The sequence below is a fragment of the Phocoena sinus genome, chromosome 6, assembly GCF_008692025.1.
Source record: "Phocoena sinus isolate mPhoSin1 chromosome 6, mPhoSin1.pri, whole genome shotgun sequence".
Classification (NCBI taxonomy): domain Eukaryota; kingdom Metazoa; phylum Chordata; class Mammalia; order Artiodactyla; family Phocoenidae; genus Phocoena; species Phocoena sinus.
Genome location: NC_045768.1, coordinates 4,332,996 through 4,469,999, shown reverse-complemented (window position 1 = coordinate 4,469,999; position 137,004 = coordinate 4,332,996). Strand labels below are relative to the sequence as shown.

Here is a 137,004-nt window from a genome sequence, read left to right as displayed (position 1 = left end):
ACACGCTTACTTTTGAAATCTTGGAAGGTGTAGACAAAGCCTACATAAGAAGATAAAGTTATGCATAGTTCCACCTGTCGACATACTGGCTATTCACACTTACACATTATTTTACAAAATCGGAAGCTTACTATTTTCTGACCCCCACTTTTTATAATAGAGCCTAAATACCTTTCTCTATCATAAAATAGTCTTCGAAAACATTTTATTTATTGCAAGGATTCCATTCGATGGTTTACAGAATTTCTTGAATCCCCTATTGTTGACCATCTAGGCTTTTCTACCTTAAACAATACAGCAGTGGACATCCTAACTTGTAAATTTTTGTGTGTAAAGTGAACCCATTCCTTGCAGTTGATGTCTGTTCACCATCTGGCTGCAAATTACTTTCCCTGTTTGGGGATAAGAGGTGTAGAGGAGAACCAGGAGACCAGTTTCCACCTCCTTGGTATCACCAGTCCATTCTTAGAAGGCAGTGGACAGGGGGCAGAGGTAGAGGGAGCACAGGTCTGGGAGGACAGACAGACACATGTTCAGGTCCCAGCTGCACCACTTAGGAGTGATCCCATGAGAGAAGTGTTTGGCTGCACCTAACATTCACAGAAAAAGCTAAGGGTAGTTTAAAGGGAGGAGGGCTTATTGGTCTCACGTGGTAAGTGGTCTAGAGGTACATATGGGCTGATGTAGTGACTCATCAAGGACCCACACCCTTTCGTCTCTCTGCCCCAGCACCCTCAGCCTCGTTTCTGTCACTTCTTGGTTGCAAGACAACTGGGTCCCAGCTCTGCATTACAGGCAGGAAGAAGGAGGAAGGAGCAGAAGTGGCAGCAGCAGACTTGCGCTCACACCTCGTTGGCCAGAATGATGCCACATGGCTACCTTTACCTGCAAAGGAGGCTGGAAAATCAAGTTTTATCTTTCTTTTCCAGCACTGCTGTCCAATAGACACATAATGTGAGCCACATGTTTTCTACTAGTCATAGTAAAAAAAGGTAGAGAGCCTCACACCTACTCGGATGGCTACTATTTTAAAAAAGAATGAAAGAAAATAAATTTTGCCAAGGATTTGGAGAAACTGGAACACTTGTATGCTGTTGGTGGGAAGGTAAAGTGGTGCAGTATGGAAAACAGTACGAAGGTTCCTCAAAAAATTAAAAATAGAACTGCTATATTATCTAGCAGTTCCACTCTGAGTATACGTTCAAAAGAATCAAAAATAGGGTCTTGATATTTGCACACCCATGTTCATAGCAGCACTATTCACAATAGCCAAATGGTGGAAATAACCCAAATGTCCACCAATAGATGAATGGATAAGCAAAACATGGTATGTACATACAATGGACTATTATCCAGCCTTTAAAAGGAAGGAAATTCTGACACATGTCACAACATAGATGAACCCTGAAGACATTATGATAGTGAAATAAGCCAATCACAAAAAGATAAATACTGTATGATTTCTCTCATATGACGTACCTAAAATAATTGAATTCACAGAGACAGAAAGTAGCATAGTGGTTGCGCCGGGCTGGGGATAGAGGAAAATGGGGGGTTGTTGTTTGATGGGGACCAAGTTTCAGTTTTGCAAGATGGAAAGAGTCCTGGAGATTCATTGCACAACTCTGTGAATGTACTTAACGCTACCGAACTGTACATTTAAACATGGTCAGATGGTCGGCTTTATGTTATGTGTATTTTACCACGATTGAAAAAACTAAGGACAAACCAGGTGAAATTTCAACAACAGATTTTACTTAACCCAATATATCCAAAAGACGATCATCTTAATATAAACATTACTAATGAGATCGTTTACATACTTTTTTGCCTACTAAATCTTTGAAATTCTTTGCACGTAGCTAGTGGCTATACTATTGAACAGCACAGCCCTAGAATAAAGGCAGGCCAGGGAGGATCATGAGTGGGAAACAGAGGTGGGGTCAGCCAGCTTGACCCTTGGTCAGGTTAATTAATCTCCCTGAGCTGGGAGATGGGACACAGGCAGTGTTCCGTGTGACTGATGCAAGAATTATGTTGGTTAATATGTGGAAAGCCCCCAGGAAACCGTCGGGCACAAAATAGCTGTTGCTGTAAATAGTAGTCATTGCTATTCATGTTTTCATGTATCCATGGAGAATGGAGATAACAATTAAAAAGGACATTATGCGAACTGTTTCTTTAAAAGTTTGTAAGGCAGTGAGGGAAATTTGAACATATGTTGTGGGGTTTTTTTAAGGGTCATCTTTTAGAGGGACACACTGAGATACTTCTGGATAAGACGATATAATATACGAGCTTTGCTTCTCAATAATATGGGGGGACAGAGGTAAGTGAGGGAAAGGGTGAGAGAAGATTGACTGTCAGCGGATAATTGTTGAAGGTGGTGATGCGTTTGTGGGTTTCATTATATTGTTTGATATTTTTCCATAATGAAAAGTTTGTTTTCTTAGGGATATCATGTGGGTATCGAACATGCCTTGAGTTTTTCAGATTCTAGGTCTTTTTTTTTTTTTTTAAGGATTTGTTGGTTCTGTTGACTGCCTGGTAGACATCAGTGGTCTAAGTGGCTTCTAGCACACTGTCCACTGTGACGGTCGTTGCTGGAAAGGAAGAAGAAAGCATGGTATGGCCAATAATCATTTTATTCCTCCTGTATAATTTCCCCAAGAAAGAGACTTCCATTTTCTCTCCACCCAAAATGTGACGGCTTGTGTTATCTGCGCTGAGTTGAAGGCTCTTTACGTGGTATTTGACTCTATTCAACTACTTGATTTTTGGGTGGCTTTTTGTGTTTTGCTTTCCATAATTGAAAATATGTAAGAGCTAACTATAGTAATCACTTTTATTAAGTGTTCAGTTACTGAAAGGCAAAGAACTTTTTTAAAAATAACAGCTTCGTTGAGATAGAATTCACATACCTTAAAATTCACTTTTCAAAGGTTTTTTTTTTTAGCATATTCACAAAGTTGTACAACCATCACCACTATTTAATTCCAGAACACTTTCTGCTCCCCTTAGTCTCTGGAAACCACTCATTATTTTCTGTCTCTATGGATTTGCCTACTCTGCAAATTTCATAGAAATGGAATTGTATGATATATGGCCTTTTGTGTCTGGCTTCTTTCACTCATAGTGTTTTCAAGGCTCGCCCATGTTGTAGCATTTATCAGTACTTCATTCTTTTGTGGCAGAAAGGAATGGATATGTCAGCTTTTGTTTATCCATTAAACAGTTGATGGACATTTGGGTTGTTTCCACTTTTTTTGGCTATTATGAATAACATTTCTGTGAACATACGTGTACAAGTTATTGTTTATCCATTAAACAGTTGATGGACATTTGGGTTGTTTCCACTTTTTCTGGCTATTATGAATAACATTTCTGTGTACAAGTTATTGTGTAGGTATATGTTTTCAGTTCTCTTAGATATTTATCTAGGAGTAGAATTGCTGGGTCTTTTTCAATTTTTGAGAAACTGCCAGGGTTTTCCGTAGTGTCTGCACCATTCTACATTCTCCACATCCTCACCAACACTTTTCGATGTCTGCCTTTTTGCTTATGCCCACCCTAGTAGGTGTGAACTGAAATCTCATCGTGGTTTTGATTTGCGTTTCCCTGATGACTAATGATGTTGAACATCTTTTCTTATGCTTATTGGCCATTTGTATATCTTCTTTGGAGAACTGTCTATTCACATCCTTCGTCCATTTTTAACTTTATTTGTCTTTTTATTGTTGTGTTTTAAAAGGGCTTTTCAAATTAATTCTGAATAATACCTGACATTGTAGTGAACATAACTGAGCACATAGTAAAAGGTCTTTGAGATATTCATCATACTACACCTCACCCAAACTGCTAACCAGCACCCCAATCTGTACTAGATATGACAAGTTTTCATTACGAATAGCTACCATAACCAAAATATCTCCAAACCCTTTCCATGAAAGAGAACAGAGGGAGGAGGAGGATGCCATTTGTTTTTACACCTTGTGTTTTCCGGGCAATTGCTGGCATCTGGCTGAATGATTGCTCTCTGGGTACTGCTCTTAACAGGAGAGATATGAATGCAAGTCAGCTAAAATTCAAACTGCTATTAAGATCAAGGCCATATGAATGGTGACCACTGAGTTTGAAAAGAACTTATAGAAGGGAGAGTCACTTTATCTGGGAGGCAGAAAGGGCTCATGTAGGATGTAACGTTCAAGCTAATCCAGCTATTCTCAAGTCTGTCTGAAGGATATTCTGGGATGGATATCCATAGATTGATATCCACATCTTGATTCTCAAACATTTATTCAATAAATATTGATTAATCGAATATTATAAGCCCAGGGGATTCAGCAGGGTACACGGTGAGATAAAGTCCCTGCCTTGCAGAGCCTACATTCTAGTGAAGGGAAGCAGATGGTAAAAAAGAATAGCTATATCTATAACATGTCATGTAGTGAGAACGGTTCAGAGGGAAAATAAAGCAGGATGAATGGACAGAGAAATGAGGAGGCAGCCGTTCTGATAGGTTGGTCTGATAAAGAAAGCTTTGAGTGGTAACCGGTGTGAGGTTAGGGATTGAGCTGGGTGGATACCTGTGGGAAGGGCATCCCTGCAGAAGAGAAGGCAGAGGAGAATTCACAGGAGACAAGATCACACGCAAACATCTACCGTGGAACAAAATAGCTCTTGGGCCACACATCGATGTTACGTCGATGCATTCCATCAGGTCTTTGTTGGAGTCATCTCGGTCATCTCACTTTAATTCTGGCAAGTTTGTTGTCACGTTGTTTTCTGGTGGAAGGTGAGAGGGAACCAGTAGGAGCAGAAGGCCTGGGGGGTCTTCTGACTGAGTGGTGTGGTCTTTAGGCCTTTCCCTTTGAGAACCTCTGTACTGATGGGAATCTGGTTTTCAGCAAAGTCCGTACCTCTGAACAGACCATACCTAGAAGCTGTGGAAGGAATAGAAGTTTGGGGATTCAAATGAAATAAACAAAATGTTGGCCAAATCTGGCTTCACAGAGGTTCAAGACATCTTCTCCTTTGTCTCCTTTGTCCTCTCCCCTATGGACAGGTTCCTAAAAAATTATGATATTTCTTACTGGAGAGAACCTACCCAAGTCGTCCTCTTCTTTCCGTAGAGGAGCCGGATGTGCTTCATTTGTAGCAGAGAAGATGAGAACAGGAAGAAGGTCGTGATGGTGACCCTCAACTTACCTTTGTGTCAACCATGGGGAAGACTCCTGTGTAATCTAGTGGCAATAATGAGAACCAGTTGTAGGGAGGAAGATCTCAACCTAACATTGCAAAGGACTTCCTAGAATCAGGAAGGCAGTGAGTCCAATGACTAGAGGTATTCAAGTAGAAAATAAATGGGCATTTATCTGGAGTCTCTGCCGGGGATTCCGACACGGGTTGGTAGGGTAGACCAGAACCCCCTTAGAGCTAAGAGTCTATAATCACATTGTACTGTCTTTCTTCTAGGTAAAAATCAAGACCATTCATGAATGGGAACCCCATGGAACAACTTGAAGGTCATTTACAGTGCACTCTAAGTGTTTTTCCTCGAGTTACATGCTGTTAAGGGGGCTTTAATTAAGCTTTCCCCGCCGGGCACAACCAGGCTGTTTGTGGTGAGTGCAATATGCCGTCCCAGAATATGTCAAACTTCATTTGCAAATTATCAGACTGCTGTTTTTTTCCCAGAGCCAATCTGCAGAGTAATACGTTCAATAACTTTTGCTCTTTTCACTCTCAAAGATAGGTCTCTTTTTGGAGTCGATAGCGCAATAAATGCGGAATCTGGTGCAAATTCCAATGGAAAGAAAAGATATTGTTATTTAAAGGCCAAATAACGGCTTAAAATTAGAGTTGTGAAGGCATTGAAAAACACCAGACTTCCCAGATGGCTTGGAGATAATTCACTGTGCACTCAGTCCGTTCACACACTAAAAAAAATACTTCTGACTCTGTTTCTCCTCAGATTGAAAGTTGGTGCCTGCATTAAACATATGTGCTTCTCTCTTTAAATTTAGCTCTGAGTCATGTTGTATTACATTAGGAATTCAGCAGGCAGGCACTTGGAAAATGTACATCAATGCGTTTATTTTTAAATTAGACAAAAATAAAAATATATGTTTAAATATATTAGGCTGTATTTTTGCCCAGTTTCAAAATGGTTGTTCTCAAGAACAGATTAGATAAAAACAATAATAACAATGATGACACTCTGATTCTGGAACGCTGCCCATTCCCAAGGATCCCAGAGCAACTTGACAAATCCTATAGCTCCTCGCCCCCAGCCCAGCTAAGCACGGGATTCGTCATTGAAACCTCCGCCTCCATCAGGGACCAGGCAGCTCCCTTAACAGCTGCAGGCCGGCCTAATTAAGATGCTCCTTCCCCCAGAGTGTCGGGTTGCTGGGCAGAAGTCAGCTAGGGGTAGGGACGGTCAGAGGGGCAGGGGCGGACAGTCTGTGGGGACATCTTTAGCTTAGAGGCTACACTGCTGGACTATTGGGCACAGAAGGACAATGCTGGGTTCAAATCCTGCCCTGTCCCTCCTAATCCATGCATCCTTGGGAAAGTGATGGGATGGGGCCTCATGTGGGTCTTGGCTTCCTCATCTGTGAAATGGAGAATGGCTCCCATTTAGGGGTTGCTGTGAGGACTGCTGAACAGAATTCATTTAATTAATTTAGTGATTCACACAGAACAAATTTATTAAGATCTATGGGACAAAGTGGTGAATAAAACGAACGGACCCACAGTCCCAGCCCTCATCATGCCTATGGTCTTAGTGGGTAGAGAGACACTTAAGGAATAATCATAGCCATCACTATTTAACCAGAATTATGATGAACACAAGAGGAGAGTTTGCAATGTGGGACCCATCCTGATCTGAAGGCTCAGGAGAGCTCCAGCAAAGAAGTGAAAGAATGCAAACTGTTGGGTGGCGCCCAGGCACGTAGTAGGTCCTTTTTAGTCCTTTTTACGGGTTTCCTGCGGCTGCTGTAACAACTGCAAAGTTAGTGACTGAAAACAACACACATTTATTCTCTTACAGTTCTGGAGGTCATAGGTCCTGAATGGTTCTCACCTGGCTAAAATCATGGTCCCCGCAGGGCTGTGTTCTTTTTGGAAACCTGAGATAAGAATCCATTACCTTGCCACTTCCAGCTTCTAGAGGCCTCCTGCATTCCTTGACGTGGTCCCTTCCTTCATCTTTAAAGCACATCACTCCGACCTCTGCTTCCATCTCCACACCTCCCTTTTCTGACTTTGACCCCCACCTCTGCCTCCTTTTTATAGGAACCCTTATGATTACACTGGGCCCAACTGCATAATCCTGGGTATTCTCTCTGTCTCAAAATCCCTAACTTAATCATCATGGCAAAGTCCCTTTTGCCATATAAGATAACACACTGACAGGTTTCAGGGATTGGGTTGGGGGGAGGTTATTCTGTCTACCACAATCCATGAAGTTTAACATCCAAAAATAAGACTAAAAGAACAGAGAGAATAGAGGGGAGGAAGTTATTAAAAAAAAAAAAAAAAAAAACTATGCACAGCAGTTTCCCAGAGCTATATGTTTCCAGATTTAAAGAGCCTTCAGAGCGCCTAGCACAGACGCATATCAAAAGCTCCAAAGAGAGAATGTCGTACTCGAAGGATCAGCGATCAGGCACTGAACTTTTTAACACCATCACTGGAAACTAGAAGATGCAGTGCAGAACTGTCATAATCCCGAAGGAAATTAAATTCCCAGCCCAGAACTTATTAATAATTTTATCAATTAAGTCTAAATGTGGACAAAATACATTTCAGACGTACTAGGTCTCAACAAATTTTCCTCTCATGTACCGTTTCTCAGGAAGCTACTGGAGGATGTGCCCCATCAAAATGAAAGCGTAGGGCTTCCCTGGTGGCGCAGCGGTTGAGAGTCCGCCTGCCGATGCAGGGGAACGCGGGTTCGTGCCCCGGTCCGGGAAGATCCTACATGCCGCGGAGCGGCTGGGCCCGTGAGCCATGGCCGCTGAGCCTGCGCGTCCGGAGCCTGTGCTCCGTAACGGGAGAGGCCACAGCGGTGAGAGGCCCGCGTGCAGAACAAAACAAAAAAAGAAAGCGTAAACCAAGAAAGTAGAAAACAGAGAATTTAGGAAAGAGCAGATGTAACACAGGAGAAAGGCAAAGCTTGGCCCAGACCACAGGTGTGCCTTATCAGGCTCAGCACAGCAATCAGGCCCAGGGTGTGGGGCTCAAAGCGAAACACGGAATTTATAGGTTCCTGAGGTTTTTATTATATCAACAAGAATTCTATAGTTATGATGTAGAGTTTGGAGATATAGTTAGCTACATAGAAAACTAAGCGACCAGAAAAATTACTAAGTCTGAGAAACACAAAATTGTACAAAAATGTAATCATAGTACATTGGGTGGTCTTGGCAAACAATATTTACATAAAGCATAGGACAGTAAGCACTGAATATTGATTTAACTAGAATCTATGAGATTGAGAGGATGAGTAGAGGGGAAGTATGAGAGAGGTGGGGGCGGTGAGAGAGGGAGAGAGAGAAAGGGAGAGAGCGTGTGTAAGAGAGCTAAATCCTCATTTTCTCTAGTGGAAGTCAATTAGAAGTTGCCTACAGCTGAAAACTCGAGACAGCTAAAAGAGTTGAAGGTGGCTGCCTCTGGGGAAAAGATCAGGGTCAGCAAGGGGGACCAGTTTAAAAAATAAGCCTTATAGGTCTTCTTGACTTTATAAACTATGTCCATGTATTAAAGTGATCTTCAATAAACTTTAAGAATATTTTTAAAGGAGAGAGATGGGAAGAATACTCCCTGTAAAAGGAGGCAGGTGGTGGGTTCTGGGAAGTGTAGCCCCTCTGTCAGTTTCAGGTTTTCTCTGATTTCAGCCTCATTAAACGGTGGGAGGGAGATGATTTCAGTAAAGGACATTACATCTGTAGGAGGTCCGGCTAGGTCACAAGGCCCTCTGCCCTCCCCAGCAATCACAGTGGCCGCTGCCAGGAGAGCAAGCGGGGTGGCGGACAGGGCCCTGTGAGCTGCAGGCAGCTGTCACTGCCTGGAATCCTCCCAGCAGGCCTGGTGGCCCTGGTGGAGGGGTCAGCTTGGGAGTGACAATGCTTCCTGGGATAGACCCGGGTGGGGAGGCGGAGAGGAGGACTGGAGAGAGACTGGGGAGATGGGGTGGGGGGATGGGGCTCTTTCTTGCATTCCACTCCTGACACTCACTGGGAATGTGAATATAATTCAGCTTGCTCCGGCAGCCCAGCCAGGGCCAGTCTCCATCCTCTGCCATCCTCACCTCTCTGTTCCACCTGAGACGAAGGAAAGGGGGCAGCCCTGGCATGGGGACTTACCTGGGGAGCACAAGGAAATGTTGCCCTCCATCAACAAGGAGGTGTCTGGCTCCTAATGGGGCTACTCCTGAGATCTGAGCAAGACGCCAGGCTCTGACAGGCTCTGACACTCTGGTGGTGAAGAGTTTAAAGAACACGGTCGGGCTTCCCTGGTGGCGCAGTGGTTGAGAGTCCGCCTGCCGATGCAGGGGACACGGGTTCGTGCCCCGGTCCGGGAAGATCCCACATGCCGCGGAATGGCTGGGCCCGTGAGCCATGGCCGCTGAGCCTGCGCGTCTGGAGCCTGTGCTCCGCAATGGGAGAGGCCACAACAGTGAGAGGCCCATGTACCGCAAAAAAAAAAAAAAAAAAAAAAAAAAAAAGAGGTTAAAGAACATGGTCACTTCTAGTCTGGGGATGGGAGAATGGCAAGTGACTCTTGTTGGTTTCCTCTATCTCTCTTTTCAAATGTGATTATGATCACCATCGAATTATGCTGGGCCCTCAAAAGCAAAACACATTTAAGATGTGCGTCAAAACATTGGAGCCCAGACTTCCAGGGCCTGACATCCTCAAAGGGAGATGGAAAACCAGTCTGGAGGCCCTTGAACAGCGGACTTCTCCCTCTTGAGCCCAGCGAAAAATAAGCTTAGCCCCCAAATTCTCCACGGAACTGAAACCCATGTTTTATGCAACTGACTGGCCTGGCTGATTAGTAACAGATATTTCAAAGGTGTGTATAGTGGAAGGGTGGGTTGTCTGGGGTCAAGTGAGTTTGGAAAATGCTAGATTAAACAAAGGAAGTGGGCAGGGATGCTAAATAGTTTAATATTCATTGTAAATATCCAGAGAAGGTTGTTCCTTTTGACAGTTGCACCTGTTTCCAAGAAGCATCCCATAGGGTTAGAATTCCATGGAAGATGCTTTGGAAAACACTGGCCAAGCATCTGGAGCACCTGAGGGCTTGGGAACCCTGAGCCCTCATCTGCAATGTGCTTGGTCAGAACACACATTCATGTTCTTCTCTGTTCCCCGGCCCCCCACTCCGTGAGGTTACCCTGAAACGTTTGCAGGCGGGACTCTATCTTTTTCTCATGCACCAGCCACGTAGTGCCTGGTTTTCATACAAGACATCTTTGTTTTTAATTGATTTCTTTAGACACGGAGAAGAGCCTTGGGAAGTAGAACCTTAGGGGACCTGATTCTGCTGGTTCTTTCCTGAATTCTTGGATCTCTTTTCAACGCCCCCCCCAAAAAAAATGATCATGAGAATTTTTAGGCCACACCACCCTGAGAATCAGAATCGTTTAGTTTCATGCCTTAGTACCCAAGGGCCGAGAAATACGTATTCGTTAATAAAAGTCCTCATGCAACAGTTTCAGAAAGGGCCCCTTTATACCTTTTTCAAAGTCAGAGTACCATAGGTCTACTTGCAACAGAGTCTTCTCATGCAGTATTTGTGCTTTCAAGGCCATGGAAGGATATAAGTGACAAAGATAATCTCATGAATATCCCTTGGTTCGTACTCTCCGAGGCCACTGACTTTGCACATCTGAGCCTGGTGAGTCATTAACCCTATCTTCCTTCCTTCCTTCATTCATCTGTCCAACATACATTTAATTAAGCACCAGCTCTTGAGTCAGGCACTGAACTAGATGCCTGGATACAGTGAGCAAGACAGATGTCACCTCCGCCCTGGTGGAGTTGACAATCCAACTTCATAACCGATAGTAAATGTTTCCCGTGGGGCCACCATGTGTGGTTGTGCAGGGTGTTCACTGCACAAGGGTTCCAGGCCAAAGGGGCAAGTGGCAGCTGAAATCTACCCCTCAGTCCACTCACCAAGTCAATACAGTTTGACGTTGCATCTATCTGGAGGGGCCCCTTTTTCTAATTTGCACAAAGGTGCCGCTATGTAGCTCAGCAGCAACTCTGACTTCCTGTAAGGTTATAGGGATTAGAGACCTGTAAGTAGCCTCATGTCAACGACTTCTGGGTTTCTTATTAGGGTCTTTAAGCCCCAAAGTTGAGCTGAGTGGTTGTTAGTCCCACATTACAAACAGCAGGCTTGCACTAGCTCATCTGAGTAGTGAGAAAGAGAAAAGCGGACTTTGACCAATTCTATTAGAATGGGTGTCAATTATTTCCCGAAACAAGGTCTGTGTCCTCTAGCTATCCTTTGAGAAACTGGGGCATTCAGCCTTAACCACTCGGATCTGTAAATAAAAAGTTCCCCTTCCCGCGCTGTCTGATCCATCCTGAATAGCACAGGTGTGTGTGGGGGCGGGGCCGGGGGCGGAGCCGGGGGCGGGGCGATCAGCAGCAGCACACAAATTCCACCTGGCAATTTTTACCGCTTAAATTCAATGTTTTCTCACTCTGGGTCGGGGGAATACTCTTTTTTTTTTTTTTTTTTTGTGGTACGCGGGCCTCTCACTGTTGCGGCCTCTCCCGTTGCAGAGCACAGGCTCCGGACGCGCAGGTTCTACGGCCATGGCTCACGGGCCCAGCTGCTCCGCGGCATGTGGGATCCTCCCGGACCAGGGCACGAACCCGTGTCCCCTGCGTCGGTAGGCGGACTCTCAACCACTGCGCCACCAGGGAAGCCCGGGAATACTCTTTAAAAGCTGTATGGCAGCATTTGAGAAAGTGTTGAAGACAGAATGGGGGAAATGTGATAAATCTTTCTGATTTCCAAAGCGTGTTCTATGTTTGAGAGGGAGATCACTTTTGTGTGTGAGTTTCCTGGTTCAGTGCTTCCCAATTTTTAATGTGTAAATGAATCATCTTGATACTTACTAAAACTCAAGTCATGATTCAGCAGGTGCCTTTCTAACAAGTGCCCAAGTAATGTGGATCCAGCTGGTCCACATACATCGCAAAGCCCTTGCATTCCACGTGCTTTGGCATTGGAGACACCGGAGTTAGTGCCGTGCTCTGCCATGTACTCGCTGTGTGACCTAAGTGAGTTAATTACCTTCACTGAGCCTTCGCTTTTTCCTCTGTAAAACAGACAGATGAATACCCACTCCTTAACCTTCTTGTTAGGATCACATGAGATGACAGACACGTGGACAGCAGCGTGATGTCTGGCACGTTGGAGGCACTCAATCAATGTGGGCATTATTTTCCCTCTGCCTTTTAAAAAAAGAATATCAGAAGAAGGGGGAAAACTTAGTAAAACAAAACCTCAGTTGTCACGGTCACCCGGTCTTTGTCACAGAGTCTAAACCACAGGGGCTCAGAACCTGTGTTTCTAGTCTCAGTCTCCCCGAGGGCTGCGCCTGTGCGTGGCACCTAGTTGCTGAATGAGTAAGGCACTTCCGTCAATAATAGTAGCTGTAGGTGACAGTGGAGCCCACTTCCCCCCAATGGTGGCAAAATTAGAATATGTGGGAGGTGGGGGTAGAAACTAGACGAGAAATCTCTCTCTGAGACTCTGATACCTCCCCCAAGGGGACATCCCTTCTTCCCACTGAGGAATCAATAGTCCAAAGGAGCGTCCAGAAAACTTAATTTTGCCCTCTCTAAAATCATACATTGCTCAGTACTGTTCTTTCATGTGAGTCCCCAGAGAGGAAAAGAACTGCAAGGGTGGCTTAGGAGCCTTTATCAGCTGTGCTGGGATGGAGGGTCTCCCTCCTGGGATCCCCAGCCTTGGAGACCTCATACTTCCTTAATCTCCTCCCTGGGGTTTTAGCATGGAACTCTTTGTAGGGTTGGCAGGTCTTTGGCTAAAGACTCATGCACTGTCAACTTTACAACTTGCTCTCACCAGTGTGTCTCACGGCTGCTCTGCCCCTGCCCCTGCCCAACCAGAGAGGTCTTGGCATCCTTCTGCCCAGGCATGAAAGTTCCAAGCCTTTGCCCCACTCTCCAGGCCAGATTGAGCTGTCTCAACCTCGCCTTTCATTTTCTTTCTCTGTGGGTATAATTGTGTTGACAGCTACGAGGAACCAAATGTTTCCCTACATGGTTTAGAAGTGTGTGGCCCATGAGGTTCCTTTTCATTTTGTTGTTTTCACCAGGACTGCAATGAGCACAGCTGTCAGGAGGAAAACCTCAAAACATTTTGGGGAAATAGCAAACTTAGCATCCCAGCAATGTGTTACCATTAGACTAATGAATCAATCAGGCGGTCAAATCACATTTACTGCCTGAGAAGAACGTGCCTCACTCTGCGCAGGTGCAGTTCAGGGTGCCAAAGCCAGGGGCCCCTCTAGTACAGCCCAGCAGCAAATGAAGCCCAAACCCAAGCGAGAGCTGGGAGGGAATGGGGGGGCAAACAAGGTGGGACACGTGTCAGTTGACCGGTAGGCAAATTACCAAAAGCTGTAGTTAAGAGCTGAGAACTGGGAATTAGAAAGACGGCAAAGGTGGCAAGAGAAACAAACACACCATCTCCCTGAATCCATCAAACTACATCTCTCTCCAGTAGGACTGGATTAGATTTATTTTTTGTCTTAAAGGGATTTATATTTACCTGTTAAAAACAACTTCGAAAATAAAGAAGTGCATGAAAAAGAAAATTGTTCACAATCCCACTTTTGGCTGGATATACCGTTTGTATATATCCTATTAATCTATGTTTACTAGCTTGTGTGGTTCAGAAGAACCTTGAACAATTGTTAAATAAATACGTCCCTGCTCCTCTCTACCCTAGAGCAGCTTCCTGAAGCTGTCCACGTGAGAAGCAGTCCAATTGCCAGCCAACATCTACCATTCTGAGCAACACACTCGTGACCCTTAAGGCTCGTATTAGAATTTGCTCTTTGTTTCTTACGTCCGCAGTATCTTAGTATGCGTGGTATGTCATCAAGTCATCAAGTCCTGATTGTTCCACCATCAAAATGTATTTCATATCCAACCACCTCTCACCACCTCCTCTGATGCTTCCCGTGTCACAGTTATCTCTCATCTGGAATGTTGCTTTATCTTCCTCTCTGGTCTCTTTGCTTCCCATTTTTGCCTTCCTATGTTTCATTCTTCTCACAGAAGCCAAAAGCATCTTTTGGGATTGACATATACACACTACTGTATATAAAAGAGATAACTAATAAGGACCTACTGTATAGCACGGGAAACTCTACTCAGTACTCTGTAGTGACCTATATGGGAAAAGAATCTTAAAAAGAGTGGGTATATGTATATGCATAACTGATTCACTTTGCCGTACACCTGAAACTAACACAGCATCGTGAATCAACTGTACTCCAATAAAAATTCTCTTAAAAAATAACCTGTAAATCAGGTTATGTCATCCCCTGCTTGTAACTCTCCTGTGACCCCTCATTGCATTTAGAATGAAATCTAAGCTCAGTGCTCTGCCCAAGAGGACCCCAGCCAACCTTCCCACCTTACCTCTTACCACCCTCTCCCAGGCTCACTCCGTTCCAGCCCTGCTGGTCTTCTTGTTGTTCCCTGAATGTGCCAAGTTCATTCCCCACCACAGGACCTTTAGATATGCTCATCCATCTCCCAGGAATGCTTTTCCCACAGACCTTTGTATAACTGAAGGCTTTCCTCCATGAAGACATTCTCTAACCACTCTTTCTTTAAGGGGAAGAAAAAAAAAAAGCTAACTCTCCAAGCCTGTTTTCTTTCTTTTTTAAAAAAATGATAGTTACTATGAAATGATTGTTAAAGTACACAGTCGCTCTCAGAGAACCTTAAGCTGCAGACTTCCAGAATCTGAGAATCATAAAATTTTGGAACCTAAATTTCACAGTCATGGGATCTTCATTATGTCAAAGCTGAGAGTTGAAGATTTCAGAAATTGTCCATGCTAAGAAATTCACTGTATAGATGGAGAAACTGGTCCCACTGGGATTGAATGACTTGCTCAAGGTCCAACAGCTAAGGGGAGAACTAGGATAGAACCAGGTCTTCGAACCTCGAAGCAGTGCTATGCCTCTGTACCAGTGGTTTTCAAACTGGGTTTCCCAAGGCACCGGAGTTCCTCAGAAGTAACATGAAGGTTATGCCTCAAGGGTAGAGGTAAGAAAAGGGATGGTCAGAGAGTAGATTCTCAGGCCCTCTTCAACTGAAAGAGTTCTACTTTTATCCCATTTATATTGAGAATTGAGTAGCTGTCTTTCTATTTTTTTTTTAATTTTTTTTTTTCAGGAGGAATTTGAACTTTATTCTATGGATGTGTTTTAAAAAGAGAAGCAACCTGATTAGATTTGAGATAAGGATACATTAGGCAGCAGTCCTGAGAATCCTTGCAACTTCTCCTGGGGAGGAGGGGAGGGGACTTTGGTAGATAGTAGAGTAGATTTGCCCAAGGCATAGACACTGGTGATCCAACAAGACCCCCACTAAGATCGGGAGATTGGAGATTTAAAACAAATTTTTAGGGTTTTTTTGAAATAACTATAGATTTACAGGAAAGTTTTTTTTTTTGTGGTACTCGGGCCTCTCACTGTTGTGGCCTCTCCCGTTGCGGAGTACAGGCTCCGGACGCGCAGGCTCAGCGGCCATGGCCCACGGGCCCAGCCGCTCCGCAGCATGTGGGATCTTCCCGGACAGGGGCACGAACCCATGTCCCCTGCACTGGCAGGTGGACTCTCAACCACTGCGCCACCAGGGAAGCCCCAGGAAAGTTGTTTTTTAAGAAGAGTTTTGTGTTCGTTTTGCTCCCGCCAAAGTTTCGAAAACCTCTGGGCTATACACTATGCTCAATAAATAATCATGAGAGGCAACAAACAAATAAAGAAAACAAAACCCCCAAATCAAAACCCCACACACAATCACAGTGGTACAAATGAGATCTTTAGAGGTATTGGTTAGCAAACCCCAGGTTGATACAAACATTCTAATTACATTTTCCTGCAGGTGGTTATGGTGGATGCAGAGCGGTTAGGACGAGATCTGTCTACAACAAAACACAGTCTAAAAATCTGCATCTGCGCTCACTTCTCAAATATAGCCTGGCAATTTCAGGTTCTGGGCACAGAGGGGAAGAGAAAAGGCTGTCCTAAAATGTACTTCTGGCATCATATCAGGAGCCACATGTATTTACAAAGAAGGCATACACTCCTTTGTGACAATAACATGCCTGGAGGATTGGATCCCAGTCCTGATTAAGTCCTTCAGCGACACAAGGAAAATCTCTCCATTGATCACGACTGAAACTTCCAGTTACCACCCTCCAAAATGCATGTTTCCCATCCTAGTGAGGCTACACCCCCAAAATTCAAAAAAAAGCAACCAGGTCAGGATTCAGAAAGTAGCAATCAACAAGAAGAAGAGGATTCACAACTGGTTGTGAAAAGGCATTTGTCCAAGTCTGCAATGTCAATGTTAAAAAGTGGTAGAATTTTCATAGATAAGCTTCTTCCACTCTAGGACACTTTGTGAACAGGGAATAGGGCACCCAAAGAGTACACTCTTCTTCCAGTTCCCTAACTTTCTCTTTGTGTCCTCCACCCTCTAGTAGGATGATTAGCAAGACACATAAACACATAAAATGTGTTTGTAAAGCACCTTGGTCCCCACGATGGGAAATCTCACTTCCACTTTGCTCGGGTCCAGATTTGATTTCACTGCAGTTCAGCATTTCTGCGACTGCTGAAAGATTAAAGATAAGAGATATTAGCTATGAAAGCTAAGAGCAGAAGTAATTCTCAAGAGTGACAAGCCCCTGCTTATAGAGGTCTCTTTGTTTCTAGTGGGTTTTCAACCCTGTGCAACCCTGTTCCCTTACTTTGCTTTTCTGTTTCTGGTTGTTTGTTTTTCACACCCATTCAACTCAAGAGTCATGAAAAGCCTTGACTCACAAGACAGCAACAATACATTATTTTTTAGCGTGCTTTATTTTCTTCATGGCTGGCGTGACTTTATAACTTATTACCCAAATGACACTATGAGAGTGAAAGGGGGTCACAATTAATAAATGGTCTATATTGTGTACATTCGGTTTCTGTCACTAGAGCATCCGAACTCCCTGAGGGCAGACTGTCCGGTTGCCGACGGTGTTATCAGCACCACGGACAGCGGGCCCGCGTAGGGCACGCAGGGAGTGGGCGGCAAGGCGGTGGACATAATGGGAGGTAGCTAATGGGGTGGCTCGGATATACCTAATGTGAAACTTGAATGACGAGCATGGGCTTGCTACATGAACAACTGGGACAAGAATATTCCAAGTGGAAAGTCTAGCTTGTGTAAAAACCGTGAGAAGAGAGTAAGACTACAGCTTGTTAGAAAAGCTGCAAGAATACCAGCATGGCTGCTGTGGGGAAGGCGGCTGGGAACGTGAGGAGGGATAACGCGCGCGTCCAGGGCCTCCTGGGGGTCGAGACTTTACCTCAAGGGATGTGGAAAACCACTGAAGTTTATTCTATGGATGTGTTAAAGGGGAGCGGTGACTTAGTCACTTTTCTGGGTCCATCCACATTGAATGGGATCTATATACTTCAGGGTATTTTTTGCTTTACTATTTTTTTTTTGGCGGTACACGGGCCTCTCACTGTTGTGGCCTCTCCCGTTGCGGAGCACAGGCTCCGGACGCGCAGGCTCAGAGGCCATGGCTCACGGGTCCAGCCGCTCCACGGCATGTGGGACCTTCCCGGACCGGGGCACGAACCCGTGTGCCCTGCATCGGCAGGCGGGCTCTCAACCACTGCGCCACCAGGGAAGCCCTACTTTACTTTTTAATAGACAATACTTTCACATCGTTCAAAATTTGGAAGGATTCACTGAAAAGTCTCTGTGCCTTCTTTTTTTCCTGGAGTCAACCATTGTTATTAATTTCTTTGAAGTCTTGTGCCTGTAAAAGTGTATATAGGGCTTCCCTGGTGGCGCAGTGGTTGGGGGTCTGCCTGCCGGTGCGGGGGACACGGGTTCGTGCCCCGGTCCGGGAAGATCCCACATGCCGCGGAGCGGCTGGGCCCGTGAGCCATGGCCGCTGAGCCTGCGCGTCCGGAGCCCGTGCTCCGCAGCGGGAGAGGCCACAACAGTGAGAGGCCCGCGTACGGCAAAAAAAAAAAAAAAAAAAAAAAGTGTATATATATGTATATATATATATATATATATATATGATATATATATATTCATGTATATTTTTCCATCCTTTTGTTTAAAAAATAATGAAAGCATACTTTACATACTCTCCTGCATCTAGATTTTTTCATCGGATACAATGTATCTGGGAGATCTTCCTCATCAGTTGTAGACTTTAGTTTGGCATTCAAGGCATCTCATCTCTCTAAAACTGTTTCCTGCTATTTCTCATAATCCATCCTTTTCTGTGAGACCAGTTAATGTCTTTCATCTAAATCTTTAGATCATTCTTTTCTAAACTGTTTCATGTCTACTGACATTCTTTTCCCCACCCCACCTCCAAATGAGTTTGGGAAATGCCAGGTTAAACAAGGATAAGTAAGGTTTTGTATTTTTGTTTGTTTGGTTGTTTTACTGAAGAACTTCTCTGAACTTCAGTGGACTTTAATGTCCGTGTAGACTCTCACAGAGGGGCTGTGGTGTGCAGCATTTCCCACCTGTCCTGGATTTTGAAACTCTTTCCCCAAGCATTTCAGGGAACTGAGGGGAGCTAATGAAAAGGCATTGAAAATGCTGTCTCAGACAGTATACCTCTCCCGTGGGCCCTACTAGATAAAGACTGACTAGTTCCTGCTATCCAACTCCCCTCCTTTTATGCTTGATGCTGACCCATACTTTTCTCTTAATGGTTTCTCTCCAGACAGGTTAGAGCACAATCGATTGGGTTACCACTTTCTAAGTCAGTCCTGATGACATACCCTAGTCATCCTGATTAGATTTGAGTGTTTCCAAGTCAGCAAGGCATTCACAGACTTATTTCTCCAAGAGCATAAATGTCTAAGTTTATATGTTCCATGCTGATTCTTACCAGATTCATGTTGAATGAGGGTCTTCAGCTCCAAACTTGGGGCACCTTACCCCAGCTTCCTAAGGACTAAGACCAGAGGGCTTTGGACTCCACCTCCGGTGTGCTCTCTACTACCCCACAGAGCCTCCCCAGTCCCTGTTCCCATACTTGATTGTGAAGGATATTTTATTGGACACCAGTCTCCTCTCTCCAGCATAACTGAAAAGTCTTTTAAGTCAGAAACTTTGTTTTCTTCTTCTTTGCATGTTCTATATCAACGTCCCTCCTGTACAGTGCCAGGCACACTGGAGTTGATTAATATTTAATTTTTTTTTACAATAACTTTATGGGAGAGGACTATAGCTATGCCTATAGCTTCTCTCTCCGCTCAGAGAATAAAAGATGTATCGCTCAATGACAGCTCTGCAAACTAATGTTCACGTAACCCGGCAGGCAGCAGGTACTCAGCAAAAGCAGACGGGCACAGTCTGCCCATCCATTTGAATAGTCACAGAACCAACGATTACAAAGGCTGGGGAGTGTTTCAGAGGCCATTGAATCTGTCTCCCCTCACTTTATTTAAAAGGAAGCTGCCAAAGCGGGTCGTAGCTTACCCAAGTTCACACAGAGCTGAGACTCAAGTCCAGGTCTGCTGCCCTGCCCTGGCTATCTGTCACCGGCAATGTTGCCTTGTTTGTAAAGTGGTGTAGATGATGCCCACCTTGTGGGACTACTGCAAGGCCCACTCAGCTGACAGGGTGCATGTAGAGTTCTTAGTGCCTGGGCTACTGCTTCCGCTCAATGTATCACGGTCATTATTGCTAAGCAAATGTCCTTCCACCCAATACCTTGTAAGCTTGAAAGAGTAAAGCTGATTTCTCTGCATTTCTAATGACCATCAGTGCCCAGTAGGCCCAGCAAGCATTTGACGATGATAACTCAGCAATCTGATTGCCCGTGAAACTTCCATCTTACAGCCCTGTCCTCTTCCTAAGGACCAGAAGGTTGACTCTGAGGGAAAACTGGTTTCCTACGTGACTTTTTTAGACAAGGCTCTAAACTTCCCTCTGCCTCAATCTCCCCTGTTGGCTCACTGAGCTTGGCCAAAGGAGGAAGATACAGCAAGCCTTGATTGATGGCTTCATTAGGGCTTGGAAAAGAACTCTAGTCCTTAGAGCCGAGCACTGTTATTTAAAGAACACTGATGGAAGAGTGGAGTTAGGTATTCAAATCGCCCTCGGAGGACTGACAAGGCAGCCAGTCATTGTAGGGCATTTAGAGAGCTAATTCCTTGCTTCAGTATTTAAGGTCTTCGAAAAAGCTACATCCATCTTCCGTGAAGAAAAGAAAAAATGTACTTGCTTCTTCCTGCTATCTAGAGATTATTTAGTGCTCTGATATTGACACTGCTTCTGTAGAAAGATTTAAAGATAAAAGTGCAAGGTATTCAAGTGTTGATCATTTTTCATTGTCACTTAGTGACAGTACAGCCTGGAGTCAATCGCTGCAAATTTATCTTTTGTGATATCGATTGTGTGCCTATGTCCCTAGCTGTTGGCAAATAGCTGGCTTCATCAGTGAGGGCACACTGCAAGTGATGTGGGGGAAGGTATGGGCAAGAGAGAGGGGGCCCAGTGGGGACCCCGCCCCTAGCTTTCTGCTGTACCGGGGTCTGGATGGGCACTGCCAAGAAGGTCCTGGAGTAGGAGAGCCAGAACAGATTGACCAATAAATGCCTGTTTAATCATCGCGTGAAGTCCCTGAGGTGCAAAGGACAAAAAGGCCCAGAATGATTTGTGTCCTGACGTGTATTAAAAGTGTGCAGGGCTGGATTTTTAGGCTTCTTTGAAATTTGTCTCTCTTCCCTAATGTGGTAAACAGCTTCCCAGTTTGGGAGGCAACTGAGCTGTAGCCAAAACCCACTTTTCTTCATAATGACAGCGATATCATTTACAGAGCACCTGTTATGTACCAGGACCCTCACTGGAAGCTTCCCTGCATCCTTCTTACAAAGAGCAACGCTGCAGTGTGGGTGGGGGACTGCAGAAGCTGGAAGAGGTTGGTGGTCATTATCATGCATCTTACAGAGAAGGCTGAATCTTAAGAAGTTACAAGACTTGCCGCAGACCATCTGCCTTTCTCTCCTCAATCATTTTCATCTGTCTTATCTCCCTGGCCATCTTTCCTTTGAAGCTTTGCCCCAAATCCCACCTAGTCTCCCGAATAGGAGTGGTTCTCACCAGACCACAAGCCCTCAATTAAAAAATAAATGACAGTAGAATATAATTGAAGAAGAAAAATCAAAAAGAAAGGAAGGCGTTGGGTTAGAGTTAGGAAGGTAGCGTTCTAGACCTGACTCTGCCACTAGCTTATATGGTGACCTTGCTGCTTCGCTACTGTGGACTCAGATTCCTCACTTGTAAAATGGAAATTAAATGATTTCCTGTTGCACAGGGTTGATATGAAAGTGTACTGAGATAAAAGCAACAAGTGCTATTGCTGATTCACTAGTGCAATAAGTACTTCAGAGAGAGGACTAAGGTTGGAACACCCACTTGGTTCTGCGCAGATTATGTTTTCTAAGGCAGTGGAGAGCTCCCAGCTTTAGGGTTTGAATCCCTCTGCCACCTCATGCTTATGGTGTGATCCCAGGCAAATCATTTAACCTCCCTGACCCTCAGTCTCTTTATCTGAACTATTGAGATAGTTGTTCCTGCTTCATAAGGCAGTTATGGGGACAGGAGAGCACTTATGTAGAGATTCTCAGGAGGGGGTGCCCAGCCCAATGGGACACGTGTTGAAAGCACAGCGGATACCAGAGGCACTCAAATGGCTTTCATATCCAGGGTCTCTGTTCTCTGCCCACCCATGCCTCGCTGCCTGCTGGCTTCCAAGTGCGCCTCCCCAAACTCCCCATATCTCTAGCCATCATGGGCTTAAGCACTTCAGGTCCCATTAGAGACCACAGACCCATCCAGAGAAGGTCTACTTGAGCTCTACTTCAGGATGGCCGAAGCATCCTTGTTGTAAATGCCGGGAGTTTCTTTCTCTTTTTTTTTTTTGTAATTTAAGGCCAATTTTAATAGATTTATAAAAGTCATATATACAAAACACGTTCAACTAACCGCTATAGCTACATACTTTTTACACTGCATCGTGTATCTCTTAACCTGGAACACAGCAGCCATAAACTAAGGGCTGTCCCCCACTATCGGTGCTGTTAACAGGGAATGCCGAGAATTTCTAAGAAGGATGAGCTCTCACTGTCCTTGATAGGTAGTCTACATCACCTGTTTCTAAATTTCATCAATCATGCCTCCTCCAACCCAGCTAAATCATTCCTCCCTCCTCCCCATGACACTAAACTTTTCAACACCGGTCCCCTCATTTTGTCTGACATCCGTTTTGATGCTTCAAAGACAACCAGGAAATGGGGACCTCATCCCTGTCCCGCCCCAGCCATGGACACCCTGAGTTTTGGAAACCAGAGAGTCCATAGAGATTATTGAGAGTCCAGCCCTCTCATTTTACAGATGGAGAAACTGAGGCCCAGGGAAGCGATGATCTCAGTAAAGTAACAAGCTCAATGTTTTCAAGACAGTTTGGCCTTCTGGATATAAATACATATAAAATTAAAATGGATAAGCTCTAGGACTTTATTGGATAAGATAAAGCACATCAGTGTCATGGTTAAGGTCAGGTGAGTAGAGCTATTAGCTTAGTCACAGTTTAATACTGTTTACTGAGCACTTCCCGCTGGTCAGGAAAAGGACTTCCAAGGCAGGTGATTTAACTCATTCAATTCTCACAGCAATCCGAGGAGGTGGGTGCTCTTACTCCCACTTCCCTACCGAGAAGACTGAGGCTCAGAAAGGTTACATAACTTCTCCGTGGTCACACAGCAAACTAGAGGCAGAGCTGGGTATCAAATCCAGGTCTCTCTAACTCAAAGCCCATCACTTCAATCTTGATGACATTTGAGATTGGAAATCAGAAGAGTGGCAATAAAGCATGAAGAGGCTCGAATTCCAAAGACGGGAGAAGAAAGGGCAAAGAGCTATCTCTGGGGAGCAAGGAAATAGGCATAGCAGTTTGTAGAGTTGTCTCTTCTGCGCTGGGAGCATCCTGGGCACAAGGATGGGGCTTATTCATCTTTGTATTGGAGCCTGGCACAGAGAAGGTGCTCAATAAATGTTTGGTGAATAATAAATGAAAAGTGTGGAAAATAACTTTACCAAAGGGAAGACTGGGGGGAAAAAAGTGCCACACAGAAAAACATATTATAGTCCAATATATATGCCTCACCAATATTACACACCTGGGAGAATGAGAGTGTGTTGTCATGACCCCAGACAGACACAAAGTATAAACAACCGGCCAAGATGCTACCTCAAGCTGCTCATAAAATGCCAGTGTTGCCAATTGTCTTGTACGTAGTGACAAGGTCGTAAGAGTTACATTTACTGAATTCTTACCAAGGGTCAGGCCCAGCACTGAGCACTTTAAACAAATCGTTTCATTTAAGCCTCACATCAGCTCCCAACAGGTAGGTGCTGTTGCTAGTCCCACTTTACAGAGTAGGAAACTGAGTTTCAGAGAGGTTAGGTGATTTGCCTAAGGTCACACAGCTAGTAAGAGGTGAAGCTTGAACTTGAAACCTAATCTGCTCATTGCAAAGGTCTGTTAACTCAAAATTAACCAGTTAAATTGAAGTTATTGTCTAATTGTCCTTGTCATTGAATTGCAGACTTGAGACCCAAACAGCCATCAGGCAGGTGGTCACTGAAGCACCAGTGTTATGTTCACTAGAGTCTAAGTTCTGGGAAGACAGGGCCCATGTCCGTGTGGATGCTGCCACTGTAGTGGATGCCCACAAAATATTTGTTGAACAAATGAATTTACTATCTCCATTGAGAAGAAATGGTGCTAACATCTCCAAGCTGGGTAAGATGCCTTCCGCAGTGCATCAACCTCCTTGATTTCCAGGTCTCTGGGAAACATTTCCAGCTTCCAGAAGCTGTAATTTTTTCTTTCATCCAGAAAACCACACAGGGCTGTCTGCTGGGTCAGCCTGACTGGCCTTACTCCACTGGCCTTCCAGGGGCCAGACTTTCCTGGTCCACAGTGCCCTCCCAGAGGATGAAGCTTCTGGGAAATGTATATCCGGTTTCCATGGAATCAGGATGACCTCATGAAGGAAATTCCCTACTGCCCTGTAAGGACACTTTCCTAAGCAGGGGTTCTGGAGTCTGAGTGACCTGTGTGGCCCAGGATGGAGTCTTTGGAGTCTATGAAACTCTGGGGGAGCAGGGGGCATGAGGATCCCACTATCAGCATGCATATCTTCTTTGGAATGTCCTTCCTAATCTTGACCATTTTCCCCCACTTTGCACTTCAGCTAAGGTTGTTCTCTGCCTGAACCTCTTCCAGCATTATTTTTGCATTGTTCTTCTCTCCAGGGAATATCCCGTTTTAGACTTTCCTCACAATTGAATTTGTCTTTCTCCCTCTGAGCCAAATCCTATTTTGTTATTTTCCATTGATATCTTTAACCCCCTTTGAGGCACCTGCATCACTTCTCTGCCCTTCTGGGTGATAGTAGCACCTCTCAATTAAGGACCTTCTGCACATTTCATTAGCATGCTGTTTACTCCATTTTCCAGATCATTATTAAAGATGTTTAAGAAGAGCAAAACAAACAGCAATTCCACACACCTTCAGCAAAGCTGTGCTCTGTCATTTATCTTTGGTTTGTCCGTGTGCATAGTTCCATTTCCAAAGTAATGTTCTTCTCCATCCTGTGTTGAATTTATTTCGTAAGGGAAGTTTCATAACATATTACGGTAAACATTTCACTAAAATTGAATCTGGTAGCTACCCCCTGTATATGTGGTGCCAGCAGAAGGATGATTTAGCTCAAGGACCTGCTTGTTTTCAGTAGAAACATTGCCAGGGAACCCATGGTCTTTGGGACACTAGCTGAGTTTCCACGAATCTCTCTATCACCTGGTCAACCAGCCGAGACCTTGTATTAAATACCTACTGGATTCTGACTTCCACTGTGCTGGGATGAGATAACGTGGAAGAAGTGGCCTTTGTCCTCAAGAATCTTACAGTCAACTGAGCAGAGAGAACATTCATACACACATGTACCCACCACACAGAGAGCCGTGAACAGGTTTGGGTTCTGATGAAAGCAGCATACGATCAGGTACGGGCTGCATTTAAAAATACTTGAGGGCTTCCCTGGTGGCGCAGTGGTTGAGAGTCTGCCTGCCAATGCAGGGGACACGGGTTCAAGCCCTGGTCTGGGAAGATCCCACGTGCCGCGGAGCGACTGGGCCCATGAGCCACAACTACTGAGCCTGCGCGTCTGGAGTCTGTGCTCTGCAACAAGAGAGGCCGCGACAGTGAGAGGCCCGTGCACCACAATGAAGAGTGGCCCCCGCTCGCCGCAACTGGAGAAAGCCCTCACACAGAAACGAAGACCCAACACAGCCCAAAAAAAAAAAAAAAAAAAAAAAAAAAAATACTTGAGTGTGGCATGTGTTTTTAAACCTTAGCTTTTTCTGTTTTGTTTTGTTTTGTTTTGTTTTTTGCGGTACACGGGCCTCTCACTGTTGTGGCCTCTCCCATTGCGGAGCACAGGCTCCGGACGCGCAGGCTCAGCGGCCATGGCTCACGGGCCCAGCCGCTCCGCGGCATGTGGGATCTTCCCGGACCGGGGCACGAACCCGTGTCCCCTGCATCGGCAGGCGGACTCTCAACCATTGCGCCACCAGGGAAGCCCCAAACCTTAACTTTTTATTATGGGAAATTTAAACATGCACGAAATGCAGAACGAGTATGAGTCCACAGGCACTCATCATTCAGTTTCAACAGTTACAACATTTTACCGTTCTTTTTTTCTTTAATAAATTTATTTATTTATTTATGGCTGCGTTGGGTCTTTGTTGCTGCGCGTGGGCTTTCTCTAGTTGCAGCGAGTGGGAGCTACTCTTCATTGCGGTGCGCAGGTTTCTCACTGTAGTGGCTTCTCTTGTTGCAGAGCATGGGCTCTAGGCTCCCGGGCTTCAGTAGTTGCAGCACGCAGGCTCAGTAGTTGTGGCTCGTGGGCTCTAGAGCCCAGGCTCAGTAGTTGTGGCACATGGCCTTAGTTGCTATGCGGCATGTGGGATCTTCCCGGACCAGGTCTTGAACCCGTGTTCCCTGCATTGGCAGGCAGATTCTTAACCACTAGCACCACCCGGGAAGTCCCCATTTTACCATTCTTATCCCATCTCCTTGCCTCTTCTTTTTGCTTTTTTTTGGGGGGGGGGAGGGCACTTTAAAGCAAATCTCAGACATCGTATCATTAACATCAGTAATGACTTCAGAATATACCTCTAACCAATAAGGACTTAAAAAGAAAAATAACCATAATACCATTATCATATCCAACACAATTCAACTATACTCCAATACAAAATAAAAATTTTTAATTTTTAAAAAATAGCTTGTGCAGGTATGTTCAGGTAGGTATTTGTAAAATTCGATATGCAACATAAAATGTAATAAATTTGGATGTGAATTTAATTTCAATAAACCATAAATATATGAAGCATATTTCAAAAAAGGATAATTCCTTATGACATATCATCTAATACTTGGTTTCCTTGTTCAATTTTTCCCCTTGATGTCTAAAAAATGTGTTTTTACAGTTGGTTCATATGAATCAGGACCCAAATAAGGACCACATGATGTATTTGGTGGACATGCCTCTTAAGACTCTTAATCTACAACATACCCTTTTCTAAAATTAATTAATTTATTTATTTTAATTTATTTTTTATTTTTGGCCGCGTTGGGGCTTCGTTGATGCACACGGGCTTCCTCTAGTTGCAGCGAGCAGGGGCTGCTCTTCGTTGCGGTGCGAGGGCTTCTCATTGCGGTGGCTTCTCTTGCTGCGGAACACGGGCTCTAGGCGTGTGGGCTTCAGTAGTTGCAGCACGTGGGCTCAGTAGTTGTGGCGCACGGGCTAAGTTGCTCCGCGGCATGTGGGATCTTCCCGGACCAGGGCTGGAACCTGTGTCCCCTGCATTGGCAGGAAGATTCTTAACCACTGCGCCATCAGGGAAGCCCTGCGATTCTTTTGTATGGCAAATTGTTCCTCTGCAGATGAAAAAAATATATACATTGCATCGGCCAAAAGGTTCGTTCAGGTTTTTCCATAACATAACATAACATCTTATGGAAAAACCTGAACGAACCTTTTGGCCAACCCAATATTATTCAGCTTGCCAACAATTACAAAATATATTTATACAAATCTGTAGTAAACATCTATTAACCCAAATGTGCCATGTCTGGGAAGGGCCCTGAAGGGGAGGGAAGCACAAACAAAAGAGAACAAGAGACACACTTCCCTGGTGGTGCAGTGGTTAAGAATCCGCCTGCCAATGCAGGGGACACAGGTTCGAGCCCTGGTCCGGGAAGATCCCACATGCTGTGGAGCAACTAAGCCCGTGCGCCACAACTACTGAGCCTGCGCTCTAGAGCCCGCGAGCCACAACTACTGAGCCCACGTGCCACAACTACTGAAGCCCGTGCGCCTAGAGCCCGTGCTCCGCAACAAGAGAAGCCACCGCCATGAGAAGCCCACGCACCGCAACAAAGAGTAGACCCTGCTCGCTGCAACTAGAGAAAGCCTGTGCGCATCAACGAAGACCCAACGCGGTCAAAATAAATAAATTAATAAATTAAAATTTTATTTAAAAAAAAAGAGAGAACAAGAGGACCAGAAGTATAAGGAAATCCCAGCCGGCGTTAGAGAAGCTGAGAAGGCCCAGAGTGGGTGGTGGGTGGCTACAAGGAAAGATGGCCGAAAATGTGGCTCCACCAGCCCTAAACTCCTCTGTGTTTAAGGCTCAACGGATCGCTGGGGTGAGAGGGAAGCAAGGCCTGGCATGTGACACCCAGCGGAGATGGAACGGCTCAATCTTACACCATCCGTAAGAGAGTTCTGCCTCCATGTGGAGCAAAGGCTTCAACTTTTGAGCCCAAGTCTCCTCCCCAGGGACCTGGGTTGACAACTCTCATCTCAAGGGTCACTGTGCATGTGAAGCTAAGGGACAGCGGCGTCTGGTGCTTGGCCGGGGCTCCGTGGAGAGGGCTGTGTCGTGTGCCTGGCGGGGCTCAGCTCAGTCTGTCCCTCGCCGGCCAGATGACCTGTTCTCTCTGCCCGACAGCAGGTCATCGCCTGGGGGAGCTATCACATTGCTCGGCTCTAGTAACAGGTTGATCGGGTGTGGGGCTGGGGGGGCGGGACGAAACCTTCGACTAAGTGGGAAACGGGAGCCGTGCGTTCTGAGTCCTGCGGGGAGGGGGCCTCACGGTTGCGCTCCAAGTTCGTGTGAGTGATTTGAGAACAACTCCCCTGTCTTTTCTGAGATATTTGTACCACATTCAGATGATCTTGCATTCCTGGTCTCAGGTTTATCCTGTATAATGTTCCCAAAATACTAAGTAGGTTAGGTAATTCCTCCAGGGCCCTCGGATGCTCTGCCCTGATGTGCTGACGGGGCATTTGTTTACCCAGAGGGAACCAGGTGAGGAGAGAGCCTGGACCCCTCCTTCCCGGAAGTACCTGTCAGAATGTGTGTAGCTTGTCCACATGCAGCACGGCAGGGTCCCGTTCACTCAACCTTAAGACAGGGGAGAAGGACCTCAGCTTGCCCCTCTCGCCCCTCCCTCCCCTGCCACCCCTCCACGAAGGGATTTGGAGGGAAAAGTGGAAATCCTCCGTAAAGGATTTGGGCCTATCACAAGAGAGCTGCAAAAGAGACACGAGCTGCTATGGGCGTCATCTCAATATTGATCAGGGCTTACAATGCTTAATTCTTTACTGTTACCAAGTCTCTCTTAACTCCCAGCAGTCTTCAGTCCTTGTTAATTTCAGCTTTCTGTCGAAACAAGGTCAGCGTGGCAGCTGTTGGGGCACTGGGGGCTGTATCTCATCTCCCCCCTCTTATATTTGTAGACGCGCCGTCCCGCCACTCTTCCCTTTTCCATGGCCAGCCCCCAGCAGATGGCATGGTTTCAGGAGACCACCAGAGACACAACAAAGCTTTTCTAAGTCCATTAGAAATCCATTATTTAGGGTGGCTGCCCCTACTTCCTCCCCATTCCCTCTCCCCTGACCACTAAGATCTCGCCTCAGGAAACTCCATGTTTGGTTTCCTGAGGGAAAAAGCCTGTCTGCGTCCAGAAAGTGACTCCACGTGCCATCCGATGTCAGAATGAAGGTCTTCCTGTTTGGATGCCGGGGAGCAAAATAGCTGTCTGCGCTCGGCACCATCTCAATTCCAAACTCACCTGCCGGTGGACTTGAGAGCGCGCCAAGTCCTGGCAGGGAAAGAAAGCGGGAAACGGAGCGATTTCTGAGTCCTTCAAAGCCGGCGATTCAGACAGAATCCTACGGCTGGTGATTTCAGCAATCGGCTGACTTCGTGTCAAAGAGCAGATCTCAACGGTCTACCCTTCTCTCCGCAAGCCCCCGAAATAAACCCGGCCGATCGTGAAGAGTTGCCCCTCCCCTGTTTCTTGTTCTCAAAGCCGACTTGAGTTTCTTTCTGAACACGAGGACTTCCTCCACCCCCTGCCAGAGACCCCCTTGTCCCTGAAATGTGAAATAGAAAGCAGCAACAGAGAGCTGATGTCTTCGCAATTAACGAAAACAGTGACAGGCAGCCTGGCCCGCTGCCTCGCTGAAGATCTGCCACCGTACGCCCTCCTCCTCTCGAGGCAAGGCTCACAGAGTGTTCATTCTAGCTTCTCCAATCACATCGTCCTTGTATCAATAACTTAGCCCCAGGGTGGGGTTGTCTCTGCCGGCGAGTGGCTTTGGGGCTTCAAGTTATCAAAATACTAACGCTACCAATTTATCAGCCTGGCTGATGGGGCATCAGAGCTTTCTAGGGAGCTGTCGGGGAGGGGGACCTGTAATAACCTCCGTTCCTCGGCTGAATGGACTCTCTGAGACGGGAAACACAGTCCAGCCTGTCCTGCATCGCTGACCTTCCTAGAACATTTATGAGAAGACTTTAGCTTAGACCTTGGAGTCAGTTAGACACTGCCCCACTCCCACCCCCGCCCCCCAGCCAGGGATCAAGGGCAAAGGGCGGATGGATGGTATAGCAGACCTGATGATTTGGATTTGTGAAATCTGGTACGGGGACCCCCAGTGGAGTCTCCTTATGGTTTATTTCACTGCCTGCCAACATGTGGGACGCATGGCCCTGGTGGTGAGTGGAAGAGCTTCCGTGGAATCGGGCATGACGTTGAGTAATGTTAAATCACAGCGAGAATTACTCTCTTTCCAGTTCTTATTCAAACTTCACGTTGCTTAAAGGGAAATCTGTGACTCTGGGGCTCCTGAATCTTTCACGCCTCCCTAATACCTGCTAATCTCCCTCCTTAACAAGGAGACCTGTCCCCGGGCTCCCCGGCCTACGATGGGAGCAGTACCTCCTGAAACTGACAGCCTTGTTGGGTTTTTGTTGTATTTATTTTTGTAGTTACCTTATGTTTGCAGCCAGTTGTACTGATTTCCCATTTAGCATTGTGATATAAAGTTTCTATTTAAAGCACATATTATTAGGTTAAACATTAGATGATTCAAAATTTAAATTTTGGGCACAAACCCACGTCCCCTGCATCGGCAGGCGGACTCTCGACCACTGCGCCACCAGGGAAGCCCTGTGAGCCTTGCTTTGAGAGAAGGAGCGTGTACCGTGGCAGAATGCTTGGAGTTTAGGGAACCTGGCTCTGTTTGAGTTGTTATGGGAGATAAGGCCCTGAAAACTGCCCCCAGAGTGGAGCTGGGAGAAGGAATGCAGGCTGGGGCAGGCAGGACTGCTCTGGGAAGCTGGAGATCACTGCTTCTCTCTTGTGGTCACTTTCTCCTCCTTTCCCTCCCCTCCCATCACAGGTGTGGGGGGTTGTACTAAAGAGACCCCTCCTCCCATTCCCCTGGTGTCAAAAACTCCCTTTCCTTCAGGGAACTATAATGATTGGTCCATGAGTGGTCATGCGACTCAAGCCAGACCAATAGAAGTCCTTCCCTGAAAGTTTTCATACTGAATCTAGGGGGGAAAGTCCTCACTTTCCTACAATTCCTTGCTAAGGAATTATAAGGCCGTGGCTGCCCTATAGCTGCTCTTTCTGAGAGGATGGTGTTCATCCACAGAGAAGAGTTGAGATGGGAGACAGAGAGACAGAAATAGAAATCCTTGATTCCGTTCAAGTCCCTGGATCCAGGGAACCCTTCCACCAACCCCTCTATTTTTGTTGACTGCTGACCTAAAGCAATGCATGCCTTTGCGCTTAAGATGGTTTTGGGTACATTTCTCTCATTTACCTCTAAGAGAGCCCTGACTAATGAAGCACGTGAAAAGGTGCTTGACATTATTAGTCACCAGGGCATTGCAAATCAGAACCCCAGTGAGATACTTTGCACCCACTAGGATGGCTAGAATCAAAAAGACAGAAAATAGCAAGTGTTGACAAGGATGTGGAGAAGTCAGAACACTCACACGTGGCCGGCAGGAATATAAAATTGTGCGGCCACTCTGGAAAACAGTCTGGCAGATCCCCAGAAGGTGAAACACAGAGCTACCATTTGATCTAACAATCCCCCTCCCAGGTATATATCCAAGAGAAATGAAAACGTGTCCACACAAAAACATGTACGTGCATGTTCACAGCAATATTATTCATAATAGTCAAAAGGTGGAAACAACCCAAAGGTCCATCGGCTATTGAGTGGATCAACAGGATGTGCTCTATGTCTGTTCAGTAGAATGTTCTTAGGCAATGAAAAGGAGCGAAATACTGATACGTGCCACCACAGGGATGGACCTGGAAAACACTATGCTAAGTGAAAGAAGCCAGCCGCCAAAAACCTCACATGTTGTAGGATTCCATTGATAGGAGATGTCCGGAATAGGCAAATCTCTAGAGACAGAAAGTAGATTAGTTGCTACCTAGGGCGGGGGCTGGGGGTCGGGGCGACTGGGGGAGGTGACTGGGGAGGGATGGTGACAGCTAAGGGGAGAAGGATTTCTTTTTAAGACAATGAAAGTGTTCTACAATTGACTGTGCTGATAGATGAACAACTTGTGAATACACTAAGAAGTCATTGAATTGTATAATTTAAGTGGATGAATTGTATAGTATGTTAATTATAGCTCAATAAAGCTGTTTTTTTTTTTTTTATAAAAGGAGCCCTGAGTAATATAGTGGTTATGGGTTGAAAGAAGACTTGGGAGAAGAGTGCAACTTGGGAGTTTATGAAATCTGTGCAAACACCTCTCTCTGCATCAGGCTCCGCCCCAGGCATTTCTTGAACCCACCCCAGCCCCGCCACGGCTAGTTGAACCATCTCCATTGCCTCTGCCAGCTGTGGGTCCTGGACCTAATGCAGGACCTCAGAGGCCGCAACAACAGGGGATGGGACCTGGTGGCTGTCACCCTCTTGATCTGGGTCTTTTATTTTGCATAGAATTTAAATATGCAGATCAGGAGGAAGGGAAGGAAGGGCATTCTGGGCGGGGGGTCTGGAGTAGTGGGGAGGTGAGGAGAACAGCCCAAGCACAGGCAGAGAGGTGGGAACTTGTGGCTCAGGTACCAGAAATGACAGGTGGCTGAGTTTGGAGTAAGGGGTCTATGGGGTAGGGGAAGGAGGAAACCCCAGGGGCAGGGAAGCCACTTTTCTTTCGAGCTCCCCTGTGACATTCATCTCGTGATGGTCCTCAGTAAAAACTCACTGATCGGACTTCCCTGGTGGCACGGTGATTAAGAATCCGCCTGCCAATACAGGGGACATGGGTTCGATCCCTGGTCCGGGAAGATCCCACATGCCGCGGAGCACCTAAGCCCGTGAGCCGCAACTACAGGGCCTGTGCTCTAGAGCCCGCGAGCCACAACTACTGAGCCCACGTGCCACAACTACTGAAGGCCACGTGCCTAGAGCCCGTGCTCCGCGACAAGAGAAGCCACCGCAATGAGAAGCCCGCGCACCGCAACAAAGAGTAGCCCCCGCTCACCACAACTAGAGAAAGCCCGTGTGCAGCAACAAAGACCCAACGCAGCCAAAGATAAGTAAATAAATTTATAGCAAACAAACAAACAAAAAGACTCACTGATCCATCATCTCTCTGGGTCTAAATTTAACTCTGTCTGACCAAGACTGGAATTGTATCCAGGTGTGTCTCACCACTCCTTCTTTGTGTCCACCTAAGGCAGCAGGATTCATCCTCCCCATGGCTGTGCCTGTACGATGCCAACGTGTGGGCTGATGTGGTCCACCTGGCCCAAAACAGCGTTTGGAAAAACAGAGTCAGACTAGCTGCCTCACTAACTAATAATAATAATAATTAATAGCTGACATTTGCTGGCTTCATAATGTGCCTCACACACATACGTGCCTTATCTCACTGAATCCTCATACCAACCTAGGAGGTGGGTCATATCCCCATTTTATAAATGAGGAAAACGAGGCACAGAGAATCTAAATGTCAGTTGTTAATGTGTTGATTCATATATTAATTTAAACCATCTGCTTGGTGGTCCCCTTGTAGGCAGTTTAAATAAAATGTAGGTTTATTGTGTCACTTCTTATAGAACATGGATGACAGAGAGTAGGAAATAAGAACAGCTTACCGGTTTCGGGCCAGGCAGCACTCGGAGTGCTTTGCGTGAAGTATCTGCGGGGAGTTCTTTCCAAAGGGCTGTGAGGTGTTTTTTCTCACCCACGCTTTGCAAGTGAAACACAGTTCAAGCAATTTCAGTGACTTGGCTAAGGTCACTAGTAAGTGGCAGAACGGGGACCCAACCCAGGGCCCCGTGACTCCAAGTCCCACCGCCCTGCCCATCCAGCCTGAGCGCATGGAGCTCTGTGGTACAGGGGTGCCCGCTGCTGAGGTCAGTCACGAGTCCCACGGCCCCTGCACTGCCCGTGGCGCCCGACCCTGGGCCCAGCCTTTCCTGAGGCCTCCTGGTCTCTCGGCATTTCCCTCCAGGCCAACTCAGCACAGAGCAGAACTCTGCCGGTAGGACGGCCACTCCTGAACCCTGGCGTAAGTTGGGGCCTGGCTTCCCACGTGAGGCAAGGCTGGGGTGGAGCAAAGGAAGCAGGAGATGGGAACTTCTCAGCTTCCCGACCTAGAAGTGGGAATATCTCGGTTACTTCAAGAGCAAAGGAGAAGTCTGGGAAAGATCTTATGAATGGGGAAAGTGCTAGAAAAAGGTCAGGCTAGAGATGGGTATGGTTAAGAAAGCCATAGAGACTTCCCTGGCAGTTCAGTGGTTAAGACTCTGTGCTTCCAATACAGGGGGCACGGGTGCAACCCCTGGTCAGGGAACTAAGATCCCACATGCTGCGTGGCACGGCCAAAAAATAAAATGGAGCATTGCAGTAATAAAGATTAAAAAACATTAAAAAACAAATAATTTCATATACTGTATTCCTTTAACCAGCTGGCCACAAACTCTTCAGAAACCCGGATTCCAGCCCTGAATGAGTGAGATTTAGGAGCAGAAGGCTGAGTGCGCGAACATTTGTGCCAGGCTCTGTGCAAAATGCCTTTGGACGCTCAACCTTCCTTCCCAGCAGCCCTGGAAGTGAGGAGGGCTGTCCTCATTCTCAGGTGAAGGCAGAGGCTTAGAGAGGGGAGGGAAGTAGCCAGGGCTTACGTGCGTAAGGAAGGGGAGCTCTGCTCACAGCCCAGGAATCTGACAACACACCTGCCCTCCTGCCTGATCTTTGTAATAGCAGGTAATGACATGGTCCCCAAATCAAAACTATGCAAGAAGTTGTACACTGAGCAGTCTGGCTTTTCCCCACCATCCTCCCCCTACCTCCCCTCCACTGTTGGCAAGCATTTTATGACCTTCTTATTCATCCTCTGGGTTCTATATGCAAGCACAAGCAAATATATGTAATATATCTGTCTCTCTCTGCCCTGAACTGCCCTGTAAGAAATTGGATGACTCTGACGCTGCCATGCTGAAGAGACCAATGTCAGGCGTGCAGAGGGACAGGTCCCCCAGCTACCCCAGCTGTCTGAGACAGACGTGTGAGTGGGCGAGCCTCTGGAAGATTCCAGCTCCAGCCACTGTCTAACTGCAACCCTGTCTGGGACCCCAAGCAGGAACCGCCTAGCTGAGCCCAGTCAGGTCCCAACTGTGAGAGACTACAGTCCCGCGTTCATGCTGTTTAAGCCACTAAGGTATGGAATAGTTCTGTTACACAGAGTCAGAAAACATGGGTCAAGGATGCAGTTGGTAATTTGGGCTGGAAGTATAGCAGGGCAATCAGAGGTCTGTTGGCAGGAATCTTGGTTCCAGGTGTCCCATGGCTATGGCTGATTGGAGCTGGGATTGTGAGGAAGAGGCTGCTTTTCTTTTTTATTGGAGTGTATAGTTGATTGACAATGTTGTGTCCGTTTCTACTTATACAGGAACTGACAGTTTATACATACGGTTTATAAACTGTTTATTTATACAGTTTATACATATACATATATCCACTCTTTTTTAGATCCTTTTCCCATATAGGTCATTACAGAGCATTGAGTAGATTTCCCTGTGCTATACAGCAGGTTCTTATTAGTTATCTATTTTATAAGCAGTAGTTCATATGTGTCAATCCCAATCTCCCCAATTTATCCCTCCCCTCCTTCTCCCCTGGTAACCATAGGATTGTTTTCTACATCTGTGACACTATTTCTGTTTTGTAAATAAGTTCATTTGTATCATTTTTTTAGATTCCTCATATAAGTGATATCATATGATATTTGTCTTTCTCTGTCTGACTTACCTCACTCAGTATGCAACCTAAACGTCCATCGACAGAGGAATGGATAAAGAGGTGGTACGTATATACAATGGAATATTACTCAGCCATGAAAAAGAATGAAATAATGTCATTTGCAGCAACATGGATGGACCTAGAGGAAGAGGATTTTTATGTCGGCAGCTTGGGCGCCCCCCACCTTTACTCCATGCCCCCTCCCTCCCCACCACTAGGGCCCCCTCTGCTACTCCATAGCGTCCACCCTTTGTCGACCTCATGAATCAAGTCTGCGTTGGGAGAATAATCTGCATTGCTTTCCTTCTAGGGCTGTGAGCTAAACCTAAACCTTAAACCTGAGTTCTTCTTGTGAAAGGAAAGATTTTACTCCATGATAAAAGGATTGAAGAAATCATGAAGCAGGGAGAGGAGGAGTGTCAGAGGACAAGGATGGGGTCAGCACTGCACTGGAGTTTCAGGTCAATCACCAGGGCTGATTATTCAATTTTCAGGAATTTTGTGAGCTGGTTGCTAAACACAGCCATTATTAAAAATAGAATTACAGGGCTTCCCCGGTGGCGCTGTGTTTGAGAGTCCGCCTGCCGATGCAGGGGACACGGGTTCGTGCCCCGGTCCGGGAAGATCCCACGTGCCGCGGAGCGGCTGGGCCCGTGAGCCATGGCCGCTGAGCCTGAGTGTCCGGAGCCTGTGCTCTGCAATGGGAGAGGCCACAACAGTGAGAGGCCCGCATACCGGAAAAAAAAAAAATAGAATTACATAAACTTATAATTCAATAAATAATATTAAAAGCAAAGGTAATAAGTACCCAAAACTCATCCCTTCCTAATTTTTTAACACAGTTTTCAATTGCCTGTGCCCTTGATCGTATTTACATCTATTGTGTGTGTGGTGGAAATACTGCATAAGGATGGCCGCCCAGCATCTCTTCCTGACCCCATGGTCAACAGCATCACGTTGGCAGTGTGAAACCAGCCACTGTGGGAGTATTTACACCATGGAAATTGGCCAACACGACAAATCAGAGCTTTGTTTTTCCTCCTCGAGAACAAGTTGTAAAACCACTTTGATTCTGGGGAAATGATTTGGAGACAGAACTGAGATAGGGTCAGACCAGATCGACCCCCCCTCAGCCCGATGTCTCATAGAGTTGCATCTGGCAACACGTGGTTTCACATGATGTAATGAGAAGACACACGTGTTGTTCTCTCCAGGGCCTGCAGAGCCGGTCGTCCCCTTCTCCACATTTTGTTTAGTGTAATGATATGTTCCTCTGGCTTGTGTGAACAGTCTCAGGCTGTGGGTTCAGGCCCTCTCCCCACCCACTGCAGATACAGATGCCCTGTGGCACTCACTGAGCCACACACATCCAGGAAGTAGGGGACAGAAAAGAGGTGAAGTCAAAGGACCTCTCAACCATCGGCTCCCTCGAGCCTCTCATTTAGACCTTTAATCTTCACTTTCCCATCTCCCCTCATCATTACTGGGGCAACTCGACACAACAAAACCCACACCTATTCTTTATTCAAAACTATTTTTATTGCGGTGAAATCCATATAACATAAAATTAACCATTTCAAATTTCATTCACTGGCATTTAGTACATTCACGATGTTATGCAATGACCACCCTATCTTGTCCTAAAACAATTCCATCACCCCAAAGTAGAACCCCTCACCCATTACGCAGTCCCTCCCCCAGCCCCTGGCAACTTCCAATCTGTGTCCTGTGTCTGTGAACCTGTCTCCTCTGGCTATCTCATAAAAGTGGAATCATACAATATTTGTCATTTGGTGGCTGGCCTTTTTCACTTAGCGTATGTTTTCAAAGTTCACCCATGTTGTAGCATGTTACCAGTACTTTGTTTCTTTTTATGGCTAAATAATATTCCGTTGGTTGGATAGATCACACTTGTTTAACTGTTTATTGTCCGTTGATGGACGTTTGGGCTATTTCCACCTTTTGGTTATTGTGAATAGTGCTGCTGTGTACATGTACTTGTTTTTGTATCTGTTTTCAATTCCTTTGGGTCTATACCTAGGAGTGGAATTGCTGGGTCATATGGTAATTCCATGTTTAAGTTCTTGAGGAATCACTGGTACCCACACCTATTCTCGCCTAGTGATATTGAGAGCAGAGAATTCCTTGAGTGGCCGCATCAATCATCACATCCCCAGGGTCACACAGATCTGGGTCCTGCCACTTACTCATGTGGAACGCTGAGCTCCTCTTTAACTCTGTCTGATACCATGTAAAATGGGAATGATAATGGGACTTACCTCTTAGGGAGGTAGAGAGCATTCGGTGAGTTAATACATGTCTTCTTCACCCAGTGCCCAGCCCACAAGGAGCCCTCCGTTAACGGTCGTGGTTCTCACGGTAATGTCAATAACTGTGGCTGAAATGTAGAATGACACAGCTGGGAGAACTTTGGAGACCATCTCATCCAATGGGACACAAAAGCCCGGGGGCAGTCATCCTATGTGTCAGCTCTGGTACAGATCTTATTTGCCTCCTTTCCTAGTGGCCTTGACCCTGGTGCGGTTCTGACCAGAGAGAGATGGTGGGGGCTGGTGAGAGTGCCTCCCTCCTCTGCCAACTCCAGGAGCCCATTCAGGGGTAAGCCGGCCCCCATCAGCTGCCCTCACCCTCAGCCTGCTGATCCAGCTCGGCCCTGGTAGCAGCACCAGGAAAGGCAGCTAAATTGGGGGGTGGCTGAACTAACCGACCCGCAGAACCCTGAGGTCACAGGAAGAATCAGAGAGGGACCACCCCCTCTCCTGCTGGGTCACATCTCAACTGAATGTTGACTCCCAAGAAGCCCGGCTCTGGAGTCCTGGGGGATGGAGCATGGCCCCCAGGTAGCGAGGCCCTGGGCCGGTCCTGAGACCTCCAGGTCTGTTTCCACCTCTCCGAAAAGGGATGATAATGGGACCAAGTCCATCGTGTTTGGAAGGTTCAGTCCTCAGTGCCTTCACATCAACTCACAATCCACGTAACACAATAAGCACGCTGCCCAGGCAGAGCAAGTACCCAGTTAGTGGTAGTTTTAGTCAGTTAGTACTAGCTTGTAAGATTGCAGGCACCACTAGTGATAATATAGAAAAGTGAGAGGGAAGGTCATGTTAATAGACTTGGAAGGGGAAGTCACCTGTGCCAGGAGGCAGAGGCCTGGAACCTTAGAGCCACGTGACGTCGGGCAAATCCTTTCCCTCATGGGTCTCAGTGCCTGCATCTGTGAAATGGAAGGGAAGGGTCCTGGGGATATCTCCGAGGTCCCTTCCAGCGCTGGGATGTGAAGATCCCAGGACGGGCTCCCACAGATGCTCTGGTGTCCCCAGATCCCCCAGGGGCAGCTGGCTCACCACCTCAGCCCACCCCCACAGGTTGTGACTCGCTCGCTCCCAGGCTCTCCTCCCTGCTGGAGACGGTGTTCCTTCCCAGAGAAGGGTCCAAACAGCTCTCCTGCCACTTGTTCCCCGCTGATGGGGGAGCAGTCTTGGTGGAGAGGCTTTTAAACCTTCCTGGTTGCAGCCAGCGTTGATTAGCCTCACTCCTTAGCGGGATTCTTCTGCGCTCACCGCCCGCGTCCCCTGCTCCTTCCCCCATTACGCTGGGCCTTCTTCTCTGTCGATGGCGGGCTGGGGGCCTGGGGGCCCTGAGCCCCTGCCTGTCAAGAAGGACGGCTGATTTCTGAGCTCCCTGTCTGCGGCTGCTGACTATTTGGTGGCTGCCGTGTTGGCTCAAGTCCTCCGGGCCCTCTCCCGGAGCCTCGCCCCCCAGGAAAGACCCTGCGGCCTCTTTCCTCCCTCCTAGGTCCCTGCAAGCGTGTGTGGGTGGGCTTCCCACAGCACCGGAGCCTGCCTTCTTGTTCTTGCCAAAGAACCCCCAAATGTCACTTGTGAATGTTCTCCCACCTCACTCCTGGGTTTCCTCATCTTTGGGTAATGATGGTGGCTTTCAGGTCGGTCTGTTGCTATGGAACTCAAACTTACGGCAGCTTGGTACCGTTTCGTTACCCATCAGCCTTTGGTTCCCCTGACTTCCTTTACAGTCAACTCAATAAAAATGTCACCTCGCCCTCCTCTTTTTAGTATTTATATTTCAGATCGATGTGAGGCCCGAAGCCTGTCAATTGCCCTCTGATGAGCTGCAAAAAGGTGCTGAAAACGGCTAGTGGACCCGGGGACGTCACTGGTAAAATGAATCAAGTCTTTTTCACACATGGCAGCATCCTTTTTTTTTTTTCCATTGAAGTATAGGTGTTTACAATGTTGTGTTTGTTTCTGATGTATAGCAAAATGATTCCGATATCTATATATTATATGTATAATGTATATGTATATTCTTTTTCAGATTCTTTGCCATTATAGGTTTGCTATTACAATGTATTGTATAGAGTCCCCTGTGCTACACGGTAGGACCTTGTTGTTTATCTATTTTATATATAGTATCAATAGTTTGTATCTGCTAATCCCCAACTCCTAATTTAACCCTCCCCACCCCCTTTCTTTTACAAAACAGAAACTCACAGACATAGAAAACAAGCTTACGGTTACCAAAGGGGAAAAGAAGGGCAACATCTTTTATTTCTACAATTGCGATGTCTGCCTCTGTTACCTTCCTGTGGCGTGAGGGGACTGCGTGTCCACTCCTCGGTGCCTCTGATCCTGCCAATTTGTACCCGGTTGTCACGAGCACTCACAGCAGCCTCCGCGGGAAGACGTAGCCTGAGGAGCAGTGCAGAAACGGCTCCTGGGTCATATGTATACGTACAGCTGATTCACTTTGTTATAAAGCAGAAACTAACACACCATCGTAAAGCAATTATACTCCAATAAAGATGTAAAAAAGAAAGAAAGAAAGAAAGAAACAGCTCCTGGGTGGGTGCCCGGTTCCTGGCACACAAAGGAAGCTGAAATCCTGGCTCTTCTGGGATGAGAACGTGCTTTTGCTGGGGGCATGTGCTCCTGATGGCCAATCGATACACAAGTTAGGAGATCAACTGCCTTCGGTTTAGGTTTCCAATAGCCCCCTCCTCAGGCCATCAATAAAGAGGGAAAGATGGTCATCTCTAACATGGTGCTGGCCCCAGGGCTGCTTCCACGGATGCCAGAACATCCCCCTGAGGCCCGGAAGGGAAGACGACTGTCTGAAGACTGGACTTAGGCATCCACACGGGGACACCGAGACGGGCCATAAACACGCAGCTCGGAGACTGGGACCCCAGTCCTGCTGGATGGTGTAGGCAATGGGGATAAAAAGGACGACAGTCGAGGCTTTTGAAGCCGGGAGAAAAGTGTCACAAAGACATGGCAAAGGGGGCGGAGTGGGGGTCAGGGAAGAGATTGTGTTTGTTTTGTTTGTTGTTTTTTATTTGTTTTGTTTTGGCTACGCCATGCGGCATGTGGGATCTTAGTTGACCGACCAGGGATTGAACCCATGCCCCCTGCAGTGGAAGCGTGGAGTCCTAACCACTGGACCGCAAGGGAATTCCTTCGTGTTTTTAAAAATAGTTTATAAATTAGGAAGCAACAGACCATAATGACTAAGAGCATAGACTTTGGAGCTGGACAGGCCTGAATTCCAGGTCTGGTTCTCTACCTCTTCACTGTGTGATTTGGGCAAATGACTTAACATCTCTGGGCCATTGATTTCCTACCTGTAAATGGAGGGTAAAATAGTGCCTGATGGGCTGGTGGGAGGTTAAACAGCATTAATACAGGCAGAGTCTGGCCACCCGTCTGAGCTAGAGAAAGTGCTCGGTCCTTTTTAGTTGGTGCAAAATTTGACCCTTGCTCTGTGCCAGGCACTCTGAGGCCCTTTTCTGTACATAACTCATTGGATCCTCAATAATGGGGTAGCTAGCCAGCATCACAATAGTTTCTAGAAAATTTCTTGCAAAATCTGAGAACTTGACTGGTATCCATGCCAGGTTTAGAGCCATTTCTCCCTTTTTTTTCTTGTGCTATTAAAATTTTAATTTATTTTTTAAATTGAGAATGACTTTAATAGCAAATACAAAACACCATGTCAAGCTGAGACAGAGAGATCACGGAAAAAAGGATAATGCATTAGATTCGGGCACTTTTGTTTCCTTTTTTAATTGAAGTATAGTTGACTATACAGTGTTGTGTTAGATTCAGGTTACAGCAAGTAATTCAGTTATACATATATATATATATTCTTTTTCAGATTCTTTTCAATTATAGGTTATTACAAGATACTGAATATAGTTCTCTGTGCTGTATAGTAAGATCCCTCTTAGAGAGGGATGGGGAGGGGCTATGATTAGAAATGCCGGGGCAGGGGACCAAGGGCCACCTGAAGGAGGCAGCGCACAGCTCTGCACAGCTCGTGTCTTCTTGCCTGGCTGCTCACACACGCTTTTTCTTTGCTAGCCTCTTCTTTTGTTTGTTTCCTGAGGTGAAATTCACATAACATAAATTAACCATTTTAAAGTGAACAGTTCAACTGCATTTAGCACCTTCAGGGTGTTCTGAGACCACCTCCTCTGTCTAGTTCCAAAGCGTTTTCATCACCCCCAGGTGAAACCCCCTCCCCGTTAGCAGTCATTCCCAACTTCTCCTCCCCCAGCCCCCAGCAGCCACCATCTGCTCTGTCTCTGCGGATTTGCCTGTTCTGGACACTGCATATAAATGGGATCAGACAGGATGTGGCCTTTTGCCTCTGTGGCTCCTTGCGCTTAGCATAACGATTCTGAGGTTCATCTGTGTTGTACTATGCATCAGTACTTTATTCATCTTTACAGCCGAATAATATTCCATGGTAGAGATCGACCCCCTTTTGTTTATCCATCATCCATTGACGGACACTTGGGTCGCTTCCACGTTTTGCTGGTCATAAATCGTGCTGCTGTGAAGGTGGGCATTGCAACTCATGTACTCCTGCCCTGTGCTACTCTGATCTGCAATTCTCAAACCTGTTCGCTTCTCTCTTTCTGCCCTTGCACGGGCCTGTCCATCCCCCTCCCCTCTCTATTGACTCCTACCCACACTGCGGGGCTCAGTTTCATGCCACTTCCTCCAGGAAGCCACCCTGCTGCACTTGGGCTGGCTGGTGGTCTCCTATACCACCTGGCCATATCCAGACAAGCCCTTCTGCACATGGTGGTTATTGCTGGAGCAGCTGTCTGGGAATGTGGCTCTGCGATGGCTCTGATCGTCATTGCATCCTCGGAGCCTATTAAAGTACTGGGTGCATAGTAGGTATTCCTAAAATGTTTGTTGAATGAATACGTGACCATCATCTCTGCAATTGCCAGGTCTTTTGTGGCAGCCTCATGGGTTGTCTGACCTGGGAGCAATTACCAGACTGCAGGCTGGAGTGGGACTCCTCGTGGGGAGGGGAGCTGCCACCTCCAGTTACTATTCCCAGTGGCCCCTTGGGAGACTTGTTGATTAAAAATGTAGTATGAAAATGGGAACAAAGCTGCCATTAAAAATGGTCAGAATCCTGCTCATTATTCTATTTGGAACGATGCTATTAATATTAATGACTCTTAAAAATACTTCATATACAGGCACTTACTCTTTATGTCTTCCCCTCCTGCAATGCGGTCTTGTTCCTTACCCAGACTCTCCAAAGCTTAGGTTCTTCCCCCAGCTCATCCCCTCTGGGGAGGGGGGCGCACCAGGACAGAGTTCCTACCACTCACTCATTCAGGGACTGTCACCATTATCTTCCCCACCCCCAGCCACCCATGCGGGCAACTCAGCAAGTGCTGTCCCCCGCCCCCTACCCCGCCCAGGAAGCAGGGAATATGGGCCTTTTTACAGTTTTATTTTGTAGTTAAGCGCCATGGTGGTTTCTGGGAAGGGGAGGGCAAGGTCTGGCGCTGGGGGAGAAGGCTAAGCTTTCCCTAATCAGAGGGCAGCAGAGAGATGACACAGACGGAATGAAAAGGGCCGCTTCCGTACAGGAAATGAAAGGAAATCATTCACGGGAGGGCAGAGTGAAATGCCCTGTGGGAAATGCTCCAGAGGATGGCCTCCCCTGGAGCCCATCCGCTCCATGGCAGCTTCAGCTGGGGGACACCGGACCACAGCCTGAGAAGCCTCCAATTAAAAATATTAACCCCGACGCCAGGGCTCCGACCCAGGGCCTGGTCCCGGGGGGAGCAGCGGCTCTGCTGTTTGAGGAAGACTCAGGGGACAGCAAGAAACTGGGGGAGGAAGTGGTGAGAACTCAGTCTTACTGGTCATTTTGCCTGTCCCGGTGGGAGCAAACCACTCCTGGCACCTGGTGCCTGTTTCCTGCCCTTGTGGCGTATCGACCAACCATCCACCTGCCACTTAGGGAGCCCTACTTCTGAGGCCAAAGGCATGGCCTCGACCCCACTGAAAACTCCACAGCGTGGGGAGCCTGCCCACCGTGCTCACTGGTGGAGCATGGACCCCGCGTACAGCAGGTGCTCCATAAACACTTTCTGAATGATAATGATATAACATCATCACTGGTTACTTGGCCCTAATTCATTATCCAGCAAAATCCCCAGCTATCTTTGGAAATCATCAAGGGGAAGGGCGGAGAGCATTTAAGCATCTTTATGCATCTTGGGTGGGTTTCTTAGGCTTACATTTCTTAATAAACGTATTTATGGCAGGAATTTAGCAGGCATTTTTTTTCTCCAGGTCCAAGAAGTGTTAATCACTTTTTTTTCCCCTTTCAATAGAATTGACATTTATTGGGCACTGGGCACGCACCCGGGCCTGTTCTGAGGGCTTTACTTAACCCTCACACACCTGGGAGGCAAGCATGGCGGCAGCCTTACCCCACAGCTAGTTAAGAGCAACTTAATCAGTATGTCCCAAAGAACAGGCACTCGCCCCCCCTTCCCCACACGCAGACCTGCACATACACACACACACACGCATACACACACCTGCACCTACACAGCTTCATGGTCATGTTTAGTAATTGGCTAATATAGAAAGTTTCTACAAAGCATCACATGTTACAAGAATCCCTCACTTCACCCCACGGGTACATTCCTCACCTTGTGTCATTGATCAGGAAACTGAGGCTCAGAGAGGTTAAGGAACTTCCTGAAGTCTCACAGCTAGAAACCAGCAGACTATGGGATATGGTGTTTGTTTAAATGCAAATGTGTTTGAAACCTAGCCCAGCGGGATCTCCTTCTGATTTGCTGTCGTGTGCCCTGCCCCCTGCCCTTCTCTGGCGGCAAGCTGGCGCTCTCCACACCTCCCTTGCCTGGAGCTCCACGTGCCTGCCCCTGGCAGCCTCTGGTGGCACAGGTCGGCGGCGCACTCCGCACCTTGTCAGATGGCTGCACTCTCTCTAGATGATCAGGCCAGGCTTCCCAGCCTACTGGTCTGTCTTCAGTCCTCTTTAATTAACAGCAGCTCTCCCTGGAAAGCAATTGGATTATCCGATTATGCGCTCCTAACCTGATTGCTATGGTTCACGCAGGGGGCTTGGAGACTCCGGTGTGCGTGGGGTGCAAGAGGACCAGCAGCGGTGATGCATGTGACCCCTTCCCATTCCCACCTCCCTCCCCTGCTCCACCCTACCCTACTTACCCAGGGCCGGGTGTGTGGTTGGTTGGGTATTGTCCCAATAGTGACCAATCTGGGACCCCACGGCTGTGTCTCCCAGGGCCTCCGCTGCCATTAAACTCTCCCGAGTGGCTGCTTCTCCAATGCCAATGGCTGCGAAGGACCGCCCCCAATCCCCTCAACACTTAAGCTCTCGGGCCTCTCTGTGGCCCCTACAATATCAAGCTCCTGGATCTGCTGATTCGTCTGTGTAGTATTCTTCCCTCGAGCTTTCTCGTAGGCATCTTCCTGTGTGCAGGTACCCGGCCAGCAACTGGCATGGGAGACAGAATCTGCTCTCAACCTGGCCACAGTCCCCGGGCGTGGCCTTTCACCCCGAGCAACCAAGGCGGGCGCTGCCAGGTTCACCCCGCTCTGCCAGGGCGCAGCTCAGATCTCCACTCAGAGGGGAGTTCAAGATGTTATTGTGAAAATAAATAATAACTATTCAGATAAGATTCTAATGCTGTGTGCAGATGTAGTAATAACTCTGTTATTGAGTGAGCTTCCTATAGGTAGCAAGTGCTAGGTTCTTTATAATTAAATGCGGTTGTTGCTGTATTTTGCTTTTGAATTTGAAAATATTTCAAACCTACACAAGAATAGTAAAATTAATCCCTGTATACCCTTGCCTAAGTTCACCAACTGTTAACTTTTTGCCACGTGTGCTTTATGGCTTTCTCTCTCTCCCCACGTGAAACATACATGATCCTCATAGCCGCTATGTTGGTGCTTTGCTGAATCATTTGAGATGAAGTTGCGGACATCACACCCCTTCACCAGCAACTGCGTGAAGCTTGTGTATCCTAAGAACAGGGACATTTCTCTTTCTTTCTTTTTTTTTTTTACATATTTTTAAATTTATGGAGGTCAAATTCATATAATGTAAAATTAACCATTTTAAAGAGAACAATTCGGTGGCATTTAGTACATTACCAATGCTGAGAAACCACCGCCTCTACCTAGTTCTAGAACATTTCCATCCTTCCAAGATAAAACTCTATAACCAATAAGCAATTGCTCTCAACCCTCTTCCCCCGTCCCGGGCAACCACCCATCTTCCTTCTGAGGGACACTCTCTTTAAACAGCCTCAGGATGGTGATCAGATTCAGGAATTTAATATTGATAGAATACTGCTTCCCTATATACAGCCCAGGTGCACATTTTGCTAATTTTCCCAATACTGTTATTTCAGCAATTTTATTTTTTCCCTTGACCCAGGATCCAGTCCAAGGATCCACACCACATCAAGTTGTTCTGTCTAATCTTTCGGTCCCTTTAGACCAGTTCCTCTGCCCTTAAAAAAAGAAAAAAAAAAAAAATATATATATATATAATATTTTTTGAGGAAAATATTTAGATTTACAGAAAAGTTGCAAAGATAGTACAGAGCGTTCTCTATACCCTCCACCTAGTTTCCCATCATGTTATCAGCTCATATAACCAAGATACATTTATCAATACTAAGAAATTAACATTGGCACAGCACTATTTTTTTAATATATTTTAAAAATTTAATTAATTTATTTTTGGCTGCGTTGGGTCTTGGTTGCTGCACGCAGGCTTTCTCTAGTTGTGGCGAGCAGGGGCTACTCTTCATTGTGGCGCGCACGCTTCTCATTGCAGTGGCTTATCTTGTTGCGGAGCATGGGCTCTAGGCGCATTGGCTTCAGTAGTTGTGGCACGTGGGTTCAGTAGTTGTGGCTTACGGGCTCTAGAGCGCAGGTTCAGTAGTTGTGGCACACGGGCTTAGTTGCTCTGCGGCATGTGGGATCTTTCCGGACCAGGGCTCAAACCCGTGTTCCCCTGCGCTGGCAGGCGGATCCTTAACCACTGCACCACCAGGGAAGCTCCTGGCCCAGCATTGTTAACTGAGTGTCAGACTTTGGATTCACCCTGTTTTTCCCACTAATGTCTTTTTCCTCTTCTATGATCCAACTTTGCACTTAGCCGTAGCCGTTTTTTTTGTTCTTCAAGGGGCTGACCAATGTTAATTAGGTCCTTCACGTGCCCGTGTCATTTTATCTATTTTATTTTATAATTATTATTATTATTTTGTTGGCCACGCGGCTTGCAGGATTTTTGTTCTCCGACCAGGGGATTGAACCCGGGCCCTCGGCAGTGAGAGCGTGGGGTCCTAACCACTGGACCGCCAGGGAATTCCCGTGTGCCTATGTCATTTTAAACAACTCTACGATGTAGGTGTGTTATCGCCGTTCTAGAGAGGAGAGAAAACTGAGATCAGAGGTGACGCGACTTGTCCAAGGTCACTCAGTAAATGAGGCAGGATTCAAACCCCATCAGTCTGGCTCAGGCTTGCTCTCCTTCATCCACATGATGACTGCCACACACACACACACACACTCACACAGACACACACATCACACACACTCACACAGACACACAGACACACACACACACACACACACACACACACATAGAGACGTGGCTTTATGAATTTATTAAGCAACTGGCTCGTGCAAAATTTTTTCACAAAGCATCAAATGTTTAAAGAATCCTCGCTCTCCCCAACAGGTCCATGCCTGAAAAGTTAACTGTAGTTCTCTAGAAGAATTCACTAGAAGTAGGTTTTTATTGGTGGCTTGCTAAGTGCTTTGCATGTGTTTCTTCATTGGATCAGTACAGAATCCTTGGTGGGATGTGTTGTTACACCCATTTTGTAGATGTGAAAATTGAATCACAAGAAGGGAATGGGCTCCTTCCAGGATCAAACAGCAAAGTCTTAGATGAGCTGGGATTCAAACTCAGTTCTTTTTGTCCCCACTGCCCCATCCATAACCACTAGGCTCGACTTGCTTTTAGGTCTAAAAGGCCCCCACTGTTCTGCATCGTAGCCCAGGGGCCCTCAGGAGCGTTGGGTGGAATGGCCAGAGAGGCTCTGGGATCTGGCCAAGCAAGGCTGCCCACTCTCCTGTCCCTGGGGCTCCAGCGTCTCCTGAAGCTGTTCAGCTGGTTCGCGTTTGTCATCACACAAATATGTTAATCCTGGGGCCCCACTTTAATAATGGGTCCAGCTGGTAGGAGCTTTTCTTTCAGTGAAGTGTGAATGCTGTTGCCATGGAATGCAGCCTTATGCCCAGGGAGCAGGCATTACCGGGAGCAGAAGCCGCTCTGGGTTGTTTTTCCCTTTATCCAAATTTCATTTCTCTCTGTGTGTTTCACCGCGGATCTTCATTTCAGTCCTCATGGAAAACTGGCGCACGAATGACAGTTTGAGTCAAGGCTCTCAGGGCTTTATCTTCCCCACTCTCCATATGTTTACAAGCCACCCCTTCTGGGACAGGAGGCGGGGATGAGATGGTATTTTTCCACCCTGTGTGAAAATAGCATGCAAGCAGTGAGTAGAACGGGATTGGTCCAACAAGCCAAACATCGACTCCTCTTTCTTAACAGGACAGCCGTCCCCAGACTGCTCCTCAGCCACCCTTAGCTCCTGCTAAAACTTGGTTTAAAAAGTCTCTTACCATAGAGGACAGACTTGTGGTTGCCAAGGGGCGGGGGTAGGGGAGGAAGGATTGGGAGTGCGGGATTAACAGATGCAAACTATTACGTACAGGATGGATAAACAAGATGATCCTATTGTATAGCACAGGAAACTTATTCAATATCCTGTGAAAACCATAATGGAAAACAATATGAAAAGAAGATATACATATGTATAACTGAATCACTTTGCTGTACAGCAGAAATTAACACAGCATTGTAAATCAACTACACTTCAATAAATTTTTTTTTTAATTTTTTTAATAAAAAAATTTTTTTAAAGTCTCTAACGAGAAAGACATGCTGGGGACCTCCGTAGTGTTTGGCTTGGTGTGTATACACGTGAGCGCTCCTCTCCAGTCACACTGTGCACTGTGGCCTCTAGCCCTGGTCTTCGGAATCAGTTGTCCTGGAGTCCACTCCACAAGCTGGGTGATCTTGGGCCAGTGGACTTAACTACTCTGAACCTCAGTTTTCTCCTTTGTAAACAAGGAGGAACAAACGGTTACAGCACAAGGCAGCGGGTATCAGGGTGATGGTTATAAAGCACAGCCCCTGGCACCAACCAGCTGCTTGGCGATGGGAGCTGGTAATAGCATCACTTTTTCTTTCTATTACCACTCCCTCCTCCCTCCCTTGACAAAGCTGGTTGGGGCTGTGAGGGTTGGGGAGGTAGGGGACGGAATAAAGGACTCAGATGAGTCATAAGTGGTCTCTGCCTTCAAGTGCTTCACAGCCTAGTCCAGGACGTGGGCCGTACGTCCAAACAGCTACGACGTTAAGTCAGATCGTGACCATAATACTCATGGTCAGGTGTTGCTGAACGCTCACAATGCGTATGGTTTTAAGATGTGCTTTGCGTGTGATCACTTCTAATCTTTCTGTTGTGGGAGGGGCTATTCTTATTCCCATTGTGCCGATAAGGAGACTGAGGTCCAAAATCACGCATCTACTGAGGGCAGGGGCTGAGATTCCAAGCCAGTCACCTGCAGTGTCTCAGTGTCATCGCCACACTGCCATCTCCCCAGAGGAGCAGTCCAGGGACCTCCAGGTCAGGAGCTGACAGTAGTTTCCAGGCCAAAGGCCGAGCCTCGGTGCCAGGCTCTGAAGCCACGTGGGACTTGCTGGACACCTAGGAAGGCAGAGGGCCAGGCTTGGGCTCAAACCCATTTAAGTGCCTACTATTTTGTTCCCAGTGGAAGACAGACCTGGGCAGGGAACATCTCAGGTATGTCGGGGAAACAGCCTGGCCCTCCCTGACCGAGGCAAGGAGGGGATGGTGGAGGTGAGCCGGGCTCACCTCTAAGTGTCATTTTTAAGCCTTACCTTCTAGACAATGAGAAGCTGAGTGTAGCCATGTGTGGAGTAAACGGGTGAAGAAAGGGGCATGGGGGTGACCGATAGGTGTCGGGAATTAAACTATCTGCTGAAGGTCTTGGGAGATCTTAAAAGCACTGACTGATCGGAGGCGTCCTCAAACTGTTCTTTCTCACCTCCCCAACTAAAACGTAAGTTCGCTGAGGTCAAGTGGAGGGTCATATCTCTTGGGTGCTCATGGAGCCAGCAGGGTCTGCTTGGTGGTGTCAATCCCTCCTGCCGTGCACCAGCTGGCCCTCGGTCTCTGATTGCTTTTCTTTCTTCCTCCTCCTCTCGTGCACAGGAAATCACGAGGAGGACGGCCGTGGGACACAGGATGAAGAAAACCCAGGTCAGTGGGGCGGGGATGGGGCGGGGCGTGGGGGGGGAGGTGGGGCGACTACCCGACATGGGCCAAGTGCGGCCGCATTTTCTCTTCTCCGTGGCAGGAGTTTCTTGGCGCCCTTGATCTGCCGTGGGAATTCCAGACAGGGTGGGAGATGCACTGTTTTGATTAGTGGTGATGCCAAGTAATACACACATAGACCTCTCCACCTCTTCTCAGAATGCTGAGAAGACCTTTCAGAGTTGTGATGGCCTCCAAGTATACATGGCGAGAGCTGACAGTTGAGACAATTCTATTCGGGAGAGAGAGAGAAAGTGGCAGGGAGAAAGATGGGCTGGGGGTGCGGGAGAGGAGAGAGAGGGAGGGAGAGGAAGCAAGTGTACGCACTAGCAAGAACTAGAAGGAAATTTCATTTTAAATATTCCAGGTAGCAACTATACTGATCCTATTAATCGACGAATTACCCAGCTTCACCCGCGTGCACGGGAGTCCTCACACTTCTCGCTGCTCATCTATTGACGCAGCAAACGTTTATTGAGCACCTACTCTTGCGCTAGGCACCGGGACGGGAAAGCATTCCCAAGTGGAGCTTGTAGTCCAGTGGGGGTGTGGGGGGAGGGGGACCAGTAACAATACAGTGGGGGAGGGCTCCCTAGGAGTGGAAGCGAAGGCTCTAGCGGGAGCTGCGGGGCCCTGGATGCCCCATCATCGTCCTGTATCTGCCTCCCAACACGTCCAAGGTCATTCCCCAGACAAGACACATGGAACAGCCTCAGAGGGTACTTGGATGAACAGCCATCACTTCTTAACACACTGCTAGGGGTCAGCCCTTGGCATAACAGCCCTTTTAATGCTGCCTAGTTTGCTATATCTTTCCTCCTGTTCAGAGATTGAGGGGACTCAGAGAGGTGATGTTTCTCACAAGGAAGATAATGGATGGCAGAATGGGGACTTAAACTTGTTCGCTCCCAAGGTTCTTATCCCTTTAAGACCTCTTCCCATCAGCACCTGCTTCCTTCTGGGACAGCCCCAGGTAGGTAGAGTCTTCTTGAGGAAGGGCAGCGGGGGAAAGAGGAGGGAGGGAGAGGGAAGTCTGGAGTCAAGAACATCCAACATCTCGTGATGCTGAAACTCAAGAGCCCCCTGACTCAGCAGGATATAAATGACCCTGGCTCATCCCTGGAGGGCGACTCGGCCAGGGATGAGAACAACAGAGTTGTATCTACCCGCCCTGCTGCCCGTGGCACCTCATACACCACCTGTCCTCCACTTGTCTCTCCCCATACCTGGCTGGAAGTTTCCTAGAGCAGATGCTGGTCTGTATCTCCAGCCCCCATACAGAGCTCAGCATACAGTAGGCACTCAACAAACAACTGTGGAGTGAATGAATGGATGGCTGGATGGGTAAGTAAACTGACCCCCAAATTTCCCAGAGCATCACTGCTAGTTCGTTTCCCTAATTTATCGTCCAATTGCACCTAATACGTGTTCAATAAACGCAATTTGCTCGGTTCATGTTTAAAATCGCCCTCAGTTAGAAGCATTTCCCAAGCATCTATTTGTGTCTGGTACAGTTCTGGGCTCTCCATGGTGGGGGACAAAGGCTCATCCCCACACTCAGGGGATGAAAAAGGAGAACTACGTGAGGTCCGCCCTGCCTGACCCCTCTCCCAGACAGACATGACAAAACCATCACCAGGCAGCCATAACTAATCAGTCACACCACTGTGTCCTGATGCCCTGGGATCTCGCTCAACACAGCCCTCCAGATGGTCAACATTGCCCACTGGAATTGGCCCCTTCTCTCTGCCCCCCTACACTTCTCCATCCTGGAGTCTACCTGAGAGAGAGCACACAGGGCAGCCAGAGGGACACTCCCTCCTCTATAAGCAGAAGCCCGTGTTTGCTCTGGTTCTAAAATGCGGAGTGGTGGGTGGGCTTGGCTGGGGAGAAGTTTTTGGTGACAGGAGAACACAGGCTCTGAGAGGCCACCGCAACTCTGTGGGTGGGTGCTGCGCTCCAAGGCATCCATGGGACCAGAAATCACCTTCCTGCCCTGCTGTGGGGAGACCCCAAAGTGGCCAATCCAACGAGCTGGACCCTGAGGGCTGCCACCCCTAGAGGACCCTGGGGGACTGGGGAGAACCACGGCGCCCCAAACTCTGGGCTCTGTGTGTATGTGGGGACGTGTGTGATCAGCAGTGATCATGAGAATAATAGACCACCTGTGAGCCAATCAATGCAGGTGCCAGGTGCGTTGTGGGGGGCGGGGGAGGGTGTCTAGAGGGTTCCAAGGAAGGGTCCTGGGTGGGCCGGGAAGCGGATGGCGGGAGTTCCTCCAGGGCTCAGGACAGGTAAATGCACGAAACATGTCAATATTTCAACAATCGGCACCCAGTTGAACAGAAGCAGGCCCTGCGTGGGGATGCCTCATGCTAAGAGGGTCTTTCTGGAAACGGTCCTGTCACATCTGGCCAAGGAGTTCCTGTCTGTGCCCAAGACCCCACAAGCACAGAGTAGTTGCCGAGCACGTGTGGGCCCTTAAGCTGCAAAGGCAGGCCTCCACGCCGTGTGCTATAAAGGCATTTCTGGAGTCATCTCAGGCCCCTTTACCTGCCGCCACCTCTGCGTCCCCCGTGGCCATGCTTGGGTCTCACCTGTGCGTGCACGAGGCGTGTTAAGTCAGGCTTCTAACAAGCCCGCTCCTGACGCATGTCTCCCCTCTCCTTAGGGACTTGTCACTCTGTTGACCGTTCGAGGAAACATTTGTAGTGGGAGAGCTCAGACTCCTGAGTAGGGAGGCTGGCGGTTCATCTGAAAATGTTAGGGCTGGAAGGACCCTAGGGCATCACCAGGTCAACCCCCGTCACTTGACAGTGAAGACCCTGAGGCCTAGAGAGGGGGAGCCGGGGCTCAGTCAGGGTCCCCAAAAGTTCCTGGGGGACAGAACTGCAGAGAGAATCTCCCCAGTGCCCAGTCAAGGGCACTGACTGTGGGGTCAGGCGGGTCTGGGTTTGAGTCCCAGTGCACCATTGGAGCAAGAGGTTTACCTCTCTGAGCCTCAATTTCCCCATATGGAAGGTGGAGGCAGATAAGAGCGCCTCCCCCAGGGTCTGGCACATGGTCTGTTATCAGTCACTGGAGATTTCTTCAAGAAACCCCAGCAGGCTCCCGACTCTGGCCAGCAGCAGTGGCTGTAAGCTAAGGACCAACAGTGGGCCTGGGGGGTAAAGGGGAGGGGCTTGGAAGACAGGGGGTCGTGCCTCCAGCTTTGCTGTAGACCGTGATTTAAGCTCAGAGGATGAACTCAGCTGGGTTGGGGCATGGGGGTACATCACCCAATCTGACTTGAAATTATACTCCCTCTGGCTTCTGGCGTCCCCCTAGCTTAGCCGTCTCGTGAGTTCAAAGCCAAAGGTGGCATCTCCCCTCTGAGGCAGGGCGAGTGCCTCCTGTCCCTAGAGGATCAAAGGGCTTCTCTAGGGGAAGGGAGGGCCTCTAGGGTCAAGGGTCAACTGATTCCGGGCAGCCTGGTCACGCTCGGGGTTCACCACACCCCTCTGAGCTCCCCGCAACCACGATTTCATTTTTTTTTAAAAAAATTCTTATTTGAAGATCTAATAGGCTTTATCCAACAATTTATGAATCCGGCAGCCTCCCATCCAGCAGGTGGAAAAGTGCTCCCCCTGTGGCTTCACGCTGAAATCCTCACAATAGCCCTGTGAGGTGGGTACCATTATTATCTCCGAACCCTGCTCGTGAGTACCACTTTCTGCAAATGCAGCCAAAGCCCCTCACGCGGGGTCTGGACTGTGCCTGGTGTGGCGATGGGGGTGCACCACCGCTTGCTCAGCACCCACCCCACGGACGCCTGGCTCAGGACCTCGTAGGCCCCCGTAGACACTTCCACAGCAGCCAAAGTTGCTTGGTGGTCAGAACTCTGCAGAAGGGTCCCTGCTGAGACGCAGGGCAGTGGCCAGGAAAGGGGTGAGTCTTGACAAGCCACAGAACTGCCCTGTCAGCAAATTCGGTTTCGGGAATTAGCAGGGTCAAGATGAAAGGAAATCTGATACAGAGCTTTTGTTTTTCCAGATTAAAAAGAAAAAAAAAAACTTCTGGGCCTCCTCCATGGGTTGGGATGTTAGAAGCCATGTCCCTCCGACCATCAGATGGATGGTGGGTCAGGAGACCAGGTGGCTAACCTTCCCAGCCCTGCGCGCTCTGCACTTCCCGACCGATGGTGGAAAATGAGTGGGGCGGGACCAGGATGCAGGGGATCTGAGGAGCATCCCCGCGTGAAGACAAAGCCTCATGACGGCCCTGCGGAGCTGAGGAACCTCCCTGGGAATGGGGGCAGCAAGGGTTAAGCATGGCCATCCTAGAGGTCACGGGTGACAGCCGGCAAAGTCAATGGAGGGAGGGAGCAGTGTCAGCTGCGAGCTGTCTCCATCCATTAGGCCAAGTGCCGTTAAGTGAGAAATCGAAGCGGGTTCCCAAGATGGAGAGTCAAACTTGAAGAGCAAGGGTACCCACAGCTGTCTAGAGAGCCCCCATCCTGACGCCCTCCTTTGGGCAGAAAAGACTGACCAAGAGGTTTAAGAAAGAGAGATGCTGTCTCCCAGCACCAGTGCCTGAAAGCCCACCCAGACATGGCTGGTTAGGAGCAGCGCCCCTGCGGCCCCGTTTGGCAGGATCCCAGGTCGCAGGGATCTTAGAATTCAGGGGTTGATGGCAGAGAAATCTGCATGCCAAGGCGGCCTCCACGCGGTGGACAATTTAACAAGGGAATTGTTGCCTGCAACATGGCTCGTGTCAGTGTGTGTGTGACCAGGAAAGAGGGAGTCGGAGGGAATGTCTTTCTGTTTAATTGTTTCTCTCTCTCACTGTGGGTTGTCTTTCAGGATTTCCAGCTGCCTTTGGTTACAGGGCCTCTTGCTTTCAGCCTGCCCATGCAGGCGATCGACTGCTGGGGACTTGGCAAGTTGGTACATGATGGGGACCTGAGTGGGGCTGGGATGCTCAGAAGGCCACTCCCTCTCTGTCAGCTCCCCAGGAGGAGCGAGAGGGAGAAGACAGGTATTTCTATAACTGGGTGAACTGTTTTTGCGATCAGCACACGTCTGAGAGGAAGGCTGCCTTTGCTGCGCCCAGATCACCTGCCTGGCAAGAAAGAAAAATGTTTTCCTCTAGGTGAGGAGTTGGGGTGGGAGGGGTCTGCAGGAGGTGGGAGGGCTGCTTCCTCCCCGTTGGCAGTGTGTCCCTCCCCCGGCCCCCCGCTGGGGCACACCTTCCCCCCACCCCCAGCCCCCTAAGCTGCCCACACACCTGGGGGTGGGCAGGATCCAGATCCTGCAGGGGTGGTTGCGACTCCTTCCTCAGCTCCCCAGATCTCCGGCCTCCCACCCCCATGCTGAGAGCTGGGTGGGATGCAGGTGGAGAAGCAACCTCCCGAGGGCGGATTTGTGAGAAGAGATCCACGGGAGGAGAGCTGGGGCTTGTATCCCCACGTATTTCCCAGACTTGACGAACCCCATTTTCTTTTGACACAGAGTAGTGTCCTCTGCTGGGCCACAGGCTCCCAAAGGGCTCCGGACCCCCCTCATCGCTGGAAGGAGGGTCCCTCACCCAGAACCAACACTGATCAGGCACTTACTACTGCCAGTGTCGGAGGATTTTTACGTGCGTTTCTCCGTGAATCCTCCCCAAACCCCAGGAAGTAGGTGCTATCATTATCCCTGCCTGAGGGGTGAGGAAACTGGGACTCAGGCAGGAGGGAGTCGAGGTCTGGGTCCTCATGAGCCTGGGTCTTATTTTTCTTGGTGCTCATGGTTTGACCTTTCCTTGTCTCCTATCCTGATAACTAGGATTTGCCTCTGCAGTTTTTTTTGTTTTTTTGCGGTACGCGGGCCTCTCACTGTTGTGGCCTCTCCCGTTGCGGAGCACAGGCTCCGGACACACAGGCTCAGCGGCCATGGCTCACGAGCCCAGCCGCTCCGCGGCATGTGGGATCTTCCCGGACCGGGGCACGAACCCGCGTCCCCTGCGTCGGCAGGCGAACTCTCAACCACTGCGCCACCAGGGAAGCCCGCCTCTGCAGCTATTTTAGTCTGTCCAGTGTTTTTTGGCAACATGGCCAGGCTGGCACACTTACGCTGGGCCGACACACGGGCTCATGTACATGTGTGCGTGCAGACACACACACACACGAACATCCGTACACATAAATGCTCACACTTCCCCAGACTCCACCGCCTCCCTGACTCCGCCTGACAGTGTCTAACACATAGTAGGTGCTTAGTAAACCTCTGTGGGCTGCACAGGCAGCTTGACACTTGCGACATGGATAATCTATTAGAATTGCCACACTCCAAAGGCAGGACCCAGTGGTTTTGTCGCCATTTGCATCCCTGGGTGCTGGCGCACAGTAGGTGCCCTGCAGGGTGATGTCCCCCGAGATCTAAGCTGGCAGGCTCAGGGTAGTGACCAGCCCCACTGCGAGAGGGAAGCCGATGCTGCTCTGCACCCCCATCTCCCAGGCTGAGGAAGCCCAGAGACTCTGGAGTCTACTCGGGAACAGCCGTTGGTTCTGCAGACTGCACTCTGGGCACCCACTGGGCTGAAGCCCTGGCTGTCTGCTGGTCCCCCTGGAAACTCGGTGGGGGGCCTTTCTCTTCGCGGCAGCCACCCCTCCTGAAGCAGCTGAGCAGCTTTGCCCGGAGGACCCGGGGCTCTTCCTCCTGGGCTGAGCTCTCTCCCTGCCCACCTGCCTGGGGCTCAGGAACAGGACAGTCCCTTGTGGAGAGGGAAGGACACCCAGCCTGGCTTGAGAGGATGGGGCAGGGGTGATTCCACAGGCAAAAGTAGGCATCCCAGTGCCACGCCCACCCATTCGACGGAGCCTGTTCTGGTCAGCCAGGAAATCCTTTGCTGTGTGCCGAACCTCTCTGGGACCCTGGGTCTTCTGCTGCCAGGTGGGGTCTGCAATGCCAGCTCTCTCCCAGGATCATCGGGAAGAAAACAATCCTGGAACGATAAGCTTAGGACACAGACCGTACATCAGTGAGCGTGGCCATGAGGCCTGTGTTCAAATACTGCCCCTGCCCCAATCCCTAACTGAATCACCCAGGACAGTGGTCTCATCTGAACAGCGGGGCCGATAAAAGCATCTTTCCCAGGGTGGTGGCACAGCAGAAATGTGAGAACATCAGTAAGTGCTGCGCACAAGGCCTGCTGTGGAATACCAGAGCCACTTTGTGTTAAGCGCTTTCTAGAAGCCAAACAGGTTTCAAGTATTCGCTCATTAAACCCTTACATCAAGCCCAGGGGTTGGGTGCTCTTATGAACCCCATTTTCCAGAGGAGGCAACTGAGGCTGGGTGAGTCCTTTGCCCAAGGTCACACAACTAGGAAATGGTGAGCGGGAGTGTGAGCCCGGGGCTGCTTGATTCTGAAGCCCTGAATCCCAACCGTGGCTATAACACGTGCTCATCTAAGATCTGAAAGGTACCCTCGAGGTCGACTGGTCCACCCATTTTACAGCTGAGAAAACTGAGGCCCAGAGAAGGGAAGAGATTAGCCTAGTCACAGAGCAGCTGCTGCTGGAACCAGACCTACGACTCCCACAGTTACCGCTCACATTTATTGAGCACGTGCTATGTGCCAGCTTTGAAGTGCTGTGCGTGCATCATTGCATGTAAATTTTATAATAACCCTAGGAAGAGAGAGACTTTTATTATTTCCATTTTTCACTCAGGTAAACTGAGGCAGAGAGGGGCAGTAGCTTACTCAAGGTCACGCAGCTAATTGACAGGAAAGGTAGGACCCACACCCAAAGAGTCAAGCTCTAGAGCCCGTCCAGTGCCACGTGTGGCACCAGCTCCCCGCAGAGCCCAAGCTGGCCTTGCCTTGCAGCTGGATCGTAGGCAGACTTACCTGCCAAGGGAGTGGGGTCTGCAGGGTTCCTAGGGCGTGGCCACCACGAGGCAAGGCAGGACGAAGCAGGAGTCCCCAGCTGGGTAGGCACTGCCTGAGCTGGGAGATGGGCACGGAGCTGGGGCTGGCGAGCCCAGTCTGCCCCAAAACCCTTACCTCCTGCCACTGCAAAGACAAGTTTATCCAAAAACATGCAGGCGAGCTAAGAACACGTTTTGCTTTATGAGTCTCTTGTTGTAGGCAGTGCACATCTTGGGAGATGTGTGGATGAAAGGCACCATATAAAATGCAATCAATTATGAATCACCATTACTGAATTAATCACATGTATGATTAACACAGTAATAATAATTAATGCGAGTATGGTCTAGAGATTAGAGCAGAGAACTGGCAGGGAGGAGTCGGGGTGCTTCTGGCAGCCTCTGCCACTACCCGGAGGTGTCACCTTGGGGGAACGCCCTGGGCTTGGATCGTGGTCTCTCTCCTCCTGGCCCTGCCTTGGCCGTACAAGTCAGGGGCCCAGGGTTGCCCCCAAACCCCTAGACGGTCCTGGGGTAGTTCCCAGGGTCTCACCTCCTACTTCCAGCACATCTCAACTGCTCAAGGTCAAGGGGACAAATCAAAATCTTGGTCTGGCATAACTGAGAATGCAGTGAATCAAGTGAACGGCGAGAACATGGTGCTCGTGCCTTTTGAGCCTACACTTGACTCTTTGGTCAGCGGTGTGAGCTCATTTTATCTGTCTGTCTTTTAGTCCGTCTGCATCAGGATTTGCCTTCTCTCAGAAATCCCCGAAGGGGCTGGACCTCATCTGTAACCTCTCATTGCAAAGCTAGTAGATCGCTCTTGAGCGTGACTTTATAATTTCCTGTTATTTTTCTATCCCATCCATGCCTATTCCCTCACTGTAAAGGAGTCAAGTAACACAGAAAGAATATATATGTAATAAAGCATGTCATCCCCCCATCTCCCCTGCTCATACTGTGGTAGCTTTATTTTACATATGTGTATATATATGTATAGGTACATACGTATCTTTATATGCATATATCCCCTTTGTTTAAAAAACACAGATGGAACAAAATTACATGCATTATTCTGCAGTTGCTTTTTTGATAATAGATTCCACATACACAACTGGAATTAAAACTGCAGTGGAGCCAATATCCCACCAGTGAAGAGGACCATTCGGCTCTGCTGTGAGAGGGGAGCCAGCAATTAATTATCTGCGGGGGAGACTCATTAACACTTTCCTGCCCCTGGTGCTCAGCTTCTTGTCATTGCTGGGGAAAGGTCATTTGTCATAAGATACCTTAATGAAATTTAAAAACGAACATCCCTTGACCACCTGGTCCCTACATGGCTGGAATCCTATTTGTTTCCCATCTTGGAAAAGAAGCACTTTATTAGTCACTTGAGAGAGATGCTGTCTCCCGGAGGTTGCTATGGCCTGCTGTCAACTCGGGATCACCGCGCAGGGACTACCTTCTGGGGTAACTCCCCTCATTACGCAGATGGAGAAACTGAGGCTAAGAGCGGGGAAGTAATGGCCCCAGGCCACATAGCTAGTAGGGGCTGAGCCACAAAAAGCCCATTATTCTGACTCTCGGGTCAGCGCTCTTTCCACGATTCCATAATTTCCGGGATCTGGAAATGGGGAGACCAGAAGACAGGTTGGGGAATGGGTCTCTGAAAATGCCAGTCAGCATCAGCTCGCAGGCGAGGCGGGAAGTGCTGGGGAGAGGAGGGCTGCAGAGGCGGTTTAAACATTGTTTCCGTGGCATGTAGCTTTGCACATGGGTCACTTAAACCATCTGGGAAATAACAGGAATACGCCCTGGGTCCCTCCACTGTGTTTAGGTGAACCACAAATCAGAAGCACCCTCCGCCATGTCCCGTTGGCTGTCCTGACAGCATCCAGTCTCGGTGATGATGGAGGAGCAAGGCGTTTCCCGGGAATTGATGGCCCTGCCTGGGGGTGACAGCAGGCTGCGGGCCTACCCAGGTCATCACTCACCCTGCCTGCGTGGGAGCCCCCCACTGTGCCCTTCACTACTGCCTGCGGGCCAAATGCTTGAAAGTCAAATTGCTGAGATGTGTTCTTCTCCTCCAGGGAGCTTTCTCCTACTGGATGCTTTGAGGCCCCGGGACCAGGTAAGCAGGGGCTGGCTTGCAGCTGCTCTCCTGGACAGCTTTGCATGTGTTGGAGGAGAGGGGATCTCTAGTGGGAGGGATCTGAGAGCACTGCAGGAGGAGGCACTCGATGGCCTTTTTGTGACCGCTCTTTGGAGAAGGAAAGACTCACCATTCACATCTCACAGGTGGGGAAACTGAGGCCCAGAAACAATCTGTGCTGTGCCCCAAGTTACCCAGCAAGTCAGTAGGTGGCACCACCGGGAAGCCCAAGAGCCCTGCACCCCAGGCCAGAGTCTTCCTCAGCTGTGTGACCTTGGGCAAGTTACTTAACATCTCGAAGCTTCATCTATAACTTGGGACTCTGCTAACAGGAGTTAAGTCACAGGTCTCCTGGGAGGAATCAGTGGATAATACACATAAGGTGGTTTGCATGGATCCTGGCATAAAGCAGGTATTCAATAAAAGTCAAATTATTATTATTATTAAAACAGATGACAGTCTTTAATTCCGTGTCCTCTGCCTGCTCCGTGACGACAGTCTAAACGTTATTCAGAAATACAGCCCCCTCTGCAAGCTTAGGGGGGGCCCAAAGCAGGGGAGGGTTAAGGTGGAGGTAAGAGGTGGCAGAGGGTGTGGCACTCAGGGCCACATCTTTTGCTCTTCTTCCTGACACCCTCTGTGACCTTGGACCTTGGACCAGTCTCTCTCTCTCTCTCTCTCTCTCTCTCTCTCTCTCTCTCTCTCCCTGTCCTCAGGCTCTTTGTTCTTGATGCACCAAATGACTGCGCTGGCTGCCTGAGCGCTGCAGTGAGAACCCACCCCCAGGAAGCCAGGAGCACCTGAAAACCACAGGTCTCCCCTGGAAGATGGAGGAAGCTCTCCCCACAGGCCTGGGAGGCAGCCTGGAAAGAAACCTCCAGGGGGTTGAAGAGCCCAGGGCTGCCCAGTGTGCCCAGCTCCCTGGCCTCTGCCCTGGGCTCTGCAGGAGTCCTCGCACGGGCTCCTCCCAGGCTTACCAGGGAGTGAGGCCTCTCCTGCCCCCCTACTCCGCACTCCCTCCGGAGCTGGCTTGGCTTCGTCAAAAGCAGGGCCCATCAGGGTGGAGGCGGCGATGTGTCAGCTGGTATTCAGGCTCTGGTTGTGTGCTCAGATCGCTCCCTCCCCATCTCCCCCAATCCACCCACCCACCCTTTTACCCACTGCTTGGGGCCTTCTGGGTGGCAGCACTTCCCAGAGGGAGACCGAGCTGCAGCCTTGAGCCCTTGGCTGTTGGGGGGTGGGCGGACTGACTCACTTGGCCCCCTCCCTGGGGCCGATGGGGCAGCTCCCACACCCATGGGCGCTGGCAGCCGGTCAGGCCCCTGGGTTTCGGAAAAGGAAGCCGCAGCCCCGCGGCGCCTGACCCGAGCTGGCTGACGATGCGCTCTGCGCGCCAGGACCCGCTGGCCCCCGGGCCGGGAGGAGATGTTTAGGCTGCGACCCCCCAGAGCAGGCTCGCTCCCGCGGCCGCCCGCTGGGGCCACCCTGGCCGCGGGCCCGCCGGGACGCCCCTGCTCGCAGAGCCCCTCCCCGGGCCGTGGCGCGTCCCCCGATTCTCGCAGTATTTCCTTCCTGCACCTTTAAGAAGACCGTTGCTCCGTGGTGGGATGGTGTGTTAAAGCCACACAGAGGAAGTTACGCAGCCCGGATCAGACCGAGAGATAAAAGCCCCGATGGTGATCGTGAGTGATGGCAAGAGGATTTAGCCTCGGCATTAACTTGGAGCGGAGTGCAGGGGGGCAGTGAAACGCCCCGCCATCTGGCCCGCGCCGCGCCGGGGGCATGCCCCGGCGCCCCGACGAGCAGCCGCGAAGCCCACCCGGGCCGGGGGCTGCCCGGTGCCCGAGCGCGGGTCCCCTCCGAGCCGCCCAGGGGGCCCCAAAAGTTTGCACTTGTTAGCGGCGACCTCCCGCTCGGCCGGGGCGGGCGATGCGGGCGGCTGGGGCGGGCCCCTCCCCCGGCCCGCGTCTCCGGGACGGCTGCGGGCGGCCCCCCCGGCGGCCGGAGGGCTCCCCAGCCCCGATCTGACGGCCGCGGCGGCGGCGGCCACAGCGGCAGCGGGAGCAGCGCGGGGAAGCAGAACCGGCTCGCAGCCCTCGGCCCTCGCCCCACCCAGCGCCAGCCAGACGGGGGAGGCGGAGCGCCGAGGGTGGCGGTCCTCGGCCTCCCGGGTCTCCGCTCCGGGAAGCCGCTCCGAGCCGGGGTAAGGCTGGAGGGGAGAGCCCGGGAGGCGAGCGGGGGGGGCGGGGTGGGGGGAGAGACGCTGCAGCTTTGCCAGGCTGGTTTCATTTTTAAAGGGCTTCGGTGACCATGCAGGCTTTCCCGCGGCCCAGGAGCCACTTAAGGCGGCCCAGCAAAGGCTCGGATGCAAAAGTTATTTGGTGGCGGCCGTTACTAGCGGAGGACTGGAGTCGCTTGGAGAGGGGTGTGTGAGTGTGCATTTGTAGCAGCATCTTAAAGGAGTAGCTTGTCTTCCTGGCTGGCTTTTTCCCACCAGGGTCTTTTTCCATCGTTTGTGAGAGTGAGTGGCGGGGATGGGTGTTACCAGAATGCCTGGATGTGTTTGTGAAAAGGAAATGAACCCTTCTCGCGCGCCATTCCCCTACCCCAATTTAATCGCCACCCCAATTCCTCCCATCCCCTTCCCCTCTCTGAAAACTGGGTATGTGTGAGTTGCACAGAGAAACTCTGTCTTCCAGCGGCGGCTAGAAACTTCTTTCCGTGCCCTGGAGGGGTGGGCTAATGGGGAGGGTTATGTGCCTGGACCGGCTTGGGGACAGCGTGGAGTCGAACCTCCAGCTGGGTGGCACGCAGATGGTGGGAGCAGAGGCCGCGGGAAGGCGGGAAGAGGACCGTGGACTCGCGGCGTCCGCGGGCTCCGAAGTAAGTTGTCCGCCTGGGCTGGGGGCGGCAGCGCTGGGGAAAAGGGTGCAACGAATTCCCCGGCGCTTTGCTGGCGTCTTCTAAGTAAGGGAGGCGGTGCCAGGTGTGGGTGCACCCTCGGTGCCCGCCGGGCCTTTTTGAAAGGCGTGATTATTAATTGCTCCTGTGGCTTGCACTCAACTTCGGGAAGACAAAAAGCAACTGCGGGATTGCCAGGCGCGTCCCCGTGCGATGTCCGCCGTTTGCAGCCCACCCGAAGCACGGACTCCGAACCCTTGGCGTCCAAGGCTGGGAGCTGACCCCCATCTCCACACCCCCCCTCCCCCCGGCCCCAGCCGCCCAGCCGAGGCCTCCTCCTCGCGCCCCACCCCCCGCGCTCAACTCTTCGGGGCTGTCTGGGCGCTGAGAGGGCGTGGGGGGCGCCCGGGAGCCCAAGAAGGCTCCCATACCGGGGCTGGGGGCACCGGGGCCGCCGGAAATGGGATGCTCACTCGTGCGGCCGCGTTGAGCGGGGCCCCTACTGGACCGGCGCGGGGTGAGGGAGGTTTAGGGTTGGGAGGATGGGGTGGGACTGGAAGGTGATCGCGACCGGGAGCGGGCTCCCCTTTCCTTCCTGGCTCCCAGCACCCTCCCTGAAGGCAGATATCACCCCCCTCGACTGTCTCCGCTGGGAAAGGAGAAGAAACTTGGGGGTGGGCTGGGTCCTGGGAGAAGCCCCCAGCGCCCCCTCTCCAGGGACCACCCCCCCCCCCCCGGGGCTCCGCGTCCACCAAGGCAAGTTTCCCACGAGGCGAGGGCGCAGCCGGCAACTCCGGGAGGAGCCTGCTTCCAGCCCAGCCAGCTCGAGAGGCGCTAATTCAATAAGACAGAAAAATCTGAGTTCAGAAATCCTGGTAAAATCTAATTTTCGGGTTTTAATAACCTGGCTTTCAGCCCCCCTCGGTTCCTGAGGACTCTTAAAAGAAAATAAAGCGCATTGATTCTATTTGTTTCTGGGAGCTGTAGTTTCTTAATAATATCAGGTGAAGATTTATTTTCCAAGGAGTAAACTATCCACCGGGATACAACCTCTTACTCTGAAATTTCCCACACTGGCTTCTCACTCCGTGCTTCCCTCCTCGCTGTTCCGAAGACTCTTGCATCTCTCCCCCTCCCTTTTTTTCTGTTTGGCAAAAACTGACTGTAACGTTCTCAAGCTGAGCTCACAATTCCCTTACGATGCCAGCAACGCCCAACTGATTGACTAGTTGTAAACACATCCATTACCCCCCCACCCCCCCACCGCAGATTTTGATGTTGTTGGCTCCCCCACCCCATTTTCCAGGGAATGCATGGCATTTAAGCCTGCAGAACTGCAAAGCAATGAATAGGCTTGCGAGGCGCGCTGCCCCTTCGATCTCGCGGGCCTCCTGGCCTCTGGGCCTCACTGCCTCCCCACACCCGCCTGCGTCCAGTGCGGTCCAGGCCGGAGGCAGCACTCTGGTCCTGCAGACGAAGGAAGCCCGTGTCCGGGCGCACCCTGCGAGCCGCAGTCGGGCGCCCTACCTGGGAGTGAACAGTTAGGAGCCCGCGGCTGGAAGAATGAGTGAGGAATGTGCTGTTTTCTGGGCAGCGCGAAGCTCAGACAGAGGCATCCAAACCTTTGCCGGCCGCGCTATCTTATTTTTACTACATTTTCTCAGGTTGTAAAAATAGTCTCCAGGCGGGTTCTTTCTGAGAGTTTTGTAGCAAGGAGCACATTCAAGGCCGGACAGGCTCTGTAACACTGTTTCTCTTTAAACAGCCAGAGGTGAGATGTGAAAATGTGTCCCCCTCGGCTCGTTCATCTGCATCAAGAGCCCTTCAGCCAGAGAGAGGGGCAGGGGCTGCCTTAATGCAGATTTATGATGCCCCCAGCCTGGAGCTTTGGGGCAGAGGCTGGGGACTTCTCCTGGGGAGGTGCGGAGAGGCCAGCCCCCCATTTGGACAATGTCCCCCCACTCCGGTTTGTCATTTTTGGCAGGAGTGCGTTTGTGTCTGGAGAATGGAGGTTCACGGAAACGTAGTGGACCTTCTAGGTACAATGGCTGAAGAGTCAGCAGTTTGGGAATTTACATGCAATGATTGTAGACATAATAACCAGAATTAATAACAGACGCGCTTCTGCTGTGGCTCATTGCAGTAACCTTTGCCCTATTGGCTAGCATTTTTTGGCCAGATCCCACACTGGGGACCAAATTCTCCTGGTGATATATCAGGTGTCCTGGAACACCCCGCACTACTGGAGTCGTGCTTTTCGCAATGTAACATTCATCTTAGTTATGTCTATTTAGGGCTTTTAAATAATTACCGGTAGCTTAAAATAGTAAAGCAATAATCATAATGGTGACCTGTTTCTAAACATACCCTCTAAGGGATGATTGCAAAATTTTGGCCTTGATTGGAAAAAGCGAATATGACAAATCACTGTCACTTCCGTCCAAGTCTTCAACATCCCTAGTTTCTTACAGTTAAAAACTAAATTCACCATTTCAGAATTTTGGAGATATATCTACTGGCACCCAGTTCGTAATTGTCGGCCCACGCATGGACCATTCTTAATCTGAACCTGTCCTCACAGCCTCATCGGCACCTGTAATTACAGCCTCATCCACGGTTTTGACGTTTTGACTTGTCAGTCTCGGCTCCTGGGGCTGCTTTAGAAAGTCACTGACCCCAAACAGGGGCACTTCTGCTGACCCCAACACCCCCATAAATATGGAGAAAGCGCATCACCTTTTAAATAATGTGCCCCATCCCCAAATGTGCATCTCCTATATTAACAAAAATAACCCAGTTTCCTCGGGACACCTTGCTGATAATGCAGCCTCATTTTTTGCACATTTTGCCAGAGAGCTTTTGTTCTTATACATCTTTACTCTCCCCCCTCTTTCTCTATTTAATTTGTTGCAGGTGTTGTTGCTAACGAGCTCTCTCTCCTCCCTTCTTACAATGAAAGACATGCCAGACCCCGGGTACCTGGATGGATTGGGAGCTGAAGTCTCAGAAACTTCCTAATAAGTTGCCCATGGCTACCAGCCAAGGTCAGCTGGTTCCCATTAGCGCCTGTCCCCACCAAAGACGAGCCAAATAAGTTGCTCCCCAGTTAACACCTCAGTCGCTTTTTTTATGCTGCAGTCCAGCTGCACTATTGTTGTCACTTCAAGCCCATATGAAAAGAAATCTCTTTTATTGGTCCAAAATGCCAAGTCCAATCCCATAGAGGGAACGTGTTTGCAGCAAACAGGTACACCTCCTGATTTTACTTTATCTTTACAACGCAGGCCGGAGGGTTGTTTTGCACTTGTGCTGAGCGCACATCACACGTTCAGGGCCCTTTAAAGACCTGGGTTGATTGGAAGGACCAAAATTAAAAGCAATCTGATCCGGCCTCACGCCAGATCCCTGCGGATTTTCTCCCTATCCCATTTCCATCCACCGTCACAATTTGAGAGTCTGCCTGATTTGATCAGATTCCCCTCTGGGAGAGGTGTGATGCCAAGGTTAGGAGGACGCCAAGTTGTGGGCAACTTCTCGATCTGCCCATCAGCAGTCTGAGAAACGCTGGCTCTGAGTTTTCCACATCGGCCTCTTGGAAAAAACAAGTTCCTCGCTGTTTGCAACCTGGCAGAGTCCCTGGGACGTCCGGCCTCCGTCGCCTGGTAGATGTGGCTTTTCCATGCTGAGGTGGCGAGGCCCTCCTGACCCAGTCGCCACCTCTCCGGTCCCTCTCTGGGCCTCGCCCCTGGGGACTGCGCCGCCATGCTGCACCTGCTGGCCCTTTTCCTGCACTGCCTCCCGCTGGCCTCTGGGGACTACGACATCTGCAAATCCTGGGTGACCACGGATGAAGGCCCCACCTGGGAGTTCTATGCCTGCCAGCCCAAGGTGATGCGCCTGAAGGACTATGTCAAGGTGAAGGTGGAGCCCTCCGGCATCACGTGCGGAGACCCCCCTGAGAGATTCTGCTCCCACGTAAGTCAGCCCCACCCCGCCGTTCTGTTCGCTCAGGCCAAGTGGGTGGGGGTCTGGGCCGGACCCTGGGGGTGGGTGAGCAGAGCAGGAGGACCAAGACGCAAGGTTGACTCTCCTGCATGTAGGTTTGGGATCAGGTCTCTGACCCACCTTGGAAACGTGCCAAAGCAAAGGCGGCCCCGAGGATGCTGGGGGTCACGTGACATGGTTCTTTGGGGTGGGGAAATTCTTGGCCAGGTGATCACTAGATCCTCTCCTCTTGGGAAAACCACAGTACCAGTCAGTTCCCCAGCCTTGCAGATAAGCCCCGCCTCTCTGGTAGGAAGTCAGCATCTGGGCGAGCCAGCAGAGTACTATTTGCAGCGTTGCACTCTGACCTCCCTCGGTTCGTCCCTTTGTGGCACCACCTCCTATTCCACCCAATCCAATCCGGCAAACAGATTTGCCGAGCGAGGGAACGCCGAGCACCGAGGTGGCGCCTTGCAGGGGAAGGTTTGATGGCAGCGCAGAGGGGATTCGTAAGGGAGGACGGAAGGGGTCAGAGCAGGGCGGGTGGTGTGGCTGGTGCCATTTCTGATTCCACCCCTATGTGCAGTGACCACAGTCGCTGGGTAAGTCAGGGGGGAGGCAGGCTTTCAGGCGTTGTCACCTGAGTCCCTAGTTAGAGGAAGTTGGAGTCTTAGAGCCACGGAGAACATCAGTACTCAAGTAACATTAACAACAACGATAGTAATAGCGGGGGTCGTTTGTGCAAAAGCCCCTGAGTGTGGAGGCTACGAGCTCAATACGAGTCGTTCCACGGAGTCCTCCACTCAGCTGAGCTGGGCTGATCCTGTGTCGTACAAAGTAGGAGTCTCAGGGGGTGAGCTCTGGACCAGTGGCATCTCTGGGCCACTACTCCGTCACCTGTAAAGTGTGTACGCTAATAGCACACACTCAAGTCGTTGTAAGGAATAAGTGAGCTAATGCACCCTAAAATGCTCAGACTAGGGTCTGGCACAGAGCAAGTGCCCCTAGGTGTTAGCTATTGTCATTCCCATTGTACAGATGGAGAAACTGAGGTCCAGAGCCACAGCCCAGGAAGTGATGCAGCTATGATTTGAGTGTCTGGCTCCAGAGCCACTGAGCTAATCTACCTCCCGAGAGACACCTTCCCACCGGGCAGAGCCCCGGGTCGGGCGGGAGACTGGACAGGGCAGCCAGGCTGCAGGAGCCACAGGAAGGGCTCAGTGTCATCCTCGGGTGGCTGCTGCCTTCACGTGTCCTGCGGGGAGGCTCCAGGTCTCTGGGCTTATGGCTGGACTGAGCCGGTGTCCCCACTCGGCTCCTGAGGGGGCCTCAGTCCCGTGGGGCGCTTGGGTCCTATCCTAGAGCAGTCAGCCCGGGAAGGTAGGTTCCCACTTGGATGGTCAGCAGTCAGGAGGCTGTCGCTGTGGGTGGTGGCTGGGCTGGGGGGGAGCTAGCTGGGGAGAGAGAGAGGGAGGGAGGAGAAAGCAGCAAAGGGCCAGGAGCCAGGGACTGGAGAGTCCCACTGCACTGAGGACCCCAGGGCTTTGCTGGCTCAGGGACAGGCAAGGGGGCTGGCCCCTGAAGGTCAGGGCCAAGGACAGCACCGGGGGAGCCCAGCTCTGAGTCCACATCTGAAGCTGGCTGCCCACCCCAGCTCATGTAAGGACTTCTCCACACACTCCCTGAGCAGAGTCAACCGCTGCCTCTTGTATTCAGAGTCTTGACTGTATTTCTTCTTTTGAATATTAATCGTCTTAATGTGCTGGGGGCGGGGCCGTGGGGCGGGGTGCCTAAATCATAAATCACTGGACCAGCTTCTGGTCAAGGCTTGAGGGCTGGAGATGACCATCAAATGCAAGTCTGAGGCCCTCTCCTGGCCAAAGCTGGCTCAGGAGGCCCTTGGCCCCGGGCCTCCGCCCTGCCCCCACTCTCACACACAGAGAACCCAGCGCAGCTGCCGGGGTGGAGTGGTCACCCCGCCACAGTCCTGATGCCACCCAGCATGGGTCCTTGAGCTGTGCAAGGAGCATTCATGCCCTTCCTGTCCTCTCCTGGGAAGACCTGTGGAGAGGGGGCAGGGGAGGAACAGCATCTCCTTCGGTGTCCTGACACCTGTCTGATGGACTTAAATATTTCATGATGGGCTGCCATCCGGCTCTGCCCTTGATTACAGATGTGCAGCCAACGAGGATGGGGAGGCTGCCTAGGCTGGCTTCTGCAGGGAGGAGGGGGTCACATCCAGATGGACTCAAACCCCCACCCCACCCCGCTGTTTATTGCAGCTTCCCTAAGCAGGTTCTGTGCATGTCTCATTAAATCATCTCTAGGATGCTCTGAGGTGGGGACTCTTCTAATCCCATTGTAGGGATTAGAAAGCGTTGGCTAAATCCCGCCAAGGTCACTCGGTCTAGAGGGCAGGCTGGGAACTTGTACGTGGCCAGGACCCATGCTTATGCACCCGACGGCCCAGCCTGCCCTCTCTGAGCTTCGGTGAAGCAGAGATGATGGTGTAGGCAAGTCACAGTGCCAGTGGAAAGACGCAGCCCGGCCATGGGTGTCCTGGCACGTAGTAGGTACTCAATGTGTGGTAGCTGTTATTTGCTTACCATTGTGGCTATTATGTCCTTGGTTGTGTCCGGGCCTTTGTCTCTTTGCCTCTCTCCAGCCTTGGGGACACCACGCCCTGTATTCCTGGTCTCAGGGCAGCAGGTGGTGGACGTGTGCTCAGGAAGCGTTCACTCCTCTAGCCATGGCCGGTGGCGCCACTAGGGGGCGCCCTAGTGGTACCCAGGTGGACCTCTGCCCCCTTAGCCTTACAATAGCCCAGTGGGTCCCTGTTTCCTGGCACCCCTCCTGCGGTGAGTGCTGGGCCTGTCCTAACATCCACCCAAACGGAGCATGAGCCCTGGGGCACCCTGAGGTTGCAAGAGGGGCCACGGAACGACGGCCCCTTTCAGACTTCAGTGTGCAGACCCTCTCCCCCCTCGCCCCCCACCCCCCCGGACTTGTGTAGTTCCGCAAGGCCACCTGAGAACTGAATTGTAAATTCCAGCCTGGGGAGGAAGGCGAGTGGGGAGGAAGACCAAGATAAATGAACAAGAAACCTATTGGCTCCAAATGCACAATGAGAATTAATAGGGCTGAGCTCTCAACCAAGGATTCTTGGGCAAGGGCGAAATTTCAATGAGGGCTGCGGGAGAAGGCGGGCGGCCTCCCACCCCTGACTCCCAGGGCCTGGTTGGAGAGGGCCAGCCTTCTGAGAAGGAGGGAAAGGCAGCGCCCGCAAGGGCTTCTCAGCCCCTAGCAGGACCCCTTTGGGATGGGGAGGGCACTGTTGGGTTAGGGGAGCAGCCCCGCAGAGCTTCGAAAGAGCGGTCGCCGGCCAGCTGCCTGCACTGCCGTGAAAGGAAGGGGGAAACCCTGTCCTCATGCCTTGAGCCTCAGGAGAGAGACGGTGAGAAAAGAGGGTGGGGGGCATAGACCAGGCAGGTGGTGTTTAGAATGATCCTACAGCTAGCTACACACTGCTGCCCAAAGTGTAGTCCCTGGACTCACCTTGTTAGAAATGCAGACCCCTGGGCCCCGCCCCAGACCCGCTGAGCCAAAAGCTGCATTTTAACGAGAAGTCCAGGTAATTCGGATGCACTCGGGGAATGCTCTGAGGAACGCTGCTCTACGTGATCTGTCAGTGATGGGTGATACTTATTATTGATGATGGGCAGACAGGAGGCCTGTGGTTGCCACGGGACCTTTGCAGGGTAAGGAGGTGTCGCCACTGCTGAAGGAGGAAAGCAGAGAGCAGGAGGGGTGGAGGTCCCAGGGGTGAGGGGTGAAGCTGGGAGCTCAGATTCCTGAATGTGGGAGACCTGGCGGAAGGTTCCAGAAAAGTGGTGTGCTATCCCGACAAGAGCCACAGGCCTGGAATCTGAAGACCGGAGCTTGCGTCCCAGCTTTGCTGCTTGTGGGCTGGGTGATCTGGGGCAAGTCTTTCAATTTTCTGAGCCTCAGTTTCCCCACGTAATGGGACATGGCTGCCTTGCCCCCCCCCCCCCACGACTTCCTGGGAGAAGGAAGTGCCTTTCAGAATATCTGAAAGCGCTTAAAGAGTGCAAGTTCTCTTCTAGGGTGAGGCTTTGATAGTGTCGTTGATCCAGTCTTGAGCATCTTGCTTTTTCCACGGTGAAATAGCTGAACATGAAATGTTTCATCTAAGGAGACTCGAGCACACAGAGGCGCCTGGGTCTTGGTGCACACACAGGTAAACCCAGAGATGGTCATGAAGGCGCATCTTAGAGCACACGTCTTCCTCAGAACCTGCTTTGCCTTCTCTGCGCCTCCGTATACCCAGACGCAGAGCAAAGGGCCCCATCCCTACCCCATGGGGTCTGCTGGGCTGATGACTGCAGAGGACAGGTGGGTCCCGGGGGCCTCAAGCCCCTCCCCACCATGACACCGAACACCACGTGCAGAATCAAGGTCACAGATGCCGCGCCTCCTGCCAGACCTTGATGTTCACGAAACGTTTCCATCCAGCAGCACTGAGCTCACCAGCCCACTGGCTCGGGTCTTCTTTCCCCTCTGTGTTCTGCCCCCAAACCCACAGAGGACAGCCTGGGGAACACCCTTCCCCACCCCTCCCTCCTCTCCCCGTCACAGCCCTCCCGTCCCGTTTCCGGGGCTGACCTCATGCCAGGTACAGCTGTGATGGGACAGTGCAATAACTCCTGCAAATCCCCCCCCGCACCATATGCTCTAGCTCCTCACCACAGGGTTTCCTGCCTCCTTGCCTTGGCCCGTGCTGCCTCCTCCGCCTTCTTTGCTTCCTTCATTTCCGAGGCTTTCGTGTTTACCTAGATTACCTCAGTTTTTGAGGTTCAGGTTGGACCCACCTCCCCCAGGAGGCCGTCCTTGACTCCCTAGCCCAGGTGGATTAGAAGGCCCCATCTGGTCACATCTGTGTCATTGGGCTTACAGACGTGGCCTACTGTTCAGGCTCTAGAGGCAGAGAGGTAGAGGTTGGAATCCCCTGCTGTGTGACCTTTGGCGTGAAGCTTAACCTCTCTGAGTCTCATTTCCTTAAATGGGACTGTTGATGGAATACGCATTTGGAACTGTCATGAGCACAGTGCCTAGAGTCAACGGTCAATCCATGCTCATTATTCTACTCCTGATGTTTGCCTCCCCCTTGGACTGTGAGCTCCCCAGAGGCAGGGCTGCCTTGTTCATCTTTGCATCCCTTCCTCTTGGCTCAGTTAATTCTCAGAAGGCATTTATTTACTGAACCAATGGATGGGTGGGTGGAGGGACAGTGTGATCCAGGAAGGCTTCTCGGAGGAGGAGAGATTGGGGCTGACTCTTACAGGAATAAATGGGTTTCAATCAGGACAGAGGAGGCACCAAAGGCCTCTACTTATCTCCATTTGAGTCCCTGTTCTGTAGGATTTTCAATCAGTTGACACCAGGAGGTCTGCACAGTTCTGTCCTTAAGCAGGAAGTGGTTTTGGAACCTGAGCTTCCCCCAGCCCTTAGTGAAAGCCACTCAGTCTCTTGAAGTGCCCGAGGCAGGGCCCAGCCTGGGACAAGAATAGTTCCGTGCATGACATCTTGTTGCTTGGTACAGTCTCCTTCCTGGGGAGCAGACGAGTGACAGGATGGGAGCAGCACTGCCTCCGAGGGCCGGGCTCACACGACTGAGATCCTGGCCTCTTACTCTTCTTAAGGGAATGAGTTTGGGTCCAGACACTCCATGGAGGGTAGGGGGCAGGGCCTCTGGAGTGCCAGGGGGAAGGGCAATGGCCCGGAGGACACGTCTTTCCAAAGAGTGTCAGAGACTTAGAGGTTCTAGAACTTTTCCCCAGGCTCATCTGCCTCTTCCCTCTCTACATTCCCTGGCCCTGATTTTTCATATATTTTCATTTTTCTCCCTTAATGCATGTATACCACAAGCTGCCTTGTTAAGTCCCACGTGTGACGAGGCAGGGGGTGGATGGACAGGCAGGCCACTCCAGCTGTGGGTGAGAACTTGAGGTTTGGGATGGGGCAAACGGGGGCCCATGCTCATCCCACCCCTTCTGGGTTGTGGGACTTTGGATAAGTCCCTCGTGCTCTGAGCCTCGGTTTTCTCATCTGAAAATTGGGATGATGCTAAACACAATCTCAAAGGAAGGTCGTACGGATGAGATGAGACAAAGCGTGTAGAGCCCTCACCTGGGTGCCTGGCACAAAATGAATGTTTCCCAAAAGGGACTTTTTCCCCCCATCCTAGAATTTAGCATGAGAGACAAAAGGAGTAAAAGTAGAAAATAACAGAAGAGGAGCCTGTTAGCCAAGTGTGTAAGGTGGGGTATAGTCAGCATATGCTGTGGGAGTTCGGGGGGGAAGGCAGGGCACCGGGTTGGTCTGTGTTGGTCTATGACCTTGAAGGGTTGGAGGATTCAGAAGAGTGATGATGAAGCAGAAAGAATCGCAATTGCAGAGATGCAGGTAGGGGTCCGTGTGACATGAGGGGCAGAGCAGTGGGCATGCAGAGGCCTGAGGGAGCCCACAGGGCATGGGATTCCTGAGCCACAGGGCCGAACAGAGCTTGGCAGGCTCAGAGAAGCAGGTTCCCTCACCCTCACTGCCCCAGTAACGGGGTCCAGGCTGCAAAGCTCTGTTCCTGTCCCACAGCCCAGGACCCAGGCTTTCCTGCCTCAGACCTGGCCAGGGCCCACTTGGCCCACGAGGATGCTCAGCTCCTACCTGGAGGGACCGGAGCGATGGGGAAAGTGGGAAATGCAGATGATACATGGGTCTGTTCAGCTTTGGTTCGCAGGTTCTGATTTGTTTTTCATCACAGCGTATTTGCTTAAATCTATGCAAACGTGTTTCTAATTCCCCAAGCACACACCAACTGCTGGCGCTGGTGGGGGGGGCGTGGCGTGTCAGAGTAGCATGAGTGCAGGATGCGAGCGGGGCAGTGCCGGGCCCCGACAGAGTCTCCTCGCTGCTGGGACAGCTCCTTAGCCTCAGTTTCCCCAACTGTGCAACGATGGGGTTTGGCTAGCTTAACCGCTTCGCCCAGCATCCCTGCGTGACTGTAGATACATTCTCGGAGTTTGGTAAAAATCTATGCTGGGGTTCAGTCTTGGTCTCAAACAGACAAAATGAGGGGCTCCAGTGCAGACAGAAGGGTTCCAAGTGCATATCCAGTGCTCAGCACAGCACGAGGCTTTTTTTCAAGTTTAAATCCCTTTATTATAGTAGTCTATTAAAGGAAAATCAAAACAAAGAAAAACAAAGCTGAGGGCTAAAAACATAACGGTACATCACATCGTTTCCCCTTGGTTTCTGCTCCTAAATTCTTTTACAAATTTTTAACGGAGGTATAATTGACATAGAAGACTGTATTAGTTTTAGGTGTACTGTACAACATGATTTGATGTAGGTACTAACTGTGGAAGGATTACCACTGTAGGTTTAGTTAATATCCATCACCACGCACAGTTAAAAGGTTTTTCTTGTGGCGAAGGCATTTAAAAATATTTTTTAATTAAAAGAATTGAGGAGATAGTCACGTAACATGAAATTAACCATTCAATTTTTTAAAGTTGGGGTAAAACATATGACATAAAATTTGCCTTTTGAACCATTTTTAAGTTGAGCATTTAGCACATTCATGATGTTGTGTAACCAGACGGGAAACCCCGTCTCCCTCAGCAGCCACTCCCTGTTCCTCCTTCCCCCAGCCCCTGGCAACCACTAGTCTGCCTTCTGTCTCTCACATTTGCCTATTCCAGACATTTCATATAAACGGAATCGTGCAGGGTGTGACTTTTTGTATCTGGCTTCCTGCACTCAGCATAACGTGCTCGAGCTTCATCCACGTTGTAGCTCGTACCAGTACTTCATTCCTTTTTATGGCCGAATAATATTCCACCGTATGCGCTACCACGTTTTGTTTATCCATTCGCATTTGGGTTGTTTCCACTTTGGGGCTATTATGAATAATATTGTTAGGAACATTTATGTACAAGGTTTTGAGTGGACATATGTTTTCATTCCTCTTGGGTCTATACCTAGGAGTGGAATTGCTGGGTCATATGGTAATTTTATTTTTTGTTTAGTTATTTTTTAAATAAATTTATTTATGTGTCTGTTTATCTTTGGCTGCGTCGGGTCTTCGTTGCTGCGCGCGGGCTTTCTCTCCAGTTGCAGCGAGACGGGGCCACTCTTCGTTGCAGCGTGCAGGCTTCTCATCGCGTTGGCTTCTCTTTGTTGCGGAGCACGGGCTCTAGGCGCACGGGCTTCGGTAGTTGTGGCACGTGGGCTCAGTAGTTGTGGCTCGTGGGCTCTAGAGCACAGGCTCAGTAGTTGTGGCGCACGGGCTTAGCTGCTCCGCGGCATGTGGGACCTTCCGGGACCAGGGCTCGAACCCGTGTCCCCTGCATCGGCAGGCGGATTCTTAACCACTGTGCCACCAGGGGAGCCCCCATATGGTAATTTTAGATTTAAGTTTTTAAGGAGCTGCCGAACGGTTTTCCAGGGCAGCTGCACCATATCACATTCCTACCAGCTCTGTACAAGGGTTCCAGTTTCTCCAGGTCCTTGCCAACGTTTGTCATTTTCCGTCTTTGTTTTTTACTATAATGGCTAACCTGGTTGGTGTGAAGTGGTATCTCATTAGGATTTTGATTTTCATGTCCCTAATGACTAATGATGCTGGATATTATGTGCTTATTGACCATTTATATATCTTCTTGGGAGAAATATATATTCAAGTCTTTTGCCCATTTTTTCATTGGCTTGTCTTTTTGTTGTTGAGTAGTACATGTTTTTTATATATTCTGGATACTAAATCCTTATCAGATACATGATTTGCAAATATTTCCCCCATTCTACAGATAATCTTTCATTCTCTTGATTGTGTCCTTTTAGGCACAATTTCTTTTTTTATTTTAGTGAAGTCTAATTCATCTCTTTTTTCCTTGTGCTTTTGGTGTCATATCTAAGAAATCATTGCTAAATTCAAGCCCACGAGTGCTTACCCCTATGTTTTCTTCTAAGACTTTAATAGTTTTCCCTCTTATAGTTAGATCTTTGATCCATTTTGAGTTAATTTTTGTATATGATGTCAGACAAGCATCCAACTTCAGTCTTTTACATGTGGATATACGCTTTTCCCAACACTACATGTTGAAAAGACTACTCTTTCCCCATGGAACGGTCTTGACACCCTTGTTGAAAATCAGTTGACCATAGACGTATGGGTTTATTTCTGGACTCTCAGATCTATTCCACTGAGGCACTGAGCTGTCTATGTGCGGTATTTCATCTAACGCTCCCAAATATCGCTCATGGTGGAAACAACCTTTATCTTATTGTCCCCATTTTACAGATGAGAAAACTGAGAGTCTAATACTGAGTGGCAAAGTCCAGGCCCAAACTCAGACCCTAGTCACTCAACCTCCCGAGGAGGGAGGAAGTCCAAATGCTCACCCCTCCTCCCTCCCTTTCTCTCCCACCTCCGTCCTTTCCTCCCTCTTTTGCTCCTTTTTTCCTAACTTATCCTTTAAGCTGGGATGTTAACTGTGATTCCCAGAGAAGGGTATCTGGGGAGGGGATGTCATGACCTGTGACCTCTCTGGTCTCCAAATATCTCCTGCCTCCACTTCACCTCCTCGCCTCCCCTGCTCGCCAGGGCACCAGATTCTGTGTCTCCATCTTTGCTACACAAGTAGGCGATGAAGAAATGCTGGTGATAATTATCCCTCATCTCAAGTAGATGGTGCAGTTGGGAAGGGGTCTTAGAGATTATCTAAACCAGAGGAACCCCGATATCTCTTAAGCACATCACAGTGGAACTAACTACTCAAGGGAACGTGGGTGCCTGGAACCTGGTTGCTGGCACCCTCTGCCCCTGCCCCGGACCCCTGAGCCCCCACCCCCGGAAATCCTAGGGCTCCTGTGAACACAATACGAAACCACTAATAGAGTCCAACTTCTGCCCCATTTCCTCAGTTGGGGAAACTGAGGCCCCACGGGATGGACTGACTTCCTCGGGCCCCAGTGAGGGAGCAGCAGACCCGGGAGGTTCAACCGTAAGCCATGGACTGGAGCCCTGGGGGCATGAGGCCCTCCACACCAGGTCCCCGTACATCCAGTCACCTCCTGGATTTGACCACATGTGGTGGCATTCGGTGGGGGACCTGGAATGCCTCCCAGCGCGCGGTGGAGCTACACCTTCAGGGTAGGCATGGCCGTAAGGTTAAAGTTTGCTCTCTGGCCTGCTCAGGTGAGCTCTCACACCTGTGTGTAGCCCCTGGTGACCCAGCCCTGCTCAGAGCTGGCTCTTGCAGGCCCTGGGGATCCTAAGGCCCCTGCCCTGGCCCGTCCGCAAGCTGTGGTTCTCCTTGCTGTGGCAGCACTGTGAAAGGTGGACAGGAAGGGGATGTTTGTGGGAGGTGGGCAAGGCCAGGGGTGAGGCAGGATGGGGGGCAGAAAAGTCAGCCTCGGCGATTACCCTCCGATGTCGGGCTGGGGTGCATGTGGTCCAGCCCCGGCCCGCAGCTGGGAGCTTCAGGAAGCAAGAGCCGGGGATACACTCTCGTGTGCCTCACCACACGCTGGTGTTTCTCCCACCCGCCCCATCTCGTGGGTTTCGGCTGCCATTTCCCGAGGCCTCCCTGTGGGCCGGGTACCCTGCTCATGCACTTTCTGTGCATAGCGTTTGTGTTTTCTCCGCAGCACCGGGACGGGTATACTGCAAATGAAGGGAGGGAGGCTCAGAGAGGTGGAGAGACTTACCCAAGTTTGCACAGCAGTGACAAAGCCAGGATCTGTCTCCGGGGCCTTGACCACTGTCCCATCCTGCCTTGTCAAAAGTCGGGATCACTGTCCTTGGGGACCCGAGATCCTCAGGGCCTCGTTGGTAGGAAGGAATTAAATCCACATTTGTGGATCCCTCCAGATCTACACCTGGGGCTTTCTAGAGCTGCCCTTCCTATTAAAGCGTCCTGGGCCCGTCTGCAAGGACCTGGCATTCTTCTCCCCCAGCGCAGTTTGTCCTGGGGGCTTTGGGACAGTTTGGACCCCCTCGGTCCTGCATTCCAGCTCCCTCCTGTTGCCTGAATCATTTGTCCACTTGACTCCAAGTGTCAACCAGGGAAATAAAAGGAAATGAAACACAACCAGGGCATTTCCCCTCGGTCGTAGCAGAAGTCCGTTTTTGGGCAAAAGATGAAAAGGAGGACAATGAGAGATGGAGCCTGCAGGTAACCCCAGAGCCTCGTCAGCTACAGCAGCACGCCCCCGCCTGAGCCCACAGAAAGGGCATGGTGCACACGTGGGAGACTGCAGGTTCCCGAACTGTCCCTTCCTTCTGCGGAATCAAGAGACAGCAAAGGCAGGTGACAGCCGGAGGAGAAGCCAGTGGGCCAAAGAGCATGCCCTGTTCCCACCCCAGGCACCATCTAAAACCCCTTGCCAACAGCTCCGAGGCTGGCGTCTTGCTGGGTCTGGGCTTCTGGGGATCAGGCTCCACGCTGGACTGGCTGCCAGGGGCTGGGTGCCCTTGGGTCTCGTCCCTGCTTTGGGATGTAAACTTCCTGCCTTCACCAGAGGGGGTCTATGTATTCACCCTCCAGACCCCACTGCATTCCTAGATCTTGCTTCTGGCTTTTGGGACTTTCAGACTTAGAGGGAGGAAGAGGGAGAGGCATGGAGAGAGCAATAACCTCCCAGGCACTGGAGGACCCGGAGGGGATGGGCAGAGGCAGGACACCAACCTCAGCTCAGCTGCAAAACCCCAGAGCAGTGCCTCCTTCTCTGGCGGGGTCTCAGCCCCTTTGAGAATCCATGGCGCTCTTCCTGGAGCAATGTGTGTGCGTGCACGTGCGCGCACACACCACACACACACACACACACACACACACACACACACACACGGTTGCAAACACTCACAAGGCTTCCCAGACCACCCTGAGTCCACATGTGGGCCCCTGTGGGCCCCTATGCTCCCTCTGGGGGCCCTTAAGCTCAGGAAAGTCACCATTTGTCTTCTTGTAACTGACTGATCCTGTTGCCTGAGGCTTTTCTTTTTTTTTTTTTTTTTTTTGCGGTATGCGGGCCTCTCACTGTTGTGGCCTCTCCCGTTGCGGAGCACAGGCTCCGGACGCGCAGGCTCGGCGGCCATGGCTCACGGGCCCAGCCGCTCCGCGGCATGTGGGATCCTCCCGGACCGGGGCACGAACCCGCGTCTCCTGCATCGGCAGGCGGACTCTCAACCACTGCGCCACCAGGGAAGCCCCTGAGGCTTTTCTTGATTCCACATCTTCCACCGCCTCTTCAGACCAGCAAAAGCTCATATTTATTGAGTGTCTACTGCATACCAAGCACTTGACCTGAAGTTGCTCGTTGAACCCACCCAGAACACTTAACGACAGATCCTATATTTATACCCATTTTCAATATGAGGAACCTGAGGTTCAGAGAGGTTAAGCCACTTGCTCAAAGTCACACAGCTTCCAAGTAGAGGAGCCTGGCACCTCCACTCCAGGCTCCCTGGACCCAGTGCCTAGCTCCTAACCAGGCTGCTTAGCTGACCTGAGGCGCTCTGAATCTCTATCTCACGGTTGGATTGAGGTGGTTGTTGTGTGTGTATGTGCGTGTGTGCGTGCGTGCACGTATGTGTGGCCGTTTTGCTGGGGGAGTGTACTGTCCCTGTCCGCCCCTCCTCCCCCAGCACTCCTCGGCAGCCTGAGCAAGGAGGGCTGGGGAGGAGTGACGGCAGCGTTTTGCCCACCTCCTCTACCCCTTGAGACATGATGGAGTCTCCTAATCCGATTATTTGATAATTCACTTATTTCCTGTCTATTTGGCAGTGTGTGGGCTCCCACGCACCAGCTCCAGGGAAGGCGAGATGGCTTTGCCTGGAGGAATCCGATCTGTTTTTCTGGGGAAGGAGTGGGGAAAAAATACACCCAAGAATGGACAATAATGGACCTAAAAATAGAGGGTGGAGGGAAGTGGGGGCGGGGAGCCAGGCATCTGCCTTCCACTGGGCCTGCTTTCACCCGGCAGCTCCCCCGCTCCCACCCGTGGGTTCCCCAAGGGTCTGGCTGCCTCTCAGCCTGGAGGAGAGGCATGGGAATGGGGAGCAGAAGGAAAGCAAGACCGGGAGCCAGATACCACTCCAAGATGGAGAATTGTCCCATCGAAGGGTCCTCCGGGCTGTGGCCTTGACCTCGGCTGCACGTCAGAGTCTCCTGGGGAGCTGTAACCAGCCAATGCCTGGGAAGGGACCTACCCCTGAGGGTCTGACGTGGTTGGTCCGGGGTTCCCCTAGGTGAGTCAACGTGAGAACCACTCTAAGGGGTGTCTCCACAGCAGGAATAGGGGTGCAGATTTGGGGGCTCTCTCCTCCTTTGCCCCCGGGTCTCCTAAACCTTGAGACAGCCTTTCTGAAGGCCCCAAACCCAGATGGTCCGCTGGGACTCCAGAGGAGTGAAGGCAGGGGACAGGGAGCTGTGCAGACTCTTGGTTCTGTCCGGGTCCCCATCCCCCTTGAGTGTCCTCAGCTGAGCCTCACCGTGGACTCACCTGGGAGCTCTTAACATCCCCCCCAACCTGCCGGGGCTGCAGCCCCACCTGCCACTGCAGAGTCTCTAGGGTGGGCCTGGGCCGAGGATTTATTCAAGCTGGGTGGTCCCAGGATGAAACCAAGTTTGAGAACCAACATTTCAGTCTTGCCCAGGACGGCACTGGGTCCCTTCCAGCTGTAAGCATCTTGTCTTTTCATCTTAAGCATCTCGCTTTTTGAATTCAAAGACTAGAGGAGGAGAGAGACTGCTCTCAGAGTCTTTCCTTCCATCTGAGCTGCAGGCACCCCATCCTTGCTCTGGCTTCCTGGGACCTGAAGGGTGCTGGCCGCCACCTTACCCTTTGTTCCCAGGTTCTTAACCTCTCTTTCTGAAAGGAGGCTGCCCAGCCAGAGTCAGGGCTTTCCCCGCAGCTGCTAAATGTCAAGGCTGCCGGCTGGCTCCAGGCCTCCCCTTCCACCTTATCTCCTGCTGCCCACCAGGCTCCTGGTCCATCCAAGCACATTAACTTCTCTCTACCTGTGGCTTTTGCACGTCTGGTCTGGCCCTTCTCTTGATCCCGCTACATAGCGCACCCTCCCCGCAGCCCGGTCAAATCTCCCTCCACCTGTCTATATCCAGCCCACCCACCCTTGTGGGCCTGTCCTTCTGAAACCCCACCTCCTCCAGGAAGCCTTCCTGACCTTCCCAGCCAGTTCCCCTCCAGGCTTGTCATCCGTGCCGTACTCTGGTGGTCACAGCACGGTGGTCAATGCTCCCGTAAGGGGTCAAAGGTTACTGCAGGTATGACCTTGAGTCAGTGCCTGGCCTCTGGGGGCCTCAGTCCCCTCAGCTATAAAGCAGGGATGATGGTGAGAGCTGGGCTGACACCACTGTACAGGTGTCCTTCTTTGGACCAACTGTAGCAGGGGCCCCTACCTGGCCAGGCATCTGAGTCACTGCAGGGGGTTTTGAGTGGTTGGTTGTTTGGTGGCTTGGTTCACTTTCAACCTGGAGCAGAACTTCTGGTCTTAGTGCCCAGAGATACTTTCATCTCTTTCTTCTTCCCAAGGATGTGGATGGGCAGCCAGGTTTGATGGCTGTTTCTTCGGGGCCATTTTGCACATTAGAGATAGTTGTTGAATAAGTGAAGGAATAAATAAATGAAACCTTACCAGCTCAGGCTTGCCTCTCTCACCACCACCAAGGCCTTCATCGGTAGAGCGATGCACCTGTCCAGTTGTGCCCGGGGGTGGGGCAGGCCCAGACACTTCTTTCTCTTTCCTCTACCCGACCGCTTCTTACGCCTCAGAGACCAGCAAGAAGAAGCCCTAGAAAGTCTCAGCTTGTGGCCATTGGCACAGTCAGGTCCCATCCGTCCAGGTGCTGCATCCACTCCTGACACCTCCTTTTCAATGCGGAGGACCTGGAGAGGGGACCCGCCCAGGAGGGGGAGTCGCTCTGCAAACCTTAATTAAGCATCTTGCGTGTGACAGGCCCCACTCCTGTCTTCACAGGGCACACAGTGGGGAGGGGACCACACAGTAATTAACAGAAGAAGTCGCTAAGGAAAACCGATCAAGTGCCCATCTCGGGGAGGGAGGTGTTGGCCAGGGTGTTCTCCGAGGAAGGGAGGGTTAGCAGACACCTGCAAAGGGGTGGAGGAGAGGCGCTCCAGACAGAGGTGGCGAAGCCACCAGGTGGGATGGGGGATGGGCATCAAGATAGGAAGAGAGATTCCAGGGTCCAAAACAAGGTGGAAATTGACCTCAATGGGATCACACAATGATTTGTAAGAATTTTGTATACGTTTTGTAGACTCCGTGGCACAAAAGTTCATTTCATCTTCCCTAAACCAAGGAATGAGCCTACGGGCAGAGGCAGGGTAGCGTAGCGGGCTCTTTATAGAGTATATATCGTGGAGCTTCTAACACCAGTTCTGCCCTTTGCTCAGAAAAGTGCCATTGAATAGGTTTTCTAACCTATCGGTGCCTTGGCTTCTCCACTTTGAAAATAATTATTAGGATCGTCATGAATAGAGAAAAGGAAATTTCACACGAAAAATCACGATCTCAATGTCTGGTGCTAAGAAAAATACTCAGTAGGGAAGTTTAAAAAAGAAAAACGGAAGCAAGGCAAGATGAGAAGCGAGATAGGTGGGCGAGGTGGGCAGAGCCAGGACCAGCTTGGGTTTGGAATTTATCCGAAGAGGGTGCTCTGGGGTGCAGCTCGGGGGTGCTGAAGCACACGGCTGCTTTCTAGAGTGTGCCTGGTGGCAGGTCGGGGCGGGGAGGCCGGAGGGGTTGCTGGTGGCAGGGGGTGGACAGGACAACTGTCAGGGGAGGGGGCTGCCGGGATGGATCTTCAACCTCAACCCTCTTGGACCCACCCCTTTCAGCCGGTGGTCCCACCAGCCTTGGGGCTCTTTCAGGACCCACCGAGGCCCCATGGCTCTTCAGCAAGAAAGCCAAGGGCAGCTCTCAGAGAGGAGGAGAGGGGCTCTGCAAAGGCCCCGGGGGTCTGGGGAAGGTGGCTCCCCTGAGTACTCCAGCCAGGCCCCTCCAAGGGGGCTGCTCGTCCCCCTGCCTCCCTGCCCCCCGCCCCCAGTACTGCATCCTCCAAGTCGCTTTTTTCCTCCGTGATAAAATATTCATGTCAGCAGAGCAGGCCCTCTTTGGGAAGGCTGCCTGTGTCTAGCTTCTGCTTTGTACAAGCTTTTAAAGAGCAGGGCGCTTTTCCTACTCTCTAAGCATTTTCTAAGTCCTCAATCAATAATGCACTTTACCCAGCTTCTCTGAATGCAGCTTTTCTTCCTCTCTGCGCCCTTCCCCCCACCCTGCCCCGATTTCTCTCTCTTTCTCTCTTTCCTTCTTTCTTTTGTCCTTCTGTCTCTCCCTATTTACTTTTATTTACTTTTTTTCTAAATGTGTTCCACGAAAGCGCTGAGCTGTTTGGGTGGCGAGCCTCGGATGGGGAGTGGGGTGGGCAGGCAGGGAGGATGGAGAGAGGCCAGGGCAGCTGCCAAGCAGGCGGGTCCTTGGATGAACAGGTGGAGTCTGCGTGCGAGGCGGGGCGAGGAGGAACGCTGAGCCTTCCCGCTGGCCCTGGTGGGGAAGCGTTTGAGCTCCTGGCACGGGGGGAAGAGGAGGGCTTGGGCTAATCCGGCCTCTCACTCTCCTTTTTCTAATCAATTAGAAAATGTTTACAGCATAACCAGAGAAAAGAGGACAAACACGTAGAAGAAAGGGGGCAATATGCAGAGTGTGAGTCCAAATACATCACCAAACTTTCTAAGGAGCCAGCAGTCCAGATTGGCCTATCTGCTTTTTATAGTAATGAGCTCCCTGTCGTGGAAGGTATGCAAATGAAGAGCTGCCATCCCTTGTCTGAGAGAGATGCCCACGTGGATCTGATCAGTTATGTGGTACCCAGTGAGGGGCTGGGGTGCAGCAGGTGCCCGTGGTGGGGGGGTGGTCCTACAGGGATCAACCCAGGCACTCTTCAGCTGGGATAGAATTTCCCACCCCAAACATTCCTAAAAATCTGGCTGTGGCAAGAATCTGCATATGCCCAGGACGGAGTGAAATATTTCCTTTTTTTCTTTTTTTTTTTTTTTTTTTTTTAAGGAATACAATTTTGAGTTCCTGGAGAGATTAACCCTTGTCTAGCCAGAGCCTTGGCAAGACCTCACCCCACCCTCTCTGGCTGTTCAGCTGATGGACAGCCTCTCTGGGTCTTCAGCGGTGGAAGCAGTGTTTGGCGTTGCGTCCTTGTCTGTCTCCTGGACAGCTCGTCCTCCGGGGCAGCCCTATGCCTCAGGTGGTCAGAAAGGCTGGCTGGCTGGGTCTGTCGGGGAAATCAAGAGTCAGGGCGAGGAGGACTGAGGAAGTGGGTCCCTGCCCCGCTGCTAGAACAACACCTGGGCCGGCTGCTTTCCACTCCCCTAAATAACCGCACAGTCCTCCCTGGGTGATGCCGGGAGGGTCGCTTACCCTCTCTGAGTCGCATCAGAGCAATGGGATCCAGTGAGGCACGTTAGGAAGGGCGCATTGGGACTTCCCTGGAGTTCAGTGGTTAGGACTCTGCGCTTCCACTGCAGGGGGCACGGCTTCGATCCCTGGTTGGGGAAAGAAGATCCCGCATGACTCGCGGTGGAGCCAAAATATTAAAAAAAAAAAAAAAGAAAGAAAGAAAAGAAAAGGGCATGTTGAATAACTGCTCGATAGATACCATCCTTAGATCCAACTGTCAAGGATCCTCACCGAGTTTGGAAATACTTATCAAATGCCACTTTGTGCAAATCACTGCTGGGAGTGCGGGGTGGCAAGGATGAGCCAGACCCGGCCCCTGCTGTCCCAGAGTCCAGTCTCAGTCTCGGAAGGTTCCGGAAGGAGGTAAATGTGGGCAGGGGTGAAATGAAAGGGGGCCTGGAGCAGAGTGGAGGGCTGCTCCAAGCAGCTGCAGAACTGAAGTGCGTTTCCTAAGTTACAGCCTGGCCAGGCCAGGCTCAGGAGGTGGCCGGTGACTCTGGGTCCAAGGCAGACCTTGGACCAGGAGATGCCCACGGTGGCTGGCTCGGGATCAGGGTCTGGGGTGGGGGTGGGGAAGACATCACTGTGGCTTCTGGAGAGTCATTGCCAGGATGGATGAGCCCTGGGAAGACACCTTCCCCTGCCTGAGTAACGGCCAGGCTGGGAAGAAATGGCTCCAAGGAGAAACAAAACCAGAAAATTACAAGAGGAGCCTCCCTGGCCAGCTGCAGCTCCTGCCCCGAAATAACATGAGGGTCGGTTTCTGCTGATTCACGAGCAGGGAAGGGTGACCTTGCTGCTGTCCAGGGCTTTTGCTCAGAAAGAAACCAGAAAAAGAGAAGGGAGAGAGGCCTGGGGGATCGGGTTGGGAGGAGTTAGAGGCGGGACAGGGATCAGTGAAACCGCAGAAGGAGAAGGGGGGCGGGGCGGGGGGAGGAGCAGAGGGAGGGAGGGAGGAGAGAGTTAGAGACCTCAGCGCAGCTAGCATTAGAATCGGCTCCCAACAGAATCTCCGTTTCCGATTTGTTAATAATTTATCCCCGCTGCAACTTTTCTTACCAATAAATAGGAAATAACTTGTTAAGGAGAATTCCCCCGGCACCCTGGCTTTCTCCCTGGGATGAGGGCATGGGGATCTGTCTCAGCATCCTTTCATCGAACTGGTGTGGGCGACCGAGGAACTTGGACTTGGGGAGGTGAGAGTCAGAGCTCAGTTGTTTCATGAATGGGGAAACCGAGGCACAGGCAGGGCAAGGCCCCACCCAAGGTCACACACGGGGTCAGGGACAGTCTCCGGGATCCCAACTCCATGATCTCATGGGTCGGCGACCAGGCCCAAAGAGTTTCCCCCTGAAGTTCTAGAAGCGTCATCCAGGGCGGAGGTGGGGCTAGCTCCTCTGCGGGTTGACTTCCCCCCACCGTTGCTCCTGCCTAAGTCCTGTTCTGTAAGACGGAGCTGTGCTGCCCCGCCTTCCCCTAAGCGCCCTGCCAGGGTCCCCGGGGAAGGCCGTGTTCCAAGTCCTTGCCCAGCCCCCCGCCTCCAGCCTCCCACCCGCAGATGCCCCAGCCCCAGCTGAGGTTGGTGGGGCTGAGGATGAGACTTCAGCTAGCAACTTGGCAGACAGGTTCAAAAAAATCTGTCAGCTGCTAAACTGTTCCCTGGGCTCGCCCACACGCCTCGGTGGCACCCGAGCCTCTGGGGAGTGGCGCACGGCTGGGGCGCCAGCCGCCTTTCCCTCTGGGTGAGGGGCACAGTTCCTGACTTGTGTCCAAGCCTGACACCCTGGCTTCTTGTCCCACCTCGGCCACCGCGGAGCCCCGTGACCTTGAGACATTGCTCAGTCCCCTTCCTTTGCAGAATGTAAGTAAAAGGACCCCATCCTCCAGGATAAAGCATATGCAGGGCTTAAGCATGGCCGTGGACCTTGCGCTTGGCCCAGGCCACGGGGCCGGTGATAGTCAAGATGCTCTCCCTACATCCCCTGTCCACAAGCCTGGGCCACCCAGAGTGCCTGCCACGTGGCACCTGGTGCAATTCTCAGGACCACCCATGAAGTCAGCCTTCGCAGCCTCCCTGGACTTTCATTCACTGGACAGAGCTTTCCTGAGTCCCCGGAAAGTGCCAAGGTCTGGGCTGCAGTGGGGAAGGAGGCGGGGGAGGCCACGGCCCCCCTGGTACTTCCCCTGCAGTTGGGAACCTAAGGCTCACGGCAGTGGAGCGACTGCTCAAGTGCCCAGTGAGCGGCCGAGCCCTGTGCCCGCCCTCCCAGTTACAGAGGGCAAAGCCCTTCCTGCCACACTGTGGCCCGCTGCTCCGCAAAGACCCGTACCTGCTCTGGCGGTGTCCGGCAGTGGTGTGATTTTGTCCCAACACAGGTTTGGATGGCAAGGCCCGTCTGCATGAAGTTGTTTATTCCTCCTCCTAAGACTTGCTTACAATTCCGGTGACTGCCCCGTCCATGCTCTCCTTGGTTAAGGACCCAGAAAGCCATCCATCTCTGCTAACAGTCAGCTTTCCCACTCGATGATATATACATTTGTAAACTTTTTCATTTTAAAAAGTTAATTAATTAATTAATTTATTTATAGGCTGCGTTGGTTCTTCATTGCTGCGCGTGGGCTTTCTCTAGTTGCGGCGAGCAGGGACTACTCTTCGTTGAGGTGCGCGGGCTTCTCATTGCGGTGGCTTCTCTTGTTGCGGAGCACAGGCTCTAGGCACGTGGGCTTCAGTAGTTGTGGCTCGTGGGCTCAGAACTTGTGGCTCGCGGGCTCTGTATTTGTGGCTCGCGGGCTCTAGGCGCGCAGGCTCAGTAGTTGTGGTGCACGGGCTTAGTTGCTCCGCGGCATGTGGGATCTTCCCGGACCAGGGCTCGAACCCGTGTCCCCTGCATTGGCAGGCGGGTTCTTAACCACTGCGCCACCACGGAAGCCCTCGATGATAATTTTTGCTGGTAGCTTGTCTCTGCTCTTTACAACCTGGCCTCTGACTCCAGCTGCACCTTTTGCACAAAAAAATAACATAAAAGTAAAAGCACTGGAGAGACAGTTGCAAGGTCTCTTCAATGAAAAGCCTGGTACGAAATGTTTCTCTGTAGAACATTTGGTCCAGGTGACTCCTGCTCAGTGTCTGTGGAGGAGATTTGTCCCCACCCCGTTCTCTGCCGTGCTGGTGCCCAGGCTGACTGCCTTCCCCTCGCCCTGCACCCCGGCCTTCACCCCTCCAGCTGTGCTGCCCCACTTTGCAGGTGACTTGCCTTTGTGTATCTGTAGAGATAAGTGAGCCACAGATATGATGGGCTTGGTTTCCCCAAGATTTCCTTGCTGGGGTCCCACAGGATCCAGAGGAAGTGATGCAGGGCTGGCAAGTACTTGGTTTCTTGTCTGGGAAATGGAGATGCCCTACCTCCTGGGGGTGCCGGGAGGATGCGGCCGGGATGGATGTGCAGTGCCCAGCCCGCCCTGGCCTATGGTTGGCATTCAGTGAATGTCATGATCGTCACGCCCTTTCAAGCCAGCAGTCCCCACTGTGGTCAGTGTCGTGTGCGAAGCTCCTGGCTTCACCGTGAAGGGGCCAGGTGCCCTTCAGCCTTGTTGCTGGGAAAACCCTTGACCTGGTGTACATGAAGCTGCTATTTAATAATAATTGCTACCATTTGAGGACATTTCCTAGGCATTTCATACAGATAATCTCATGTGATATTGGATGAGAAAATAAAGACTCAGAGAGGTAAAGCAACTTTCTCAAGGTCACACAGCCTCAAGGGGTTGAGCCAAGATTGAGGCCAAGGCTTTCAGACCCCAACACCAGTTTCCTTAACTGTTTGACCCCAGAACAGGGGTTCCTAACTGGGGAAATGGGACCCCACGAGTCCCCTAAGTGGAAAACGTGATGTGTTACATTTTTCCAGAGAACATCCAAAGGTTTTTAAACAGGGGTATGATTTTTTGGTTTTGGTGATATTCATGAAATGTCTAAAGAAACAATGACAACTTTTGATAATATCAAAGTTTGGCCCTGCTGTCATCCTGAGAAGTTAGGGGTGTGCCCCAAACATCCCTGGCTCTGTCTCCCCGGTATTAGGCCACTTTATCTTGACGGTGATCAGTTAATCTGATCTCATAGAGATGAGTAGAAATGCGCAGACCTAGGAGGCCAGCCAGCGCTGGCCCCCCTGCCGGCCCCTCCCTCTCACTCTCAGCGATCGGCCGTGTCAGATGCAGCAGCGCTCAGGGTGCGGGGCTCGGGGTGAAATGGCCTTCGCACCCCAGGCTTCCTCCTCGGCATCCTCCCTAGTGGACAGGAGGAAAATGAGGGTATGAGCCCCTGGCGCTCGGGAAGGACCGTGGGCTTGAAGCCGCCTTCAGTCGGGGGCACCCTGGCCCCTCAACGGTTAAATGGAATTCCGAGATCTTGGGGTGGGAGGGCGGTGGAAGAAAGAAGAGAAATAGGAGAGAGGGAATTGTGTTGGCGATGGCTTGGGATTTATTTATTGTGCTTGCTGTTGACTAAGCCCGCTCACTCCGCAGCAGGCGCAGAGCTGGTAAATACACAGGCTGATTCATTAGTTTCTGACCATCTGCTTCCCGGGCTGAGGCCGGGGGGGGGGGGGCAGTGAGCCCTGCAGGCTAGGGCAGCCAGGTTGGAGCCCCCCGTCCCTCGGCAGAGCCGGCTGTGTCAGTCTTCCTGATGACAGACAGGCCGGGCGCAGGGGTGGGGCGTGAGGGATACAATGTCCCGCCATGGGAACCACAGGAGGCTGGGCAGGTGAGGGAACGTAGGCAGGGGAATGGAGAAGGACCAGAGGAGGGACTTCCCTGGAGGTCCAGTGGTTAGGACTCCGTGCTCTCACTGCGGAGGGCCCAGGTTCAATCCCTGGTCGGGGAGCTAGGGTCCCACAAGCCACGCGGTGTGGCCGAAAAAAAAGGAAAAAAAAAAAAAGGACCAGGGGAGAGGTGAAGTGTTTCACAGCAGCTGGGGGTTGACAGGAATAATATCAACATTCCATATGAGGTCTACGACTATTAATCTAATTATCATTCTATTACTAACTAATTAATAGGACGAGCAAATAACTGTAACTTAGTGACGTCACTGAGGCCCAAGCCCTATCGGGAGGCTTCACTGCACTGTCCCAGATGAGCACACTAACAGTCCTGTGATGAATGACGGGGGAACTGGGTTCAAAAGTGAATCAAGCAAGGAGGGCTTCCTGGAGGAAGTACATGGGGAAAGCTCTAAAAACCCAGAGGAGGGAGCGCAGCTGCAGGGGCACAAGCTCAGAGGTGAGAGGGGATGAGACAGCCGGGGAAAAGGCCCAGCATCAGTGCTGGGTGGATAGCTTTCCAGGTGGGCAGAGTACCATGATGCCACCTGGTGCCAGCGTATTGAGAAGCGGGCTGGTAGAGGAGGGCCCCAGAGAGAGCGTCGGGCCCGTTCCTCCCACCCTGACCCACGCTTTGCTCACTTGGGGTGAGGCATGTATTAGTTTGCTAGGGCCTGGGTGGCTTAAACCACAGAAATTTCTTTTCTCAGGTCCTGGAGGCTGGAAGTCCAAGGTCAAGGTCTGACCCTTGAAAACCAAGGCAGGCTAGTTTCTTCTGAGGCTTCTCTCCATGACTTGCCCGTGGGCCCCTGTTGCTGCTTCTTCACGTGGTCATTCTGTGTGCACGTGCCCCAGGGGTCTGTGTATCCAAATTTTCCCTTCTTGTAAGGACACCAGTCAGATTGGATTAGGGCCCACCCTAAGGGCCTCATTTTAATGTAATCACTTTTAAAGGCCCTATTTCCAAATACAGCCACATTCAGAAGCACTGGGGGTTAAGGCTTCAACATATGAATTTGGGGGGCGGGGGAGCACAGTATACTCCATAACAAGTTGCCAGGGGCGGTAGAAGAAGGGAAGCTGTGGGAAGAGGATGATTGCTGGGTCGGGGGAGGGGAGGATGCCCACTTGGGTGCAAACTGTGTCTTCCGGTCCCCAGTGTCCAGGTGTGAGCTCTGAGCCAGCTGAGGGCCTGGGGAGCGGGCTGTCCCCCACAGGCAGGCCTGACCCCCTTTCATCACCAGGCCTGGACTCTACAAGCCACTGAGCCATCTCCATGGGGCCTTTCAGCCTCTCCCCGTTCCGGGCGACGTCACAAGAGCACCCGCTGGAGTGCGGGGAAGCTTGGACCCCCATGGGCTGAGCCAGGCCCCTCTCCCTGCCACGTTGTGCGTGAGGTCCCCAGAGTTCCAGAACACCTCTGAGGTTGTCCAGGACACAAGCAGGCTCGTCCTCAAACCCCTCCCACCCTCAGGGAGTCCTGGGCCAGTCCTGCCCCACCCTGGGCCTCGGTTTCCCCATTTGCTCAGTGAGGGGGGTGGACTCAATGCTGTACCCCTTCCACCCCAAGTTTTCCGGGTCCTGGGAATCAGCAGGTCTGGCCAGGTGGGGTGGATAGTGGTACCACAGGGCACCCAGGACAGAGCTATTTTGGTGGGACCTGCCTCAGTAAACCCCAGAGCCAGCCTGCCCGCTGAGGATCCCTGGGTGGCCTAGGAACTGGTCCTCCACTAACGGGCTTCAAAGGTGACGGCCCAAGGTCGCTGCGGTGATGCCGGCTCGGCCCCTAGGGAGACAAGGCGCCCACTGCCACTGGGAGCCGAATGCCTCATTTTAGAATGTGAGGCTTTAACTCAGATCGAAGCCGCTTGTGTCTGAGCGAACCAGGGCCCTGAAATATTCATCAAAGGAGCTGCAATTGGTCTGGGGCACATGCGGTTCTCAGTGACGGTGTTTCCTGTTAATGAATAGCCTTTATTTTTTAGAGCAGTCTTAGGTTTACCGAAAATGGAGCAGACAGTCCAGAGAGCCCCTAAGACCCGTTTCCCCACACAGTTGCCCCATTATTAATAGCTTGCGTTAGCGTGGTACCTTTGTTACATGGACGTGTTGTTATTAACACAAGCCCACGTTGACAGTAGGGCTCCCTCTTGGCGTTGCGCAAATGTACCATGTCATTTACCCAGCGTGACAGGGTCATACAAGATGGCTTCACTGCCCTAAAAATCCCCTGGGCTCGCCCCTATTCATCCCTCCAACCCCCGGCAACCACCATGTCAGTGATATTTTCAGGCCTCCGGGTGAGTTCACACGGCAGACCAGACCCGGGGGATGGATTTGAACTGCGGAGGAGGGAAGCCCCGGCTGGAGCCCACCGGGCCAGGGAGTGGGCTGCCAGCTTTCGGAGGCGGGGGTGAGGGGAGAGGAAGCGTGTGGGGGCCGTGCCCTTCCTTCCCCAGCCAGTGTCCCCCACTGGGCCAGCCAGGCATGTGCCGAGGACCCGGAAGGGACTGCCACAAGACACACCCCCTTGAGAGGAGCCCGGGCTGTGCGTGAGGCAGACACGCGGGCTGTGGGGACAGAGAGCGGGCCCCAGTGGCAGACAGGCCACAGTGCGGCCCCCAGCTCTTCCTAGCAGGGCCTCGGGCAAGGGCCACCACCTTCCAAAGCCCGGGTTGCTTCATCCCGAGCATGGAGTTGACACTCCCACACTGTGAGTATTGGCGGTGAGCTAGTTACTAAACAGGAGAGAAATGAGATAATGTGCTGGGCACCAGGTGGACTTCTTCCACAGCCCCTCCTGTTGCTACTAATTGTATTGTCTGAAGGGTCGAGAAGGCGTCTCTGTGTAGGAGATATTTCAAGAGTCAAATGTCCATCGACAGATGAATGGCTAAAGAAGATGTGGCACATATGTACAATGGAACATTACTCAGCCATAAAAAGAAACGAAATTGAGCTATTTGTAATGAGGTGGATGGACCTAGAGTCTGTCATACAGAGTGAAGTAAGTCAGAAAGAGAGAAACAAATACCATATGCTAACACATACGTATGGAATCTAAAAAAAATGGTACTGATGGACCTAGGGGAAGGGCGGGAATGAAGACGCAGACGCAGAGAATAGACTTGAGGACACGGGGAGGGGGAAGGGTAAGCTGGGACGAAGTGAGAGAGCGGCATGCACATATACACACCACCAGATGTAGAACAGCTAGTGGGAAGCAGCCGCATAGCACAGGGAGATCAGCTCGGTGCTTTGCAATGACCTAGAGGGGTGGGATAGGGAGGGTGGGAGGGAGGTTCAAGACGGAGGGGGTATGGGGATATACGTATGCATATGGCTGATTCACTTTGTTATACAGCAGAAACTAACACACCATTGTAAAGCCATTATACTCCAATAAAGATGAAAAAAAAAGTGTGAGTAGGAATTTGGAGGCAGACAGAGAGTGGAAGGGCATGTCAAGGAGAGGGGATGCCGTCTGCAAAGGCTCAGAGGCACAGAAAAGGGAGGCTTGGAGGACAGGAGTGCTCAGGTGGGAGGCCAGGAACAGTGGCTCCAGATATGGTGGGAGGAGGTCAGAGTCAATGAGGTAAAGCGGTAGGGCTTTATCCTCCGGGCAGTGGGGAGCCACGGAGGGTCTCGGAGCAGTGACTAGCTCCCGCCCTTCTTGATTGTCTGAGCTTAGAGTAGCAATGAATGTTTTCTTGGGAGGCAATAGAGCTGCATGTCTTTATGGGCTTTGGAAGAGAAAGGCTTCCTGGTGCCCGGACATCGGAGCACAGGCTCTGAGACCTCTGGGCAGACACCGGGGCTGGGCTGGGACAAGGCTCCCAGGCCCCCCAGAACAGTCAGCATCCACCCTGGTCTTCTCCCCACCCGCAGGAGAACCCCTACCTGTGCAGCAACGAGTGTGACGCCTCCAACCCGGACCTGGCTCACCCGCCCCGGCTCATGTTGGACAGAGAGGATGAGGGCCTGGCCACCTACTGGCAGAGCGTCCCGTGGAGCCGCTACCCCAGCCCGCTGGAGGCCAACATCACCCTGTCGTGGAACAAGAGCCTGGAGCTGACGGACGACGTGGTGGTGACGTTCGAGTATGGCCGGCCCACCGCCATGGTCCTGGAGAAGTCGCTGGACAACGGGCGCACGTGGCAGCCCTACCAGTTCTACGCAGAGGACTGCATGGAGGCCTTCGGCATGCCCGCCCGCCGCGCCCGCGACCTGTCGGCATCGGGTGCCCACCGGGTGCTGTGCACGGAGGAGTACTCGCGCTGGGCCGGCTCCAAGAAGGAGAAGCACGTGCGCTTCGAGGTGCGGGACCGCTTCGCCATCTTCGCCGGCCCCAACCTGCGCAACATGGACAACTTGTACACGCGGCTGGAGAGCGCCAAGGGCCTCAAGGAATTCTTCACCCTCACCGACCTGCGTATGCGGCTGCTGCGCCCGGCGCTGGGCGGCACGTACGTGCAGCGGGAGAACCTCTACAAGTACTTCTACGCCATCTCCAACATCGAGGTCATGGGCAGGTAAGGCCCGGGGGCAACCTGGTACCCAGGATGTTACCTGCTTGCTGGGCTATTACCAGATACCTGGAGGCCTAGGATGTTACCTGTTTCCTGGCATGTTATCTGATACCTGGGATGTTACCTGGTACCTAGGACGTTACATGGTTCCTGGGATAGTACCTGGTTCCTGGGACATTACCTGGTGCCCAGGATGTTACCTGTTTTCTGGGATATTACCTGATAACCTGGAATGTTACCTGATACCTAGGATGTTACGTGACACCTGGGACATTACCTGGTGCCCAGGATGTTACCTGGTTCCTGGAATATTATCTTGTTCCCAGGATGTTACCTGTTTTCTGGGATATTACCTGATAACCTGGAATGTTACCTGATACCTAGGATGTTACGTGATACCTGGGACATTACCTGGTGTTACATCAAAGGGGCTACCTGCGATTTTCCATGGAGGGAGGTGAATGGTGGATGATAAATGTCCTCCATAGGGCCCAGGCTACCTCTAGCCACAGGGCTGGGAGGTCTGGAGAGGATGGGTGGAGCAGAGCAGACCTGGGCAGTGTGGGTGGGGCTTGAGCTAAAGCCTGGTGCTCAGGAGGTACAATGTAACTGGCCACGGACTCCATGAATGGGCACTTGTGTCTGGGGGGTGCCCGAGACCGCCTTCAGGCTCCAGGATTCGCTAGAAGGACTCACAGAGCCTAGCAAAGCTGTTACACCCACAGTTGCTGTTGTTACAATGAAAGGATACAGGTTACAATCAGCAACGGGGAAAGGTTCAGAGGGCAGGCTCTGGGAGAGAGCAGTGCGAGCTCCGGTCATCCTCTGCCAGTGCAGCAACGGTGACAGCATGTGCGGAGTAGGGCCAGCCAGGGGAGCTTGCCCGAGCCTGGGTATCCAGGGGTTTTATTGGGAGTTGGTTATGTAGGCGTGGCTGACTGCCCACGTGGTTGACCTTGGGCCCCAATTCCTTGACCCACAGGTCATGCTGATACTGCATGGCCCAAGGCCGCCATCATAAATCACATCATTAGTGTAAGTTATCTGGAGTGGCCCAAGGCCCCAGATAAACAAAGACTCTTATTAGGCAGGACACTCCAAGGCTCATAAACTCCTCCCAGGAGCTAGTTAAGGGCCAGACTTTTCTTTGGACTATGTAGCGTGTGGACAACCCAACCCTGCCGAGTTATTCCTTTACTCACAGCTTTGGAGAAGAAGATGTTTTGTGGACACTTTTGGGGGAGGCAAAAGACCATCATAGGAGGTAAAAACAGCCTTTGATTCCCAGGACCTCTGTAGATTGCAGATGATAAAATGGTCGCACGCTGTCCCAGATCATCTGTTCATTCGACAGATGACCTGCTGGTCAGTAGGGGCAAGGCGTTTATCCCAAGCCATGGATATAACACCCTGGTCTGCACTCAAGAGCGAGGCTTGGAGGAGGGGGGTCATCGCTGGTAACCAAGGGGTCAATCATAAGGGGCAGCAGCATGTAACACAAGAGCTCTCTCAGTGTGGTTCCTGAACCAGCAGCATTAGCGTCACTTGGAAACTTGTTAGAAATGCAAATTCTCGGGCCCCGTGCCAGACCTACTGTATCGTAAATCCCAGGGGTGAGGCCCAGCAATCTGTGTTTTAATAAGCTCTCTGGAGGATTCGGATACACACTCGCGTTTGAGAACCGCTGCTGTGACAGTTGGAGTAGGCATTCTGGAGCCAGATGGCCTGGGGTGAATTCCCAGCTCTGCCATCGACTGGCTGTGAGCCTCCGGACGAGGACCTCTCTGTGCCTCAGTTTCCCCATCCGTAGAACAGGGGTGATAACGAACATGCTTGTCTCATTGCATCGTGGTAAGCGAATTGAGTTAGAGTTAGAGTTGATGAGATACTCAGAACTACTGTGAGCTTGCGTTTATTACATCGTAGGTTAAACTCCTGTGGGTTTAGCACATCACACGTGCTAAAAGTGTTTATTGAATAAAATACATAGTGTTCAAAATAATGGCGTCCGAGAGCTGGGGCAGGTTGAGGAAGGACCAAGTTGAGACCCAAGGGTATTGGGGCATAATTAGGGCCAGGGGCATGGCTTAGGCCAGTTTGGGCAGGGGCTGCACCAGAACCCAGCTGGGACAACATACCTTGGGCAGCTTTCCACGACAGGCTCTGCAGACGGCCCGAGTGTATAATTACCGATGAGTGCAAAAACCAGTTTGCGGCATGGTGTGTATAGTATAATCCCATTTTTGTAGAATATATAATATGCCCGCACACATGATTTCTCTGTTGACGTTGACATTGGAAAGAAGCCCTTTCGGGCCCGGGAGCATCGTGGATGTGGGGAAAGGCTAGAAGCTTGTGTACTAACTTCTCACTGTGGTCACACCTGCGGAGTAGGGGTGGGCAGGGGCGGTGTGGGGTTTTGGTTTTCCGCTGTGTCTGCATTTTATTTTCCTTTGACTCTGTGTGGATTCCAGGTGGGCCAAGGCAAAGGCAAGCGATTCATGAGGTGGGGTCAGTTCAAGGCCAGCAGGTGGCAGCAAGGCAGGTGCACACGCAGGGGCCTGTGGTTCTGACACCCGTGACTCCTAGCCCACCCGCACTTGGGGCAGGCTATTTTATTTTATTTTTTTATTTTTTGCGGTACGCGGGCCTCTCACTGCTGTGGCCTCTCCCGTTGCGGAGCACGGGCTCCGGACGCGCAGGCTCAGCGGCCATGGCTCACGGGCCCAGCCGCTCCGCGGCATGTGGGATCTTCCCGGACCGGAGCACGAACCCGTGTCCCCTGCATCGGCAGGCGGACTCTCAACCAGTGCGCCACCAGGGAAGCCCAGGGGGGGAGGCTATTTTAAACCAGGAGTGGTCTGGAGACCGCCTGATATGTGGCAGCTGTTGCAGTAGCAGGGAGTCAAGGATCAATGTCCTGCTCCTGTTTCTCAGATCTGTGTGCAGGCTTTGGGCCGTGGGCCATCTTGGTGACCTCTGCCAGCCCTGGGGATGTGATGGTCTGGTTCTCTTAAGACCCTCCCATCCACCGACCCAACAGCTTAGCAGTTCGGAGGTAGGAACAAGATCCCCACCCCTTCTGGGGGCTGTGGCCCCTTTTCTGACCTCCTTGGGCTGCTACGGGGGTGTCCATCATCTTCAGGAGTCTAATCAAGAGCCCGCCTGCCCCTTCATTAGGCGGCTCGTGCAGGGTCCTGAGGTCCAGGCTGGCTGCAGGGTCTGCGCTGGATGGTGACAGCCAGGACCTGTAGTGCCCCTTACACCTCCGCCAGGGGTGAAGGTCATTTTTCTCTTAGGAGGGACTCTGAGATGCAGAAGTGGGGCAGATCGTATTTGGGAAGGGACAGAGGGACAGTGCCGGCGGGGGGGGGGGGGTGCGGCAGAGGAAAGAGTCTCAGCTTTTCAGCCTCATCTAGATCAAGAGGGCTGTTCTGGTGCCAGGTGACCTAGGGGTCAGGTGAGCTGGGTTCCAGCCCCGCCCCTCTGCTCCCCTCTCTGGACCTCAGTTTCCTGTCTGTAACCTGAGGCCTGGGGCTGCCTGGAGCCTGTGCCTCCCTGGCAACGAGGCAGGGCGGTCCCTGCCCGGCAGCTCCCAGCTCCCGCCGGCACCCAGCCTCTGTGGGTGGTGGGGATTAGCTGTAGTGGTGGTGAAAGTACGCAATCAATTCACAGATAAAGTAAGTACTCTTCAGGCGGCTGGCTGGCAGGAAAGTGGCAGCTTGGCTAATCGATTAATTAGATCTGGTCAGATGCTTCAGCAACGGGCTGTGACTTCCTCTACTTTTCCTTTTTAAATTCCAGGTGGGAAAGTCCAGCTGTGCCTGGGAGCCAGAGAGGCCAGAGAGGCAGGATGGGGTGGTAAAGGTGCCCGTGGGCCCACCCAGATGATGCCCTTGGTGTTCCTGAGTAGTGACCTGAGGATCCCCGGGCTCTCGGGTGCTGGGATTTCAGACTGAACCTGTTCTGGTATTTGCTCAGAATTTCATGACCCAGAGTTACACGGTGCCTCCCCCTGTGGCCTGCTAACAATAGTAGCTGATACTTATTGAGTGTTTGCTATGGGCTCCTTTCCTGTTGAGCAGTGAGCTCAGGGCTCACATGCATCTTAGTTAATCAATAGTCATTCACTTCCCACAAGGTTATTAAATCTCTAAGACCCCACAAGCTGGAGCATTGAGCAAGCCGGACCTGATCTCCACCCCATAGAGCCTTTCCCACAGGGACGACATTCCCCTCCACCTTGTGTTTTTAGATAAGGAGGCCGAGGTCAGGGGACATAAGTAGATCACACAGCGAAACTGACCACCAAACAGCCAAGGTCCAACCCTAGTGTGCCCAAGCTCAAGTCCATCTCCCTATGGAATCTAAAGGTCTTTGACACCATGGATGCTTCCAGCCCTGTCACTCATGTCAGCTATTTCCAGCTAGCAAGCACCTGGCTCTGGGGGAGGAGGATGGAGCAGATGGAGAAGCCCAGGCCCCTGGGGGTGAGGACCTGGTACAAATCAGGGGGTGAGAGGAAGAAGGAGAGCAAACCGCAGCCCCACAGGGCAGCGGTGCAGGGAGCAAAGTAGCTTCCAGCACCTGGAGGTCCCGGCCCACCACCGGCCTCCCCTCCTTTCAGGACCAGGCAAAACAGCCTTGCCAGTCCTGCTTACTCTGGGTCTGAGATAAAGAGAAGAGGGGGTCCCGCCCGTTAAGTTGCTCCCATTCCTGGAAGGCTGGGAAGGGGCGGGAGCGATTTTCTCCTTCCACACACAGGGAAACTCAGGTGTGGACTGGGAGAGCGGCTGGCTTTAACTGGGCAAGTCCGGGGCGGCACCGGATTTGAGGAGGAACGAGACGGTGCTTGGAGAAGGGACAAGGCCCCCACCTGCACCCCCAACACAGTGGTCAAGGGCAGCCAGGCCCACATCCAACCAGCTTCATACAGGAGAGCATTTTACTTTATTTATTTTTTAAATATTTATTTATTTTATTTTTGGCTGCTTCGGGTCTTAGTTGCGGCACACGGGGTCCTTCGTTGCCGCATGCGGGATCTGGCATGCGGGATCTTCCGTTGCAGCGCGTGGGCTTCTCTCTAGTTGCGGCATGCAGACTTGGTTGCCCCACGGCATGTGGGATCTTAGTTCCCCAACCAGGGATCAAACCCCTGTCCCCTGCATTGGAAGGTGGATTCTTAACCACTGGACCGCCAGGGGAATCCTCAGGAGGGCATTTTAAAACAACGGGCTCCCCAGCCCCACTGCTAAGAGCTCTGGGTCCCATAAGTTTGGGGCGAGGTCCAGAAGAGATTCTTTACAAATCTCTGCAAGGAAGTGGAGAGTTGGGAACCCCCAGGTAGGAGCTGGCATCATTAGACCAACCAGGGTTTGAATCCTGCCTCCATCACTGATTAGCTGGATCACCTTAACCTGTCTAAGCCTCAGTTTTCCCATCTGCAAAATGGAGATATGATAACGACCTCACCAGCTTGGGGTGAGACTTCAGTGAAACGATATATTTGAAGAGCTTACCCTAGTGTCCCATTCCTCTGGCTAGGTGGCCGGAGAGGTCAGGGAGAGAGGCAGACCAGATGTTGCCACATCTTCTGATGTTGTGAGAGAAGGCATGTAGCAGATATATATGTGAAATCACTTGCTTTTTGAAATACTGGCACCTACTGAAAATCCTGTGCAGGTAAACAAAACACACCTGCAACCCAAGGCAGCTCACAAGCTGTCAGTGTGCCCCCTCTGCTCTGAGACCTGCCTGTCTTCTCACAGCCGTGACAGCATAGCCGCTACACTCACAGTATTCTGCAGGCCTCTGGCAGGGCGGGCACCTGGGATCTGGACAAACTCCGGGTAAGCAGCCTGCTGGCTCTGGGTCTGGGGCAGAGGGAAGGGGAAATGGTCATCCTATTCTCACCCTCAGGCCCTGCCCCAGGGCAAAGTCTTCCACCCAGAAAACTCTTGGAGGCTCCAGGGAACCAGTCCAGCTGGGCCTTAGCCAGCCAAGGACAGGAAAGGAAGAGTGAGTTCCCCATTCTTGGAGGTATTCAAGCCAAGCAGGGTGGTGTTGGTGGGAGATGACGGAGAGAGGTCCTATGCATCAGATGAAGGTCCTGTGCACCTGATCTGTACACCATTGATTAAGTGAACAGGAACTATAGACACCATTTTAAAATTTGGTAGGTGTGAGAATCCACTGGCTTTCCCAGATGCTGCTGGGGTCTGGCTTCTCATCCAAGGCCCTGGGCCAGCCGGCAGCGGCCTGGTTTCTCCTCCCTTGACCCCCTGCCCCTTTCTTGCCTTCTTGTCTTCTCCCATAAACGTCCTGCCGTATTGATCACCCAGTAACTAAAGATAGACGGAACTTAGGACAAGAATAGAAACCGCAGGAGGGAAGCAGGCTTTGTGCATGTGTGTGTGCGTGTGTGGAGGAGAGGGGGAGGGGGAGGAGGCAGAGGCCTTTCCACTTACTGCACGGACTTGCCCCGCTCTCCGTCTAGTCTCTTCCGTTGCTGACCCACAGGGAACATGGGTGAGAAGGGAAGCCTGTGATTTTATTCTGCCTGCACTGACCCTTGTAGCTCTGTGACCCCCACCTGGGGTTGGAGGGTGGGGCTCCCCCCTTCAGGAACATTAGCTGTCATTGCCGAGCAGTTCTTATGGGCCATATGGTACTCTAAGTCCCGTATGTGTGTTTCCTCATTGAGTCCTACCCCTTGAGGGTCCTTGTCCCCAGTACGCGGATGAGGAAACTGAGGCTTGGAGGTTAAGAAGCAGATGGAGGTGCCCCCTCAGGATGACTACTGTCAGGAAAACAGAAAACGAGTGTTGGCAAGGATGTGGACAAATGTGAACCCACGTGCACTATTGGTAGGAATGTCAAATGGCGCAGCTGCTGTGGGAAACAGTGGTTTGGTTCCTCAGAAAATTAAACAGAATCCCCATATGATCCAGCAGTTCCGCTCCGGCTTATATACCCAAAAGAACTGAAGACAGAGACTTGAATAGATACTTGTGCATCCATGTTCCTAGCAGCATTATTTGCATAGTGGAAAGGTGGAAATAACCCAAGTGTCCAGCAACTGATGATGGCTTAACAAAATGTGGTCTATACATACCATGGAATATTATTCAGCCTTGAAAAGGAAGGAAATCCTGACACCTGCTACAACATGGATGATATAAACCAGACACAGAAGGACAAATACTGTGTGAGTCCACATATGTAAGGCACCAGGAGTAGGCAAATTCATAGAGATGGAAAATAGGATAAGGTTGCCAGGGGCTGGAGGGAGGGGGGAATGGAGAGTTACTTAGAGGGTATAGAGTTTCTGTTTGGGACGATGTAAGTGTTCTGGAAAAGGATTTTTTTTTTTAACGGATCAAAATCATTTGTTTACTTAAACATCTTTATTGGAGTAGAATTGCTTTACAACGGTGTGTTAGTTTCTGCTTTATGACAAAGTGAATCAGCTGTACGTATACATATATCCCCGTATCTCCTCCCTCTTGAGCCTCCCTCCCACCCTCCCTATCCCATCCCTCTAGGTGGTCACAAAGCACCGAGCTGATCTCCCTGTGCTATGCGGCTGCTTCCCACTAGCTGTCTATTTTACGTCTGGTAGTGTATATATGTCCATGCCGCTCTCTCACTTTGTCACTGCTCACCCTTCCCCCTCGCCATGGAAAAGGCTATTTCTTAAAGTTAATTGCTTTTGTTTGTTTGTTAATTTTATTTTATTTTTGGCTGTGCTGCACAGCTTGCAGGATCTTAGTTCCCCGACTAGGGATTGACCCCTGGCCACGGTGGTGAAAGCACTGAGTCCTAACCACTAGACCACCAGGGAAGTCCCTAGGAAAGGATATTGATGGCAGTTTCACAATAACGTGAATGTACGTACTGTCACTGAACTATATCCACTTTAAGATGGCAAAACAGTAAGTGTTATGTATATTTTAACACACACACGAAGAAAAAGAAATAGGTGGATGGCTTCCATGTCAGACTGTCCAGGTGCAAATCCTGGCTCGGGTGTGACCCAGGGCAAGTTTCTTAACTTGTCTGTGGCTCCTTTCCCACCTCCATAAAATGGAGATAATAACCATGGAGTTTGTTTGTTTGTTTGTTTCTTTTTTGGCTGCGTTGGGTCTTCGTTGCTGTGCACGGGCTTTCTCTAGTTGCGGCGAGCAGGGTCTACTCTTCGTTGTGGTGTGCAGGCTTCTCGTTGCGGTGGCTTCTCTTGTTGCGGAGCATGGGCTCTAGGCACACGGGCTTCAGTAGTTGTGGCATGCAGGCTCAGTAGTTGTGGCTCATGGGCTCTAGAGCACAGACTCAGTAGCTGTGGCTCACGGGCTTAGCTGCTCCGCGGCACGTGGGATCTTCCCGGACCAGGGCTCGAACCCACGTCCCCTGCGTTGGCAAGCGCATTCTCAACCACTGCACCACCAGGGAAGTCCTATAACCATGGAGTTTAAATCAGACAACCCATGAAGAGGCTCAGAGCCGTGGCCAGGCCGTGGTAAACATGCAGTAAGTGCTAGGGTCACCACTGTGTCAATAAAACACCAGGATCACAGGGCACAGCCTGGAGGTCCTTCTACGGGGCCCATGGGCTTTCAGGAGAGTGGGCTTTAATGGTCCTGGACTCCCGGAAATACATGCTAAGCATTGTGTGGGTGTGAGGTCGGCCCAAGTGAGGGCCTTAGTTTTCATTCCATTGCCAAAGGGGTCCATGATCCCCAAACATTTGGAGAGTCAGTTTCGTGTTCTATTTTTAATTTTTCAACCCAACATGTATGTTCCCAGCTCATTAAGGAGAGAGATTTTGTTAGGTGCAGTTTACACCCTTTAACCGAACCTGTCAAGCTTCCTGAACCACTCCCTCCCACCAAAGATGGGACATGCACCATATTGTCGTCTGCTGAGGAATGGGGTGGGGGCAGAGCTGTGCTGAGGTTATGGGGGGCTGTCCACTGCCAAGTGTGGCAGGGGGACCCATGGGGCATTTATCCAGGCTCCTTTGAGTACCTCTGGGCTGCTCACCTACCAGGTGTGGCCCCAGCCCTGGTGGGAGGGGGCAGCAGGGGGGTCCTGGGTTTGGCCGGGGTCTCAGAAGATATGGGGCCCCAGTGGGTGAGTTAGGGATGGAATCCCTGACAGTAATGCCTTCCAACAGTGCTGGGGAGAACGAGCGCCCCCCTTTCTCTCGCTGAGCGGGGAGGATTTCCTTCTGAGAGTTTTGTCACTGTCGTATTAATTCGTTCAATGGATATTTTTAATGGGCACTTGTATTAGTTAGTCTCCTAGGGCTGCCATCACCAAGTACCACAGATCAGGTGGGCTTAAAACGACAGAAATGTATTGCCTTACAGTTCTGGGGGCTGGAAGTCTGAAATCAAGGTGGTGGCAGGGCCATGCTCTTTCCAAAACCTGTCAGGGAGAATCCGTTCTCCGAGCTGCTGGGGGAAGCCAGCATCTTTGGCATCCCCTGGCTGTAGATGCATCACCCCATCCCTGCGTCTGTCTTCTCGTGGCCGTCTTCTCTCTGTGCCTCTGTCTCGATAGAGTGTTCTCCCCGTATCTCTTCTTCTTAGAAGGACAGCAGTCGTACTGGACTAAGGGCTCACCCTACTCCAGTATCACTTCATCTTAATTTATATCTTTTTTTTTTTTTTTTTTTTTTTTTTTGCGGTACGCGGGCCTCTCACTGCCGTGGCCTCTCCCGTTGCGGAGCACTGGCTCCGGACGCACAGGCTCAGCAGCCATGGCTCACGGGCCCAGCCGCTCCGCGGCACGCGGCATCCTCCCGGACCGGGGCACGAACCCGTGTCCCCTCCATCGGCAGGCGGACTCTCAACCACTGCGTCACCAGGGAAGCCCCTTAATTTATATCTTAATCACATCTGCAAAGACCCTGTTTCCATATCAGGTCACAGTCACAGGCACCAGGATAGATAGAACTTCAATCTATCTTTTTGGGGGACACAATTCAATCCATAACAGGTACCTACTATGTGTCCAACACAGCCAGGTGCTTCAGATCCAAGAGCCCCACGGGGTTTACGGTCTAGTAGGGAGATGGGACTAAACAAAACAAACCACCACAGGTGACTAAAGGTGCTGGGAAGGTAACAAACCGAGGGAGCTATAGGGAGGGTGGCTGGGAGGGGCGACCTGACACCAGGCCCCAGGTGGTGGGGGAAGCCCCCCGAGGAAGAAGCTTTGCAGGCGGAAGGGGGAGCCGCAGCAAGCGGAGGTGCATTCCCGGCAGGGGAACCGCAGGTGCAAAGGCCCTGCCTTCAACTCACGGGTGATGCCTTCTAAGAGCTTAATGTGACGTGGCTAGAGTGTGTGAGCGCCGTGAGAGCAGAGGGGACAGGGCCAGGTGGTGCTAGCCCTGCAGCCTCGGGAGGGAGTTGGTTTTGTTCTCAGTTCGGGGAAAGCCATTGCAGGATTTTAGGCAGGGAGGTCACACTCTCTGATTTCTGATGCTTGGCCGGCCGCTTGAGTTGGGAGGGGCAGCTGGAGGGAGACCAGGCAGTTTCCGCCAAGACAAACCACAGCCTGGACTGGGTTCTGGACGAGGAGATGGGAGCCGAGGGCTGCCTGGGGATGGAGTTGACGGAGTGGATGGTAGGAGGCATCCAGGGGAGCCCCGGATTCTGGCTGGAGACCCTGGGTGGATGGAGATTGTACCTAGTGAAGTGGGCACAGCCGGTGGAGGAAGAAATTTTTGAATATGTTCACATTTTGTTTTGTATATTATCATACAGTAAAATTGACCTTTGGGGGTGCAGTTCTATGAATTTTAACCCATGTAGATTTATATGACCGCCAGCACAATCAAGACACAGAACAGTCCATCTCCCCAGAGAGCTCCCTCGGGCTGCCCCCTTGTAGCTACACCCTCCTCTCCCGGCCCCCAGTCCTCAGCAAACACTGATCTCTGTCACTACAGCTTTGTCTTTTTGAAAACGTCTTGTAAATGGAGTCGCACAGCATGTGAGAGGCTTCCTTCGCTCAGCACGTGCCCTCAAGGTGCTTGTGTTGTTGCCATCAAGCATGGTCCTTTTTATTGCTGGGGAGCACCCTGCCCCCAGCACTGCAGTTCCGTCCATTGTTGCAGGAAGGGGGACCCCTTCCGGGGCCCAAGTGGGCTCTTGTCTAACACTTGGCGGTGAATCGTCCGAGGAGACACACGTGCTGACAAAGCAGGAGACTTTATTGGGAAGGGGCGCCCAGACGGAGAGCGGCAGGGTAAGGGAGCCCAGGAGACCTGCTCTGCCACGTGGCTCGCAGTCTCGGGGTTTATGGTGATGAGGTGAGTTTCCGGGTTGTATCTGGCCAATCATCTTGCTTCACCCATATTTCTTCTGACTCAGGGTCCTTCCTGGTGGCGCACGCATCTCTCAGCCAAGATGGATTCCAGCGTGAGGGTTTCTGGGAGGTTGGTAGGACATATTATGGGCTGGCGTCTCCTTCCCCTTTTGGGCCCCTCCCAAATTCTTCTGGCTAGTTTTTGGCTGCAGCACCGGGTTCCTCATCGGGACCTCCTGTCGTGAGACAACTCAGGGAAGCGGTCATCATCATGCCTGGCCAAGGTGAGTGGTTTCAATCAACGGTTCCCTAACACATTTGCTCGGAGAAGGGAATTTCAGTTGCTTCCAGTTTGGGGCAGCTATGAATAGAGCAGCTCTGAAAATTCGTGTAAAGGCTTGGGTATGAACATAAGCTTTCATTTCTCTTGAGTGAATCCCTGGGTGTGGGATTGTAGGGTCATATGATAAATGTGTGTTTAACTTTATAAGAAACTGCAGAACGGTTTTCCCAAGTGGCTGTGCCCCCAGAGGAAGAGTTCTGGTTTTTTTTAATTTTATTTTATTTATTATTATTTTTTTTTTTTTTGCGGTACGCGGGCCTCTCACTGTTGTGGCCTCTCCCGTTGCGGAGCACAGGCTCCGGACGCGCAGGCTCAGCGGCCATGGCTCACGGGCCCAGCCGCTCCGCGGCACGTGGGATCCTCCCGGACCGGGGCACGAACCCGCGTCCCCTGCATCGGCAGGCGGACTCTCAACCACTGCGCCACCGGGGAAGCCCCAGAGTTCTGTTTTGACCTGTTGCTGTGAGGTGCCCTTGAGGCATGGGAGCATTTGGACGTCCAAGTCTGAAGGGCAGGCAACCCTGTCCTGGGCTTAGAGATGACCCCGGACGCCATGGGAGCGTGTGAGGCTCTGAGAACAAGGAGGAAGGTGAGGGCTGACCTGGGATGGAGCCCTGGGAAGTTGGACGGTGAAGGCAGCACATGGAGAGCAAGGAGCCATAGAGGGGAGAAAATCGGGAAGGATGGTGCCCCAAAGCCCAGCGGGCGGAGCATGTCCAGGGGGGATGGGCATCAGTGTCCAGTGCCACTGAGGGGGTCCAGACAGAGGACCGCCAGGTGGGTCCGTGGACTTAGCAACATGGAGGTCAAAGGTGACCTTGGGAGGGCAGATTTGGGGGAGTCGGGGACAAAGCCCATCTTGGGTGGATTCCAGGGTGAATGCAGAAAGATTTTAAAAGAATGAATGAGGGGTAAAAAAACCAAAAGTGGTGTCGATAAGGCTTTTCCAGAGGTTTGATCATGAAAGGGAGCAGGGAAATGGAGTACAAGCTGGTGGGGAGTTTGAGGGAAGGAAAGGGTTCTTCCTGAAAAGAGGGAGGGACCGCAGCACGCTGGGGTTCTGGTGATGATGCAGAGAAAACAGAAAGGAACAGCAGGGGAAACTGCTGGAGAAAGCCATCAGCGAGGGGCAGAGGGCCTGAGAGGACGGGGGCGGGGTGGGGGGGGGGGCGGGCTTCCATGATGTACAAGGAGAAGAGAACAGGTGCGGGCTGACAGACAATATTTAGGCCAGAAACCCCGCATCTTACACTTCTAAAGACCCCATATCGTCCTGGCAACCGAAGGCCGCCATCCTCGGGGCTCCGAGGTCTCTTTGTAATGAGTCGCTAGCGGCACATCTTGGTGTCAAAGGGAAGACTGCATTTGAATTCAGACTCTTTCATTTGCTAGTTCACAGTCCAGGGCAAGTCTCTTCAATTTTCCCGAGCCTCAGTTTCCTCATCTGTGAAATGGGATCCTACTGTTTTGAGGACTGTCGGAGCACTTGTAGGTCAGCTCGAGGCCTGACGTGCAGTAGGTGCTTGCGAAATGGGAGCCCTTGTTATTTGTAAGGAGTCAGTATTTAGTTACCTGAACAAAACCCCATTTCCACGGGTACATGGCTCACCTGGGGGACCCTCTCCAGCCAAGTTGAATCCCTGGATCTCTGCTCCTGTCTGGCTCTCTGCCCCGCCCCCAGCTTGGGGATTGGAGGGACCTTATTAGCTGTAACTGAGGCTAAGGAGGCATGGGCAGGACAGACAGGGCTGGAGTGGGGGCTCCTGCCCTGGCTGGGCCGCTTCTCTACCCCACAACAGGGGGAGCCCAGAGTGGGTCATTTTGAAGACTTGCTGGCACGCTGCCCATATCAAGCATGTTTTATTTATTTACTTTTAATTAATTAATTTATTTGGTCACGTCGGGTCTTAGTCGCGGCACGCGGGATCTTCACTGCGGCATGCGGAATATAGTTCCCTGACCAGGGATTGAACCCGGGCCCCCTGCATTGGGAGCACGGAGTCTTAACCACTGCACCACCAGGGAAGTCCCTCAAGCGCGTTTTAGATTTACAGGTGCTCCCTTATATGTACACACGTACCTGCCCCACCTGCACACGTGAATCCACTTCCACAAGCACTGGTCACATACACATCACACGCTCCACCTCCTTCATGCATCCCAGGTCACAGAGGCTGACCCGCAGGACAAGCCGAGGCTTCTGCAGAAGTCCAGGGTCAACGAGGGGCCTCGTCTGGGCTGCCCTGGCCTCGGGGAGTCTGGGTGCCTCTCCCCCATTTGGAGTTGCCTCTTTCCACTCTGTGGGGAAATGCCCACCTCTGGATTCCTTTTTTTAAAATATCTTTTTTTAAATCGAAGTATAGTTGATTTGCAATGTTGTGTTAATTTCTGGTGTACAGCAAAGTGACTCAGTTATACATATATATATATATATATATATACATTCTTTTTTATATATTCTTTCCCATTATAGTTTAATCATAGGATAACTATATCGTATTGAATATAGTTCCTTGTGCTATACAGGAGGGCCTTGTTGTTTATCCATTCTATATATAAAAGCTTACATCTGCTGGCCCCAACCTCTCACTCCACCCCTCCCCCAGCCCTCTCCCCCTTGGCAACCACAAGTCTGTTCTGTACGTCTGTGAGTCTGCTTCTGTTTCATAGTTAGGTTCATTTGTGTCATGTTTCAGATTCCACATATAAGTGATATCACATAGTATTTGTCTTTCTCTTTCTGACTTACTTCCCTTAGTACGACAATCTCTGGGTCCACCCACGTTGCTGCAAATGGCATTATTTCATTCTTTTTTACGGCTGAGTAGTTTTCCGTTGTGTGTATGCACCACATCTTCTTTACCCATTCCTCTGTCGATAGACATTCAGGTTGCTTCCATGACTTGGCTATTGTGAATAGTGCTGCTATGGACACAGGGGTGCACGTAGCTTTTTGAATTAGAGTTTCGTCTGGATATATACCCAGCAGTTCGATTGCTGGATCACATGGTAATTCTGTTTTTAGTTTCTGAGGAACCTCCGTACTGTTCTCCATAGTAGCAGCACCAACTTACGTTCCCGCCAACAGTGTAGGAAGGTTCCCTTTTCTCCACACCTTCTCCAGCATTTGTTATTCGTAGACTTTTTAATGATGGCCATTCTGACCGGTGTGACCACCTCTGGATTCCTACCCACCTCTCCCATCCCCCTCTGTCAGCCTGAGCAGTTTCCTACATGGACTCCATCGCTACCCCTGCCCCACGGAGAGGGGCATCAGGAGTTTGTTTGGGGAGGGGACTGGGCTTGCCCCCTTCAGCCTTGCCCCTTCCACGTGGAGCTTTTTCCCCAAACCCAAACCCAGTCACGTCACTGCCCTGAACAACACCCTTCAGTGGCTTCCCGTTGACCTTAGAAACTCCGTTCCCGTGGACCACACATCCTTCCTCTCGCCTCCCTGGGCAGCCTGGGCCCTGAGTCCTCACAGGCCAGCCCCCCGCCCGGAGCTGGGTCCCTCTGACTCGCCTCAGGGCTGCTCCTCCTGCCTGTAGCACAACGCACCCCGTCCGCCCCTCCTGTCTGGCAAACGCCTCATTCCTCAGGGCTTGGCTCGCAGGGCGCCTCTCCGGGGTCCCCGCAGGCTGGAGATCTGGGCGGCCAGCCCTTGCCTCCCCTCCTCTGGCCTTCAAAGAGCACAGCAATCCCACTGCATCGTCACAGGTGCGTTGCTGCACACACGCTCCTGTACCCAGCCGCCCTCCCCCTTCCCTACCCCGGGCTCTGAGCTCTGAGAGAACAGGGTCTGGGTCTGTGTTCTTGACCCTGGGAGGCCAGCACTGAGAACCAGGCAGGAATGCTGTGCGTTCCTTGAAATCATTCGCGCATTCATTCATGAACAAATGGGTCTTAATATCCGTAACTCTTTCGGAGGAGAAGGGGTCTGGAATCCAGGAGCCAGGAGGTGGGTAGACAAAACCAACGGGCTGGCCCTCCACCGTCAGCCCAGCACTCCTCACATTTCCCCCCTCTCCCCGGACCCAGGCCTGGCCCTTCCCTCCAGGGTGTTGAGCCCTCCCACAGGGGAAGAGGTGAGCTTGCTTTAGTCAACCAGCCTGGTCATACCCACCGTGTCTCCCCCAAGCCACACGCCCGAGACCCCCAGCACCCCTCCATCAGCCTCTCTCCTGTTGGCTGGGAAGCTGCCTCTGGCTTCATAATGGGTAATAGGATTTATCAATAGACCGGAGGAGGTGATGTATGTTAAAGCACTTAATATAAAAGGACTTCGCACAGAAGCCCAAATCTGATTTGGCAGTGAACTCAGCTGCCAGCCCGACTGCGTTCCAGGAGATGCAGCAGCCGGCATTTATCCACGTGACCCTGAGAGAGCCAGGTCACGCCAGGTGGCCGAGGCCTTGCACACCCGCGCCCCGCAGCAGCTTTCAGTGCCCCCCCCTTCTCGGGGTCTCAGGGCTTGACTTGAAGCCTTTTGACCCAGATGGTTCAAATTCTCCAGCATCCAGGAGCCCTCTTTCCACTAGTACCCTAGCCCTGCCCCCATTCCACTAATTAGCTACGAGTCCAATATTTTATAGGCTTCCCTTAGCAAGATCCCCAACTATGGCCTTCTCATTTCTGGTCACCTCTTGATCCAGCCTCTCTGGGATCAGGAGAGGTTCTCCTGACCATTGCTTGCTTCCTTGAAGGCTGTCAATCTCTCCACGCTGCTGTGCGCCAGACGAGGACACGGTCTCTCCCTTAATCCCCCAGAGAAGATCTAACACCCCCAGGCCACGGTGATCCATCGCACGTGGACTCACAGGCTGCGGCGAGCCCAGGAGAATGATCACGTACAAAGAGAACACTTCAGAGGATGGCCATTAGCCAGCACTGACCTGGAGACCCAGCCATTGGCCGTGGCCACCGGCTGCCTGGGAGGGGCAGCCCCTGGACCACCTCTGTCGTGAGCCTCCAGCCCCCTCTCATGGCTGCATCCTTCCTCCCTGGAGTCCAGGCCTCCAACCCCAGATGCATGAGCCCCTCCACAAGGGAAGCGCCCTTCTCGAGGTCAGCCTCCTCCCTCATGTGTCCACCCTCACGTGCTAACGTCTCCAGGCCAGCATAGGCTCGGGGTTTGCTTCCCTATAAACCCAGCAGCCCACTGAACTGTTTTTCCCCAAACAAAAGAACAGTCTTTCCCCAGAAATAAACGCTCTCTCTGACAAGAGAAATGGGAAGACACTGCTGGAGGCTTTAAAATAGAAACTTGTTTCAAGCGACTCTGACCTTCAAGGTGTCAGAAATACACCCATCCACTCCCAGAAGGCTCCATATGCAATGATGTTTGGACAAGTGGTAAAAGAAGTGGGGGAGACACCAGGAAGAGGTGATCAATTACCAAGACCGCCCGGGGTCCTGGGCTCTCCCAAGCACCCCACCTGTGCTCACCGAGGGGTCCCTGTGACTGCCCTGAAATCCTGGCAGGTTTGACCATTGAGGGGAACCAGCCCCGGCCCCCTCCTCCCTGCCCGGCTCCGGCACCCACCCGGCTCTCTCGCTTGCCTAAACTTACCACTTCCCCATCTTTCCCCCAGGAGCCGATGACATCACTCTTTCCGGCAGCCAGGAGTTGACCTACATTCCTCCACCCTCCTGTCTGGGAGGCGCTCCAAACACCCCGCTTCTCTCACCCTGAGGAGGGGAGGGCCCGGCTCACGATTTTGATTTTCGTGGCGCACTGGTGCCAGGCCCGTGTCCAGATGGCACTCCCGCCAGCAGGGCCCAGGCGCTGCCCTCCCCTCCCTGCGGGGCAGGGCATGCTGGCGCCTGGTACGGGCTGGTGCCCCTGCCGTCCGACGACTGCTTCGTGCTTCGTGCGGCTGTCAGGCCCCCGGCCGGGCCCGGCAGGTGGACAGGAGGGGGTGAAGTCAGCATGTCAGTCTCCTCCTGGCAGGAGCAGGGCACATTTCCCTGAGAACTCGGGTTGTCTGGGATGGCCTTCCTGTGCAGGTGAGGCTCGGTCCTGCCTCCGTCATGGTCCCCTGGGGCTCGTTAGGGACTCATCAACTAGAGAAAAAGAAACAACTTAGCGACTTAGAGGAGAAGGCAGCCGTGGCCTCCTCTCTGGAGGGCAGGCAGCCCGGCCAGCTTCTGATGGGTGGGTGGGGACACCCAGGCCAGGCCTTGAGAGGGGTCAGGGGTCGGGCCAGAGGACCATGGCTCACCATGTGGGTGAGCAGGGGTGACAGGTAGGGCCGCCAGGTAAAACGCAGGATACCAGCTAAATCTGAATTTCCGGTGAGCCACAAACAATGTTTTTAGTGTAAGCGTGTGTCCCGGATATTTCATGGGACGTACAGGCAAACCTTGTTTTATTGCTCTCACTTTATTGAACTTCGCAGATAATGTGTTTTTTTATAAATTGAAGGTTTGTGGCAACCCTGCATCGAGGAAGTCTGTCGGTGCTGTTTTTCCAACAGTGTTTGCTCACTTCAGGTCTCTGTGTCGCATTCTGGTAATTCTCGCGCCACTTCAAACTTTCTTTCTTTATTATTACATTGGTTGTGGTGAACAGCGATCTGTGATGTTACTGCTGCAACCCACCAAAGGCTCAGTTGATGGTTAACATTTTTCGCAATATAATTTTTTTTAGTCAAGGTATGTACATTTTTTTAGACATAATACTATTGCACACTTAATAGGCTACAGTATAGTGTAAACATAACTTTTATATGCGCTGGAAAACCAAAAGAATTCGTGTGGCTCGCTTCATTGCGATATTTGCTCTATTGGTCTGGAACTGAACCCGCAATATCCCCGAGACACGCCTGTACTTATGCTAAAAACTTATTCAGTGTTTACCTGAAATTCAAAGTTAACCAGGCATGCTATATTTTTATTTGCTCAATCTGGCAATTGTAGTGACAGGAGACCCTTCATGGAAGTGACTCTAAGAGGACAGTGGGTGCATCCCAAGGGGCCTGGAGAAAAGGCCAGCTTATCTCAGCGGGGGGGCTCTGGGGTAGGGTGTTGGCAGGACAGCATGGATAGGGGGACCTGTCCCTTGGGGCTGGGCACCCGGGGGCTGGCGAATAAGGACAATCTTTGTTCCTGGGGGTCCCCCCGGATTCCCACTGATGTCACTTGTTGGCCATTAGCAATGGCAAAGCAGCTGGTATTTATGGGGGCCTCCCTATGTGCCCGACCCTGTGCTGAGCACGCCCCATGGGCCAGCCCATCTTCATCCTCTCAATAGCCCTGTCCCGTGGAAACCGTCAAGTCCCCAGTTTTATGGACCCGGAGACTAAGACCCTGCAGTCTCCTGCCACCACACTGCTCCAGCCGCGATACTGCCTGGCTTTCGCTGAGCCGTTAAGGCTCATCCGTGCCAGATGCTGTGCAAAGAGCCTCTGTGCATCGTCTCCTCCCTCCCTTCCTTTCCTCCTCCATTCATTCAGCCGCTTTCGACTGAGAGCCCACTGCGTGCCAAACAGTGTATGAGGCACCCATGAACAACTAAATAGAAAAGTTGAAAAGCTAAGATGTAATTCAGCCCTTCCAAACTGCAACCGAAAGGTCTGAGATCGGGAGAAGTGACTCGCTCAAGGTCACCCAGGCAGATCAGGAGCAGGGAATCTGCTCGGACTTTGGCTGCTGACTCAGTGTCTCTGTTCCTCCGTTACCCCCCATTCTTACTGAGCCACGCCTGCTGCCATCCGAAGGGTCAAAGCCCTGGGATTCTGTGATGGGGCAGGCAGCAGATCCTGATGGGCTGGGAGTGGACTGCTGGCCAGTGGCAGGCCCCGTGGGCTGGCTGGCCGGCCTTGCCCTGTCCCTCTTTCATTATTAAATAATGTTCCCTGATGGATGAGCCGAAAAGTGCTGTGTAGCGGGGTCAGGCGGCTCAGATGATGGCTTTCTGGTGAGATTGATGGTTCTCAAAGGTCAAATTCAGAAAGCAATTCCCTAGGAAAATTGATCGCATGGATGCAGGAGAAATACTCGGGCCAGCGGTAGAGCCAGGAGTCTGGACCACCCACCTACGTCTAGACGCAGGCTGCAGTTGGTGTTAGAAAGTTAGGAAAGGGAGCTTCTTTCTCCCGCATTTCCTAGGCTGAGGCTGGGCCTGGGAATTGGTAGTGGGTTTGGGGGAGTATCTGTCCGGTGGCCCCTCCCCACTGGCCTTCAGTATCCAAGTGGAATCAACATAAGGCAAGTGCCGGGAGAGACAGGCCAATAGAATGGTGATGAAATCCAAGTCTGGCACCCAACAGTTCTGGGTTCAAATCCAGCCTCTTCCACCCAGAGACCTGGGGGTGAGTTCGTGACACTTGACCTGCTACAATCTTATATCCTTACCTGTAAAATGGGAAGAGTGATGCCTTCTGGGTTTTCACAAGGATTCAGTTAATAATGCACGTCACCTGTCCACCTATGAGTGCTCTATATTTATATATGCTTGCTTATTTATTATAATTTCATCTCCTGAGGGCCTTCTGGAATAGGGAAGGGAAACCTCAGGACAGCAGCCTGAGGGCGGGGAGGAAAGGACATGACTGTGTCCTTTGGGGCAACTGTGGGCAGGTTGGATTTCTCTGAGCCTATGTCTGTGTGAGAGCCAGCACTGGAGGACCCCAGGCCGCCACCCCCTTCTTAAAGTGGGGCTCACCAGCTGTGTGGCCTTGGGCCGCTTGCTGAACTTCTCTGTGCCTCATTTCCTTGTCTGTAAAATAGAGATAATAGCAATAAACCTTTCATGAGGTTCTTGTGAAGAACCGACACATTTGTTCAAAGAAAGCTCTCAGGACCCCGTCGCTAGACACTCATAAAGATAAGAAATGAGAAAACCAACAAGACGCTAGCGTTTGCCAAGCGCTTACATGCGTGTCTTCAGGGCCATGTCTCAGTTGCTCCTTAGGAGAGCCATATGAGGTAGGTGTCACTGCCATCCCTATTTTACAGATGAGAAAACAGAGGCCGAGGAACTTCAGCAACCCTCCTAAGGTCACACAAGAAGTGGCAGAACATCCCAGGCTAGGGCGACGAGGGGCCAGGGCTACCATCTTACAATCAGCAGGAAAGACAAGAGAAGTATGAACCCCAAATGAGCACCTGTGTGCGAGGCTGGGTGACACGGCAGATGCATTACTTATGTCCATTCGCTCATCCCCTATTCAGGAATGACCGAGGTCACCGGTCCTCACGACAGCCCGTGGTGTGACCAGGGTTGTTGCTCCCCATTCTCCAGGTGAGAAAACTAGGACTCAGATTAGTGAAGAATTTGTGCAGGGCCACCCAGCATGTGCACTGGGAGCGGGTCGAAGCCCTGCCCGGGGATCCCAGGACCCCAGTGCCCGCCACACTGGGCCACCACGGCATGTGGACGTTCAGCGTCGGCTCTGGCGTCAGGCTGCCCGGATTCAAGTCGTGGGTCTGCCCCTTACCAGCTGGGGGGCCTCAGGCAGCTCACTTCACCGCTCCAGGCCGCAGTTTCCCCGTTTGTATAATGCAGATAATAACAGTATGTCATTCATAGGATGGTTGGTAAAGGCTGAAGTGTTTATCCGTGAGTTCTCAGAATGGTGCGTTCACCCAGCAAGACTTTCTTTAAGGTGCAACGTGCTAGGTCGATACAAATAGTAAAACAAACCTTTGAAGCTTTGCAGGAGAGAGGTTGCAATAAAACCCTGGTTCCCAGGCTTTAGTCACTCAGGTAACGACCTCACTATTTCCCATATATTCCAGTTAGTTATTCATTTGTTTGTTTAGCAACAGCTTTACTGAAATGTAATTTACATGCCATAACATATCCATTTAAAGTGTACAATTCCGTGGCTTTTGGTACGTTCACGGAGTTGTGCAGCCATCCCTATGGTCAACTTTAGGGCATTTTCGTTTCCCCAAAAAGAAACCCTGTACCATCTAGCGGTCACTCCCATTCTCCCCTCTCCCCAGCCCCTGGCAACCACGAGTCTACTTTCTGTCTGTTCTGGGCATTTCATATCAGTGGAATCGTACAGTATGTGGCCTTTTGTGTCTGGCTCCTTCGTGTAGCATGATGTCTTCCAGGTTCACCCACGCTATAGCAGGTGTCGTGCTTTGTTCTTTTCTATGGGTGAACAACATTCCATGGTGTATATACACCACATTTGGTTTTTCTGTTGATGGACATATGAGTTGTTTCTACCTTGTGACTATTATGAATAACACTGCAGTGAACCTTCATGTACAGATGTGTTTTCGTTTCTCTTGGGTATATACTTGGGAGGGGAATTGCTGGGTCATATGGTGAGTCAGTTTCACTTTTGAGGAAAGTTTTCCAAAGTCACTCACAACACTTTACATCCCCACCGGCAGTGTACGCGGCTTCCATTTCCTCCAGATTCTCACAATCATTTTCTTGTTATTATCTGTGGTTTTGACACTAGCCATTCTAAGGATGTGAGGTGGTAACCCTTGTAATTTGCTTGCATTTCTGTGATGATTAGTGATGTGAGCATGTGCTTCTTGGCCATTTGTGTATCTTCTTGGAAGAACTACCTGTTCAAATCCTTTCCTCATTTGAAAAATTGAGTTGTTTTTTTATTATTGAGTTGTAAGGGTTCATTATATATATTCTTAGATATAAGTCTGTCACCAGAGATAAGATTTTTCTCCCATTCTGTGGGTTATCTGTTCACTTTCCTGATGGCGTCCTCTGAAACACAAAAGTATTTAATTTTGATGAAGTCCAATGTATCTATTTTTTCTTCCGTTACTTGTACTTTTGGTGTCATGTGTAAGAAATCACTGTTTAATCCAAAGTCATGAAGATTTACCCCTGTGTTTCCTTTTCAGAGTTATCCAGTTTTAGCTCTTACATACAGGTTTTTGATCCATTTTGAGTTAACTTTTGTTTATGGCGTGAGGTTGAGTTCTAATGTCAGGCTTTTGCATAAGGATATTGCACATGATTTACTTATTTACTTAATAATTTCTTCAAATAATACGCTTTTAAACTTTGACCGTTGGCCAAATAATATTTTTGAGATTCACAGGCTTGGTGAGTTTGTCACTTAAAAAAAAAAAAAATACTGTGTAATCAAAAATAAACAAAATCGATTAAACTCTTTTATAGTTCTAGCCCGCATCTCCCCCAGTCATGTCGTATGCTCCACTTTGGGAGATGGTGCTTATTACAATGAGCATTGGGACGAGGGAAGGTATAGCAGGGGCTGATGGGAGGTCCTCCCCGCGGAAGCGACATTTGGCCTTGAACCTGACACGCCCACTAGGTGTTAGCTTTAGGAGAAAGGGGCGGAGCCTGGCAGCTCGATCCAAGCGGAGGGAACTGCATTGCGCAGAGGTCTAGAGGAAAGCAGGATCAGAACACATGCTGGACAGAGATGGGAAGGGACACAGAGACACGGAGAGACATAGAGGGACACAAAGAGAGAGCCAGAAAGGTGAAGCCCCTCCCCACACACACAGCGCATTACTCCCTGCAATGCGCTCCCTGCAAAAGTCAGGAAGTCTGAGAAGCAGTTCCATTGACTGGGTTCTGTTTTTGTGCCAGCCCTGGCGAGGCTTCCCCCACACTGTGTGGGCTCCTCCTGGCAGCCCTGCCCAGCAGGGAACTTCTTCTCTCCCCGATAGAGGAGGCACAGTGCTCATTCCAGGGCTCAACCAGGGAGGGCAGGGAAGCCAAGACACCCTCTGGGAGATGAAGGTGGTGGGAGGGGCTGGCCAGCACGGGGTGGGGCAGAGCCAGGGTCAGGGAAGGAAGTCTGGATTTGGAGCCAGAGTAACCTCTAAACTGCACGACCTTGGGCAGGCTTCTCCCCGGCTGTACCCCGAGCCCCCGCCAGACCTGTCGAGCTCTCACATTCTGTGACTCCCTCTACCATCATCAGAGTCAGCTGCCCTTTTACACATTTTTAACAAGCCAAGGTCAGTGTTAACACCCAAAGTTGAGATGACAATCTTTGTTTTCTGTAGCTGATATCTGAAAATATCTGATCCTCGGGCCAGAGGCATGGGGTACATTCCTGGTTCCACCCAGCTGGGGTGTTCCTCTCCAGCTAGCTCAGTGGTATGTTAAATAGGAATTCAGATGAAAAAAATTAAAACCTTCTGAGGTCAAATACCAGAAGGTTTGTTTTGCAAACAAACTTTTGTTAGACAAAGTCAGCAGGTTTCTTTCCTGCAGGACTTGTCAGAGCCTTTAATATGCTAATGTGCACTGGGACCCTGGGTGGAGGGTGGCAGTCAGGGAGCAGAATGTGAGGGCATTAGGAGAGCATCATATGTGTTGACCAATAAGGTTTAAACACAGAACCTTTCTTTGTCATGGACCATCCTTGGGGTCTAGTGTTTCCAGGAAGAAGGGTCCCCAGTGCCAGCGGGTGCCTGCCCAGCCCTCTCTGTGCCTTTCCCAGAGCTGAGCACATAGTAGGTCACAGTACATATGTGGTAATCGATTGGAACTCCAGGGAAGATGGAGTTAAAATAGCACAGACTTTAGCACTGGCTAATTTCCTTGGACAGGGCCTTCACTCTACATCAGAATTCTATTCCAGAGAGTTCAGAAAACATCCTTGAACCTGGGACTTGAGAGTCACGAACAGTGCGTGGTGTGTAACATGGAGCGATGGTTTCCCAAACAGGACCCTGACGGACCTGCTCCTCCTCCTGAGAGGAAAGGCCTGTGTGAGCTCAAGAACCAGCCTCCTTCCCCGCCTGGCCTGACTTCCAGTTTTCAAAAACCATTTGTTATCTACTTATAATAAGTAACACCTGCTCACTATAGAGAATGCAGGAAACGTGCAAAGTGACAAAGAAGGAAATAGGAAATAATAACTATAATCATTTATAATCCCACCCCTCCCTCAGGACAAGTACAGGAATACCTAGATGTATTGTCTACTGGTGTTTCGGGTATGGATATATGTACTTAAACATAATCAGAAGCTGCATGTACTAGTCTGCTTGGGCTGCCATAATGGAGTGCCACAGACTGGGAGGCTTTAACAGCAGACATTTCTTTATTTTCTCACAATTTTGGAAGTTAGAAGTCCAAGATCAAGATGCTACCAGGGTTGGTTTCTGGTGAGACCCCTCTTTCTGGCTTGCAGATTGCTAGTTTCTCACTGTGTCCTCACATGGTGGAGAGAGAGCTCTGGGGTCTCTTCCTCCTCTTGTAAGGTCACCAACCCTAGGGGATTAGGGCCCCACCCTTCTGACCTCCTTGAACTTTAATTACCTCTCTAAGGGGTCTCTCTCCAAATACAGTTGCATTGGGGCATTAGGGCTTCAACATATGAATTTGGGGGGGGGACACAATTCAGTCCATAACACTATAATACCTACAGTTTGGTATCTTACATATTTACAATCCATATTCTAACCCATGTTAACCTCTTGGACTCCGGAGTTGGATATCTCTGCGTTCCGGTTTCAGTCACAGTTCTGGACAGCCCTGTGACTCTGGGCAAGATACTTAACCTCTCTGAGCCTCCATTTCCTCGTCTGTAAAATGAAGGTGACAATAGTACCAGCGTTTGTGGTCATTCAAGGGTCGGATGAGATACCCATTGGCACACAGTAAACACTTGCTGAGTATGGTCTTTTCATTTCTATTTGGAACATTCCCCAAGGCTTGAAGTAGCCTTTGACAACATAATATTTAATGGCTTTATAATACTCCATAGCATGGATGTGCCCAATTTCCTGTAACCATTCCTCAAGATGATATGAGGGCAGAGAGAAGCTATGAGAAGGAAGGCAGCCCCGGCACTTCTGAAGCCAGCAGGCAGCAGGTTAACTCCAAGCTGCAGGGCTGCTAGGAACCTGGCAACCAGTTTTCCCCATTTGGGATCCTTGCCCTGGAAGGCCGGCCTCACAGGAGTGCTCCAGTCAGATGGAGTCAAAGAAGGCAGGAGGGGAGGCAGGACTGATTTATGAAGCGGGAAGATGCAGGGAGTTAAATATTCATCGTGTGAATAAGCAGAGGCTAAGGGGAGACGCTCTGTCCGGGAGGAGTGTCCCTCAGGGGAAGGTGGGGTATGAAGAGAAGGGGGAAATTACGAGCTGGAGAAGAAATGCTGGTTTAGCATTCGGGGAACAATCTTTGAGACGATGACATCCAGCGAGGGGAAATGTTGCACACGCCGGGCGTCACTGGTGGGACGTAGGCGCCTCCACCCTGGTCCACGCCACTGTCCTCTGCTCCCAGCCGGGCACAGCTTCCTCCCCGCTCTCCATACCCTGGCTCTGGTCCCCCTGACAAAGCACCCTCCATGGGGCGACCGCGGTGCCATATAAAATAAGAGCCAGAGCGGGACACCTCCAACCTTCCAATGGCTTGCAGAACACAGCCCAGCCTCCGAATCACGGTCTGGCCTCCTCTTCCCCCTTACCTCATCTTACACCTTACAGGTTGAGCTCTTCTCGGCCCTAGGGTCTTCCCCAGTGCTCTTGTCTCCTTCCAGAAGGTTCTCCCCTCCTTGCCTGAGTAACTCTCGATGTTCCTTCAGGTCTCAGATTTAAATTGTTCTTCCTGGAAGCCTATCCTGCTGCCCCCAGACTAAGTTAAGACCCACCCATGATCCCCTCTCCTTTGTAGAACACGTGGGCACCTATAACAATTGGCATTAGTGAAAGATTGGCATGATTATTATTTTAAAATTAAGTCTGTATTAAATTTTAGGTTTTAGGTTTACAGAAAATTGAGCAGATCATGCAAAGAGTTCCTAACACCCGGGGTCCCCACCCAGTTCCACCTGTTATTAACATCTTGCATTAGTGTGATGCGTTTGTTGTAGTTGATGAACCAGCATTGATACAGTATGGTCAACTCAAGTCCACAGCTGACACTAGGGCTCTGTCTTGCTGCTGTGTGCTGCTGTGGGTTTTGACAAATGTGTATTGCCGCGTGTCCGCCATGACAGTGTCATGTACAGAATCACTTTGCTGCCCTAAAAATCCCCTGGGCTCCACCTATTCATCCTTCCCGTCCCTCCCCCAGTCACTGATCTTTTGATTGTCTCCCCGCTGGACCCTATCCTCCATCAGAGCAGGGACCCCATCCGCTTTGTCGACCATTATACTCACCATTCCCAGCTCAGAGCCTGGCACATAACAGGTGCCCTATAAATATTTTTCTTTGTGTATTTTAATAAAAAGAAGATCCTACCAAACACGTTATTCTGCAATTTGCTTTTTACAAATATGGACAATATATCTTGGAAATCTTCCCGTATGAGAATAGGGAGCACTCTGTCTCTCTAACTTTTTCTTGTGGACGATTTCCAACATGCATACGAAAATAGAATCTACTATGATGAACTGCCGTATACCTGTCACCCCACTTCAGCAGTTCACTCATAGCCTTGCTTGTTTCGTCTGTATCTCTGCCCATGTTTTCCCTTTCTGTGTTCTTCTGAAGGAGATCCCAGACATCAGATACTTTCATCTGTAAATACTTGTGTGTGTCCCTAAAGCCAAGGACTTCTAAAGATGTAACCACAGTACCATCGTTGCATTTAATAAACATTAATTTAATATCACCAGAGGTAGTCAGTGTTCACATTTCCAGGTGTCTCACGAATATACATTGTTTATCTGAGTTTAGAGGTTGTCTGACCGAGATCCAGAGGAGGTCCACGACCTGCACTTGATTGCTTTGCCTTTGAGGTTTCTCTTGATCTGGGTCCCTCCTCCCTCCATTTCAAGTTTTGCCCCTTGCAATTCATCTGTCCTATAAACTATATCATCACTTCCGGGTTTTGCTGATTGCGTCCCCCTGGTGGTGTTTAGTATGTTTCTCTGTCCTCTGCATTTCCCATAAATTTGTAGCTGGATGCAGAGCGTTGATCAGATTCAAGTTCAATTTGCCTTGACGAGACTTTTTCTTTGGTTGTCTCTCTCTATTGATGCTCTGTGCCAATAACTATCCGTTCGGTAGGGGATGCTACGTGGTGACTTTCAAATTCTGTCCTTCCTTCTTCGGTTATCAGCTGGAATGCTTCTATAAAAAGAAACATCCCCTCGTCAACTACTGGTTACCTGGAGGTACCCTTTTTATAGGACAGGCGAGACAAATGCTTGATTCTTTCCCTTTATTTACTGGTTTCAGAATGATGAGTTGCCTATAAATATTTGAATGAATGAATGAATAATACATGTGTGGATGAATTGACAGGGTTTGGGGAGCTGGGGTTTCTTTCTGCCCTCAAGGGCATGGGTGTGGGCCGCGGCTGAGAGCAGAGGTACAGCCTGGGGCCAGGTGCACGTCTCCACAACCAGGGACAGGTAACTCTTGCTACCTGTCAACCCTCCATGGTTGAGAGCAAAGGTGACCAGAAGCTGCGTTACTAAAAATTCAGCACCTGGGACAAGGGCATCTCATCACGCCCCCCACCCCCCTCACCGAGAGGTAGGAGCCAGGGGCACCTCATGCTGGGGAAGGACTCAGAATGTTGAATCCGGGAGTATTTGTCCCGAAGGAGAGTCGTGGCAGGTTGGACAGATGGCCTCAAGAGTCCCTTCCAGGCCACCCTCCAAGCCCCTCCAGAGAGCTGGAACAGCCCGCCCACACGCTCACTGACGCCTTGCCCCCTCCGTGTCCCCCCAGGTGCAAGTGCAACCTGCACGCCAACCTGTGCTCCGTGCGCGAGGGCAGCCTGCAGTGCGAGTGTGAACACAACACCACAGGCCCCGACTGCGGCAAGTGCAAGAGGAGCTTCCGCACGCGGTCCTGGCGGGCTGGCTCCTACCTGCCGCTGCCCCACGGCTCTCCCAATGCGTGTGCGTACACAGAGCGGCCGCTGCACCCGGGACCGCCCCCCCCCCTCCCCCCCGCCCACTGCCCCCTCGGACCAGTGAGGCCACGGTCTCCCCTAGCCTTCAACCTCAGGAGCTGTGGATCTCATCACGCACACACATGCACACACATGTACTCCCTACAAAGGTGTGCACACAGAAACGTGCACGCATGCACACGTGGACACACGCGCGCACACACACAGGCACCCCCTTGTTACCAAGCTCCTAAGCGCCAGGCTTTGTGGTCAAGAGCCTCTAGCACACCTTCATCCTGCTGGAAACCTGAGATGAGCCTCGTCAGCATCCTTCCGCTGGCCTCTTCCCCTTCTTGTCCCCAGGGCAGGAGAGGAGGCCCAGAGGGTGTCAGGGAGGAGGGGCTAGGGAGCCCTCGCTCCGGGCTAACCGTGAAGAGCGGCACCATCCCTCGTAACCAGTGTTTATGGGGCATTTACATAGCCAAGTGCTATGGGGTCCCCACTCCCTCAGCCCTTAGGGGGGCCCCAGGAAGCGGGTCTCCTATCATCCCATCTCACAGAGGGCTCCTCCGAGGGCCTGGCCCGTGCCGTCTGCATGGCCCTCTCCTCTCCCGGCTCAGCCTTTCTGTGCCAGAGGTCATCCTCGGGGTGCGCCCACACACGCCTGCACTAGGAACACGCTTTGGGGGCCCCCATCATTGGCCTCCAACATAGTCCCTGGGTATCTCCCTGACATCAAGAGTCCCAGGGAGCCCCCAGCTGCCATGGACAAGGGGGCCTGGACTGGCCCCAGAGTGGGACTCCCCAGCTGCCCCCGCCCCAGTGATTTGCTGACACTGGTCAAGTGCTTTGACAAGGAGGCTGCACCGGGCACATTCCATACACAGCTTCTCAACCCTCACAGTAACCCCTCGGGTGCTATGTTCATTATTGTCCCACTCTCCAGATGAACAAACAGAGCCCCAGTGACCCTCAGTGCCCTCCTAGTTTAGCAGCAAGTTAGATGCCACCACTGGACCCAGCTCCAAAGCCAGGCTGGGCTGCCGGCACCGCTCAGCTCGCCCCTCCTGGGCACGCTCCCAGGAGCCCCTCCATCGGCACCCCCGCGACCAACCGGTGAAAGATTTACGCAACTTTAGGCTGACAAAGCCGGAAGCCTCGCAACAAGGCTGTGACAGGCGTGTTGTGTGTGTGCGGGCCCCGCTTAAGAAGCCTTTGAAGGGTGACCTCCCAGAGTCACGGCACCTGCTGGCCTGCAAAGGCACGGAGAGCGCTCTGGGTGACAGCCCAGCGCCGCCCGGCTCCCCCCTCACCACGTGCCCAGCCCACCTCTTTGTTGCCAGAACCGTTTCTTGAACACTTTCCTTAATCGCTGTCACCTCCCTCTGGCTCGCAGGCTCACCCCTTCATCTGTCCTGCTGGCCTCCCCACCTCCCTGCTTCCTCTCTGGACCCTGTTCTCCTCCCGGAAGGATCCCCCAAGGTCCCCCGGCACCCACAGACTAAGACCCTTACCTGCAGGTCATGCACTGTGGGCCCCCAGGTGCATCCTCCCAGGCCTCCCTCACAGTCCCGCCGCCAGGGTCACCAGGGAAGGTCCTCACGCCACACGTCCCCCTGCCCACATCTCGGCATCCACCCCAGGGCTCCCGGGGCACGGAGGGGTGTCCTCACGCTCCGTCCTTTGTCAGGACCGCCTGGAGGGGAAGCTGTGGCCCTGGCTCCTTCCTTCTGAGACTGACGATTCCTGCCCTGGTACCCAAAGTCCCAGGTCAAACTGTGGCCTTGGGCCCCTCTCATCCCCAGGGCACAGACAGAGAGGCCCGGGTCGGAGTCAGGCCTCTGCCACTCACAGCTGTGTGGCCTCGGACAAGCCATTTCTCCGCCCGAGCCCTGTTTTCTCAGCTGTAGAATCAGGACCCTAGTAAAAGCTCCCGTGGGGCTGTGTGAGGACTGAACGGCCCAGGTGGGGACAGCACTCAGCACGTGCCCACGTGCAGAAAGCTCTCAACACGTGGCAGGCGCTGCGATCATCTTCCAATCAGTCGTTCAGCCGTCCCTGCATTTCCTCAGGTGGGAGCATGCACCATGGTTTCCCTCTGGTGGTAACTTCCATCAGAGCTTCCAGTAAACCAGTCTGTCCCCGTGGCTGGGGACCCTCATGTTCTCTGAAATCCCATCACTCCTGAGAGAACGGCCACCCACCTCCTTGTCCTGCACTGGAGGACCCGAGAGTCTCAAATCAAATGAGAAGGGTGCCTGTGAAGCCCCCAGTGGAGGCTTATCAGCAGGTCCCCTGATAGGGTAAGTCACAGCTCTGAGACTCAGTTTCTCCACCTGCAAAAGGGGCTAATAGGGGCCCCTCCCTCTCAGGGCGCCAGTGAGGATGGAATGGATGATCTGACCCAATCCCTGCACGGAGAGGTGCCCGGGCCCCCTGATTTCCTTTCCCCAGCCCTGCCACCCCCTCCTCTGCAGGGAGGAGGTGGCCGGGCCCCTTACTCTGCTGTGACCCTTCTCTTTCCGCAGGTGCCGCCGCAGGCTCTGCCGTTGGCAGTAAGTACACACCTGGGTCACCACCACCCTGGGAAGGCGGCTGGGGCCCTCGGTGCATGAGCCTCTTTGCATGTCCTGGGAAGAGCAGGAGAGAAAAGACAGGGCTTTCCTGTCCCCCTGGGTCCATAGGCCTCACCACCCGCTCCTCTAATCCCATTTGCTTCTTCCCCCTCCTTCGTGTCTCACAGTTCCTCCCCCTAGCTTCTCAGCTGGTGCTGCTTTGGAAAGGTCCCCTTGCCCCCCCGGGGGCACTCTCTGCCCCTCCCTCTCCTGCCAGGCAAGAGTGGGGGTCACCTTCCCCGACCAGTGGCAGAACCCCTCCCCCCCAGTCTGACCATGGGGTTCGGCCTCCCTCCGGGCAGCCCGCAGCTATCACCTCTGCAGCCGCTCGCCCACGGGGAGGCTAAGGGAAGTGAGCCCGGATCCCGATGCGTCCAGGTCAGCTCAGGCCCCAGAGCAGCCAGACCATCTGAAGGAGGGTCAGGGGAGTCCCGAGAGCTCCACAGGGAAGGTGAGGGAGGGCGGTAGGGCGTGACCACCTATCACGAAGTCATCAGCCAGCACGCACAGTGCCAGGCGTCGGCTAAGCAGGATACTCGTACTGTCGCGTTTCATCTTTGAAGCCGCCGCCCCCCTAGGTGGGTATCGCCATCTGCTCTCAGATTCAGCAGGAGAGAACTTGTCAAACAGCCAGCCAGTGCAGACCCCAAGTCTCAGGAAGGCTTCCAGGGGCGCCGCCTCCCTCCGCCAGGGCTCTTTGGGGCCACACTCAGCCCCGGGGCTGCTCCCTGTGGGGCACCAGCGGGCGGAGAGGGGGCCAGAGGAAGCTGGACCTGGCGGGGACGCTGGTCCACTCGTGGGGGTCTTAAGTTGCCCCTCTGCGTTGCTCCACACCCACCAACTGCCCCACCCTCTCTTGCTTTTCTCATCTCTTACCAGGCATCAGCAGGTCCCGGAAAGACCCCGTCCCCAAAGCCCCTGTGGCCGCTGTGGCCGTGAGGGGGGACCCCACCACTCCTGCCCCTTCCACATCCACTGCTTGGGCCCCCATGGCCCCCAGCACCCCACAGTCCACAGGTGGGTGCCCAGCTACAGCCCCAGCTGCCCTGCCCTTTCCCACTTCTGGCCCGAGTCCCTGCCTCTCTCTGTGATGTGCGATGATGTGGGAGCATCAGCCCTGGGGAGGGCAGGGGCTTGGCTTTTAGAGTAGAGAATGCTAGATCCCAGGCCGCAAGAGCATGGCGCCAAGAGCCCTCCAGGCTGCCTGGGCACACCTGTCACTGGGCCCAGCCAGGGCATCCAGGGCTCCCATGAAAGTCCTGCATCCTCTTCCTGCTGCCCACCCCCACCAGGGCACTGCTCAGCCTGGCCAAAAGACGGGGTGACCTAGCAGGGGGTGCCCAGGGGAGCTGGCCCAGGCCCCGCCCCCACCAGCCATCCTAGCCCCGGCTCCGCCCCCTGCCCATCAGCAGCTGACCCCCAGGAACGGACAGTGCAGGATTAGCCAAGAAGGTAGACTCCTCAGATCAGCAAGGCGGAAGAGAGCCTCTGAGCTGGCGTTTTCAGACTCTGGGCTGCTGGGCCTTTCGGGGCAGGGCCAGGCCAGGGGTGTGTTCAAGGCTTGGGGTGCTGGGGTGGCCCCCTTGTCTCACCCGGCCTCACTTGGGGCATCCCACCGGCTCCTGCCTACCGCGAGTGCCAGGAGTCTGAAAGGACTCATCCCTCCCAGAGGATGCCGGGAAGATGTGTCCAAGGTCCCTGGTCCCCAACAGTGTGCCCTGCCTCTGCCCCACCCCCTCTGCAGGGAGGAGGCGGCGGGGTAAGGTGCCCCTTACTCCTTGGGCAGAGAGAGAGAACTTGTCAAACAGCCAGCCACTGCAGAGGCCCTTCTTCTCTCTGACGCTCATGGACCCTTGGAAGGGTGGTGTTTCCAACGGGCAGAGACCCCTCTGTCCCCTGGGGAGGGATCCCCGACACTCCGGCTTTGGCCTGTTGGGGGTCGATGCTCAGAATGCTCCCAGCCAGTGAATGCCGTGGAAAATGCCCAGCTCCTCCACTGGACCAGAGGGTGACACGTCGCACTTCTTTTCTTTCTACCTCCTTCCCTTCTCCACGGGAGGCATCTGCGGGGGGCAGGGGGCTAGCCGGGAGATTCGAGGATTTCAGGATGGCCTTTTGGCCCAGGAATCCTCTCTGGGGTGGAGGACATGTGTCACTCTGGAAATCCGGGCTCCGGACACAAGTTGGTCCAGCCGCCTGAGACTTGCGCTTTTTTTGCTGAGCTTGTGATGGGCACGTGGGACCAAAAATAGTCGTGGTAGGTCCCGTATCTGCCTGCAAACGGTGATCTGTCTGGGTGGGAGGCCAGACGCTCACACACACACATTGAGGAACCCGGACCCCGTTTCTGGAGCTGCTTCTGACGTGGTACGAGGGGTGCAAACTGCAAAGCTAGGAGTTAAGGAAAGCATCAGAGTCAGGGCGGTGAGCCTGGACGAGAGAAGGTTTGAATCGTGAGGGTCCCCAGGACTCAGGTGGTGAGAAGGACATGCCCCTCCCTCCAGGCAGGACCGTCATTCAGTGGGGTCGTGGTCCACTTTGCATCCTGACTCCAGTGCCGGGCTGCAGGCATTAAGAGAGAAAGGCGACCCGAGTGTCCCCAGCCTTAGGGGTCATCAGGCCTCTTTAGCGACCGAAGCCTGGGCCTGGGCCCCCATTCCCCCCACCCCACGAATCGTGACTCTCGCTGCAGCTAGTGGAGCTCGGACGTCTCCTGGGCCAGGAGCTTGTACTCTATTCTTTGCTCTCAGCCCCATGAGATGGGGCTGTTATTTTCGTAGCCCCGTAGGTGAGGATATGAAGGCTTAGGAAGAAGCAGCTGGATTTTTATGGTATGTAAATTATACTTAATAAAGCTGTTTTGAAAAAAGAAAAAAGAAGTAGTTGCTCAAGATTACAGGCAGGACCTGAACTCGAGGCTCACTGATTCCCGATGCTTCCTGCCCACTCAGCCACCCAGTGCCACGGCCCCGAGGCCTCGGGGGTCTGGGAGGTGGTGCCGCCTTTAAGACCTGGCTTGCACAGCTCCCCGGTTCCGAAGGAACAGACGGGGCCTCCATCTGGCCTTGGCAAGTGACACAGGTCATTGCGAGAAGGTTCCTCCTGCATACCTGAGCCTGTCCCTGGAGAGCCCAGTCTTTTCCACCCCCAGGCCCCCATGAAGGTCCCGATTCTCTCCAGGTACCTCCCAAGAAGTGCTTCAGGCCCTCTGGCCCAAGTCCACCTGGGCCCTTGAACCCCTGGCCCAGATGTTTCTCCCTTCTGCCAGTGTCAAGCAGTCCAGAGGGCAGGGGCTGCCGGCAGAAAGGCTGTTCAAGACCATTGACCCTCTCCCCAGCTTGGCCGTCAAGGGTGGTGGGAGAGAGGCTGCAAAGCACAAGGCCTTCAGGGCGGGTTTATGGCGGCCTTAATTAAGCCCTTGCCAATTTGGACACTGGCAGCCTCTTCTCATTGAACATCGCATAAATGTCAATTTCATGTCCAGAGGCTCTTGGCTCCCAGCTGCAAAGTCTCCCACACTTCTTAGCTGGTAGATTTTCTTTTTCTTTCCCCACCAACGGGCATCGTGCGTAATCCCTTTAAGAAGCGGAAAAGATCCGACTTCTCCCTTGTCCCTCTGGGTTTGTCCTTTGAAATTTGGCACAGAATGATTCCTCGCCTTGCCAGCCCTACCTGCGTCCCCTGCTGTGTGTCCAGTTAGTCTTGGAGATAGATGGGCACGGTGGCATTTGGGGGCTGACTCACGTTGGGGTCCCTGGTGAACATGGGCCCAATCTAGGGGTCAGGGAGGATGCTCCAGTCCCTAGATTGGGGTTGGACAGGAAGAGGACCCTCTGGACACGTTTGATGTCTTAGCCAGAACACATGCCCCCTTTTCAGCCATTGGCCAGAGACTTTAGCGCAGAGAGGTCTGGGCCCAGATACATGGGACTTGATCTAACTCTAGCCTTCAGTGTGAACGGGGGCCACACAGGGAGGGAGATTCAAGAATCAGGTGTCCCGCTGAAGAAAGGACTGCCCAAAGTACGCAGACTCTCGGGCATGGGTCCCGCTTCCATCCGGTGTCCGCGTGCCCTTCATAGGCTGCCGTAGTGTAGACGCTGCCTCTCCTGTAGATTTGAACCCAGGTCTATTTGGCCAGCGTAGGCAGAGCCGCTTCTCATAGCACTGCTTCTTGTAAGGGGCCTGTATGCGGTGATGCCTCAGTAGGTCCCCAGGATACGCCCAGCCCCAGCCCCTTGCATAACTTGGTTTCTCCTCTTCTTTCCCCTAAGAGCGGATCAGGCCATCTACCGCTGCCCCCCTCTGGGCGAGCGCCCCCTGGCCCCAGGTGTCCTCCAGAGCAGAAGGTATGGGGAGCCGGAGCTCCTTCTGAGACTGTAGTGGAGGGAGCAGGGGCACGGGGTGGGGACGCAGGGTGGCAAAAGGGGCCCAAGGGCGCCGAGCGGAGGGGCCTTGGATCTCTGCCTGCCCCTACCCCCCACTCTCACCTACTTAGCCCGAGTGATATCACCACACCCGACCCCTTTCAGTCCTACACTCTAACCCTAACCCTAAGCCCCAAGGGCTTCCGAAGCAAGTGGAGACCCTGTCCTGATAACAGTCACCCTCTCTCTCCCACCATCGTGCTCACAGGACACCCTGGGCGAGGTGGAGCTCAGAGTCAGAGAGGGCTTCCTGCAGGGGGTTGGCTGTGAGTAGATGAAGGGGGAAGGTAGCCTTCCGGGCGGCAGGACCAGCTGGGGCAAAGGCTTGGCGGTGGGACGGCAGGGAGCAGCGGCCTGACCGAGCGAGATGCGGGGAGGGGTCGTGGAAGGCACTGAGACCAAGCCCAGAGCCTCATTCTCCCACCGCAGTGGGAAGAAACACGTGGGGGCGCACGGGCTCATTGGTAGCCATCGTGGACACACCCAGGAGGCACACAGGGCCTGCCTGAGTCTCCAAGATGGGACGCTGTCCCCGGTCCCGGCTCACGGTTCCCTGGACGTTAAGCGCTAAGGCCTGGCTTAGGCAGCAACCCAGCCCACACCTCCAGTTCCCTCCCGCGCCAGCTGTGAGTGGTGAGCAGGGCTTTGGGCGCCCCCTGCTGGCAAGCAGTTCCGGAGCCGGACCCACAACGGCGAGGGTCTGCAGTTTCCAGCGACCTGGCCGGCCTCTGAGTCAGGGCGTCCTCCCCGGAGAGCAGGCTGGAGCAACCACTTCCCGGCCCTGGACCCACTGGGGCACGACAGCCTCCCAGGTGGAAGCCGAGGAGACCGTGGCATGCTCCCCCGCAAGTACGGGGCTGGGATTCTGGGCAGTGGAAGGCAGGGCAGTCTGTGCTCATGGCTGGACGGCACCTGCCAGAGGGGAGTCCATGGACGGTAAAGGACTCACTCTGGCTGGAGCAGGGAGCTTGCTTCAGAAGGGAAGGGAGATGGCCAAATCTCGAATACCAGCTACAGACGCTGGACGTGATGCTCCCGGGAGTTTGGAGAGGAGAGGGGACAGCAAGAGTACCAGGGTGTGCAAAGCAATGTTTTCAACCAGTCAAAAAATTGTCCAGCTTCAGCGAAGTATTTAGCACAATATGAGGGATGAATCCAGCTGGATGTGTAGATGGTGTCCAAGGCGGGACCAAAGGCAGGCCTGGTTCTGCTGTGCTCCTGGTTGTGCTGTGTCGTCTCTGAGCAGGTGACAAAGCTGCTCAGAGCTTGCCCAGGGCACCTTGGGAGCCTGTGCTGAGCTCTACCTCGACCAGGACAGCCCACCCTGGGCAGCTGGACCACAGCTGATGAAAGAGCTTCTTTCTCATCTCTCCAAGCTGCGGGCACCTCCGCTGCTGCCCCCGCCCCCGCCAAGGCCTCCAGACTTTTCCAGCTCAGGCCCAAATCTCCTCAAGTGATGCCTATTGAAGAATTCGAAGGTAAGAGGAAGGCCCCGGGGCTGATCAGCCCCTCCTCCGGCCCCTCTCCCCCCACCTCCACTGGAAAAAAACAAAACAAAACAATGCAGTGCGTGGACCGATGCCCCCTCCCCGAGTAGCTGGGTCAAGGTGAAACGGAGCCACTCTCGCCTCCAGTCCCCCCTCCCCAAGGGAGCTGGGAGCAGGTATGAGTCCGAAGTACAGTGGGCTAGCACGGGGCAGGCACAGGAGCTGCCAGGAATAGCCCGTCCTGGCTTCCCTGGGAGGTGTGGCCCAGGGGCTCGTCTTGGCTGAAGCAAGATCTGGGACACAGGGGTCACTGACAGTGCTCCTTGGGACACCTGGAGGATGCCTCACCTTCTCACTGTCCCTGGAGGGACAAGGTGAAGGGGACAGGTCCAGGAGGCCATGGTGTGGGAATGCTCACCGTCTCCTCCTGGGCACATGTCAGAGGCTGATTTCTCCAAGGTCTCCCACGCCCTTGACCCCGACATCTGGTCAGTCCCTCCTTCTCGCATCACAAAATGGGGGTTGGATCCTCTAGAGATACACAGATGGTGTCTCACAGCGGGGAGCTGGCATCCTTTCTTGTTCAAGGGGGTGTTGAGCCTCTTAGGAGGGACACCAAGGGATGCCCCCCTCTGTGGCAGGGAAGGTGACCCTCCTCACCAAATCCCGCCCCTTGATGATGTCATGGGAGCCACCTCCAAACCCCGGGGCCTTGCCCCAGGTGGTCACAGGTGCCTCCAGTGAGAGTCAGAAGCTGGGCCAGGGCTAGGAGGAGTCAAGGTGAGATGCTGGGGGCACAAACTTTAAGGCAGCACTCACTCTCAGGGTCGTGCAAGAGCAGGCCCTCTGATGCCAATGAGATTTGCAGAACAGCTCAGGCTAATAAGAAAGGGTCCTGCAGGTGGGTGTTTTCCTTCCAACCAACTTCCAAAGCAGCATGGGGAGGAAGCTCCTGGCCCTTTCCATCCTCTCCAGCGTTCATGCATGCGTCTACCCTTCATTGAATCACTGGGGTACCGTGGTGAACGCCATGAACCCCGGGCACCGCCCTCCCTGAGCTCACGGTCTGACGGCATGACCCATCTTCCCTGCATGAATCATATCTAACCACCCGCAGCATCACGAGGGCCACCCTCCAGAAAGCACTTTGCCCTGGTACCCGGCCAGGCTTTTAGCGGATGCTGCCCACTGGCCCTCCCTGGTGCCCTGTCCATGGGGCCAGGTGGTAATCTGTGAGCTGGGCCTACACTGGTTCTCGTTCAGGCTCGAAGCTAGCAGGCCCATCTCTCCCCACATGGTACAGAAGTGTCAGAGACCCACGGCACCGTCCTGTGCCAGGTCCTACCCCTGGCCTCCGTTTTCCGGAATGCACCAGGGAGGGGGCAGCGAGAAGGCACACTTGCCACTTGTTCTCTGACCCTTGGTGTTTCTCACGTTTGGCCGGCCCAGACTGCGAGTGCTATGGCCATTCCAATCGCTGCAGCTACATCGACTTCCTGAACGTGGTGACCTGTGTCAGCTGCAAGCACAACACACGAGGCCAGCACTGCCAGCACTGTCGTCTGGGCTACTACCGCAACGGCTCCGCAGAGCTGGACGACGAGAACGTGTGCATTGGTGAGCCCTCGGCTGGGAGGCGGGGGCCCCGCACGCGAGTGTGTGGACCAGGGTGCGAGGCGGAAGAGCAGCGTTAGACGGGGTCTGGACACCCCTGCATTGGAATCCCCGGGGGAGGCTGGGGAAATGCCAATTCCTGGGCCGACTCTAAATACAGAATCCGCTCTATTAATAACTTACCTCCCCATGTGGTCCTCCCTGCAGGCACTGGCATTTCAGAACCACTAGTTCCAGTCAAAGACAGGTTCTAGGGCTTGCCGGGCTGTGTGCCTTGGGGCAATTCTCTTCCCCCCTCTGGGGCTGTTTCCCTGTTTGTAAAATAGGGAGGTGGATCAGATCAAGGGTTTTCAACCATTTTGGGGGAACTGAAGCTTTTCTTCAAATCAATTCTTTTCTCACATTTTATATGCCCTCCACCCCCAGTGGGCAGACGGTTGGCTTTCTTTAAACTCCGCTCCAGGACTGGCTTTTGGGGTAAAAAAGGAAATCTATAGGGGCCCTGGGCCCAGGCAGAGGCAGGCCATTCCAAAAGACCGAACATGTGGCCCGCAACCAACACCCACTAGTCTGGAAGACGGTCTCCCGTAGAGGCCAGTTCTCAGCCCTCGGATGCCCAGCGCCCTTGGGAACCCATTGCCCATGCCCCGCCCAGCAGGCCAGCCAAGGCTGTGCACAGGAGGGGCCGCCCGCAAAGCTGCAGCTGTCAGTCTGAATTATGGCAGCGGCTTTCAGATAATTTCATCACAACTCTAAAGTGATCCCAACGGAACTGTGCTGCCCATGTCACACCAGCCAGCAGCAGGGACAGGGCAGGGCCTCTGGATCCGATTAGAGGCGTGCCTCCTCCCCCAGCGCCTCCTTTTGCCTTGCCTGTCTGCCTCCGCCCCCCACCCCCGGGCCGGCACTAGGCGACAAGGACTCCCAGAGTGGGGGCTTTCAGCTTCTCCCACGGAGCAGGGCGAGCTGGAGGCCTCTGGGCCTGCTCCTCCACCCGCCCTGGAGAGGAGCTTCGGAGGCCTTCTGCACCCTGCCCCCTCCGCACACACACCCCAGCTCCCAGGACGGATGGCCGGTGGCCTCTGCTGAGGCTCCTCCCACCTGTCAGTCAGAGCTCTTCGGAGCCGGGAGGGATCAGCGCCCGTTCGAGTTACAGAAGCGGAGACGCAGGCCCAGAGACGGGAAGGGGCTGGTCCGGGCCACGCAGCGCCAGGGCCAGAGAGGGGAAGGGGCTTAGTGGATGTGAGAAAATGAAAACTGTCCCCTCGAGATCTGGACGCCCCAGGCGTCCCCACCCCGCCGTCCAGCGGCGGGTGCGGAGATCCGGCTGGGAGGGTTGCCGGGACCGGGCGGGGTGGGCCCGTGCGGACGGCGCCCACACGTCGCCCCTGACCGCTCGCCGTGCGCGTGTCCGTCCAGAGTGTAACTGCAACCAGATCGGCTCCGTGCACGACCGGTGCAACGAGACCGGCTTCTGCGAGTGCCGCGAGGGCGCGGCGGGGCCGAAGTGCGACGACTGCCTCCCCACGCACTACTGGCGCCAGGGCTGCTACCGTGAGTGCGCGCCGCCCCCCCCTGCGCGGGGCCCCGTGCTGTGGGGCCCGGGGCGGGGCCTCGAGGCCGCCCAGGCCGGGTCCGGGTCGGTGGGTGGGTCCCAGGGGCGGGACCTGGAGCTTCCGGGGCGGGGCCCGGCAGGTGGGCGGGGCCTGGCGTTGCCCGAAGCAGGGTCCGGGTGGTGGGCGGGGCCTGATGCTAGCCGGTGTAGAGTCGGTATCGGGAAGGGACTTGGAGGCCAAAGTGGAGCCGGGGGTTGGCTGCAGTTGGCTGGAGGCGGGCGGATTTGCGGGGAGGGAGGGAGGGAGGCAGTCCGAGGAAGTGAGGGGCTGGCGGAGACCCGACGTTAGCCACGGGAAGAGGGTGGAAGGGCGCCCCAGGCACGTGGAGCAGCACGTGCTAATCTCTGGACGGGAGAGCAGGTGCGTCTAAAGAACCGCACCAAGGCCAGTGCCGGGGCCGGGGCGGGGAGAGCCGGGCAGCGGCGGGAGGGAGGCAAGGACCCGGTCTCGCGTGGCCCTTGGTACCATCCCCGCCGGGACGCTTCGCGCCAATGCGCCCTGAGTCCCCAACACCCCCTGGTCCAGGCCGCGGCCCCAGTGTTCGCACGTCCCAGGGGCTGAAGCTCCAGCGCGGGGCTGGGGGAGGGAGGGCTGGACCACCCGAGTTAACCGCTCCTCCGCCCCGCAGCCAACGTGTGCGACGACGACCAGCTGCTGTGCCAGAACGGCGGCACCTGCGTGCAGAACCAGCGCTGCGCCTGCCCGCGCGGCTACACCGGCGTGCGCTGCGAGCAGCCCCGCTGCGACCCCGGCGCCGCCGACAGCGGCCTGGACTGCGACCGCGCGCCCGGGGCCGCCCCGTGCCCCGCCACGCTGCTCGGCTGCCTGCTGCTGCTGCGGCTGGCCACCTGCCTGGACTGCTGAGACCCGCGGAGAACCCCCGGCCGGGGGTGGGGGGAGGCGGTCCGTGCGCCCCCCCGCGCCCGGAGAGCCGGGAGCCCGGGGGCCGGCGTCGGAGGCCCGGCGGCCAGAAGGGTGCGGCCCGAGCTGCTCCCAGGTGCTACTCAGCAGAGTCCTCCCGCCCCGTCCCCCTCGAAGTGGCACCTGCCCCCGCCCCGGCGCTGCAGCAGGGGATGCCCAGCGGCCCGCGATTTCGGTCTTAGTTTTTCTTTTATATTACCCACCGACCCTTTCCTTTTTTTTTTAGCTGGCGGTGAGACAGGGGCGTGGGAGAAGCGCTGCTCATCCCAACAGCCCCAGGTCCTGCCTCCTGCCTCCCTCTCCCCCACCCCCCCACCCACACACACACGACTGTTGCAGATACCCCCTGCGCCTGTCCCTGGCTCACCATCAGCCAGCGGACCCGAAAATCCAGTTGCCTACACCTCTAGTCGCTGACTTCTCTTTTCTATTCTTTGTTTTCCCTTACAACCCACCAGACCCCAGGCCTTTCCAGGGGCCTGGTGACCAAGGAGCTCGCTGTCTGGGGGAAGGGAGTTAGGAAGGAGGGTTGGAAACTTCCTTTTGTAGAGAACTATCTTTGTTTGTATTAACCACCCCTATAAGGAGGGACAAGAGCTGGGACGCTGGACACTACGGGGGTGGTTGATGGTGTATAATCTGACAGTAAAGAATCTGCTCACTGCTGCCTCCAGGGCCTGTTTTCTTTCTGTTCTTTTTTACCCAGCAAGTGTGGGAGTTAAAGGGGAGCCCACAAAATAGCCTTAAAGAAGCAATTTCGCGCTCAAGGCCGTCCCTTCCCCAGGCCCTTCTGTGAATGACAGGCAGGCATAGCCACCGGAGCTCTCTCACCATGTGGCCAGGCCTGGCCCTGCAGAAACCTACAATGTTCCCCAAACTTGGGAGATTATCTCCCTTCTTCCCCCCACCACCAAAAAAAAATCCAGAGCTTATTGGCACTTTGCCTTGGTTGTCCTCAAATTTAAAAGCATGTGGTGGACATTGATACCTTTGCTGAAAAGTGCAAGGCAAGCGACTGGCAGAGCCATCTAACAGGGCTCGACTCTGATGCTCCTGTTTATAAATCAGGATGGGGGGGGTCCTATCAGGCCTGCTGGACCCCAGCCTCAGGCCCAGTGTCTGCTGC

At 52.1% G+C, this 137,004-nt stretch overlaps 1 protein-coding gene across 5 annotated transcripts; it reads left to right on the top strand.

Moving 5' to 3' along the window:
- Positions 1–63,017: 63,017 nt before the first annotated feature.
- NTNG2 (netrin G2) lies at positions 63,018–136,547 on the top strand. Of its 5 annotated transcripts, XM_032636159.1 has the most exons (11): positions 63,018–63,146; positions 66,758–67,819; positions 94,127–94,770; positions 123,033–123,205; positions 125,727–125,753; positions 126,693–126,830; positions 130,088–130,162; positions 131,617–131,718; positions 133,177–133,344; positions 134,761–134,895; positions 135,586–136,547. In XM_032636159.1, the coding sequence occupies exons 2-11, from the start codon at positions 67,607–67,609 to the stop codon at positions 135,819–135,821; spliced, it is 1,911 nt and encodes a 636-aa protein (XP_032492050.1). In that variant the 5' UTR covers positions 63,018–63,146; positions 66,758–67,606; the 3' UTR covers positions 135,822–136,547. The 5 variants fall into 5 exon arrangements, with proteins under 5 accessions (XP_032492050.1, XP_032492052.1, XP_032492051.1 ...); XM_032636161.1 differs by lacking the exon at positions 126,693–126,830; XM_032636160.1 differs by lacking the exon at positions 130,088–130,162.
- The last annotated feature ends 457 nt before the right edge of the window (positions 136,548–137,004 follow it).

Excerpts from the sequence above, each read along its gene's own strand:
- NTNG2 (XM_032636159.1), top strand. The coding sequence starts at position 67,607 with ATGCTGCACCTGCTGGCCCTTTTCCTGCACTGCCTCCCGCTGGCCTCT. Across the intron at positions 125,754-126,692 it reads CGCAGGCTCTGCCGTTGGCA|GCATCAGCAGGTCCCGGAAA; the intron begins GTAAGTACACAC and ends ATCTCTTACCAG. Across the intron at positions 134,896-135,585 it reads CTGGCGCCAGGGCTGCTACC|CCAACGTGTGCGACGACGAC; the intron begins GTGAGTGCGCGC and ends TCCGCCCCGCAG.